Here is a 122,963-nt window from a genome sequence, read left to right on the forward strand (position 1 = left end):
AAGCCAAGGCTGTGCTAGAAGGGGCAGTCCTGTTCTGGTGGTGCTTCTGGTCTTGGGGTTGTCACTGCATTCATGGCATGCAAGTTGCCTCCCACACCACCCCACCAGCCAGCTGTGGGCTGGGCCAGTGCCTGCCTGGACTCTAGTCCTGCAGAGGCCTTGCTGCAGTGGCAGAAGCTGAGTGGTGATTCTGCTTTGGGGATGCTACAGCGTGTCGTGCGCCTGAACCACTAAGTTCTGTACCAAAGTCATTTTTTATGCTTCCCGTATGAGTCCTGTAGGCCCCTTTCAGCTACTAGAAGTTCGCTATGAGGTCTATCCCGGCGCCTTCTCCAAGCAGGAGAGCCAATTTTTTTCTCAGCCTGTTGTCAGAGGGGAGCTGTTGCAGCCTCTGATGATCTTTGTGACCTTCTTCCAATGTACTTGTTACGGATGCCCCAGAACTGGGTGCGGTACACCCACAAGAGCAGAGTAAAGAAGCAGAATCCTCTATCACTCTGTTGTTTCTTTATGAACAGCACAGTTGCTGCCACTGCTTGTACACACGATGACCACCTATCACCTACTTGATGCAGCTGTCTGCAGAAATATCCCACGGGCCTGAAATATCTCCAGGACCAAGTGTGTTCTTTTAGCACGTCCAGAACAGTGTGACACCTTTTGCGCACATGTCATTCAAAACACTTTTCCAGATTTGAAACGTTAGAGCTGCTTTCAATTGAATAAAGGCAGTTTGCCATTTTGGGTTCTATTCCAAGAATTCTCCTTCTCCTTTATCAGCTTAAGCTCACAAAGGTTTCACGTTCAGTCCATAATTTGGTATTCATCATCTACAACATCCTGCCACACCTATCATAAGAAAGCACGCCATTCCTGTTTTGACTTTGGCTCTGTTGGTTGACACATTGCCTCCTTTCTCTCAGTCCCCAGGCTTTGGTATCCTTGAGTGATGATAAAACATACATGCATCACAGGCTGTGATTTCTTCTTTGGTGAAGAAGAATTGTTTTGGGCTGCATATAATACATGTAATGTATCCAATGTACTCAACCAACAGATTCTTTATGTTTTCATTGTAATACCTCCGAAAGAGAGAGAAACAAAACATATAAAAATAGTGGGAGACAATAACCTGTTTGTTGTGAAACTAATGCATCAGTCTGGTTTGATGGAAGTGGTTACTTGTGGCCTTTTATGATGGAGTGACGGCATTGGTTGACAAAGGGAAGGTGACCGATGTCATTTACCTGGACTTGAGCAAGGCCTTTGACATGGTCCCCCACCGCATCCTCATCTCCAAATTGGAGGGATGTGGATTTGATGGGAGGACCACTCGATGGATAAGAAATTGGTTGAAAGGCCGCCGACAGAGGGTGGTGATCAATGGCTCTGTGTCCAGGTGGAGGCTGGTATCAAGCTGCGTCCCCCAGGGATCTGTCTTGGGACTGGTGCTCTTTAACATCTTTATCAATGACATTGATGAAGGAATGGAGTGCACCCTCAGAAAGTTTGCTGATGACACCAAGCTGCGTGGTGTGGTCGACATGGAGGAAGGAAGGGATGTCATTCAGAGGGACCTTGACAGGCTTGAAAGTTTGGTGGCCCTGCCAGGCAGGGGGGTTGGAGCTTCATGATCCTTGTGGTCCCTTCCAACCCGGGTCATTCTGTGATTCTGTTACAGTTCTTAGGCAGGTCTCAAGGAGTTGTTCGTCAGAGATCTTTGATGGTATTTTACTCCCTCTGTGCCTCATTCTTGAAAATAGTTCCAAATGTACGTAGGTCCAAAAAGCGATGACACATACATGGCCCAACTGGGAAGCCAGAGATTGTTTTTCTAGTGGGATGGGGCTTATAGGAACCTGGTAAGGAGACACAATCAGTTTTTTTGATTTGAATATCTGATGGCAACTCCCTAAATTCCATTTGAGAATGCGTTTAAGTCAACTGACAATGGAGACACTAATACTCCAAAAACATGTTATTTTTTAGGCACTTTTGAAACCCATCCCCAAATTCCTTAATTAAAATGGAATGCATAGGTGCATATGTTTTGCTCTTCACAGGACTGTGTTTATCCAATGTATCAGAATTCATAAAATGAGTTGCCATGATTTGAGTTAGCACTATGCTGCTCCATCCTCGTGCCCTGGTTGCAGCCCAGCCAGTACTGATGTTTGGTCACAGGTGAACAGTTAGTGCTCTGAATGAAAGCTCTCCCAAGATTTTCCATCCACCTGGCCTGTGTTTCTATAGCACCTTCTAATATTGTTCAAAATATCTGTTCTTTTTTTCTTCACTGTCAAAGTGAACACTACCAACTAATAGCTGCCGTAGACAATGGGAGTCCTCAGCAGTGCTACTGGACATTTAGATTTATGTTTAATTCATGGATTCTTAACAGAGGCTACATCATGACAACACTTCAGGTCTAACACCCATGACTAAGTATCATAATGTAAAGCACCACAGCGTGTGGATTTTTAAGCGCATCAAATAACTTACCCTAGCCAGTTCTCTGCTACCACTTTGCTGACAAGAACTTACGGAACATTCAAAACACTACTAGATATCATTCCATTCAAAAGTAACAACCGTGAAAATGTCTTAAAATTAATTAAAAGGAAAAAAAAAAATAACAAAGGGACTAGACCTAATGTATTAGGAGCTGTATTTCAGGGAAAATAAATAAATAAATAAATAAATAAATAAATAAACAAACAAAAAATTTAAAAGGATTAAATATTGTAAGAATGCTGCATCCTCTTTTCTTCCTGTGGAAACTAACTGTAATAATGGCAGAAATAATCATATAGACCCAAGGTGAAGGGGTGATTCAGAAAGATCAAAAACAGCAAATTCCAGTTATGTAAGCACATCTTTCTAAAAATGATCAAAATAGGCAATTCCCAGCAATCTTAACTTACTGGGGAGAAAATGATACTATGGTCTTTCATCCTTTAACAACATACAGTGATGTTACCTGTGCAGCACCAATAGAGGCAAGGTCTACGTTTGCTTGTATTGCACAGATTTCCATGGAACACGGTTGACCAGATCTTTCAGCATCCCAAAAACGAGTCATTGCACAAAGGCATTGTTCCACTGGACAACAGTAAAGGGAATAACTGAGTCCAGCAGCTGCTTTACACAGCACAATTCTCGGCCAAATCCGTCGCATCTATGTAATGCATATTTATGCAATACTTACACACAGAAATTATGAAACAGAAATATAAAGCTGGTAACACAGACCTTTGCACTTTCAAAGCTTCAGCCCTAACTTTGACAGGTGCTCTCCACTACTGAAATTCGGCAGTCCTGGCAAGGCTTTGGGGAAGAATAAAAATCCTAAAGGAAGGAAGCTCTTCAACTCTGTCACTGAAAAATCAACACGTTTCAAATAAAATAAAACCACGAGGAGCTCTAGTCATTAAATGGAACAAGTAAAAACGCATTATTTATAAAATATTCTGTTCCTTGGGTGAAACAGGTGGTGAAAAGGGATGGAAGAAGAGAGTGTGCAAAGCATCTGAATGGGCTGGGTCTTTTTGCCACTGTCTATTTTTACAAAAAGTCTAAGAAGAATATTAGACTAAATAGCTGTATCACAGCAATTAATGCTTTCTGAGGTCCTGCATGTGTATTGCAATGAAAATCAAGCACACAACAAGTAGACTTTGCTGCTCTGTGCAGCCATAATCCTTTCAAGCATGCATGTCCATCCTTTAAGCCATGCAAGACTTGCCTAATCCATACTGAGTGAAGAAGAATGGTCTTTGACCACATATAAAATACGCATTCTAGGTAGGTTTCAGAAGAAATGTCAATATTTTTTAAATATCTTTTTTATTAAAACGTCCTGGATGTGTAAGGGGGTGCGTGAGTCACGCAGTTCCTGTAGCAGCACAAACACACTTGGGCCCATCGGGCAGAAATCAGGGAGAAGCCCAGCCCTCAGTCCAGGCACAGCTGACAGCGTCCTGCTTGGGTGCTGAGGGCCCTCACCTTCACCCCCCCGGGCAGTGGTGACTCTGTCACAGTGGGTGGCAGGGAGTGGCCACTGTGACCATAGGGCCTGCAAACAGAACAAACGTTGCCAAGCTCAGGCCCTGCTTCAGTGCGACTTGGTGAGGTGAGGAGAAGGCAGGGACGAAGGGGCTGCCTGAGGCTGACAGTGGGAGGAGGGTTCCCACCCCTCAGAGGCCTGAGCTGTAAACTCACCTTCATCCTGCTTCTCCCTTAGAGTTGGCAGAGGAGCTTGCGGAGGAGAAGCCCAGCATTGCCGGAGCAGAAACTCTGCAAGTGCTCACTGTTAATGTGCGCCATGTGCTCAACGATGCAGGAGGCTCCCAGCTTGTGGGAACATGGTGAGAGACAAGTATCCCAGCTTGCAGCTCCATGCTGCCAGGCACGGACCTTCTGGGGCTCAGCCTGTGGCTGAGTGGGTAGGCAGGGGTGCGCTGGGACCACTGCCGGCAGGGCCCCTCTGCTCCTTGGCCTTGGGGGACCCGCTTGGCCTGTGGCTGCCTGCTGGGACCGATGGGCTCTCAATGCCCCCTTCCCCTGCACAGCCCTCTGTCCTACCCCTCATCCAGCAGGGCAGGCACAGTGCAGGCCCCTGGGGACAGCCCTCAGGGATAGCTGGCCCTGCACGGTGCTCACTGCTTTTGCTCTCTCCTCTCCAGCATGCATGCTGTGCGGCCAGACAGATGCTGATCCAGACATCTGTGGGCTCAAGCAGCTGGACTTTGGGATATGTGCTCATGCGTTCTGTATGGTGAGTTCCCCCGGGGCTCCCTCCTTTCGCCTTCCTCCAAGCAATGGTTCCTTCCTTTCTGTCCTCACACCATCCTGCTCCTTTTTCTTGAACAGGCATTTTCCAACGGCCTTTTCCAGCAGGCAAGAATAGTCGACAGAACGGCAGAGGTGACCCCAGAAGATGTCCAACGCGTAATCCAGGAAGCAGAGCACAAGGTGAGGACCTGACTGGAGCAGGCTGGTTTGGGCCAGGAGAGGCTCCTCAAGCTCAGCCTGGTCCCAAGGAAGCAATCCCGGCCTGCATCCTGTGTCCTGAGCCCTGCCCAGAGGTGGGGGGGGGCAGCAGCAAAGGCCCTGAGCTTGCAACTGATGACACTGCTCTGCTCCTTCCAGCACTGCTTCATTTGTGGTGAACTGGGGGCCCCCATTACCTGTGCAGAGACGGGCTGTGAACAGAGCTTCCATCTGCCCTGTACCCGGCAGGGTGAATGTGTCACCCAGTACTTTGGAGAGTACAGGTAAGGGCTGCCAGGCCTCAGCTGCAATCCCTGTTATCAGTACCAGCGAGGAAAGCGAGGAACCCACTGTGATACCTTTCAGCAGCGTGCAGAGCCAGGGCCAAGGCCCAGGGCTCCTTCCTTTCCTTCTGCCCTCCTTGCAGCTCTTCTCACCTTGCTTGTCCCTTCCATCTTCCCCTAGTTCATTCTGCCAGAAGCACAGCCCTAAGCAGGCTGCAGAGGTGGCTCCAGAGCAGAATACCAACTGCATTATCTGCATGGAGCCAGTGGAGGACAAGAAGTCCTACCGCACCCTGGTGTGCCCAGCCTGCAAGCACGCCTGGTTTCACCGCGCCTGCATTCAGGTAGGAGCCCTCCCCTCAACCTGCGGGCAAGCAGCAGCGGGCAGTCAGCAGCACCTGAGCCTGCTCCCACTCACACTGACTGTGTTTCTGCTATGCTACAGGGACAGGCCATCCGTGCAGGCGTCAACTGCTTTCAGTGCCCCCTCTGCAGAGATGCGGATGCCTTTCTATCTGACATGCTCGTCATGGGCATCCGAATCCCACTCAGGTTGGTGTTTTTCTGCCGGCTCTCAAGACACGAGGGCACCAGAGCCGCTCCTGCCCAGGGAGTGCTCGGGCAGGCTGGGCCCTTGGCTGTCCATGAACCCTGGCTGCCCTCAGCCTCACAGACAAGCTGGAAATGGGATTGGGGTAGAACAGTGCTGCTCTGGGTCTGCCGTAGTCCAGGGGCAGAGGGAGCTCATCACGTATTCTCCACTCTCTGGCAGTGGGCCGATGTGGGAGGACGGCAATGCATACGCATCGCTGGGATTGAGACACGAGCGCTGCGATGCCAGCGAGTGCCTTTACCCACTAGGCAGGGAGCAGGCAGAGAGAGAGGGGTGAGTTACCTCAGCAGCCCTATGGGGCTACACATGGGATCTCAGCCTCACCACAGGCTACAGGAACAAGCACTCCTTGGCTCAGCTCCCTTTGTCCTCACAGACACAACCCGTTTGTTTCTCTAGGCCCTGGGAGCTGCTCCTGTGCAGCTCTTGTGCTGCAGAAGGCACTCACCGGCGCTGCTCGTACCTGAGCAACAACGCAGACGCTTGGGAGTGCAAAGCCTGTGCTGGTGTGGGCACCGGTAAGAAGCAAATAGCCAGGCAGGGGCCAGGCAAGGCCTGGCAGTGGGTGCATGGGGCAGCCTGACCAAAGTCTCTCTGACCACACCAGGGCTAGAGGCTCATCCTGCTGACCTTCCTGCCTCCACTTACAGCCTCCAGTGTCAACTCAGAGGTCAACAGCCCCAGCATTGACAGCCAGCGTGGACTACTGCCATCCCACAGCTCCACAAGTCCTGAGAGCAGCATCTCCAACACTGCCAGCCAGGCAGAAACAGGACCTGTTCACAGTTCCCAGGTGCCTGAGAGTGGCAGCCAGTCCAGCCTGCCTGGGACATCCCAAATGGATGAAGACATCTGTAATCATCCCCGAGGTTTCCATGGGAGCAGCCATGCTGACAGATGCCCCCTAACATCATCCAGTCAGAGGGCATCACGGTCCTCAAGGGCATCCCTGGCAGTTGGCAGCCTCAGGTCCAGACTGGGAGAGCGGACTCGGACACGAAGCCGCTCCCCAATAAACTCTCGGGCCCTGGATTCCCCCATCCATCCCCAGAGGCTCTCCAGGAGGAGCCAGGCACCAGCTGCAGGGGCTGAGAGTGGCTCCCAATGCTACACCAGACGGGGAGCACTGGGGCCATCAGTGGATTCCCCAGCAGCTGATTGCAGAGGCCAGACCAGGCAGCGGACCCAGACACGAAGCCGCTCCCCTGTGGAACATCGGCCTGCAGAATCTCGGGGCCAGCTCCAAAGACAACTCAGGAGCCAGTCCAGGCGACGAGGGCAAAGCCGCACCAGGGGTCGTCAGGCTGAGAATCCTCACAGCCGGCCCCAAAGATGCCGCAGAAGCAGGCGAACGCGAGCCCCACGTGTTAGCTCTGGTCCTCAGAGGCCAGCACAATAAAAATTGAAGATTGCATAGACATTTCTCAGTGTGATTCTTATCCGCTTTTCCGAAGGTGGGATGCCTCCCGGGCACCTATCCTCCTATACCTTCCTTCCTGTGCCTGGGTCTAGGCAGTGCTGGGTTCCAGCCCCAACTCCACTGGGGCTCAATATCTCCAGTGCCCATAAGCCAAGGCTGTGCTAGAAGGGGCAGTCCTGTTCTGGTGGTGCTTCTGGTCTTGGGGTTGTCACTGCATTCATGGCATGTAAGTTGCCTCCCACACCACCCCACCAGCCAGCTGTGGGCTGGGCCAGTGCCTGCCTGGACTCTAGTCCTGCAGAGGCCTTGCTGCAGTGGCAGAAGCTGAGTGGTGGTTCTGCTTTGGGGATGTTACAGCGTGTCGTGCGCCTGAACCACTAAGTTCTGTACCAAAGTCATTTTTTATGCTTCCCGTATGAGTCCTGTAGGCCCCTTTCAGCTACTAGAAGTTCGCTATGAGGTCTATCCCGGCACCTTCTCCAGGCAGAGGAGACAATTTTTTTCTCAGCCTGTCGTCAGAGGGGAGCTGTTGCAGCCTCTGATGATCTTTGTGGCCTTCTTCCAATGTCCTTGTGATGGTTGCCCCAGAACTGGGTGTGGTACACCCACAAGAGCAGAGTAGAGGAGCAGAATCCTCTATCACTCTGTTGTTTCTATATGAACAGCACAGTTGCTGCCACTGCTTGTACACACGATGACAACCTATCACCTACTTGATGCAGCTGTCTGCAGTAATATCCCACGGGCCTGAAATATCTCCAGGACCTAGTGTGTTCTTTTAGCACGTCCAGAACAGTGTGACACCTTTTGCGCACATGTCATTCAAAACACTTTTCCAGATTTGAAACGTTAGAGCTGCTTTCAATTGAATAAAGGCAGTTTGCCATTTTGGGTTCCATTCCAAGAATTCTCCTTCTCCTTTATCAGCTTAAGCTCACAAAGGTTTCACATTCAGTCCATAATTTGGTATTCATCATCTACAAATCCTGCCACACCTATCATAAGAAAGCACGCCATTCCTGTTTTGACTTTGGCTCTGTTGGTTGACACATTGCCTCCTTTCTCTCAGTCCCCAGGCTTTGGTATCCTTGAGTGATGATAAAACATACATGCATCACAGGCTGTGATTTCTTCTTTGGTGAAGAAGAATTGTTTTGGGCTGCATATAATACATGTAATGTATCCAATGTACTCAACCAACAGATTCTTTATGTTTTCATTGTAATACCTCCGAAAGAGAGAGAAACAAAACATATAAAAATAGTGGGAGACAATAACCTGTTTGTTGTGAAACTAATGCATCAGTCTGGTTTGATGGAAGTGGTTACTTGTGGCCTTTTATGATGGAGTGACGGCATTGGTTGACAAAGGGAAGGTGACCGATGTCATTTACCTGGACTTGAGCAAGGCCTTTGACATGGTCCCCCACCGCATCCTCATCTCCAAATTGGAGGGATGTGGATTTGATGGGAGGACCACTCGATGGATAAGAAATTGGTCTAAAGGCCGCCGACAGAGGGTGGTGATCAATGGCTCTATGTCCAGGTGGAGGCTGGTAACAAGCGGCGTCCCCCAGGGATCTGTCTTGGGACTGGTGCTCTTTAACATGTTTATCAATGACATTGATGATGGAATGGAGTGCACCCTCAGAAAGTTTGCTGATGACACCAAGCTGAGTGGTGTGGTCGACATGGAGGAAGGAAGGGATGCCATTCAGAGGGACCTTGACAGGCTTGAAAGGTGGGCCCAGGTGAACCTAATGAGGTTCAACATGGCAAAGTGCAAGGTATTCCACTTGGGCTGGAAGAACCCCAGCTACCTGTACAGACTGGGAGGAGCAGTCCTTGAGAGCAGCTCAGCAGAGAAGGACCTGGGGGTCCTGATAGATGAGAGACTTAACATGAGCCAGCAGTGCGCTCTGGCAGTTCGGAAAGCAAATGGGATCCTGGGCTCCATCAGTAGAGGGATGGCCAGCAGGGATAGGGAGGTGATTGTCCCTCTACTCTGCTCTTGTTGTCTGGAGTACTGTGTCCAGATATGGAGCCCTCAGTACAAGAAAGATATAGAGCTGTTGGAGAAGGTCCAGAGGAGGGCCATGAGGATGGTCAGGGGTCTGGAGCACCTGCCCTATGAAGACAGGCTGAGGGAGCTGGGCTTGTTCAGCCTGGAGAAAAGAAGGCTGCGGGGTGACCTCATTGCAGCCTTTCAGTACCTGAAAGGTACCTAAAAACAGGAGGGGAGTAAACTCCTAGAAAGGGCCGATAATAGTAGGACAAGGGGAAATGGATTTAAGTTGAAAGAGGGAAGATTTAGGTTGGATGTTAGGGGGAAGTTCTTTACTAGGAGAGTGTTGAGGTCCTGGAACAGGCTGCCCAGGAACATTTGGATGCTCTGTCCCTGGTGGTGTTCAAGGCCAGGTTGGATGGGGCCCTGGGCAACCTGATCTAGTAAACATGGAAGTTTGGTGGCCCTGCCAGGCAGGGGGGTTGGAGCTTCATGATCCTTGTGGTCCCTTCCAACCCGGGTCATTCTGTGATTCTGTGTGAGTTACTGCATTGACATCTAGATGAACAGGAACAGAGGTGGCTTCCGCTCTATAGTAAAACCACTGAAAAACAATGCTGCTGTGAGAGAAATGGTTTCCTGGGTAGAATTTTTGGCTCTCCTTCTACAGTCTTCTGAAGACTTGCAGTGACGCAGACTTCTAAAGCCGATCACTTAAGCCACACAAAAATGTACTACATCTGCAGCTCATTTCACAGAATTTCTCTTCATAACAAGGTTTGAAAGGGAACTGATTTGAAACAATCTTGTGTAAAGTAGTTGTTAGAACAGCAACTGTGCTTTTAGTAGTCTGACTTCCATGTGCACAGTCAACTTGTAAAACCGTTCTATTGCTTTTTATAATTCTAAATAATGTCTATATGTTTTGTATATGCGTAGCTATTAAAAGCAGTCAAATACATATTTGCATTATAGCAAATGGAGTAATAAAAAAAAAAAAGGCATTTTAATGTGGAAAAATAGTCTACATAAAACAATTATCCTAACTCTAACTAAAGTCCATATTCTCCTCAGATTAGATTCTTTCCCCTTTTGCTCCTTTCCAGTCAAGGAGCAGAAATATGCAGTTTAAAAAATTGGTTTCCTTTGGTTTGTTTGTTATTTTATTCCTAATGCTTCTCATCTGCCATCTCGTAAAGGTCATAGAAATATTAATGTACTTCCAAAGCAAGAGGACCAAAAAGCTCAGCTTTCAGCATAGCTTAGAGTATGGTGATGCAAATTGCAAAAAATCAGTGGCCTGTATCTTCTCACAGAATTATTTAGTAATGAATATAGCAAGTGAAAGAGAAATGTCTGTTGGGTAAACAGTGCACAAAAACAACTTCATGGTAGGAAAATACTGTGATGTAAAAGGCTGTGTTGATCCTAGCCTGAAATCCAGAAAATGACTGAAGAAAATAGGCACTTAGAGAGGAGACAGAAAGCAAAAGCCTGCAATAACTGCAAACTTTGTCTTGTTTCACTGTAGAGGGAAGCATTTTTCATTTAATAAAATGCAATTAAAGAACAGAAAAACATCATAAATATGTAAATATTTATAAACAAAAATTTGTGCTGCTTTAAGGAATTGTTTAAGATAGAGTTTGATGTGCTTGGAGCAGAGGGTAAAGCATTTAAGTGGAGTATTCCCTTCTGCTTGTGGCTAAAAGCCTCTTGCCTGGAGTCTGAGCATCTCTCAGCCTCTGCCATCTTTTTTCTCACTCAGCCAATGCCAGGCTCAGGGACCTTGTCTGAGTTTCCAGTTTCCATGATAAAACAATGGTGCAAAGTATATTTGGAGTGCATGTCCCAGATGCATTTGCTTCCAAAATACTGACACATCCTATTCAGTGAAGCAGGACTCATCCAAGGTCCATGTGCACTTAGAAATCATAGCTGCTGGTTTTGTAGTACGGACTGAGGACACTCCTCTTGTGAATACTGTGACTACTTCATCCTGTATGCTGACAGCAAGAAGTCAAGACTGCACCTCACATTTTCTATGAGATCAACCTGAGGAAATGTGTCTCAGCAAAAGCTGAGAAGGAAAATAAGCACCCATATCATCCCTCATTCGTTATGTTTATTTTCATTATTTTCATTGGAGGCTTCTCAGAGGAACATCAATCAGGCCTAACTGTAGTTGTCAATTGGACCTGACAAGAACATTGTTGCTATTGTGTGCTCATTACTAAGCCTAGAAATGAGGATGTGAACTAATGAACATACTAATTCTAGTAACAATCATATGTAGTGTATTTATTACACATATACATATACAGATCCTTGAAGTCAAAGGCCTTTCCACTGACCAGTGGTTTCATTTGTCTTGGGAGCATCAACTACTCAACAACTGGATAACATCAGAGCGCTGCCAGTGGCATCCCTTTTACCATACCTTAGACTGCAAACTTCAGCAAGTGTCCTCTCTCTGTTGCCATTACAAAGATATTAATCAGGTCCTGTCTTTAAATAAAAGGCTTTGTATGCCTCCCTGTTGTCATTCTGCATGAAACAATTCTGTACATGTAAATGATATGTAAAGTCATTAAGTTTGGATTCCTTCAGCATTTTCATGATTGGACTACAAAATGAAATTTCCAGGACTTTCTAATAAGGAAATAACACACACAAACAGTAAGAAGGAATTCAATGGGACTCTCAACCGATAGCTGCTTGCAGCATTCTGTTGTGTTCATTAGTACCCAAGATATGAAAGAAGTCCGGTCTTAGTAACCAGACAGACCTGAGAATTAGGGCTTTCCAACTTACCTGCATCATGCTCTCAGTTCTCTTTATGTTTATCTCCCCATTACATGCACACAGTTTTAGTATAGTAATGAGCACCTTGCTATGCGAAAAAACCCCAAGAAAATCAAGGAGAAAAAGTGATAGACAAGACCTAAGTGATGTTACTATTATTCCCTATTGAAATTAAAATGGCACTAATTTCTTTCCTTTCAGGCTCCACATGTCTCTCACAATTTCTCCAATGATCTAGTTCCAGCCCTAACCTGAAGAGATGTTAGTGTGAAATTTCACTGAGCTTCCTAGGCTTATTTCCATATTATTATTATTTATTTATTTTTTCTGAAAGCCTTGTGTGGGACAATCAAATAATTTGGAAAAGCAGTCACCCCAATCACAATATTTTCCAGTTAATTAGGAGGTCAGATATCAGTGAAAAAGCATATAATTGTATTATCCACCATCAGTTTGATACAGTAAATACTCTAGTATGTACACTTCTCAAATAATGACTCAGTCAGCAGGCTGTAAATCTGACTAATTTATACTTAAAATAATTAGAGAATAAATGAGAAATGACTGGAATGACTGAAGATATCTTAGAATGCAAACCACATCACAAATACAAATATTAAAAAGTCTTAATTAAAGCCCTGATAAAGATGCCTAAATTTGAAGTAGTCTATTTACTTTGTCAGTAAACTGGATGGGAGCCAGGCAAAAATAAAATGAGCCAAAAAAAATGCAAAATTATCCCCTGACTTCAGTGCTATATAGCTTAGGTTACAGCTTCCAAATGGCCAGGGACTAGGTGAACTGAAGGGGATATATACCTAAAGCAGAAGTCAGATGGGATGTAATTATTCAAATCAAAAACTGAAACTGGTTTCCCCCCACAGCACAGATCAATCTGCACAGCTGCCCATGCATCCTGAAGTTGACTCTTTGGCCTGCTACCTCCTTAGGCACTGAGGCTGCCACCATACTGGTGAATTAAAATGTGTCAGGGACAAGGGTCAAGGAACACCAAAATCCATACTGTTCACTCTAAGAGACTCCAAAACAAGGAGGCCACACATAAGAAAAATCAGCTACTCCTTCCAGTTTCCAGATTTATGTCTGATCTGAGATGTTTTTAGGTGGGTGGAGAGAGATGCTGTAGAGCATGAACCGAAGCTATGCCAGGGACCATGCTAACTGTTAATAATAGTATTGCTGGAGCAGTTGCACAGTTAGGAGTATTCCCTGAGAGTGTTTGGTTATGTAAACACAGAGAAATTTGCTTCTGAGCTTGCACAGAATTAGCTGGCATAGTGAATGCACCAGCCAGAACAAATTCCAGAAGCCAGTAATGATGGTAAAGAAACGGTTGCTCCAATTCAGCCTGTCCCATGGGAGTTAGGATTTCTCCCCTGGATCCTCTCCAACTTGTCCGTATTGACCTCCTTTTTCTCCATGTCCTGCTGAATCCTTTTAGTCAGGACACTAAAGAACAAAAATTAAAGGTGGGAAGGAGGGATGGAAGAAGGAAAAGCCGCTTCCCCAAGTTGTTTCAAATTAGAAATTGTTGAATTATTTTGTCTTAAAGGCTATACTTACCAATAAACAATAAGTTCCTTTTATACAGACATGCATGTGTCAGTATCTATACACACACACACTCATATGTGTGCCTGCATGTGAATCTATGTAGGGATTGTATGTCCTGCTGGCTTGGTTAAAGTTCCTGCACACCAAGTGTCTAAAAGACAGCCCAGCCCAGGCTTTCACCTGCCCCTGCAGCTCCTGCCTTTCTTTACACTTTTCTAAATTAGGGATTCGATTTCCGCTATGAGATGGGAATACCTCAAAATTCTATCCCACATTTTAAGGCACTTACACTTTGTTTTTCGTTTCTTTTTTTTTTTTTTTTTTTTTTTCATTTGGTTGAGAGCGCTCATTATAAGAGAAGTTACTTATATACTCATTTTTTAACTGCCCTGGGAGCCATATGTTACTTTGCAATCCTAAACCTCTATCCCAAGATCCCTCTGTTGCATGGATGCTATTTTTCAGCCCAGGACAAGGTATCTATTGACTTGCAACAACTAACCTGCTTCCATGAGCCGCTTGCTGGCAATGTGCCATGAATTCCCTTTCTATCAGCTATGCCTCACTCTAATCCATCTTTCAAGTGAGCTAATGAAATGCAGTGCTACAGTCCAGAGTTTAAATAAAAGAAAACTACCCCAAGCCTTGAGTAGTGAATAGCTGGGAGAAAAACACTAATATGACAGAGATGGTCTCCCATCATATTTGTAAAGCTTTCCCAGGAAGGAAATCCTGTCAACTTTCAAAAGTTCTTCATCTATACAGACATTTCAGTTCGAGCTGTGTTTTTGTGTATAATAAATTGCTTCTAGTTGGCTGAAAATCATTTTTAGCTCTTATCTCTCTGATCAGTTACCTCTGCTGTTCTTTAATGGCCTTCACCTCATTATGCAACTAGTCATTAAAAGCTTAGTATCCAGTACAATGGTAGCTTATGTAAAGTGATCTATGAGAGCTTTATATAGGCTTACCAGCCGCAGCCTTAATTTTACTCATTCGTCTTAATTTTTTGTAATCATTTTTTGTAAAGAGGGTATAATGTCAGGCATGCTTCCCTGCTACTGACAGATCCAATCTAGCAGATAATTACCATAAGGAAATTGATGCTTTAGTGTGCAGGGGAGAATTTAATTTACTCAGACATCCTACAGTACAATGCATTCCAAAAGATATGAGGATTTAAGTTTTTAAGAAATTAAATTTCACTATTTAACATGATTACTTATGTTGAACATCATTAACTAGCTTTTTTTTTTTTTTTTAACTATTTGATATAATTACAAGAAAAGTTATTTGGCCTAAAATCCAAAGTTGTCTTTAAATAAGGGTTAAGGACCCATGAAGTGTATAAAAAAAAGAGAGTTGCGTTCTTTCTTTCCCCCTCTCAAACACCATCCTTCCAGCAGCATTAAAAAATCTATAGAGATTAACTGAGCCAATACTTGAACTATAGCGCTTTTTCCAATGATGTTTTAATAGATCCTTTGTTATCGGCCTATTCCACTTCCACTCCATTGGTCAGGAAATATTCTTTAGTTCTATTCACAAACACAAATTACCTATAACAATTCAAAAATGATAGAACCGTGAAGGAGTTGCTGAGATCCCAATTAAGCAAGATGATTTAACTCATGCTTAATTTGGAGTGTTTGATAACTTCCAAAACAAAACCCATAGGGTTTAGCATTATATTAACTCAATCTCTATAAAACTGTTTATTTTCCATATGATAAATTTCCTTCTTGCATAGAATGCAACAAGGAAGGCCCAAAATGCTGAGTCTTTTGAAAACCAAACTTTAGAAATGATGCTGGCCAGAACCTTGACTGATACACCAGAAATGCAGTGTGGACAAGAGTCTTTGCCCTACTCCCAAACGGAACAGAGCTAGGCATCCAGGCGGGTCTTAAATATCTCCAGAGAAGGAGACTCCACCACCTCCCTGGAACACCTGGTCACCAGCAGTCTGACAAGCATTTCTAGGTGCTCCACAGAGGGCTTCTCATCAGGTAGAGTTTTCTCTTATTCTTAATTATTTAAATAAAAAGGCATTCAGTAAATAAAGAATTATTTCAGTAAGGAGAGAATAAGTGCAGTTGTTGATGCTTCAGATAATCATCTCTGAAATAGCTTCTGTATTTTCTTAAAAGATCTTTGCCGAACGCACACTTTTCATATCTGCAAAAGAGAAGGTAAGAAACTGTAAATAGGATAAGAGAATTATATGACTCAGTATTATTTCTAAAATAAAGGGTCATGCCATTTTTAGTTACATTGATAGTTACACAGATGTTAAATGGAAAGAGTATAATGTCAGCAATGACATCAGCACTCACTCCGAAGAAGTCGTTTTTTAGAACTGCACTTAGAAGAATGCCTCAAAATACAGAAAGAATCTGTTAATAACAGCGGAAGCACAGAGGATGTTAAGCTGTGTTTTTAGGCTGTCTGCACATCACTTGAGTCACCATCTCGCACAGGTCATGGCTTACCTTAGGAGGATGGCTAATGGGGTTGGAGGAAGAAAGTGGAAAGGTCAGTGTCTCTAACAGGAAGCTGCGATACTCTATTAAGGTTATTTCTTATCAAAGGAAGTAGGTCCATGTATACTGGAAGGTATTTTCTCCTCAATTTTGAGTCACCCAGTAGAAGACATTGACTTGTTAGAGTGAGTCCACAAAAATGATCAGAGGAATGGTGTACTTCTCCTATGAAGAAAGACTGAGCAAGTTGGGGTTGTTCAGTATGGAGAAGAGAAGGCTCAGCAGAGATCTCATTGCTGCCTTTGAGTACCTAAAGAACTACTAAAACTTTTTTACAAGACCCATCAGTGACAAGACAAGGGGAAACAGTCGTGAATCAAAAGAGAATAGATCAAGATCAGGAACAAGGAAAAAATTCTGCATGATCAGGGTGATGAGGCTCTGGAACAGGTTGCTCAGAGAAACTGTGGATGCCACATACCCTGGAAGCGCTCGGCATCAGGTTGGATGGGGCTGTGAGCAAACTGGTCTAGTGGAACATGTCCCTGCCCATTACAAGGTGGTTGGAACCACTTGATCCCTCCCAGCACAAACCATTCTATGTTTCTGTGATTTTATCAGCAAAATTCTTCTGCAGAATTTCTTAGGGAAAAAAAAAAAAGAAAGAAAAAAAAAAGATAAGAAAGAAAAAAACAGAAATGCAATAGTTTAAAAAGATTTCTCTTTCTGAATCTTACAAAATGTTCAAGAGCTTGCATAAAAATCTCCTGCTCTAAGAAGAGATCCTGCCTAATAGTTATCTGCCCAAACACTGAGCATGGCTTGTCCATAGTTCAGAAGGGAGCCTTCACAGCTGAGGAACTTAGTGAACAGGGATGATGCATTTATCATCTGTGCAGGCACACCTAGACTTCTGTTGTACAAGTGTTTGCAAACTTGAATAACAAAAAAACAGTTGTAAAGCTTTCAAAATAAGTAGGAGGAAAACTATGAAATTAAATAGGGTCTCAATCAGTAATGATAATTGTAACTTCTGAATCATGTTTCACCTTAGACAGTCTGGACAGGAATTTACCTAGTCTATAACATCCCAGCTCTGTCTTTGCCAAGCACCACCTCCTCTCAGTTCTATGATTCACTCTATCCACTTTGTAAACTTATGTGTAAAATGTCTGTAGGTGCTTATTCATACATAGTCATGCATATTTTAACTATACATTAATACAGATGTATATATGTGGTATAAACAGTATATTTTGTACAATATATACATAAATTCATATAAATGCACACCCATTTCGGTTGTTTTCTAAGGCCCGCTCAGAAGTTCGTTACTGTTGAATCTAAATCAGTAGCCTCGTAACGTAGGAAATATTCTGTTCTTTTAAGAGACCTTCTCTTACGATTTTTTCATCTGTGCCATCCCAAAAGCTGTGAAAAAAAAATTGTGAGGTTTTTTTATTCTCTCTCTCTCTCTTCTTTTTTTTTTTTTTTTTTTTTTTTTTTTTTTTTTTTGACACACAGAAGTTTGTTTTCCTTTTCCCTCATACTCAGAAGACAGTTTGACCACACATTTCCAAATAGTTGTAGCTTCAGATATAGGCCAGGTATGGAAATTTTTAACCTGAATGGTGAGAGTTTAAGAGTGGTTTAGGTGGGTGACTGACAGAGAAGAGTGGGTTAGGGTGGAAATTATTATGCAACGTTGGCAGACACGTAGGGGGGTGCCACTGATGTAATAGACTGGGTTTATTAATGTGAATATTTAGCACAATGTGCCATACCCTTTTAGCAGCAAACAAAAATCCGAACTTCAACTGAAAGATCATAGGCCTCTCCTCTCCTCTCCTCTCCTCTCCTCTCCTCTCCTCTCCTCTCCTCTCCTCTCCTCTCCTCTCCTCTCCTCTCCTCTCCTCTCCTCTCCTCTCCTCTCCTCTCCTCTCCTCTCCTCTCCTCTCCTCTCCTCTCCTCTCCTCTCCTCTCCTCTCCTCTCCTCTCCTCTCCTCTCCTTTCACTTAAAGGGTGAACAGTTCAATGTCCCTTCTTTCAGTAAAAACAGCAAATGCCTTGTCCCCTGAACGTGCCACGGGGCCTGGACAGAGCTAGGATAGGAAAAAAATATTTCTTGTCTTACCACCCAAGGCTTTTGTTCAATTGGCATTCAGAAGACATCAGTGTATCACACACTAAGCAAGTAAACAGCAACTGTTTTGCTATGGTGCAGGTAGAGCACACCCAAAATGGGGGGAAACATAGAATGGAAAATAAGAGATTAGCCCAAGGCTTCTGCTGGGTTTAACAACTTGTGAGCAAAAGCTGTTGTCACAGCTCTGAAGAAAGTGATGCCATGGCCATCTTTCCCCAACAAAGGTTGGACATACTTCAACTGTGAGTGATTGTATTCCAGGATGCTGTCTTGATAGAGCTTTGTGGGGGAGATCTTATCATTGCACACCAGCAGCATCCAGGAGAGAAAGCTGCATTTTGGGTGCAGAATGACTTTAGGGACTCCTTTTGAGGGAGTCTCTGTAAAGTGGTGCCTGGGCCCTGAAAGCTGTAAGAGAGAGCACTTAATGGCCATGAGCAGCCTCACCTGGAGAATCCTATGTGCCTCAGTTTTGGACAGGGAAGGAAAGTTTATTTTTCTGTGTCTTCCTCCCTTTTTTGACCTATGAATCATAGAAAGCGGATGTAATTTTTATTTACTTCAGTCAAATGTTGCCTTTGAGACTTTGGAAAGAAGATAAAATTTGAGAGCCGCCTCAAGGGGACACCTCATTCCCTCATGTCACCTTGTCACTGATTCAGATCGAGGGCACAGCCCAGGGAGAGGACCCAGGAAGCTCCGTGTGGCCTCAACCCCAGCTGCACAGGGCAGGATGCAGTCTAGGGGTGGCAAACAGACAGTGAAGGGCTTTATCTGCCAGTTAAGCACTGCAGACAGCACAGATCTTCGTGCTGTTGGAAGGTACGTGTTTTATATTTGGCATGCAAAAAGATTAAATCAAATGTGGTCCTTTTTCAAAGCAATCAGTCACTGGATCTAATTCTACAATTCATGTTGCACGTGCTTAGTGACACCACATTAGCTGTTTCTTATAATTGTACTAATATTACTCACTGGGAACCATTGCTGCTTTTTCCCATGACATTATCAGCATAGCCAGGCTGGCAAGCCTTTGCACACCACACACAGTTGCGCTAGAAAAACAGAAAACAAAAGGGAAGGAATTTGGCTATGGCAAACATTTGATATGGCCTTCCTCCTCAATTGGTAGTTAAATAAATTCCCTGCTCCAGGAAGAAGCAGTAAAGGAAGATCAAGGTTTGGAGTAGGACAGGAAATGAGCGTGCTAACACTGTGGGAGAGACTGTAACCAAAACTGGGGACCCTGACAACTTTGAGAGAGAGGGAGATGTGGTTGGAAAGTATGACTGGAGGAAGAAGTGGAGATGAGGATAAAAGTGACAGCAGTGAAACAGTAAAGGAAAGGGATGTAGATGTGAATTAAGGATTAGAGCACAAACGTCTCTTCCTCAAAGGAGAGGAGCTCATGTCTGAGCGTATGAACAGGAAGGAAAAGATGGGTGTAGGGGGCATTAGGGGAAATCTTGATTCTACTAAGGTCACAGACAAACTTGCATGGTTTTACTAGTAGATAGTCTTAGATTTTCAGGAAAAAAAAAAAAAAGGAAGATACATAGAAATGTATGTACATGCTACTGTCAAAGCCACTGGTAACCAATGAGTGAGGAACTGACTGAAAATCACACACACATTATCTAGAGAAAACTACTGAGAACTTGAAAATAAAAGTAAAAAATCAGCTCACTAAGCTGCCTAAAACTTTATGGAGCTAGACAAAGAAAGAGGTCTGGGGGTTTGGGTTTTTTTCGACATAGGATATTAGCCTCAGGAAGTAGAGGAAAGGAATATCATACATCTGGGAACTACAAGGGGAAATGGCTATACTTCTGTCACAGTAGCCATCATTCTGTAACACTTGCAGCAGTAAACTGTGTACCTGTGTTTTGAACTCCATCAGTCAAAGCTAAGACTATTTATGACTAATAGTCTTTTGTTCCAGGCATGCGCTGTACGTAGGAGCTGGAAAAAGAATTGCTCAAATAAGCTATATGACTAATACTTTGATGTAATATAGTCTTCATTGTTGTGGCCTAGAATCTTATCTCTTCCTCATACAAAGAGATGACTTATAATAATGAAAAACACAGTTCCTCAAGAGAGGTCTGTCCTTATTTAGCATTCATATATCCAGTTAAATATTCTCATTTATTTGAGATAGGATTTGATTTAATTGCAATTAACTTGTGGTCAACAAGTAGAAAGGCTGGTGCTGTTTTCATTGGGCTTGGAACAGACCCATTCGCTGGCAGGCAGATCAGGTACCAGAACCATGAACTTCACTGAAATCAGGGCCAAAGGTATACTGTCATGCTATGGCACCAATTGATAAAGAAGATAGTTCAACTAGTTTCTCACCAAAGGCACACAATTCAAGCAGTGAAATCACTGAAATAGTCATTCTGTTAAAAGTCATGAAAATAAGTGCAGTTGTTTGACAGTGGGAGGTGAAAAAGGAATCAGATGATTGATAGCCAGATAGTAAATAACAGATAGAAAACTGCTTGGGACAGTCCTACCAAGGAATACTCAGTTATTTTTTAAAGTTAATGCATCTTCAGAAATAAATAAGGGAAAAGATTAAAATGCACTAACATTCTCCTTGCTCTCTGTTATCTCGCTGCTTCCCTTCAGAACAAGCATTCACTCACATTTATATTCACTTTCTTCCTCTTCTGTAGGAAATTTTATCTACCCATGATCTTAATTACTTTTATTTTCAAAGAAATGTCCTGCAAATGAAGATGTAAAATTGAATTGTCAGTTTACAGATATCTTTAAAAAAATAAAACCAGAAAGGTTTCTTTGTATGAACTCAAGTAGATGTCTTAGAGCCTGACAAGAAAAAATCTAGTCAATAAATGTACATTGAGTAGCCACTGAGTCATTTTTCTTTAACCCAGAGTCCACTAAAAATGGGGCATGTAATTAAGACAGGTTTATATGCAAACGGACCAAGAAGGAACTGATTGTTATCATTAAGGAACTATAATCTGAGAATTGGGTTCAAGTCCTCAAGAAGAGAAAACTTCGCTGTTCTGGCAGAGTTCTGTAAGCATTCAGTTAGCAAGAACATTGCTTACTTTCTGTAGAGAAGCTCTGTTTAGGTCCCTGATTCAGAACTAGTCAGAGTATACTGGAATTCCAGACAGAATTTCCTTGTAGCAAAAATGCATTATGCTCTCCTAGCCTGGGGTCATATCTGCACTCTCTTCCTTGGTGATTTTTCCAATCCCTTGGCAGATGCTGCTTTGTGTGGAGTCCTGTGCAAGAGCACCTGATTTCTCTGCTTGTATTTTGTAAAGATTTGAGGTGAGCAAGTCAGAGCAGTAAACACTGCTAGACTGCAATGTAAGCCTTTGTTCTGTAACTCAGTCCTTTCATCTGTGTGTCTTGATTCTCCATCTACTGATGGAAGTACTTCCTGGTATTGAATAATTTTTTAGAGAAACTTATTACTTCCTGAGGTTTTATGAACTGAAACTAGGCTACAGGTGTTGGATAAATGTCCTAGATGGTGACTCATTCCAGTTGGGTACACAGTGAGGACTAGTGTGCAGCTTTAAAGATCAGTCATTTGTATCCAGTAATTAATATCTCTAGTTTCAAGATTACTGACACGAGCACATCTGTGTTCATTCCAGAGCAAAGAGAATCAAAGCAATATAAGAGAGAAAAAAGATATGTATATTTAGTGATACTCATTTCTCTTAATTTGACTATGACAAAATTACACATTTATGCAAAGCACAAATATCCATGGCCACCCAGCTTCACTTCTGACCTAAACTGGCTGGGCTTCCCATGAAGTTGCTTTGAAAAGCACCTTGCCTTCACTTATATCTATTCTTGCATTCTTGATCAAGCTGGTTTGCATTTTTCTGTACAAGAGCACCAAGACTGAACTCTTTATATCAGAGAATCCCTAAGTTGCAGTGAATCCAGTAAAGTAGCTGTGCTGTGCTGACTGCCCTGGGAAAGCAGGGCCATGGGTGGAGAAGTGCTGTATGAAGAAGATTCCTCCCTGCTAGGAAAATCAGTTGAGCCAAGTGCAAGCTGAATGGACGCTGTTTAGTCTTGAGAAAAGAAGGCTGAGAGGGGATTTGATCCAGGCTTATAAATACGTGAGGTGTGGGGGCCATAGTGTCGAGGCTGGTCTCTTTTCAGTAGTGCATGGGGACAAGACTAGGGGTAATGGGATGAAACTTCAGCATAGGAAGTTCCGCACGAATGTGAGGAAGAACTTCTTTACGGTAAGGGTGACAGAGCACTGGAACAGGCTGCCCATGGAGGTGGTGGAGTCTCCTTCTCTGGAGATTTTCAAGACCCGCCTGGACGCCTACCTGTGTGACGGTGGTGTAGAGAACCTGTTTTGGCAGGGGGTTGGACTCAATGATCTCTAGAGGTCCCTTCCATCCCCTACAGTTCTGTGATTCTGTGATAAATGTTTATCAAAAACATAAATAGAAATGAACAAAGAAGTAGCTTCACATCTTGGCACTGAGAGTACTTCATCTAGCAGATTCAAATCATGTGATCAAGCTTTATTCCTTGATTAGCTTTACATTTCATCCCTTTTCTCGTTGCTCTGTTTATATGATAGAAGGATACTATCAGAGACAGGAGCTCTGTTTCTGATACTGATCTACTTCTACAGAGCAGCTGTAGGTTGCTCTGAAAGTAGCATCTCATATATATTTCCATGGAAACTATAACTGAAACAAAGAGCACAATAACACTATTTGATAGAGAGACTTCTCAGCAATGAAACACTATTCTTCAGAGCAGACGCCACCATTAGCTATGCATTTTTGTCAGCAATGAGCAGGATCCTGCATGTCATATTTGCAACAACCTACACCAGTGGATGTGACCCATTGTTGCTATTGCCTCTGCAGAAACGCACCACCCCCCACCTCACTGTGCTCACATCCACTGTTTGGTCTCCATCAACATTCATCAAGTGTCAGTGAATGTCAGTAGGTGTCATTTTTTCTGCACTGAGGAATTCAATGATGCAGTTTTGCTCCATATGCACTCCTAAGTCAGACGCCATTCTTTCAGTCTGCCCCTCTGCTGCCATCTGTCACATGGCAACAAAATTCCTGTTTTTAGCTCTCTCACTAAACAAAATTGCCACATGTGGGAAGACATACTCTAAAATAGATGTTATTGTGCTGTGCACCACCAAATTCAAGAATACCTGTATAACAAATGGTTCTTAGGGAAGTGATGATCCTTATCAATGCAGTGGAGGAAATTAATATATTCTTTACTCAAAATACTCCCTGAAAGTCAAGTGTGACAATCAATTATATATTTATTCCTAAAAAAGGTATCTACAAAATGTAGGTGTTCCCCTTATATCAGCTTATATCCTGTTGATAGCTAAAATAACACCAGGCCCATTTATTAGTTTCCAGTGGTTAAACTAAAAATTTTTGGTCTCATAAAAGGTACTACAAATACAATCTGAATTGTAACTTTGCTCTTCAGTGGTACACAGTGTTTAGATGGTTGAGAATGCTGTTTCCCAGCATTGGGAGATGTCACATTTGGCAATCGTTTACTCCAGTTTCCTTTGAGGATATGAAGGAAAAGTTTTACTAAAGTAATTCCTAAGTAAAAACAGGCAACAAAATGATTAATACAAAGGCTCTGGATTACAGAATGAACAAGTTTTATTGTACCTGAATAGAGGATGGGGTGATTGCATGTTTTTACCTCTATAGGGAAATAAACGTTTGTTCTTTCCACACACACGAAGATGGTGGGAAAATTACATGGGATTGATTTCAAGAGTTTGGAAATGAGCCCTGGTGTTGAGAATGACTTCACAGCCCGAACTCTGGATACATTTGGCAGTGTAGCCTTAAGAACCTCTTACTCCCAGCAAAGACTCTTCTGCCAGTGGTTTCAGCACAAAGGGGGTTTGGCTTGGAAAGGACAAGTTGTGATATAATGAAGTCCCACTATGGAGTGGAAAAAAGTGGATTTGTTTTCATCTGGAACTGGATAGTTTGTAGGAAAAGAAGTAAAAACAGTCTGTGCAATTATTTCTCTTGATTCCTCTGTAGAGCTACGCAAAACAATTGTAAAATGCAGGTTTAGCCAATGTAAGATTAACACACTGCTACAACTTCATCTTTTTTCCAGTACCTACCCTATCTGTAGAGATTTTATAGTTGGTCTTTTGGACTTTTCAGCCTCCTTAAGGACATGCGGATTCTGAGACTGTGCTCTTACACCACCTCAGGCAGCATGCAAACCATCGGTGGTTTTCAGTTAAACTTGATGTGATGCAGGGACCACAGTTCAGCTGTGTTCCTACAAGCCTTTCTGAAGAATCCATGCTTGTGCAGAGAAAAGAGCTCCAGATTAATGCTTGAAATGAAAACAGAGGGAAATGGGCCATTATGTTGCCTAACAGTAGCAGGAGTGACGGAGGTGTGCAGGAGAATCTAGGTGGCATACAGTGGCGCTGGGGTTTTTAAGAGTGGAGTGTTTGTAGAACAGGATATTTAATTCCAGAAACGATGCTTCACTCTCAAGGAAACTGTTGAAATGTTTTTAAAAAATCCAAACTAAGCCTCTTGTTTCTTTTTCATGCTTTCGTTTCTGCATGACCTTTCTCTGCCCACTTGTCTTAGCCATGCCTATGACAACATGGAGTTAGCAGCTTGGGTGGGCTGTATGGTTCCTTCAGGAAGATTTTAACCACTCTAACCATTGGAAAAATAAATTAGAATTCTCATGTGTAGATGCAGTGAACTGAAACTGTTACATGCTGATCTCAGAATAAGGCATGAGACCACAAAACCCATTTTTTAAGTCTCAAAGTAATAGCCTCACTGCTGAAGCAAACAGAAAATGTGTTGGCTGTGCAGATAAGAGAACTTTAGAGTACCTATGAAATTGTGACTAAGCACGCTAAGGCTACTACTGTTTTACAAGAAGGTGCTGACTCATTTACTAATTGCATGTCAATGGCAAAGCAGCCAAAAAGCGTCACTCTCTTCCTCCAGAAAGATTTAGACATTACTATTGGTCGTTACCATGAGCAAAGAAGGGTCACAAATATTTGTGAGGAATACAAATGATTCTATGCTCTCCAACACTGGTTGACCTATTGGGAATTATGGGCAGCTTTCAGTAATAAAACTGATCATTGGTAACAAGAGAGGTGCTAGAAAAAAAAAAAACTTGTTTGATTCTGGATGCTTCCTTTTTTGCTGGGCAGTGAGAATAGTCTTTGTTTGAAGGAGAATGATCTGATCAGACTTTGCATGTCATCCTGATGAGCCATTAGAGACAAGGAAAGGAAGCAGTCAGACAGATTTGAGTTATTCTTCCTGCTGTTTCATGATTATTTTTTTTAAGGCGAACCAACTGGTTAGAACCAGCTTTTCTTCTTCTTCATGGCAGCAAAAAGATAATGTGTGTCCCTGCAGAGATCTACTGAACTCAGTAAATGTCTATTCTGATGCATTTGTTAAGGTTTTTATGTGAGATTAATGCTTTTCCATCAAAAATAACTTGCCAACCTAGAGTTATTTTCTTTAGATTTCCTAACAGTGCATGCACTAAAAAGCAGGAAAATGCAAATTAAGCTGTGATTGGTACTCAGACAGTCAGTCCCAGCTGATGTATTATTCAGCATTGTGCTTTGTTTCTTCTATTCCGGACAAGTGATGCTTCATTTCCAACATATGGCCACCCATCCCTCCAGATACTTCCACACAGCCCCAGGTTGACTCCAGCTTCAATAATATTAGATGTCGTATGGAAACATGGGCTGATCCTGTGTGAGCACAGTGTACCTAGGGAAGTCAGTAGAATGGATGCCAAAGAAGCACTGGACAGAGATGGTGGCTAAACATTTCTGGGTATGCCCTGTTTGTAGGGGCACTTTTTAAAAACCAACATTGTGTCCATTTGAGACATCTGCTATTCAGTTTATGTGCAAGAATGTCACCCCATCTGGCTCTAAAAATGTCTTGGAAATGATGAGCTTGCTTTTGCAGAACTCATTTGGGCAAAAGCACTGTGAGGACCTGAAAGCAAAGTCATGGGTTAGACTAGTATAGTATCGATACAACCTTCTCAGAACTCTCACGATAGGAACAGGTGCTGCTGCTGCCCTTTGCTATAGGTTAAAAAATATTTACATCAAAACCACTTTTATTTCTTGGAAATTAAACCAAGGCGGGGCAGGTATGGAAACCACGAGCAATGACAATTTGCAAGTACTGCTCTCGTTCTTCCTCTAGGCCACTGTCTGTGCCTTATAGGTAGAAAACTGTCTCCTCAGCAGACTTGGCAGCGGACTCAAAGCACTTATTTTTCATCTTATTGAGAGGGGCCCAAACCTGAGTTTCCCATTTCCTAGCTGAGCATTTCATTCAATTTGTGCAAAAGGATCTTACTACTGCCATTCGTTGTTTTTTTCTCTAGGCCTCACTATACTGCTGACTGAGAAGGAAAGCTAAGCAAGTATCAGGATGGAGGTTTCCTTAGCTATCTGAATAGTAATGCCATGGCTGGAGATGCTGGATTTTTCTGGAATAAACAGAAAGACTCATAGGGTTTGGCAGCTGCTGAGTGGATTGGATACCACTGGCATGTAAATGCAGGATTCACTTGAGCCTCTGGTGAGTTCACAGCTTTTCTAGAATGCCCTGCCAAAGTGGCTCAAGTCTAATCAATGAGAGATGGGACTCTTTTTATGCTTATTGCTTACTGTTCCCTGAAGGGTCAATTAGCATATAGCAATAATAATTGCTTGGTCTGCTTTCTGTACTTTTTGCTGATTAAGCCTGACAAATAGGGAAACTAAGGCAACAGGCAGATATTTGCCCATATTCACACATCTAGTGAGGCTTAACACTATAGGCAGCTCTGCTTTGTCTGTTGACTTTTCTTTCCACAGACCCCAAAGTCTGGCTTTGGAACCCAACAATTAAATCCAAATTGCCTCTATCACACATTCCTGAGGACATGTAGTATCTAAAAACGAGGAGAAAAAAACACTTTCTATTGAAACTGGATGGAACTTGAAGATCAAATGCATTGCTGCAGGGATTTTATCCAGAACTAAATAAATTTGTAAACAAATAAAGGCATGTACTTCCCCCTGTGTATGTCTGTGCTACATAATTGTAGTTGTATAACTGCATGGAAGGAATTACTCAGCCACAGAATATAACATATAACCAACTAATCCACTGTTGGAGGTACATAAGCAGGGGACAGTCTCTTGTCAGAAGTATTTTATGCTCAGCTATTTGCTAAGTCTCAGGTGGTTTGTGCGATTTTGGTTTTCATGGAGTTTGTTAATAGGCAAGACAATAGGAAATCGTTGCCTGCCTCCAAGTGCTCAGAAGAGCAGCAGAAGCATCAGCTCAGTATTAAATGCATAGCATACCAGTTTATTTTATTCAGAGGAGGTGGGGAAAACAAAGATCTATGTGGGCATAGTGTCTTCTTTCCATGACTTAATTTGAGAAAACATAGCGAGCACTGTTTTTTGGATCTGACCCGTATAGAACTGTTTGAGTGTATGGCAGTAACAGAGCTTATGCCATCGTGCCCTTGACCTTATCTTTCTATGGCAAATTTACTCTTTCTTTGCCCACCATGTAATGTTTCAGTGTAATCTCTTAAAACACGTGAGTTCTGCAGTGGTTATAGCAGTGCTTTTATTTCTACTGGTTGTCGGGAGCTGCTCTAAACAGCAGCCAATGCCTAAAACTCTCATCTGTGCTTTGAAAGCAGTTAGTTACAGCCCTGTGGCTTCTGAACATTGTTTTTACCATATAAAAAGCTAAAACCACTGTGCAATTTCTTCTCTAGTGATCTGCTACCTAGCTTTTTGATTCTCTCTGCCTTTGAAAAGCTTCAGCCTATGCTTCCTTCTTGCATTGCTTCCTACCTAGTACATATTTTCCTCATGTCTTGTAGAACTGGACCCAGTGCAGAAAGCAGTGAAGCTGCAGTAAGTTCTGGAGAAACTTCTACCAGCACCCTGCTGCAGAAGGCCCCCATAGAAAGAGACATTCATTCTTTGGGGAGAATCTGCAGGTGTTTGTGGCTCCCTTGTGCTATGCCTGCAGTGTCAGGGGGTGTTGCTGGATGGGCTATCCAACCAGATTTTGTCTTGCTGGAGGAAGATCTGATTGAAGAATAATGTGTTGATAATTCAGAACTTACCTTGCTCCATTGAACTCATTTGGCTGTTGCCTTGCTGTTGAGTTTTGCTTTCCCTACTGTTTCGCACAGTCTTTAAGTGACACTTACGCAGGCAAAAATGAAGTGTAGCTCACAAATAGTTTCCAGGGTAAGAGTAATGGGGGGGGTTTGTTTCCTGGAGATTAGTTTATAGTCAGTATGACTCAACCTTGATAAGATCAGCTTATAACACGATAGCTGATCATGATTTCTGAAAAAAAAAAAAAAGAAAAAAAAAAAAAAAAAAGAGTGCAATTTTATGCCTTGCATTTTTCTTAGAGAATCCAGACCACTGTTACTGTCAGCGGTTGACACTTTTAAGAATGAATATTCAGCATCTGTGTATTGCTTAGTGTTTGTCGCACAGGTCGCTGAGGGGATATGGTTCATGTGCTGATATTAGTCGTGCATCTGCACTTCTGGGAATGCCTGCCCCCACCTTCTGGTCTGACGGTCCCTGGGTGACTTTTGTCTTCCAACTCAAGAAAGTGAGCTATGCTCAGATATGAGGCTGTAATCCCCAGCCACCTTGGGTCCTCCTGAAACACAGGCTAGGGCTCCTTCTTCCTCAGTGGCACCTCCCAGAAGTCCCTCTGTATGAAGCAGGGGGGTGAAGTTCTGCGTGTAATGCTGAGAGAAGGAATCTTAGCCGGCAAAAAGGTTCAATGAAGTCAGTGGCAAAACTATTTAAATGATAGCATGTTTGATCTGTGAGAGCAGACACCACCATATTTTGCTGGTATTGTTACATTAGTAAAGAGCAAGAAACTAAAAATAATGTGAAAAAATAATGTGAAAAAGTCCATATTTTGAAATGTGTTAGTAAAAAGCTTTAGGGTTGTACATGTGTGTGTCTTTTCACTTAGTTCCCTGAGAGAAAGTTTTTCCTCTGAGGTCTTTTGTTGAGTGGAACTGAGACAATTAGTATTATTGATATGATAAGTACAGTAAGCAATGTTTAAGACATAGTCTAAATGGCATCTTCATAATTAGAGCAATGCATAGTTTTTGGTATAACTACATATTCCCTTTGGAGACATTAAAATGCTGTGTTCATCATTAAAAGGCCATTCGGAGATGCACGATAGCTGAAGTTGAACAGTTGCTCGGTAGCTGGGGGTAAACCCAGAAATGCTTATGGCAAGACTGCTGATCTGCTTGTGTGAAACACTCTGAACGTGCTCCCTGCCCCACATGGTGGAAATGTTCTCTACCCCCACTTGCTGCCCACCCCAGCAGTTCAAGAGCTGCCCAAGCTTTGCTATATTTAGTCAAGGCTTTGTTCTCTCCACCGCAGGTCAGTGGGAGGTGCTGAAACCTTCATGGGGGAAATAAGTGGGAGTGAGAGGGCACATCCTGGAGCTGGGGGACTCTGGGAAGAGGTGGGTCGTGTTGGGCAGTGTCATCCAGACAGCCCATCAGTAGGAGTGGAGACAGAGAATGAGGCAAGGGAAAAGGAGCTAGTACTGGTGTGGAGGTGGAGTGGGGAGTTTGCTTTTGTGGGAAGCTTGAGCTGTGTGGGAAACATGGGACTGAAAGAGGCGGGCTGGGGGAAACTGTGAATGTATTGCAGCTCTCTTTGTGAGCTGGCAATGTGCTGGGACTGTATCCATATGGGCTGTGTAGGAACGATGTAAAAAAGAGTCATATGTTCCTCTAGCCATATGTGGCAGAGAAATTCCCATGCTTGAAAGCTGGGCTAATATTTCATTTGTAATGTGTGTTATCATTAACACCTTAATAGTTGATAAGACAATGTTCCTCAGCTCTGACAAGTCCTTTCCCTTCAAGTTGAAATCTGATGGAAACAACACAAATTTTTATTGAATACTTCTCTTTCTGAACAGGGCTTTTTTGTTTGGGGTTTTGTATGGTGTTGTATGTGTGTGTGTGTATTAAAAAACAAACAAAGTAAGTTTTAAATTGCCAGTTTTCTACCTGTTTTGTTCTGTTTTATTTGTTCTGAGTTTCTTCTAGCTGAAAGGGACAGTTGTTTCATAAATAGGTACAAAGGATGAATCCCTGCTCTGAGCATCTCTGTCTTTGAGAATCAGAGACAAACTGTGCTTCCACTTCAGGCGAAAAGAAGCAGAGCGTTAATAACTTTTAGAATAAGGAGTCTGAATTAAAGATATAATAAACAGTGAGGCTTCAGGGGAAAGTTAGCACAGCTTCGAGTGGCAACTGCCATTTATTCTCACCGTAGATGATAAGTTAAACTTGAGGGCTAACCATGACTACTGAACAAGGATTAAAGCAATTGTACATAGCCTGTTATGTGGCATTCAGAAATATTCTTTTTCTCAGGTAGATAAGATTCTTTCTGTGGGAAAGGAATGTGTATCATCTTAATTTTATGATGGGAACATGCTTGCATTCACAGAAGGAAGGCTAAGTGAGGAACAGGATGCAGGCTTCCTTAGCTGAAAAATACTTTTTTTCTGGGTTCACTTAGCATTCAAGGAATGCTTGTGGATTTATATTTGAACCAGCATCCACTGGGTGAAATAGCACCCACTTCCACAAGGAACCTGACGCACCATTAGTGTGGAGAACAGTCATAGCTTTCACATAATTTGTATTTCAGAAGAATATCTATGCATTAATTGAGCAAATGTTTCTTACACTTGCAATGAGTGAAAGTAAGAGTGAGTATATTGATCAAAACATCGTGTTTTGGAATTAGAAGAGAAAAATGGAAAAAGGAGGGTGGAAAAGAGGAACCATTTTATTAGTCTGCAAATTGCATTCTTTATTTGGCATCTATTTCATTACCTCCTATTTCCTAACTGTAGTGTAATGTTCTCTCCTTTCCTGTTGCCCAAGCATTTTACAGAACACATCTTGCATGTCTGTTGGCAATCATGGACAATTTGACATTCTTTGCTTGTTTTCGCATGACTTGATATAAGGTCTTTTTCAAAACAGCCCCCCACGAACAGAATACATCTTCCCCTTTCCATCACCACATTATACACCAAAGACCAGTAGATGTTGTTTGCAATGAATCTCAAGGTGTGCCTTTGGACTGAGCTGCCACTCTTAGCTGTTACCTTTGTGTGAGTTGCCAGCTGTGTGGGGACAGCCCGTGCCATCCCTGGCATCATGGGGAAATCGTTTTGTGCCAGTGTCTTCCCAGAAAGTGTTTTAATTGACAGATTTTTGATATCCACTCTTAAACTTGGAAAGATGGCTTCCCTTTCTCCCTGCAGATTCTGTTCTTCTGAGGCCCTGCTGCATCCATATAGGGAGCTATCTCTGTTCTGCAGATATTTTACCAGCTTCAAGATGCTCTAGCACATGGCTGCACTTTGTCCTGACTCCTAAGTGAGACACAGAGGTGTGTCGTCAGAAGATAACGCATCCTTCTCCTTTTCCACAGCCCTCTGCTTCTTAGCCCACAAAGTGTGTCCTGCCCACAGTGTCTGTCATAACTCCTAGCTTAGCAAGGCAGAGCCTTACCCGCATATTAGAGCAGTTTGGTTCCAACATTTTTCTTTCTTTTTTTCATGATTTTTCTACGTCATATACACGTGTTCTCTGCCAGGCTGCATTTGTCCTGCTACAAGGGCTTCTTTTTTGTCTGGAATGAATCCCTGTTAGAGTTTGCATTTTCTTGATCAGTACATATACACTTGTTATTTGGAATTCCTTTCAAGTAAGGCTCGTTTCTTGTATGATTCTTAAAATTAAGAAAACCTCTTTAAGGTCTCAAAGATGATTCAGATGCCTGATTCTTCCAGTGATTACTGCAGTGATCAAAAAAACTACCAGGAGTTCCTGCTCTTCAGGCACTAGTCCTGGCACTGTTTGCTAAAGAGCTGCTGAGGTGGGTTTTTAAGTGACTGCCAATAGATCCTACACTAATGAAGATCACACTTCCTGTAAAAGAATTGAGATCCAATAGATGACTGTCAGACATCACTACAGAGAGCGGGAAGCTGTTGCACCTATATCTAGAGGAAATAATGATATTTTATTTGTAGTATATAAAGAACCTGTAAAAAATCACTGATGACCAAATTACTAGGAGGTGGAACTTAAATATAACTTAATGTATAGAGGGTTATGACTTCAGACTAGAACAGGGGAGATTTAGATTGGATATGAGGAAGAAGTTTTTTACAGTAAGAATGGTGAGACACTGGCACAAGTTGCCCAGAGATGTAGTGGGAAGCCCTGTCCCTGGAGACATTCAAGGTCAGGCTGGATGGGGGCTCTGAGCAATGTGATCTAGCTGTAGCTGTCCCAGTTCACTGCAGGGGGGTTGGATCAGAGGAGCTTTAAGGGTCCTTTCCTACTCAAATGATTCTATGATTCTTTGGTTCTATAATGTCCCAAATTTCCCTTCTTTTAAGCTGGTTTCTGAGGAAGACGAGCTGCAGTATACTCTCACGTGGCTAAGTGCACCCTTCTATTTTGATTGCAAAGATGCTGATCCATACCTTCTCACTTATGTTTCTTATTAAGGGAAGTGATTATAGGTGGGAAGTGCCTGAGTGGGAATGCAGAGAATGACTTACGATCTTGACTGTTTTCCAGCCAAAATCCTAGGGAAAAACGTGGTTATATTCTGTAGATGATATCACATTACACACCAGCTAAACTAGTGAACTCCACTTTAAGAACACAATATTTTGGATAAAAAATTTTTAAAGAAACAATTCTGCCACATCACCACTGTACAATTTCTCAGATTCCCTTTGTGCTGCACGTGAAATTTGTGGCATTTTGGCATGCAGACCTTAGCTTAGTGAGATTTATGCCTTGATGGTAAGGGTGATAGAGGTAGCCTTCCCAGCACATGCCCAGCCCTTGTAGCTGGGACAGCTTTTGTGAGTGAACCCTTCTGCCTTCAAGTTCTGTTGGTGATACAAGGGGTGAGCAGGCATGAGTTCAGAATGATCAAGTCTAAGAATAGAGACTGAAGAACAAGAAATTCCCATTCTTTGGTGTGTTTAGTCTCTTTGCCTCCAGTACATTTGAACATCAAGTACTTCAAAGAGTAGGAAATACTATGGCAATAAGTGGACAAAGGAGGTGGGCTCTAGCTACATATAGTTTTTTCCATAGAAGTACACCAGCTGAATGCAATGATAGGTATGTGGGAGTCCAAATAAAAGAACCTCTCTTGTCCGTTTTGAACTGCATAAGCATGGATCTTTGGGTAGAGCATCTATTGTATCAAACTGTGAGCAGCTGCTGCTGTTATACAATTGAGAACTGAAGTCTATTTAGAGAAATAATTGCTTTAGTTTCCAAGATGCTCCTGGAAATGAGATATAAATTTCTCATTATAGTTTTACCTGGCAAAATACAGTATGTTCTAAATAATAATTAAAAATTTTTAAATTGAAAATTCTTAAAGAAGGTGAGTTGGTCTTCCAGGTTTGTGCTGGAGAAAAAACATGCAGGAATAAACAATCCTCTTGTAGAGAGGACAATACTAATTGTCTCCTGCTCTCTCATCAGAGTGAGAAACTGAGCACCTGCGTTCACCTTGCATGGAATACTGTTTGGGGGCATATTCCTCACATGGAGTATTTTTTCATTACAGTATTAAAAAAATAAAATAAAATAAAATAAATTAAAATAAAATAAAATAAAATAAAATAAAATAAAATAAAATAAAATAAAATAAAATAAAATAATACAAAGAAAAAAAATAAAAGAAAGAAAGAAAGAAAGAAAGAAAGAAAGAAAGAAAGAAAGAAAGAAAGAAAGAAAGAAAGAAAGAAAGAAAGAGAGAAAGAAAGAAAAGAAGAATAAAAAGATAAATAATCTGGATACCCCTAGGATTCTAGATCACCCCATGGGGTATGATGTAATTATTTTACATTATTTATTTTTTCGCTTTATTGCCCAAATTTCTTGATTAACTTGTACAATTGTGTAATTCTATGTTTCACCTTCTTAAATTGTTTTTGAAGGGTAGTGCTTTTAAAATGCAACCAAAATTACAAGTATCATTCAAAAATGTAAGCAACTAGCAAATTTCTTGTATCTTGCTATTAAATCCCTTGATCCTTTCTAATGCTGCTGATCTTCAGGATACTTTCTCAGAATGCCAAAACTGACAGACAACACAGTAGAGGAACAAAGGTAAATACATTAAGAAAAAACATGTAAATATCATCAGCCACTTCCTCAGTACTATCTAAAACTGGGAATCAGGACATTGGGCAAGAAGTTACTAATTCTGAGAACTCATCTCCTGCATTTTATAGTTAAGAATTTCTTCCCTTTTCCTGTGCTTCAGAACAAAGACAGTAACGCTTTAAATTTCCCTTCTAAGTGTGGTAGCAGGACTAATAATCTAAGGTAGTTCAGTTAAAAAACAAGTTATGAACGAACCTTATAGATGCTATCACTTCTGCATCAAATAAACAATAAATATGGATGGGTTGACATAGTAGGGCTTTACATTCTACCTTTTTATAATCTTCCCCGCCCCACCCCCACCCCCGTTCCTACTTGCCCAAATAAGTAAGAATTAAGAACAGTAGGTTGAACCATGAGCAACAAAAGGCTAATTTCCAGAATTTTAATTTTGTTTGAAGTCTGACTTCCTAGAATCCCACCTTACTCTGAGTGTTGTTTTTTTTTCCAGAAGTATGGACGACCTCTTGGTTCTCAGATTAAATGAAACCTTGTGAATGAAAAACACTGTTTTTACTTGGTAAAATAGTAATTGTTCAGCTTTTATCTCTTAACCAGCAGTCTGGAGGCCATGCAAAACTGGGAATACCAAAGGAGAGTACTGACTGAGCTCCACCTGGAGCAGTAAGAACCTTTGTATTGGCTTCCTCTACATGGTGAGTCTTTCATGTGGCATAGCTGAACACTCATGCTGAGAGAGGCCTTCAGCCTACATAGGTTCCTGTATGCTGAGGACTAACTGCGGAGGAAGCATAACATTTGCTGTCTAGATTCTAACATCACTGAGGTTACATTAAGTGCAAGTATGCTGCAACATTTTTCAAGTGAACCAAATCCAACAACAAAATTAAAAAGTCAAGAAATATTCAGGTAGTCTTTAATAATGATATCAGAAAAATAGCCTCCTACTGTAACAACTCCTGTTTCTGGGACACTGCCATGAAAAAGGCAGTGAGTATTCCTGTTTAGAAGTACAGCATCAGTGCTGAGTGTCTATATATCTTAAGAGGTGTTGCTTGCCTGTGTTATATATTGAACCTTAAGATGCTGGGAGAAAAAAAGGATAGAATAACATTTTGTGGGCAATCTCAGTTGTGAAATCTATGTTGATATCTGAAGTTGAAATGGTTTCTAACAGGGCAGACAAATGTGATGGGCAGCTCACAGCCTGTTATAAAAACCTGTCTGTGAGTGAAATCAGTCTTCTTGGTGACAGGAAGTCCAAGAGTAGATAGAACAAACAAGGTGGAAAAAGGTTTGGAAGCCTAAGATGTTTTCTACTGTAGTATCACACAGCTCTCCTTTGCCATAGCTTGATGCAAGCTATAAAGAGAAAGAAAAGATAAGGAAAAATGTGCACATTACTGGAGGTTTGTCCTGAATGGGGAAAACTGAAGAGAATTTTGGTCTTAAACTAGAGACAGAAAGGCAACCTACAGGCTCCCTGATCTCTGTTTAGCTTGAAAATATCTTAGTGTACCAGCTATTAACCCTGTTCTGTTTATAACCCAATTTCTTTATATATGTATTTTAAATTAATATTAATATTTTAATTATCTCATAGTTTTAGAGCATACTGCAGGCTGCGTGCAGGGGGTGATGAGTCATTTCAGCTAACAGAAGTGTGGGTAATCAGCATCTTACAGTTTTAGTGCCTTCTACCAAGACATTAATTGTTGGGGACAGTGAGCAGGTGGAAACCATTTACACTACAACCCGGCCAGGAGTGCACAGTGCTTTGAGTGATGTTGGTAGGAGGCAGAAAGCCATAAATCCACCCCTGTGCCTCACAACCCTAGTAGTGAAACACCATCAATTTACTGGGACTGAACGAAGAATCAGGAGCAGTTAATGTATTAGCAAACTGGTCTATAATTACCCTAAGAACTAGTTTCAGATCATTATTACTGTTACAAAATGTAATAGCAGTATTACATAAGCATAATAACAGTAGTACATCTCTAAATGGTTGCAGATTGCCTCTTTTGACAGCTGTGCTAGAAAATGGATTGTTGGATGGTCGTGAAATGAATATTTTCCCTAATCATAATGGAGAGCTTTATTACCCTTATAATTACTTGTTTAGCAGTCACTTATTAAATTTTTTTTTAGGTCCTTGAGTAATAAAATGGGCCTGTTTATTAAATAACATTTTAATTAGGAATCATTTTTAACGTGTGCCAAGTTCTTAATGTTTTCTCCTGTGCAATTACGTAGATGAATGGTTGTATTTCTGATAACGCCACTGACACTATCAGCCAAACTAAGTCTTCCATGCTACAGAACTCATATAAAATAACAGGTTCCATATGCCTTACCTTCCCCAAAGCATCTAATTTTTAACATATGCAATAGAATATATTGCCTTTACAGCTTCCCCCCAGATACTGTGTATTTACAGCTCGTTTGAAATCAGATGTACTGGTTTTGCTTGGGTAAATTTTTACTGACTGTACTGGAAAGCTTGCATTTAGACTTTTTAAAATGAATTTTCACATTTTTATTAAAACACACCACAGAGGCTGTGTTGGCAGGTTGTTTTGCAGATATCTACATTCTACTTGGCCTTGAATAAAGCCCCTTTAAAACATTACAAAAGTTAATGTTAATATTGAGTAAATACTTTAAGTGTTGATCTAAAACTGAAATAGTATCCATCATTTTGATAAAATGAAAATGTCTTTTGTGTCTTTCACAAAAGCTTTTTTTTTCTGCCTCAGTTTTGAATTGTGCCTGCTTGTTCACACAACAGCTTCTTTTGTCCTAAGACTGAAACTCTCACTTAGATTAAGAACAGAGATGGTTTTTCTTCTCACAGACATGGAACATAATATCAAATCTTCTGCTATGGCAGATACTGTGCCCAATTCTGGCATAGGAATTAGGCTAGAAAAGTATGAATTCTTCTAATGGCACAGGACCTACAGAATCCTTCCACAGTTCAAGCTGCTTTAATAAGCCTCTGTTGATATACACTCACAAGTAATTCTGCTCTGTAAATACATATGGCTTCCATGTGCTTCTCTACTGCTTTGCTAGCACTTCTGTACAGACCAGATGTCATAACAAATGACAATACAAACTGTCTCACAAATCTCTGTTTTAAGTACGAGCTTGTATTTTAGTTCTTTGTCACTTTTTGGAATTTGGGGAGCGGAGGGGAGGGGAGAAGGAGGGGGAATTATTCTTCCTCAAGAAAAATTCTTAAGTATTTTTCATAATATGACGTTTTCAGGAATAATAACTCAAAGTTGTGAAGAACTTAATTTTTTTATTTATTTTCTTTTCCCTACGTATTGGTCTTTCAGGTTTAAAAAGCAATTGACCTAATCTTACATATATACCTCTAATTCTGTGAGAAAAAACAAACAAACAAAAACTCCGCGGTCACTTCAAGAAGCAGAATTTGGAGAATGAAGTGTCCCGTAGAGGTGGGAGCCAGATGAATATGACTCAGAACTGATCTGTCTTGTGGCCACCAATTGAGTGTCTTGTGAATGCATCAAATAGATGAGGCAATTTGCAAAAATAGTGGTGTTTTCATTGACTTTGTGCTGCAGATCTTTTTTCTTGAGGTTTGTTTCTTTTATCTTTTTTACTAGAATCAGACTGTAGCTAGTCTTGGGTGGTCAGTCTCACCAACTCATGTGACTGCTTAATCCTTCTCTGATTTAGTTGTGTAACTTAACTGGTAGAATCTTTGGAACCACGACTTTTTGTCCGACCACAGATACAGCTTTGCCTTACCTTTCACTTTGGAACTTCTTTGGTTTCTTAATCAACTTCTTTTCCCAGCTGTGGGTCCTGTTTCAAATTTCCATGCCTGATTTCAGCACTTGCCCAAGTTATTAGGCCTACTCCTTCTCAATAAGTTGGGGTCTTGCATACATATTTGTGATAAGTACATGAAAGCATGTAACCTGCTTTGCTAATGGAAGGAAGACTATTTTCCTTATTTGTCAGTCATAGCAACAGGTCAGGTCAGATGGTGCCAGTGCTGCAAGAGTGGAAAGAAGCTGGTTCTCATACCATGTAAGGACCTGATCCTCAGGAACACTCAGGTTGAAATTCAAGAAAGCAAGAAATATTAATATAAAAACTCTGTGGCAGAAGTTACTGCCTGGAATCAAAGCTCTAGTCTGCATATTGATTCTATGACACTTCATGCTTCAACATCCACATGCATTGATAATGCCTGGGGTAACAATTACTCTATTGATTTACTTTGTTAGCATCTAAGTTTTGTGACTTAAAATTTGATTTGCCCCATGGAACTTAATGAAAATTGCATTGCCTTTACAAGAATTAATTTGACCTCGTAATGAGTTATTCCATGGCTGAACTAGCTACCTTCCCTGTAATCGGACAAATCACATAAACATTTGAATGCCTGTTTGTATTATTAAACTTTGATTATTTGTGCTGTTTCTTCCCCTTGTTTGATGACCACCTTTACTCTAGCTTTAAAACTGGACCTTCTCTGAGCGCAGAATAGACTTGATGGCTTCCCAAGTCCTTCCAACTAAAGCTGTTCAGTTATTCTATGACTCTGGCACAAGTTTTGACTGGCAGCCAGCATTTTTGGAGAAAATAAGGAACTTCGAGAGACCATTTCTTAGAAGTTAATTTTCAGTGCAGAAATGTCAGTATATGGAACAATGTGAGAATATGAAAGGAAATGACTTGAGTCTACTTATGGTTCAAAATGTGAAAGAATTCGCACTAACTGTTAATCTACACACTTCTAAAAATATTCAGTGTGTGTTGCCATTTACATGCATAAGAAAAAGGCATAGGTTGATTAAAAACTAGCTAACAGTAGCTAACATGAGTTTAACATGAGCAATAATTAGTTGTTTGTCATAATGGCATGGCAGAGGAGAAACTCAAGATCTTGCCTTTACTCTCTGTAATGAAAGTTACAGAACTTGTACTGAATTGAAGACTTCCTTTCCAACCCACCCAATAAAATTACCTTTGATTCTCACAAGAGGATAATCCTCTCTTGAGGTTGCTTCCAACCCCTACAGTTCTGTGATTAGATTCTGGATTGCATTGGTACTGCTGTGTACATTCTCCCAGTTTATCTCATGCTAAAGGGTAGTATCAGGGCTCTTTGGAGGCTTTCTGGGATGCCTCAGAGGTTAATCAGCCTTAGTTATTGGGGAGGGTTGTGGGCTCATTTGAAAGCAAAAGCCACAGAAGACATGGGCAGTGTTGCTGCACTTCTTAGAAAAGGTACGATGAGGGCAGCACATCAGCACTGTTCATGTAGACTAACTCAAGCTCCCTCTCTTAGTCAGTCGCATGTAACTCCAATCTTCTGGCAAACACAAGATGGTACTCAATAGTTGCAGACTTGAGATCCCCTCTGATAGTTTAGCTTTGCATTATGTTGTCTGCTTTTTCTGACAAAACAAAGCAGAAGTTCTTCCTTTCACCCTGCTGCCTGCTCTCCTCACGCTACCTTTTATCTGTCAATCCCTGGTAGAGCCACATAGAGGACACCTAAGTTCAAATATCCCATCTGCCTGTAGGACAGAGCCCACACTTGCAATGAAGGAGCACTGCCAGTTGGTTGAACAGCTGAGATAATGACCAGCTGGGGCAATGCTTCAAGAGGCTTGAACCTAGGTCCTATAAAAGTGCTTTTCATGCATCCACAAGAGTGCCTTGATGCTGCAAGCATTCAACCAGCGGGGTGCACAAACTGTGATGCTGCCAGATTGAGGTGTCAGGTGAGGCTTAGTCTGAGTATCTTGTCCTGCCAATGTATCTAAGCATGTAACTTCTTCATAATTGTCAATTTAAGATCTTGTGTGCATCAGCTTCCTTGACAGTTGAATCTGAAGCTTGGACCCTACTCTTGTATCTGTGCTTCTTCTTCCTTTCTGAAAAAGCCTCCTGATGTGAAGATTGTCTTATCGTGACAGCCTCAACTCAACTGAGTGTTTGGAAATATTCTTTAGACAAGATAAGTTTCCTTTTTTTGCAAGGAAAAAAAAAAAAAAAGAAAAGAAAAGAAAAGAAAAAAATGAGGAACACCGATACTCTAAGGAGTAATAGAAGATTTTCAACCTAAACAGTTTTAAACTTTAAGTGCTGTGATACCATGTCTAGCTGTGCTGGTTTCAAGAACAGAGGCAAACAATGCTTGTCAAACTTGACTCTCTGAAAAGATACTAGCTTTTTCTGCAGTGGTACTGCTCAGTTTCCATTGCTCTGGCTTGTTCTATTTTAAATTTGCAATGAAAGAAAAAAATTCTAAAGCTGGTAATCATGCGCCTTCCTTGTATAAAAACACATCTTGTTTTTATCATCAGTAACCTGTACTACACAAGAGCTCTGACACATACATTTCAGGATAGATTAGGAATTGCCTGCTGCATTTACATAACATTAAAATCACTGTCTAGATACACAAAATAAAATGAATACCTTCCTGATTCTCTAGTATGGGTTTGCATAAAAATGATTTTACCTTTCTTTCTTTCTTTCTTTCTTCCTTTTTTTTTTCTTCATGAATGCAACAGCCCCTCTCTTTATTTAGTAGGTTGGAAGAGAGGGATTTGATAGCTGAGCGAGGGGACACCTATGTAATTCATTTTTCTGGCAGCCTTGAACAGCATGCTTACTGCATTAAAAAACAAAACACACACACATACACACAAAGAAAAAAAAAAAAGAAAAAAAAAAGGGGGGGTGGGGGGAAAGTGTTACAAAAAAGTGTATGGAGTGTGTGACAGGTAGGACTCTATCTGGCTCTCCATCATTCCCTGCAGCTGCCGGAAGCCAACCGCTCGTCTTTCCAAACCACAGGCTCATGTGGGTAATGATATGATTTCCTCTGTCTTGTGTTTTGTGTGTATGCTTCAAGAAAAGTACCCAAACTTCTACACACCCATTTAATCAAGGCAGTACTGGCTCCTCTCTTCCTCCTGAAGTGATTCTTGCAATGCTGGGACAAGCAGTTGGAGGCTACATGTTGGCCCGCAGAGAAAGGTCACCCTCATTCACTATTTTCTTGCTTGCTTTGGGTTTTATCTTTTGTCTCATTACTTAGTAGTGCCCTCATTAATTGAAAAAAAAGCAAGTGGAATTTGTATAATCTGTCCTCAGGCCAGTACAAAATATTTGCTATTTGACTTTTGGAAGCCAATCATTCACATACTGTAAGGAAAAAATTTAAATCAAGATTTTTTCATGTCATTTATCATCACTATTCTCTTCTGAAGGCCTTTAAAATGCTGCCTATGTGTCTATAAATATTGGAAATAATAGATGTTGTACTAAAAGAATTAAGCATAACTACATTGAAAGTATCCATAAATCAATTTCTTAATGATAAGTAGTCCCATACAGTTTATTCTTCAAATAACAACCTTGCATCCCACATGAAGCCTTCCCTATCATACAGTAGCTATAAATTTTATGACTGTTACAAATAGCTTGTTAATTTTAACTTTAAGAAACAGTAATTCAGGTTTCACACAAAGCCACAGCTGAGAACCTGGAAACAGGGAAGGAAAGGGCAGAATTCCCATTGGTTTCTCTGGGGCAAGGATTTCACAGCCCAATTTGGCTTTGCCTGCTTAAAATACTTCATTGTTTTCAAACCTTTCAGTAGTAACGATATGAGTTGTAACCTGCTCATACTCTGCTTTGAACCATGAGGTCTGTTCTTAAAACATATCCTGTTGTTCCTAACTCTGTGATAAACAACTTTATTAAATACTGTGCCCTAACTTTAAATGAGGGATGTGCATCGTTTCTAGATTGATATGGAATGCAGCATAATACTTTGCTGCTTTCAGTGAATGTTAAAGAAAAACAAATAAATCGATATTTAAAAGAAAAGTTCATCAAAGATATTTACAGAACACTATTTTTTCTCATTCAAAATCTATCCATTTTAGACTCTAAGGGCTACCTCAGGCTTACTCTAACCCTACTCTAAGGGCTGTCTTAGGCTTACATTTCTTAGAAGAGAAGAACTTTTTCTCAGAGAATGTGATCGACAAGTATTTGGGTCCTTTAATTGTTTATTAAAGTCCTAAAGAGAAGAGGAAGTACTGAGAAATGATAAAACCCTTCAGAGTACTATCTTCTCAGCCTGCTCACAGTGCACAGTATGTGTCAAATCACCTGCCAAGGTGGAGTTGCAAAAAATTGGTAGGATTTCAGGAGCCGTTCTCAGTGTGGACAGGAGAAGGGTTCTTGTTTGAAAATGGAACTGTGGGATTCTGGAAGCAAATTTAAAGGCCCATTGAATGTCAGTGTTCATGTTGTGATAGAATGAGAGTTTATAGGCCAGGAGAGACTCAAACAAATAACAGATTCCTTTTCTCTTTTTTCAACTGATACAAGAAATAGCTAATGGAGGGATGTATCCAGGGGCAGGCAAGGATGATGTTCTCTGTAGCCATATTCTGAGTGAACACAACTAAACCTAACCATATTTTTGTCATGGTGAGAAGGAATAACATTACAGTAATCAAGATACAAGGGGAGAAGATATCAAAATCAGCTATTTTATCAGTTGGATGCATAACAAAGATCATTTTTGTAAACGCTTTTAAAAAGAAGTTTTCAAGAATTGGCAATAGTTTAAATGTGAAAAACACAACAGAGTTTTGAGTTGAGGAGGAGGTTTTGGGTTATGGGCTGAGTAACAAGGCAGGATACTTATTTTGTCTGCTGTATTTCAGAGGAAGGAATGACACCTGTTTTGGCACAGTTGAACTTGAGCATATAGAAATATCCACGAAGACTTATTAGATAAATTTCAATTTTGAAAGAAAATGGCAGGTGTGCTTGATAAGTCTGTCAATAACCAACACGGGATTGGTAGCTGAAATTGTCATTGCAAGGGTATTTTGCAGGTTTTTTTCTGGGAGGAATATAAAAAGGCCTAGTACAGAGACCAGCAGCATCTCCAGAAAAACAGGGGTTTCCAAAAAGTGTGATGAAGCAAGAAGGAGAACCAAGAGTCAGCACTGGTTTTGAAGTCATCAAGAAAAAATAGATTATGTAGAAGGGTGCAGACAAGAAGAGTAAGAATAAGTAAGTGCTGGCTCTGAAACTTGGCTGGGAAGTGATCATTAGAGATTTTGACCAGAACATCTGGGGGCGTTGGGGAGAATTTACTATATAATTGCCTGTACTGATAACACTTCACAGGCATCTGGTTTTGGCCACTGTGGAAGACACAGTACTGGGTTAGATGAACCTTTGGTCTGACCAAGTTCATCTGTTCTTAATTTCAGTGGAGTAAAAAGGTGCAGAAACTAGATTAAATGTTTGAGGTTGGAAATGTATCACAGGAAATGTTATTGGGGCTTGCAGACAGTGCGCTCCGTGTTTAGATAGGAAAAAGAAATGTAGGAGGTAGCAGGACAGGCAAGAGAAAACAAGGATAGGAGAGACTGCTGTCAAACTGGCATAGAAGAGAGGGTGAATACAGAAACATAATAAAGGGAGTCAGAATAGGTGTGTGAGAGAGAGAGATAGATGATAGGGTGGGTGGAGATCCTTGGGAAACTGTAAGAATAAGTGAAAAAATCCTGCATCTGGAGGGGTAAAGGAGACTTGCAGGACATGAATGAAACAAAGTGGTGCTGTTAGAAGAGTAGAGGTGATCTTGTGTCAACTTGCAGTTGTTACATCTTTGAAGTGGAGTAGCACAGCTAGGTGCAAGAAGCGTCAGCTGTTATTTTTCATCCTTTCTGTTTATGTAACAACAGTGAAATTACAAACACATTATGAAGAATGTTAATACACTTACACTGCAACCAACTGCACATGATCAATTGCTGCAGTGGCCTCTGTATAGGTAAAGGAAGTGCAGTTCTCTGAGTGTTTTCCCATTTACCCTGGGGGCTGTTGGAGGGGCTCTCTTTTCCTAAACCCTCCAGCAACTGAAGCAACTTTCTCTGCTCTCATTTTCCACCTGCCTGGCCAGCAGGAGAATGGGTATACAGTTTGTGTAGTTCTGAACAGTCTAAGACATAAAACCCCACAGTATAAAAGGAAAGATGTCTCAAATCAAAAAACATTTAACATGATCACAGAGTGATAATATGAAGCAGTGTGGTCCAGGGAGTCAGGCATCTGGCAAGGGCTGGAAGATGTGTTATGTTTAGTTCTTCCATGGAGCAGCATAAAATTGTTGGTAAAAGAATACTTAGGGAGAACCTTTTGCCTAGATTGACGTAAAAGATTTAGGAACCCTGTACCACTGTACTCTGGCATTAATTGTCTGAAAATTCCTTCCTGACAAAAAAAAACAAAAAAAAACCAAAAAACCCTGTAAATTAATAGCACACTGGTCATAGTAAGAACTCCTTATTCTATCACAAAGCAGTCAATCAAAACTATGCAAAATCCATTTACATCCTAACTCAGGGAATCACAGAATCATCAAATAGCTTGAGTTAGAGCCTTAAGGATCATCCAGCCCCTGCCAGGGGCAGGGCTGCTACCCACCAGCTCAGCTGCTCAGGTCTCCATCCAATCTGGCCTTGCATACCTCCAGGGATTGGGCACCACAGCTTCTATGGGCAGCTGTGCCAGTGCCTCGTTGCCCTCTGAGTAAAGAATTTCTGCCTAACATCTAACATAAATCTCCCCTCTTTTAATATAAATCTATTCCCCCTTGTTTTATCACTACACTCACTGATCAGGAGTCCCTCTCCTGCTCTCATGTAGACACTCTTTAGATTTTGAAAGAAGCAATGACATCTCCCTGCATCCTTCTCCTGTCCAGATTGAACAAGCCCAGCTCCCTTAACCTCTCTTCATAAGAGAGGTGCTCCAGCCCTCTGATCATCCTCATGGCCCTCTTCTGGACCCATTCCAACAGCTCCACATCTTCCTTGTGTTGTGGGGCCCAGTTCTGGATGCAGAATGCAAGTTGCAGTGTAATAGTATGTATGTATCAGATGAACTGGGAGGTGTTTTCATGTGTCAGTATGGGAAATTGAAAATCCAGGATTCCCCCAAGAGCCAAACTCAACAAATAGTTTCTAACTGAAGTTATGCATTGCTGTAATAGGAGAGAAATAAAAACCTTAATTTCAGTTCTGAGGTGGGTAAAAATAGAGTTTTGATTATTCTACTTAGTTGTGCATTTATTTATAAGATATAATGCAAGGTGTGTATGCTTAAGAACTTTTAAATTCCCTTTCCTTAATGTAGTTAATAATGTTAAGTTACATTATATCTGTAATGCATTTCTGTTCTTTACTTTATAGAAATGGTAAAGTGCGGTAATACTTCTGATAATAGTTTGTCTTCTTGACTCTTCATGTGATACACACACGCACATACACAAAAATATCTGACAGAATAATTTTAAAGTGTTTTTTTCCTAGTTAGATTTTGGATACTTAATGTTCTTAACTCTGTTTCCCTATTCAGTTTATCATGAAATATTGCAATATTCAGACTGAAATCTACTAGGCCAAATCTACTAGGGTAGATCAGACTAGCACTTTTACAGACAGCTGGCTAGTTCATCTTACTTCTGTGGATTTTATTTTGTGTGTTGGAGTTTGGGAGTGGAAAGTTTGGATAGTTTAATACTACTAATAATCTGTACTGGCAATCACAAGAAAAAATAAAGTGGTATAAAAAAAAGCTTTTTGAGTAAATTAAAATTGGAATGTAGATCTTCTGCAAGCATTTGAAGTAAATGAGAAAAAAAAAAAAAAAAATGTTTTCCAAATTCAGAAGAATCTGAGGTTCTGAAATAATGGTCATATTCAAATCTCTCTTATTTCAAAAGCAGGCTATTAGTTACAACTGAGCAGTAGTTGGTTATGATACGTAGAGCAAAGACATATAATTACAGAATAAGTTTCATAACTATTTGAACTATTTGAATGTTCATACCTATTATTTAAACATACACACACAGGTACTCTCCAAGAAGCTAAAAAATAACCAAAAAGCAGAGTGATGTATGTGGAATATCGACTACTTCAGCTGAGTTCACTGAGAACCACTGTTCTCTAATTAGAAAATTGAGTCATATACGCGGATGTTTTATATTTGGTCAGCTCTTGTGAGTAGTGCTGTTTTCTGAAATTCTTGTACAACATCCTAAATGTTCAGTTTGACTTTTTTTTTTCTTTTAAAACCCTGAGCCCCACAACTACTGGAGGTAAGGAAGAAAAATATTCTCATTTGCTGCATACTCACCTTTATCCAATTATGAACCAAAGTTTTTCTCTATGTAACAATAAGTACTTATTGATTTAAGAACAAGCAGACATATTGATCCAAAGGGAAAATACACTGTGCATGTTGATCAATACTTAACTTGTAGGACAAAACATCCTGATATTCACTTCAAGGCATCAATACGTACACATTACTACATGTTTGTGTCATTAAGTCAGGTAACCAGGCTACATTTCCATCTAACACTATAAATTCTCCTAATGATTATTTTTCTGGTCAAATATTAGTCTCTAAAGGGAAGAAGGAGTAAAGGACCAGAAAAAGAATAATTGTTCACTTCCCTTGAGATAAAGAATATTTTTCATTAAACTCAACTAATGCCTATCGAGAGCCACCGGATTGATTATATAATATAAACAGTTATAATTCTGACAAATCCTAAGTGCTTACCTGCACTGAGGTGAATTTAGAAATTTAAGCACACGTGTGTGAAGACATTTAGGTGCGTAACTTGTAATTATTTCAATGTCGGTGTCAATTGGTACAGAAAGGAGCTGTTTCCTTTTAATTTCCAAAGTTAGAGCATGTCTAGGTTCCCAGAATATCCTTAAACTCTTAGCAATCCAGGCATCACCACTTCATTTCTTTTGGCCTCATCATAAACCAGGAGTTTCTTCTTGCTGGAATTCACTGACATAGAACTAACCATAAATTATACAAAGATAAACTAATTATAGAGTAATGGGGCAGTTGCGGTACACATTTTTTTTCTCTGACATTTCTTTTCTGTACCGTAATAGCTCTAACACTGGGTTAATCATTTCTATTTAAATGTTTTCTTTATGGTTAATTTCACCCTAATATCACTCGTCTCCATCTTGAGTCTCCTGAGGCAATGAAGGACACACCCAGGGAAGGGGCAGGCATGGGACAAAGAGAAGCTGTGACAGCTACGCAGTTAATATTTATTCTTGACATGATCAACTCTATAATAAAAATGTATAATACATGTTGCTTCAGACCAGCATATATTACACGACTGACTCTTTAAAATGCTTTTACAGACTCCCCTTACAAAGAATATGCCTGAAAGCTGTGGATCCTTTCTGCACTACTTTACCCATGTGGAGCCTTTCTTAATCCTTCACATAGTGGAAATTCATGTTTGAATTCTCATCGTCTTGTGTCTTGTTCACCTTTGCCTTGCCTCTCTCTTGACACAACCAAGCTTGTCCTGTCATCCATTCGAAGCGCTGAAAACACTGCCTTAGCACATGGTTTGGATTTTTGTGTCTGTTCCTGGCTCTCTCTCCTCAGGCTAATTTAAGATTTTCTTTACTTACCCATATTTCTGGGAAGCTCTTGTATCCCTGACTGCTTCAGTCAGCCCATGTGTAAGCACAACTCTTTAGAAACCCAGCTTTTAAGTGTTGCTTACAAGTCAAAAGCATTCAGATGAGGGGAAGAGGTACAATGTGGATTCACTGCAGCAACACTGGGAGCCAAACAGCCTTGTTGGTGCCTTCAGATTAGCATCAGCAAGGTGATGGTTTTCCAGCAGGCTGGCCTGCTGGTTAGCTCACAGCAATGGCACAGAAACTGGAGCCTGCCCTGCAAACGTGCTAGTATAGTGGACTCCTTCATCACACTTAATGAACTTTCAAAGCATTTATAGGGTCCTGTGAGAACCCCTGTGAAATAAGAACTGTTAATATTTCCTTTTTTATTTTTTCCCAGAGAACTATGGCTCACTTAAAACTGCACCATGAACCTACTACAAACCTTTTACTCATAAACTTGCATCCTAATCTTTAGAGCTCTCTTTGTTGCTCTGTTCGTTACAGAAGAAAGCTCTCCCTTGGATCCCTTAACAGACATTTCAAACTGCAATTAAACAAAAAAAGGTTTCAAAGTGATAGAGATCACAACGGCACTCTGACCACAACGGCAATCTGACCACATACCTGTCATCATTAACTATACATAAGACAATCCAGAGAGGAGACGCATACTCTCAGTTATACTGAAACACATTGGAATAGGAAGGCACAAAGATAAGGACTTTACTTTGCAATGGGTCTGTTTCCCCAGTCAGGTTATTCAGTGCAATGAGTAACTGAAGTTATAATTCCTCACTAACTACATATGTACAGAGAGCTGAATGGACAGACCACTGAATAATGTGGGCCTGCAGAAGATGACAGACCTCAGAGGCACTAGTGGCATTTCCTAGGGCCAAATAAGTATGCTTGTTGAAAATCTGAATTGTATTTTGCTTATGAAAATGTTCAGTGAAAGCAGGTCTCTCACAGAATGAATACCAGATTCATACATCAACGCTCTTGCCACTTTTAGGCAGTTCAGAAACGATATTACATGATTCATGTACTCAAATAAAATGAGTTGAATCACTATGCAATGCGAGTGATCGGAGATGTTTCCTAAATAATTAACAGTAATAAATTAACTTTGTCACAATCAGGATTTGTTACTGAGGCTTTCTTGAGCAGTAGAGTTTGATCAGTCCTTCAAAGTACCAGCAATCCTATTAGCTTACTCTTCTGGAAATCAAAAATAACATCCTCCTGAATCTTTATAATCTGTTTTCAATGGAGCTTTGTAATTTGAAGATACAGCCAGGAGACTCTAAGAGATGGATTTTAAATATAGTAATGAGAAAATAAACTTCTGCATCCAGTACATTTGTGCATTAACACAACTTTCCTTTCTGTCTGTCTGCTCCTCAGGTAAACAGTAATAAAATGACAGCAGGCTTGTTTCATTTCACATATGCTGGAAAATCCAGTAGATATCTACCATCAGGTTTTAAAACCTTTCCATATGAATTTTTATGTAGTAATCATAAGAGTAGATGTGGAAGAGGATGTAGTGTCTGTTTGTCTGTCAACTGTCGTTCTAATTCCTTCCTTATTAAATCAAGATTAAAGCTATACAACAAAAATAGGCCTATCTTTTTTCTCTTTCCAGTTAACTTCTCGGGTGGGATTAATATTTTTAGTAGTATCTCAAGAGAAACAAGTGTAAACTCCCATCTAAATAAATTACTGAAAAATAAATAAATAAATAAATAAAATGCCTGATTAATGATGTGGATTTTGGAACATATCCAAAGTCTGACAAAGCTCAAACTTGTCTTTATTTATGCCTGGGCACCTTAGCTTCTAACCACTGTGATCTTCACCTGGTGGGCACACAGCCATAGCACCTCCATCATCTTCCAAAATATAAAATGAATAGGAGAAAAAATAAAGTCCCTCAAATATTGAATGTGAGGGATAACAAAGGAAATGTAATAATCCCTCTTAGCTCAGCCCCTCTTAATGTAGGTAGTAATGTTTAACTCTCTTTTTTTTAAGAACAATGACTTAAGAGATTCTAACTGAAGTATAGCTATCACCACACCACACGAGAATTCACAGGGATCAGTAACAGTAACAGTAACTGTGTTTGTGGTAGTGTCCATACGACACTAAGAGTTTCTCTGGCCTCTAGATAAGAAGCTTGCAGAGAAAGTACTGAGAGGCCCAGGTGCAACAATGAGGGCTTCTAATTATATGCAGGTGATTCAAAATAGGCAGTGTGGTAGAAGTCGGTGAAAAATGCAGAGACCAGAGAGCAAGGGACTTGTCACTGAGTTTAAGGAAGGCAGTCAGTGAAGAAAAAGTTGAGTGGAAAAAAGCTTAGAGGCAATGGCCTAAAGTGCTCATATGTAAAAAAAAACAAACTTGGGAGAGATGAAGTAATGGACAGGGGGGAAGTCAAAATAAGACAAGGGAGAGGTGAACAATAAATCTGAGGCAACAGTAGCTGAGGAGTCAGCACAGCAGCGCAAGGAGGAAAATGACACAGACTGCTGTAAAAGAAAGAGGATTTCAGTGCCTCAGTGCTAGTCCTTGGTACTTATATGTCAATAGCACAGGTGGTATGTCCATGATCTGAAAGAAGAAGAAATCATGGTGCCAGTGAGGTAAAAGCATTCCAGCTCTGCTAAAAGGTGAAGGAGATATGCTCTGAATTTAAAAATCTGAGACTACAGCTTAGTGGATCAAGACTCTATAAACAAAGGAAAATCCATTCAATGCTAGACATTATGTAGGATGGAAACGGTGACACCTAATAACTGCTGCCTCTATGCGCTACATGCAAGAAAGATTGTGGAACAAAGATTGTCATACTTAGTGTTGTGGTAGAATTCAGTGTTTGGGGGAGATTTCTGACCATAGAAAACACCACCAATTTCCCACTTGTGCCTTTGGAAATTTCACATGCTTTGAGTGATTTACGATCCTAATTTTGATCAGACCTTCTGTTTTCCAAATTGAATGAGAACTGCTCACCCAACAAGTTTACAATCCCACAAGCAAATCCTGCGGACACAGTTTCCATTTTTCCTCAGAAAAAATAAGACTGGAGCATAAATCTTGTGGCAGAGCAGCTACAAAGCACCTGTCCTCTGCATTCCAGTTGTTACAAAGAATGTGAATGTTCTGAGCATAAAATGCCTCTGTTGATTCTGAATTTACAAAACTTATTATTCTTCTGTTTCATCATCATCACCTGCCTGATAACAGACTGCAGCAGCTTGAATGTGGCATATCAGAGTTTGGTAAATCTGCTATAGGAAAAGCAGTGAATAGAGAATGGTAATGTTGTCAATAGAAACACTGTATCTCCTCCAATAACAAATTTTCTTTACAGTTATGAATGAACCTGAAGGAAATCTCTCGTATCACTATCAGACCACATAAAAAGTCAGTCTACCTCTTGCTTGTAAGCTCCCTTCAGGTCCTGAAAGGCCTCAATGAGATCTCCCCAGAGCCTTCTCTTCTCCATACTGAACAAACCCAACTCCCTCAACCTATCTTCATAGGAGAGGTGCTCCATCTCTCTGATTGTCTTTGTGGCCAAAATACTGCCAGAAACACAGCTGTAGAATGCAGCTCCTAAAGCCAGAGCGAAAGTGTGCATCTGCTGCTACACCTTAACAGACTTGCTTGAAGGGGCGTCACAGCTCTCTCTGGGCTGACTGCCCACTGCTGCCGGCAAGGAACTTGCTACGGATAAGACCAAGCTCAGTGCTGCTGTGCTGTACTGCTAGCAATTATCACAGGCTCCAGCCATAACAAGGTCTGTGTCTTGAGAGCTCCTATGGGCTGATGATAAATAGCAACACAGCAACATGCAGAAGATGCTCAACATCTCAGAAAGCCCAATGTCAGCCAGCTCAGCTCATGTATGTCTGGCAACTTGATTCTGACTTTAAAAACTCTTATCAAATGTTTGATGAGAAATTGTGGCTTGTGTAGTGAGGAATCAACACAGGAGCGGGCTCATACCCACTGGCCTTCAGGCCCTATGGAAACTGGAAGGCAGAAGGGACACAAGAACTTCTGAAAGCACAGCCATTCTGAGAAATGTCCCTCCTTTCACTTCAGAGCATCTGGATGGAGTGCATGTATCTGTGGAAATCTGCTGCGTCCTCGAGGCAAACAGGTTCCCCTTTCTGAAGGGTGGTTGCAAAGTTCCCCCTGCCTTTATCTCCTGGTCTCGCTGAGGCAGAGCTCTTGAGTTTCCTAGAGAAAGACACTGCCTGCTTAGCCTATGGTGGCACCTTTTTGTGAATTTTCTCTCTTTCTCCCTTTCTTTCTCTCTCACGTTTGTGATTCTGCAAGTAAAATGCTGCTCTTTCCCTGTGCTGGAACATGTAGAGGTGTTCTGGAATAACTGATAATTGGCTCTGGGTTTCAATCCTATCAGATCTATAAGGTCTGCGTATAAGTTTTGATATGAGGAGCGTTGTGCCCTTCTGCAAAACTGCAGTGAGAAAACATGATGGCTTACAAACTTGGGAAGCAATAGAGTGTACCTGGTTCATCTGAGTGTGACTAGATGCTACCTGGAAAGTGAAGGACACATCTGCAGGGCTTTCCAGAGGGAAGAGGCCTTGAAAGAATCCCCCAGGTGCAGTTTTGTCATTCCTGCTCTAAAAGAAGGCCGGCTTTGCCTTGGGGACCACATTTTACCATTCAGTGTAGAATTTTAGTAACAGACTTCTGTTCTGCAGAGCTCAGAGGGCAGGCCCTGGGCTTTCACATGCTTAAATGCTCACTTAACTGTGCATCTCTGGATGATCCCCTTGAAGTCAGTGAGGTGACTCACACATGTAAAGTTATCGCCGTGCCTAATTTTCTTTGCACTGTGAAAGCGCAGATGAAGATAGGATGTGAGAAAGGAAGTACCATTATCCTCATCTTGCAGATGAGGAACTGAATGAAGCACAGCAAAAATGAGATCCTGCTCCACCACCACAGTGGGTAGACGCGCTTCATCGCTGCGCGTGTGAGTAATCCCCTCCGGGTCCGCTGTGCTCTCTGGACCGAAGCGGGAGCTCTGGATTTCAGCCGCCGCCGTTTTTAAGTAAGTTGCTCAAGTTCCGACCCCGAGCTGTTAGACGAGGGGCGCGCAGGGGCGTCTCTGCCCACTGACCTCCACTCGGGGGACCCCCCCGCCGCCCCCGTCCATGAGCAGCGCAGCGGGCGCGTACCGGCACCGGCACCGACACCTGCGGGCGGCCGGGAACGGACCGGGGGCAGCGCCGGCAGCGGGAGCGCCGCCCGCCCGGAGCTGCAGGTAGCGGGGAGCGGGTGGGTGCCCGTGTGGGGCCGGGGAGAAGTTGCCGGGAGCCCGCCGTGATGCTTCCCCGTGCGCTCCCGTCCTCCCCCGCTTTTTGTTTAAAAACGCCGCGCGCTGGGCTGGGCGAGATGGAGGCTGCTTTGAATGTAGGAGAAGCGAGGAGCTGGCCGAGGTGGGCATAGGCTCTGTCCACGCTGCGCTCCCGCTCGGAGTCTCCTCGCAGCCCCAGCCCTGCCCCAGCCCCATCGCTCGCCGCCGGCAGCAGGAACAGCGGGAGGGAGGCGACACGGGGCTGGGAGCGGCTGGACCGTCCGGGTCGGGGCTGGGGAAGCGGTGTCACTGAGAGCTGGCTGCCTCCCAGAGAGCGGGGCCGCCAGAAGTTCCCTTCCTTGTCTTGGCGCACAGCCTGTCACAGCCGGAGGTTTCCTTTCCCGCTGCTCCGCAAAGTTACCCCTTCTGCGAAGGGGCTGTTTCACTCCGTAGGAAGTATTAAGGAAGATGTGTGTAGTGAGGAACCGCGCGTGTGAAGGAGCGACTTCCCACTGCAGCGCTCGGTGCTAAGGAAACTTTTAATTTTGTGCTTCAAGAAACCTGATCGCTTCTTGGATTACTTTCCTACCTTGGTCTAGAAGGTATGGTAATATGGTAATGCTGCCAGGTGTGGTGCGGAGTGTTCTGCTGACTAAACTTCTGGAAGATGGGATGGTGGTAATACCGTGTCAGTGAGCGGTTGGAGTTTAGGCTTGAAATTACCCTAAAAAACTGACTTCTTGTGCAATGAAAGAATTTTTAGACTAATATGGCCACTGGTTTATACTGGGTGAATGATTGTAAAAGAAAATAATGCTGGCTCTTTTTCCTTTTCTTCTTCTTTTCTTTTCTTTTCTTTTCTTTTCTTTTCTTTTCTTTTCTTTTCTTTTCTTTTCTTTTCTTTTCTTTTCTTTTCTTTTCTTTTCTTTTCTTTTCTTTTCTTTTCTTTTCTTTTCTTTTCTTTTCTTTTCCTTTTCTTTTCTTTTCTTTTCTTTTCTTTCCTTTTCTTTTTTTCTTTTTTCTTCTCCTTTTTCTCCTTCTCTTCTCTTCTCTTCTCTTCTCTTCTCTTCTCTTCTCTTCTCTTCTCTTCTCTTCTCTTCTCTTCTCTTCTCTTCTCTTCTCTTCTCTTCTCTCTTCTCTTTTCTTCTCTCTCTCTGCTTTTTTTTCTCTCTTTTTTCCTCTTCTTTCCTCTTTTCTTTCCTTTTTTTCTTTTCTGTCCTGCATCAAGTCTGCTAACACACAGCACTACAAGTGGCATTTTCAAAGGCTTTGAGGCGGGGATGAGAAGTTAGAATGAGACTTTCCCGACCACATGTTTTTCTTTTCAATAACTGGATGCCACAAATGTTACATCCATATGCATTTACTGTCCAGCACTTCAAAAGAAAAAGGTGGGGGGAGAGGAGATATCTAATTCTGATTCTAATTCACGCATTCACCTTTACAAGTCATTTGCTAGACTTTAATAATCTAGTTCTAAAATTAAAGGCTTTAGTGCATTGTAAGGGCCAAATCCTTTAAAAGACACAGTCTGCTAGCTTCAGTTGACTGCTCACATGCACACTGGAGTACCAAATAGTGTGGCTGTCTATTAAACATTATAAATGAAATATAAAGAAAAACGTGTTTAAAAAAAAAATAAAATACTCTGTTAAAATCCTTCCAAATACTTTGAAAGAATTTGACTGAATTAACTCTGCCGGGGGATGTTGTGGCTGCATTACTGCACTGCTCTCGCCTGGCTGGTGAATTGCACAGCTGAAGGGTTCGGAGTCTTGGTGAAATGGAGAAATTAGGGATGGAGTGGCTTTCTAACATGAAAATGTCATTGCTTTTGGATTTTACAGAGGAAGTTTTTACCCTCAAGTAACTTTGTTTATTCTTTTCCTCCTGTAGTGAGGGAAAAATTAAGATTTAAAAAAAAAAAAAAAAGTAAAAATGGATTTGGTTATGTTGCCATGCAAAAGCTCAACATTCCTCTTTCGAGGTTAATGTAACAGTAGCATACAGTAGTAGTTCATATGCGTTCTCCAAAAGGGGTCATCTCTCCCATTGAGGAGCTTCATTCTAATATCAACACACTTTCCTTTGATTTTTATGACTTTATCCATTTGTTTTATGACTCAATGAAAAACAGGGTATGCTGTTTAGAGTGCAGCATATTTGTTCCCAGCCCTCCCACTCCCCAAAATGGATCCCTCCATCCCGAACAGACCTCTCTCAGGCTGGAGTTATATGTCTGTGTGCCTTACTGCTGTATCAGAGTCTGAAACTTCTGCATGTGGACATGAGAAACTAAGCATAGACCATGTGTTTCCACTGTTAAACTGATAGCTGTCCTTAGCAGAACTGCATGGGGGAAGTGTCCAAACTACTGCAGAGCTCTGCACTTTCCTTAGTTCACATTTCTCTTATTCCAGACTCACTTCCAGCCTTAAAGACTTTCTCACAAATATTACACTTGTTGACTGATTTGAATGTTCTTTATTTTGGGGGAGTAGGGGACAGGCTGGAAAAGGATAAATTAATCTAAAACTGGAACTCAATATACAGCATATTTGAAAATATATGACGAACTGTGAGAGATGTCCTTTAATATGAGGTAAATTGAGGATAAAATGCCAAGAAGAAAGCAAGCTTATACACTGAGTGGGAACGAGAACCATATGGAAGTCAGTGGAAGCACAGTGCTGGTCATCCTCTGGAGCCGGGGTTTCAACCCTGCTGCACTATCTGCAGGAGTCACCCAGCTCTGGGGTATGACTTCCAGGAAAGCAACAGGAAGGCAGTGGCATAACATGGAATTCCACTTACTGCCCTAATTCAGGTGGGAATGAGTGGTGGGCCTCGGTAAGGAGGCTTTGATCTCTTGACCTTAGCATAGGTCTGGGGAGACAGTAAGGGGCTTGCATCCCTCTTTGCCCTTCGGGCTCACGGTGACTAGATGATGCTTTGACATGGGTCCTGTGTGCATTCCCTGTTCCAGCTGAGCATTCCCAGACTGGTTGCCCAACTCCCGGTAAGCAAAGTGAGTCAGTGTGAGTAGTAGTGGGGACATAGTGCTGCCATACACCTGCAACTTCCCACCTTGGCTCTAGAAATAGCTGTACTTTTCATTATACAAGCATCAATGACATGTTTGCCATTTATGCTACATGCAGAGTACAATAAAAATGCAATAGTCTCCTTTTCAGTGTTACTGTAGCAGTTCTCCTTTCCCTTGTGGAGGTTAATACCAAAAACCTGGTTTGCTTGCCACTTCCACTGACTGCATAGCTATGCAGAAATGTAAGTGGAGAATCAATCCACAGAGTTTTACAGCAATGCAAAGCTTGTTTCTCATCATTAAAATTGGATAACTCCAAAATCAAGCCAAAAGATTTCCAGGCTTGTTTTATTTGAGCTTAGGTACTTCTTAGACTATCAGTGCAATCTTACAGAAAACAAGGAAATGGGTCCAGTTTGCATTCAGGCAATGGAAAACAAGGAAGGGCATAATGAATCGAATGCTATTCTGGCAGATCATTTTTGGCAACTTTTTTAAAGTCCAAAGGATATCAAAAGTCGTGGATCGTAGCCTAATTGTGTGGCTCTTTGTCAGGAAAAACTTCCACTGAGGACTTGTGGGATTTTTTAATATGTTTTATGTGTAAAAAGATCTGGGTCCACAGTGAATTTTATTGTTTTACAGTCAAGACTCACATATGTACTTGATTACATTTTGACCAGTCATTATGTTCTACTATTATTAAAAGTAATAGAATTAGACCAAAGAAAACATAATAAAGTAGTAAAATGTAGTGTAGCAATAATGGGGTCTTTAGAAAAAGTTGTTGTCTTTATGCGTGTGAAGAAGGATATGTGTCTGACATCGTAGTGGACTCCCATGGAATTCCCCTTTTCAAAGTGACAAACCATGCGTTTCTAGGAAGTTTAAAATCCCACAGAAGAAAGGTTTGGGAATGATGTTTCCTTCCCAGAATCCTTCTCCCCAAAAACAAAGGGAAATAGAGGCTGCGATGCTGGAAATACATCAATTGGGTTAAATGTATTTGATAGATAAGTTCTAAGGAATGCCAGGAATCGATTATGTCAGTGGAAGGCAAGGACTCCTACAGTTTTTCTAGGAATATGATTTTTGTTAGGTGCCTGAAACTCAGTGCAAGAGTTAGAAGATGAAAGAGCCATTCCTCACGGGCATTTTTTCCTTAATGGACATATTCTGTTTTTTTCCCTGTTGGAGAGATAGAGCATTCAGAGAAAAGTGTGAGTTCCATCTGAGGCCAGATAGGCAGCCTTGATCTCAGTTTCATAGTGATTCTTAAGCAGCACCTTCCACTCATCCAAAGAGGCCATGCATGTCTCACCTCCCCGGTGGCTATCCAGCAAAACTGACTCCAGCTGGGAAATTCCCTGCTTCCAGGTCAGCTGTGATGTGTTGTTCCTAAGCCTGTAATCTGTACATAAACATAACTACAACTTGGACTCAGCAAAACTTGTGTTTGTTCCCTAAATTTAAATAGAATTACATTGGTCCCAGAGGTTACGCTGTGATGTATCTATTAAAAACCCAGCATCTGCCTCACTGTTTTTCTTTAAGACTCACTTTCCTTGATGCTTTAAGCTTGTGGATAAAAGACTGCAGGGTTGTTGCTTTTTTTGTACTGGGCAGGTCACTGCTAACACGGTGCAATGGCTGCAAAGGTAGGTCTTAGTCCTGGAAAGTTCAGCACGTTCTGAACTTTATTTGTGCCACTGAAAATTCATGTGAATGGGACAACACAGGTTTGGGACATGCATGGTGTACTTGTGCTTCTGGTGTAAACGTCTGAGAAGGCCACTCAGATTGCATATTTGGAAGAGCATTTACACTAGAAGTGCCTTTTATTTTTCAATGTGGAGATTGTCTACTACTTCAGCTTTTTAAAGAATATATTCCATATGAGTGATCTAAATTTCTTCTGATCCCAGTTGCTCAGGCTTTTGTAGTAAAAGAGGAACTTCTTTTGTATGATAGGTTTGATTCCTCGCTGCATTGCTTCATTTTTCCACTTGTGTCAACTCACTGAGAACACTGGAGCAATTGCATAATAAAGCTGGAATCATCAGTAGTGGATTGGCTCCAAAATGTTTGCAAAAGCAGAGTGAGTTAACTGAAACATGTAGCATGGAGAAACTTGCTAATTCATTTCAATTATAGTAATTTTAGGAGATATTCTTAGGTTTATTTAGGGGAAAAAAAAAAAAATCACATGGATCTTTAATATGCTCATTCAGGCTGATAATGTCCTTTAATAATCTGTAACAGCTTGAACAGTTTGAAGAGAAATTAGGAAGCAATTCTGAGATCGTGAAGCAGACTTATTGAAACCTCCTATAATTTGGACAAATCAGCTACTGATATATGGTTGGGGATACCTGGCAGTAACAATGTAAAGAGATCCTTTTGTTTTTTTTCTCTATTGCATATTTAGATAGGCTGTTCTGAAGACATCCTGTGCCTTTAAATCACACATACTTATTTAAAAGCATACATAAAGTGCAGTTTTGCATCTGCTCCTTGGTTTCTCTTGAGTGAGAGTTCTGGAAGAATACCCAAAAGCTCATTTGGGTCACTGGAAAATGTGCCACGCTCTTAGACTGAGTGCCTCAATTTCCAGATCTCACTGTTTTTAGTCATTTTATTTATATGATGGAAATGTGTGCATTTTCTCTGTTGTGGTGAAATTATTCCTCTTGTCTTCACTAAAAATCAAGCAAAAAGGTGACAGAGTTTAATGAGTTAATGTAATGTGGGCTTAATTAGGAAAATTACCTCCATATTTTTCTCATATCATGCAACCAATTTTAATGACTGGCTACTATGTGAAAACTTGAAGGAAGAATCTTTTTCATATTTGCAGTGATATCGAGTAATTTGCACACAGTCACTGAAAGGCTTTTTCAGAACCTCCTTTAACTAGGAATTGTTTCCTGAATATAGGTCAGTACAGTCAGATGCTAATAGGATTACATATAGGAAACACATAAATGCATGCAAAATACACTCTTTATCATTTGCTGGTGCTTATACAAAGAATTCCCAAAGAACTGAGAATTATGTAGGATCTCTGAGATGACTTTTCTTACACCCTCACAATTGTTCACTAACATGGAAATTAATTTTACATGCGCCAGACATATAAATGTTTCAAATCTGTACTGTTAGCAGAGCTCTTTTCTTAATCTTGTGTGTTGAATTACAGTGCTTTCTTCATTTTGCAGACAGGAGCTCTCCATTGAAATTTGACTGTATGCTTATAATTGTATTGTCAGTTAATGTAGTTAACCAGAATTTACACTAGAGAAGAGACTGAATAAACTAAACATCTCCGTAGGCTTCACAGAAAGTGCTGAATATGGAATTAATGGAGGAGAGGAATAAAGGGAGAAAAAAACGATGCACTTCATTTAAACACTTTTAGTTTTAAATGCACTTTTTAAAGGACCTCAAGAGTGTTTTTGAAACAGGAGTGGAAAGACACCGATGTGCTTCTTATGAATCTCAGCTCTTAGTTTTCAGAAAGGACCACCTTTCATCTCCGTAGTTATTATTTACATTGGGCAGTGTGATAAGGCGGAAATTAAAAATAGAATTAAAATGATTCTAAAGTAGAGTCATTCACGAGATTGTGAAATGTAGCATATTTAATTTTAATAATAAAGCTAATTATCAGCTGCTTGCTGAGATACTGAACACTTTTAATTGAAGCTAGTTTGTAGGACTCTGGCAATTTTCTTCAACTATTTGCACTGATTATGCAATACATACTACCTTTTTCTCACACATAACAGCCTTCCTGTTTTGTGCCCACTTGTTTGTAGGAGGTCAAAGTTGTATGTGAAGGAAAAAAGCCCACTAAAAAAAAATTAGATTATGTCTTTTTTAAAGTAAAGGAAAGTTAAGGTTAAATTCTTGAACAGGGCTGTCTTTATGCTTCCCCTCTCTTGGTTGTTGCTTCAAAACCATCAGTTTGAGTGGATGTGAGAGGCTTGGTTCTATTAGGTCAAGATGAACTGATGCAATTAGAAATGCAGCTGTACAGTTCTGCACGTAGATACAACTCCCAGCTTAAAAACAAAAGGGTTGATACCGCAGCATATGTACTACTCATTACCTACTTGTTGAGCAAATTCTCCCATCAGATACATTAAGGTGTTACATTCATGCTGTGTTTTCCAGGTTGCAGCCTGGTTTTGCTTTACTTATTTATTTATCCAGCCTCTTCGTATCCTGTGGCTGGTGGAATCGAGGACCCATCTTAGGTGCTTTGCATAAAATTTAGGTTGTAAAGTGGGTTGGGGTTTTATGCTTTTGCTTACTGGTTTGGATTATTGTTTTTAAAAACTGTAGCCTATGTGATTAGGAGCCAATGAGACATGTCAAAGACCACAAAGAGGAGCTCTGCTCTCGCACGAGCACTCGCATAGGGCCAGCTGCTCCAGTGACCTGTGTGAGCGGTCCCTTTTCCTCCTGCCAGGCAGCTTGCACAAGTTAGAGTTTCGAAATCAGCTCCTTCCCCGCTGGGTTTGCCAGCTTGCTTCTTTGTTTTATCACTGTTAACCCAGGGCTAGCACTGCTGAAAAATGCGCGTCCTACTCTCATTCTGTGCTTTCAAAAGCACCTGCAGGACACAAGTAGAAAGTTCTTCTTGTTTCCCACCAAACTTCTCATGTTTTCTGCTCTAAGTCTTTATGTGAAGGTGTATGTGCCCTTGACGGACGTATTCAGGACCAAAGGGTACCTTCAGGGACCTTTCTGATTACCTGGAAAGGCTACGCCTACAAATTGGAAACCTGCAGCAGGGCATGGTGTGCATATGTATCCTCCTCACAGCACCAGAATTACCAGCATATATAGATGGAAGGCCAGCTCTGAGTTAAGGTGTGCTGTACATCAGTCCAGAATAAGTTCACAAATGTCAGAATTTGTAATTTCAAGTCCATAGATGTCATTGTCTTGAGTGTTAAGCCCATCTTGTCACAGGGAAGTCAGTAACTACATAGATGGTGAACAAAGAAGAGTTAACTCTTCGGTGTTGAATTAATTCATCCAATTGAAGTATATCACTGGTCTAAAGAGAGTAGGATTTATAGAAGCACAACATGCTTATACATTTCTTTCAATTGATAAGAAACTGTATTAGTGTTGAGCATTCATTTTCCTAAAAAGGAGGTTCAGTTTTGAATTTGCATTGTAAAACAGGAGACAAAATAATACATTAAGGCTTGCAAATAATTAATTTGGTGCATTTTGAGATTGGGAAAATTTGACCAGGCAATTACCTCATCTTGTGTACAGTCAGGGTCCTAAAAGTTCCTGAAGTCACTTATTTTTGCAATTTGCAATTGGTATAAATAGAGTAGTGCTTCAGTGATTCATGGGGCTTGTTCTAATGCATTCCTAAGAAGTACTACAAGTTGCATTGCAGAACTGTAAGGAGATGCATGGTTTACTTGGGCTCAGGGTTGTGCCAGATCTGGACAAATGCTGAATGATTTAAATCCAAAATTTTTGTGCAATAGTGGTCAGTTAAGTGCTTCCTTTAAAACAAAATCAGCATATCTTCTCAGTTTTAGTGTGTGTTTGTTATTAATTAGCTCAAGAGCTCTGGACTGCATCATTTGATTCTTTTTCCAAAGCATTAGTGTCATCTGTGATCTGCTATTTGAATTGTGGAGATAAAAACATAAGAGGTTTGAGTTCTACATCTGAAAAGACTTGAAGAAGTAGTTTTATACGTTTCTGGAGGGAACTTTGGATATCTTCAAATAAGGGAGCCACCTTTAAATCTTTTTGGATTCCTTAAGAGAAAAAAGATCTGTTATCATCTAGGTGCTGATCCTTTTCCTGCCAGAAATGAGAGCTACACACACTCAGAATCTGAGAGTAAGATTGCTTTGGTCAGCTGTCCACTCATCTTTCGATTTCTAACTTCAGCTCCTAAATTTACCTACTAATGTAAATGGATGTAACTACCCTGAATACAACGAGGTCATAAACGCTTCTTTTGTTAGTAAGAGATTTGATTCTGTAGGTACAACTTAAAATGAAAAATTACAAAGCAATTCTTTTTCTTTCCAGATAGGGTACCCACATGATAAACTTTTCCTAAAAAAATAAAAAGAAGACGAGACATATCAAATAAATAGTGTGGTACAAATCCTGACATCCATACAGGGGGCTCTTGTGCTTTTCTCATGGTTGATGACAATGTTTTGACTAATTCTAGAGCAGAGGAGGAAAGTGAGGTCATAGAATCTTATAGAATCACAGAATGCCTTAGACTTGAAGGGACCTTAAAGATCTTCTAGTTCCAGCCTTCCCTTGTGCTCCCCCCCTTCATGGTCAAGGTTACTACTATGGTTTCCTATTAATAGATTAGCCATGCCAAATTCAAAGAAGTAAATTCTGCTCTTAAAATTTAACCTGAGTCGTGTTAGGTCCGAGTTCAATTTGAAAAACCCTTCAGAAGTCACAGAGCCAAAAATAAACACACTATTGTCATTGTTAAATTAGAGGTGGGGGAATGCCCTGTCATATTTTCTTTGCTGATACAGAGTCTGCACAAAAGGTAGCTGGGATTTCATTGGTATTTACCAGATGCAATAAAATACTATACTGTAAGAGTGTGACTTTCCCCTGTGAAGGATTCTGCAACCTTTAGGAATTTTTAAGTTTGTTTGTTTGTTTGCTTAGCACTTGTGGATTTTCATCTATGAAACATAATTAATTATTATAAATAACCTTTAGAGAAAAAAAAATTTTCCTACTCAGTTTTCCACCATCTCTATTTTTCTCTCCATGTCTCATCTCCAGCAAAAGGAACCGTTTTGCTGAATGCCCTAATATCATTTATATCAACTCTGAAGTCATCTCTTACATAACTGAGGGTATCAGTTTTTGGACAGGCAGTTGTCCACTTTCACAGAAATCAGGCCAAGAAGTATTCCATTAAAAACCAAAATCTGACTTCATTTTACCTCAGCTTACCTCATCATTTAAGAACTGGGGTGTGTTTTCAGACAGAAGCATGCTGCCTAAGTTGCAGAAATGCTGAATGTACAGCCAAGAGCAGTAGGTTAATTTGAGAACACTGAAATGGACTGATGGCTTTTAAAAGCCCTCGACAACAAAACAAGAAGAACAAAAATGGCAAACACTTCAAGATTTTTACTCCCAGCCTTGCCAAAGCCCTAGCAAGAGGGAAAAATGGGTGCAGTAGGAATCAGATGTCCTTCAGGGATGTGATTTCCTTCTTGTGGATATTTTCTTGGGTTGTTTGCTTTAGTTGGTTGACGTTCACTGTACTCTATAGAAAAATATGTAGTAATCAATTGATTAAGAGCATCCAGGTGACCCTCACAAGCAGTAATAAATGCATGGGCTTTCTCCTCTTCCTCCCCCCTCCCCCCCTCTCCTCCCCTCACCACCACCATTGTGTTCACTCAACACATAGACTTGTGCTATACCACCTGCCGTAAATGCATTTTATTTCCAATAACCAAGCAGGCTATTTTGAAGGAAGGTACTGGGTTCTCCCTCTTGCAAGAGAAACTGCTTTTCCTACTGACAACTTCTACTTTAAAATGGACCAATTGAAAGCTCTTGATTATGATAAGAACTGATACAAATTGTTGAGTAGTAGGTGGCTTTTTGCATTTTGCATGGCTGGAATCATTTCTGAGAATTACATGTGCGTGTTAAACAAATTGTTTTATCTGGAATTAAAGTTGAAGACCAGAATAAAGCAAACAAAGCATTACTGAATATTAAGTAGTGCTACAGTACATTCTGTGAGAATTCTGATCTACTTTTGCCAGCTCTATAGGCAAAAACCTGTTCTGCAACCACTCCATCTGTAGTCCTGAAGTTTCCACTCCCTTGTTAGGAAAACCCATTGTGGATCAGATGAGGGAAGATAGCTTTTGCAAGGTGGTTCAGCAGTATATTGGTTCTGAGTTATCCTGCTGCCATTCAGAAGTAATGAGGAGACTATAAAGCGTAGGTGACCAATATGTATGACTGCTGCTATTGCACTTCTCCACTGCAGTCTGTTAGGTAGCATACAGAAGACTTGGAAAAAGAATAAAGAAATCACGCATGCTGGGCTAAATTCGTTAGGATGCCCTCAGCACCCTTTCTGTAGGAACCCAGGCCACACCTTCCTCTGCTTCCAACTGTGAAGAAAATGCAATTTTATTTCAGGAAACATGGCTGATGAGGGATGTATCTTGGTTTGAAGGAACGGAACAGAGCCAACTCCTCTCTTGGTGGGATGTGAAGTCAGTCACGTCTGGCTCAAGCTGTGACCTAGCACACCACAGCTCAAGAAGTGCTTACAGGGTTCTTCCCCTCCCCACCTGAGGCCACTTCAACTGCCCGCACCATGATTTGAGGTCAGGAGCAGGTTGTGCTGGGACTACCTGCTTTAGCAACACGTGTGTTATCTGCATGGCTACCAGCTGTCCGCGGCCGGTGTTTGGGGCCCAGGGCCCACAGCAAACCTGAGTTTTATTTCTACCCCACTAACCCTCTGCCTGCTTCTCCCTGGTGTTTGTGGTCACTGGTCGCTCGCTCTTCGGAACATGGTGTGTCGCAAGAGGAGGGCAGGAGCTTCCCAGTATGACTTACCAAGCGGTGGAGCCAGCCATCTGTCAGCAAAACAGGAAGGCCTGGGTTCCCTTTCTCTCCTGGGCCTGTTTCGCTATTTTAGGGAGCTGTACTTCTCCCTGCGTAACGCCAGGCCAGTGTGGTCTGTAGGAAGGGCTCCTGGACGAGAGAGGGGCCCACGCCTGAGGCTGCTGTTCTGCCCATCTGCTGCTGCCTGAGGTGTATTCATTATTAATGGAGGTAGTGGCAGTTGCTGCTCAGATATGCAGCCCTGCCTGGGTAAATGAGACATTCTTCAGCAAATTGCTTCGTTTTTTGATTGCTGATTGTACGCGTGTCACCAAGCTGACTCAAGGTTCATCGATGCATGCTCAGTAAATTAGAAAGAACATAACTATGGATCAACCAAGAGAATGAATTCTGTGCCTACAATGACCCAGGGCCATTTAATTTTCTGCTTAATTTTGTTGCAGTCAGTTTGCATTTTGGGTTATTATGCAGTGGGAAATTAACAATAAATAACAAATTTGGTCCTCCTGTGCTTGTAATGATATTTTTATAAATCTTTGTAATGCTGTTTTTAAAAGGATCAAGGTCTGTGCCAGTCTGATACTCCAGAAAGTATGCAGGGAGGAAATAAAGAGAAAAATACATTATTCTTCCCAGATAATCTTATAGTTAAATAGCAAAGGGCTTTTTCTTTTTCTTTTTTTTTTTTTTTTTTTTTTCTTTCCCCTTCTTTCTCCTTCTGTGTGTGTTTGGGGGGCAGAGAGGGGGAGGGAGAGTCTTCTTGTGTGTGTGGATGTGTGTCTTATTTTGCATTAACTTAAGGCTTTTCCTCTCTTCTCAGATAACCTGAGGAAAATGGAAACAGATGAGGCTCAAGATATGTCCCAGGTTTCAGGTGAGGTCCTTAATGAATACATTATAAAGAAACTCCTGAATTCCTGCTCATCTTTCTAGCACAGTACAATGTTTTTCTTCTTGTCAATAAAAATTGCTTTGGGTCTTTTTTAAAAAACAGAGTGGGAATTGAGATATAATTAATGATATCACTTAATATCAAGCTCAACGGTGCATGGATTTTCTAAAAGGAACCAGGTAAATAAAGAAGTCAAGGGAATATAGCAGCATAGAAGTAATTTTACATTAAACCTTTGGTAGTATATCCCTGAAGCGTGGTTAGGTTCACATTTACATTCTTTCTTTTGGGAGCAAAATTCTGATTGTTACAAAATAAATATAGAACAAACAGAGTTTCACCAGATGAGGGGGAGGGCAAATACTAATTAAAAGCAAACAAACTTTATTTACTACATAGGGTTATTTGACTTTTTCCAAAGATTCTCAAACCAAACAGAGGACTGATTGACATGAGGCTTTAAGCTCGTAAATGCTGTTGTCCAGAATGATAATAGTTTTGAACCTGCTTTAGCAGGGGGTTGGAGTAGGTGATTCCAAAGGTCTATTCCCACCCTACGATTCTGTGATTTTGAGAAATGTATGAAAAATTAGGTTAAGTTTCTGAAATTTGACCTGTGGTGGTATGGATAGGATTCTGCAGTCCCATATTGATGTTCCTATGGGGAGTTTTATTCTTGATTTACTGGGAAACAGATTCCTTAGCAGATTGGTACTGTAACTTAGCAAAGCAAATATACTAATACCTCAGTGCTTCAGCAGCTGAGAAGGGGTAATTAGTCTCTCTCCCAGTTTCCTTAAGTTGTTAGCAGCTGCAACAGTTAATGGCTTTCAGTTTTCACTTTTAGTGTTCGGTCTGGAGCCCTGTTCACCGAGGCCTCATTCCGGCGCCACACTGGGCACATGGATCTTTTTTGAGAGAGAGCTCTTGGGCTCTCAGTTTCAATACCTAGAGGCCAACTCTAAGAGATTGTGAAGGTCCTGATCCAGTGTGGGTGGCCATGCTGAAATATATGAACACAGTTTTCTCTCTTTTTCCCCCTTCCCTATAAAAATGTTCGGGATTTTCCACAAAAATTGGAACACAGAACTTTTAGAGTCACCTGGAAACTGAAAATCAGATACATTTTCCATGAGAAAGAACCGCAGTATAGTAGTCCTTCATGCTAACAGACGATTTTCAGCTAGGTTTGGTGTAGGAAAGTTGTTCCTATTAAGCCCTGTGGAAGCATGCTGCAATCCCCTCATCAGTTAACAATTTTGAAATGACAACTGGTTATTCTTAATGTCAGTGTTTTGTTGCAAGCTGGAACAATTTGTAAATGAAATAAAGCATGTCCTGTGCCTTCTGTCTTTGAAGCACGAGTGACTCCGGCAGAAAAAGCAGTGAGATTTTAATGCCATATCTCTTTTGTGTGGACAAAGCACTGGATCTGCTCAGAGCATTGAGGCACATAGTGGTTTAAGCCCAGCTATTCTGCATGCTGCAGAAACCCTTTCCTGCTCATGTGAGCATCTGGGGCCAGGAGCTCTGATCTCTTCTTCCTGTGTGGCAGCGCATACTGCCTGGGATGCCCACAGTTACCTAGATGGCATTTTCACAACAGCAATAATGCGAGATGCACGCTTGCTGCCTCTTACTAGCACATTATACTTTTGCTTGGATGTGAGGAGAAGATGTGTGGAAGATGTTAACTAGAGTCTAGTGAGGTCGTTTGGCCTTCTTTACTGTCTGCCTCTCTCTGAGAGGAAAGATATGCAGGAAACTTTGCAGTGTGAATGTTTGTGTACATTTAAATATGCATATATGTATATAGTTTGTAACCTTCAAAGTTTTCCAGAGTTTGAACCAATGTCATGCTTTGCTGAAACACTTTAGAATTTCTACCAAATAATGCTGATGAGAATAGTAGTCTTCTGTAATTAGGGATAGTTCTCCTTAAAAAAATAAGAATATCAGTGCGAGAGGAATTGTACCTCTGACAAAAGACATAAACCTGTATGAACTCTTCCTGCCCTTCCTGACACTGAGCTGCTGATAATTTCATCTGTTACATTCTGTGAACAGATGCTGTATTGGACTTTTAGCTGGATATGTGAATAAGTGGACAAAAAAAGAACTTGCAAATATACTTACATATATTATGAACTCAGCCTTCTGTTTGTCAAATTCAGTTCCACAGATAGTGTCTCTTACTGGACCTTAAAAGTAGAGGCTGTGAAGATACAGAGATGTTACTTCTTTTTCATAGGCTGGCAGATCCAAAAATGAGACTCCCCCCCCCCTCCCCTAGTTCTCTTCCTGGTATTCTATATGCTTCTAGGATGCTTCCTTGCATGGCAAGGGAGCTCTACTCTGCATTGGGAACCAGTTAAGACAATTCCACAGTTTCAGGAATGTGGGATTGTCATGCCAGATGAAAAATACTCCTAGTTGTTTCTCCTCCTCTGTGAGTAATGCTCATCGGATGTAGAATATTTTCTGAGCCTATGGAATTAGGTGACTTTATTCACCAGCACACTTGGTTATGCCCTTAAAAAAAAAAAATTGAACTGGTTTTCTATTTTGCTTTGTTTTGTTTTGTTTTTTTCCTTAAGCAGAAATAAAATAGGTCTCTAGAAACAGTCTTCATAGCAGAGAAGTAGTGATTTGCCACCATGCTTTATGCAGCTGTGGCTGACTCAGGTGTGGCAGTGGTGAGCCAGGCCAATAGAATACACAGCTCACGTGAGTGAGCCAAACCCCACACGTGCACAGGCAATTCCCACTTCTTGGAATCCAAGCATCATGTGCTCCTAGAGGAACTGAAATACTGCATGACCACCTCAGAGTTCACAGTTTTTATTCTTCTCCTGAAAGCAATATTTCATGAGGCAAGCAGTTGCAGTTCTGAAATGAGGAGAGAGCTGACATACATTTAACCAAGCAGTATCCGGCACCCTTAGAAGAGAGTCAGAAAACACAGATAATATCTCACTTAACAAGCAGTATTTTTCCTGCCTTTTTTTTTTTTTTTTTTTTTTTTCCTCTGTGTTCTAGGGCATAACAGTTAAGGAAGCTGAAAAAACAGTACATATGTTTCCATGTTTAACAAAAAAAAAAAAGCCTCCTCAGCACCTGCAAGGCTGTGCCACACTTTGCAAAAGCAGGAAGAAGAGTTTTGCATTTGAAATTCTTGCTAGACTCTGGGAATGTGTAAATCATTTTATCCTGTGCTGATGTCTATCACCTGAATATTGGCTCCTGTTCCAGGGTGACTGTTTCTTCATTTGCCACAAGTTGGAGATTCCATTAGAGAAAATGGGAGATTAACTGGGTTCTGACTCTCAGCTAGAAAATCTATATATTGCTGTTCTTGTTTCACTGCTTTTTAAGTGGTTCCAGTACTCCCATACAAAACAACTAACTCTCAGGAGTTAAATGAATCCAGCATTCCTCTGTGGAAGAGTAGTGAACTAAACTTCAGTAAGAAATCCTGTCCTGGCTTTCTTTTCGAGAGCTGTAGTTTTATCAACGCAATTGCACCACATGAACTGAAAAGCTTCCACAATGAAGTGAGGCTGTGAAATCACCACAAGACATGCAAACTTAGATAGGAATAAGGGAAGCATAAAGCCTTACTGGCTTGGACACTTTGTTCCCTTTCCTCGTGTCTCTACTAGGTGCACACGGCACAGATGAGGAAACTGAAGTACAGAGGAGCTGAGTAGATATGTTACGAGGCACCACAGATAGGCTAGGCCATACTGTGAAAATTTTCATACAGGGATGGCAGTGTTTGGAATCTGTCTTTCAGAGCTTCAGCATGAATTGGGGCAACGTGTCACATGGGCTGCTTATGAAGCTGCTTGCATTTGTGACTTAGCTAAGGGCACTGTCAATCAGTAGCAGACCCAGAAACAGAACTTCAGCCCTATACCTTCTCTGTCTTTTACATTTTCCTCACATGGCTCTTTTTAAAGGTAATATTAATAATAAACAGACAAACAACAACAACAATAAACAACTACAAAACATCACCGGAGATTAGTTTATGATTCACTTATTACCTTTGAGCAAAAATATATCTATGGAAAAAAATTTTGATCTATTATGTGACATTTGAATGATTTCTCCCACTATTTGCTACTAGCTTTTTTGTATTTTTTTAGCTCTGTCCCTTTGGCCGGTTGTTATTCCGTACATGCTTGTTAGAAAGTAAATGGGAAACTTTTCCTCCTTTTCCTTGCCCCCTTTCCATTTCTAAATTCATTGGCAAAAGGATGTTAGTGAGATTGCATATCTATCAGATTACCATGCAGAAGTGAACCTATCATGGTTTAACAATTTAGATGTAGTTAAGGCATGAAATATGAATATCATGCTCTAGAATCTAAAATGCAGACTTCAACAAAAGTATCTATTTTAAATCAAATGCTTTTACCCTGCCGTTTTGCATGCATGGATTTCTATATCGTATGTAGCATGAAGTAGTCAAATGATGGGAGATGAGTCACTAAAGCCAAGTTTGCTAAGTTTTCTTAGCTGCAGTTTCTTCTGAAGAAAGAAGACCTGTCCTACCAGGTCTGTGAGGCTGATTGATGCTATCTGGGTAACAAATGGAAGGTTCATGTTTGTTTAGTAAATGTAATTTGTTACCATAAACTATAAAAGTACTAATTTAAAAGAAGGTTCATTTTCCAACAGACTTGTCTTCAAAACATTCTCCTTCGCTTTCTTATTAGGATGCTCAACTACATATTAATATTGTTTTGGTTTTGTTTTCTGTTCGTAATCTGATATCTCTGATACTGTATATATGTGTTGGTAGCCATTAGAGTCTTAAGATTTTTAGGTAGTGTGTTCTTCTGAAACTAAGCTAAGTCAAAGTGTCAATTTTCATTTGTGTAACTGGGAGCATGCTTTGCACTTTGGAAGTTACAGATGGTTTTTGACTATTATTATTTAACATTTTTCCTTAAACTGGGTGTAGTGCCAAGAGAGCTGATTCTGATCAGACTGCCTCTTACTCTCAGATTAGCATTCTGGATTTTTGTTTGATTGATTATTTATTTATTTTTACTGGGGAGAGAGCTGAAAAGCCCAGAATATTTCTGCTGTCTCTCCTCCTATCTATAAAATATACCTCAGTTTGAAAGGCATGGGACCTGCATCAGTAAAGCTGCTGGAAGTTCCTTAAAATTCCTTAATCTCATAGAGATGAAATTTATTTTCCTTTGTTGTGAAATTCCCATTCCTTCTTTTTCATTTACACAATCCACGATCACTGCTGCACTCATTTTCAATGGGCATTATTCTGTCCCTTGAAGAATACAGCTGGAGATGGAGGGAGCCTTATTAAGTCACTCAGCTCATCCCTCTGCCTATGTGTGACTGATCCGTGGTGGTCCTCAAGTCCTCTGGATGGACAGCATCAGTTGGTTCCACCTAGCACTGCGCTCACCATCTCCTCTCAGTGACTGTTCCACATTCTGATAGGCACATCATTAAGAAATGCAGTTATTCACTTAATAAATTCATTTAAACCTATATTTGTGCACCTTAGCAGTGATTTTCCCTCACTGTTACCCTATTTTCAAATAACTAGAGGTGATCTTCACAGAAGGCTTACAGCCATCAGAGAAAGTTAAGTATCAATCAAACTGATTTCTTCTGCAATACTTAGTATGTGAAAGACACAGAGGTTTGTTTCCTATTTACAAACATGAGATCAAAAAACCCTTGAAGTTATGTTTTGGCTGACCACTGCTAACTGTATGTGTTTGGGGAGGTCCCAGCAGCTGTAGGCACTTGATTATTTGTAGGCAGAAGGACAGCCAAAGCCTGATCTGTGGGTATTAGTGAAGCTTGATGAAGTTTTAATTGAATTTTTAGCCAAAGGTAAAATTTCATTCTTTGGGTAGTACTGTTAGGTGTCCAAGAGTCCTGGTGGGTTAGACTTGTTAGACCATGTTGTTGAAGCCAAAATGGAGGTGCACTCTAGAAGCTTTTGCAGAAACAATGACCATTTGATACCCTTTATATTCTGTCAGTCTGTGTTGGCTTAACTGAACCAGATGACCAGAGCAGCCAAAAAGCATCCAAAAAAAAAAAAAACAAAACCAAAACCAACCAACCAATCAAACAAAAAAAAAACAACAAAAAAAACCTGTGACCGTGTATCCAGTTATCAGTAAGCTTGAAGAAATCCTGGCCACACTTTCTTTTCACAGCTGCAGTTAGCTTTGGTCCCAAAGACAGCATGCTTTTGGTAGTGTAATTGATTGACTATTTTTTTGTTCAGTTTTATTTGGTTTGTGGTTCCTCTTACGGTCTTATTTGAGAATGAGGCTACTTGATGATTCACCAATGCTTTCTTCACTACTAGGAAAGGAAAGTCCTCCCATCAGTGATGTCCCAGATGATGCAGATGAACCTATGCCTGTACCAGAGGACCTTTCTACTACTACTGGAGGACAGCAGAGCGTTAAGAATGAGAGAATCTTGGGTAAGATGAATAAGTTCACTCTCAGAAGTATTACTCAAATTAGTGTTAAACAACTTTAAAGTATGTGGGTATACAAACAGGTCCTATGCCTTTTCATCCAGTCTATCAAATGATTACTCAAGTGTTTGTGTTTTTCGTGCAACCTTCTCTTTGGGGAGAGCATTTTGAAGGACAGCAAGCCTTTTCATCTGCAGAGAAGTTAAGGAAAACTCCAATTTATCTTTTTTCTAAAGCATAACTGACTGCATAGTGTTCCCCCTAGGAAAGGTTGAAGGGAAGTGAATGAAATACACAATTCCAGGGAAAAATTGTATGAATTCAGGTCTGACTCCCAGAATGCTGGAATGCTTTGATCAATACCCTGTGCAACAAAAAGTACTACAAGACAGAAGTGTCTATTAAAATGCCTTTGTTTATCTGCAAGTAAAAATACTGCTCATCATTTTTACATTTCTGTTGTAAGAATGAAGTTCATGGTAGAAGACTGCTTGCAGAAAGATTGCAAATGCCTTTACATGTTTATTGTCTAAGGAAATACAATAAAGGATGGTAGGTGGATGGGGAGGCTGTAAAGGCAGTATAACCAAGTCAGGGTAGTACAGCATCTTAGAATAGAGCCTGCTTCCAAACTCCAGCACTAACTGGTAGATAATGCAGCAATTTCTGTAATTTTAGTTTATCTCTTGATCCTCTTTTTCTAAAAATGTGAGTGTAAAGATCATCTCCTACATCGATAGGGACATGCCAATGAACAAACTATTTTAAAAATCACTTAACTAGTTATTTTTTTCCTCAGTCTGTAGCTCTTTTGACAAAATCCTCCCTATTTTGCTTGTCAATCAACTTAGTTCAGTGAGTTGATGAGTACCCAGTACAGTGACTACACAGTAGCTAACCCTACAAAATAACCCAGCCTCGATAAAAAAATAGCAATATTTTTAAAACTCCCTTGTCCACAACTGAATAAACACGGGATTTTGGTTGCACTGAGCATACTTCACATCACAAATACAGATAATCAGCAACGCTGAAGTTTACATTTTTTTCTTCCAGTTGTTCATGTATATATCATTATAAGCACATACTAAAAGTTACTGTAATAAACAATTCTATAATTCTATGATTCTATAAATGAAGGAGAGCATTTTATATTTGGCGTCCTAAAATAAGTTCAATCTCTCACTCTTATTTGCTTTACTACACACACTCAGCAATAAGAAAGATTTTCCTTGTCCTTCAACATTTCTTTAACAAACATTTTCTCCAGCTCTTTGGTTTAGAAGGGTACATCCTGTAGTGAGATACTGATACAGTCAACAGAAAGCACAAACATTCATAGCATTCTGTTTTATGAATAATCCTAACTGTAAGTTTCAACTCCAACACTTGTCATGTTTGTCTTTTCTGTAAAGCTATGTATACTTTCACCTCTTCTGCTCTATTGTCTAGTTCTAATATGACTTTTTGAAAAGGGTATACAGAAAAAAATATGTTCTCTTACTTAAAATAGATCTGAACATGTTCAGCAAATATATTGTGATCTTTATGATTTCTATGCACATTTTGGATCACTGTCAAATCAGTTTATTAGGGAAAAAGCAGTGCTTTGAGAAGGGCGTTTGACCTGTATGATCCCATGTATCAGGGAAATATCTTTCTATGCTGGCAGTGGTACAGCAGTGCAGGCAGGCTTTGTGTTCCATCCATTGTTGCCATCTCTAAGTCCTAGGTTCTGTTTCTCCTCTCCATTTATCACAAAACTTAGATAGAAAATAAATTTCTGAAAATGTAGTTTGAAGAGTGGTATCTAGGAAGAGGACACACACTGATACTACAGAGATCTTACAGCTGGAAGATAGGCTGTGGCCTATGATAACCAACAGGCACTGCACAGTGGCAGATATGGGCAGACAACAACAGTTTTTCTTTGTATGCAATTTCTAATGTCCCATATGCTTCTGTCTTGAAAAGGGAGTCCCCTGTGCATGTTGTATTTCAACGTATGATTTGAATACATTCCATTTGTTCTGCAGCGCCCTAAAAGACAAGCTCCTCTAACTATATGCACCGAGAAATGTTCATTTGAATCCAGTCTTTATAAAATAGGACCACTAGGATCTGGAGCACTTTTTGTACATGTAGTGCTGTAGACATAACACTGGAAATTGCAGTTTTCTTAAATGTGAAGAGTAACTGCCTCATCTTATTAAAATTAGGTGAGAAATCTGTTGTTAACTTTAATCAACATATAAGATATGTTCAAATGACTTTTTGCTTACCCAGATTTGAAGTAAATCTTCATAAAAACTTTAACCTTAGTGTCAAAAGCTTAATTATTTTTTTCCATCAATTTAGTGGTTTAAAGGTCAAAGATTAGTGGAAATAAAAGTGTTATTTTGTTTGTCTGTTTCTTTTTAAAGAAAGACAGACTTCAGCTCCTTTCTTTCTTCTTCCAGCTCTAGACTTAACAATTGAACTTTTGGTGCTGTAGACCTGATAAAGAGAACTATCCAAAACATCTTTCCCCTTTGAGTGAAGGCGTAGTAGATTTCATAAATTAAAATACTGAATTTACCTGCCAGTTTTTTGTGGGGAACCTTCAGTTTTTGTTAGTCTCAATTTAAATGACCAGAGAGGACACCAGTTTAATTTATGTTTAGATGTTTAGATGTTCATTAAATGTATGTTTTGAGTTGTGATGCAGTTGAGCTCAAGATGTGGATTGCTTCTGACCAGTAAACAAATGATAAATGGGCTTGACAAGATCGTTTGTGGAACCAAGTCATCAGCAGCTTTTAGTAATACCCCTATGAAGCACAACAAAGCAGAAGCCTATTAAAGAAAAAGTATTCAGGTCACTGCTACCTCTCTTCATTTTCTTCATGAGTTTGCTATCTTTTTAATGTTGTAAATCCCAGAATACTGTTGTGTGTTGAGCAGCTTCCTCTTGCAAATTTTATTTCTGCTGCTCTGTCCACTAAATTTTCATTCTTTCTTGCCGTCTTCTTCACCCTAGGTTTCCTTCTCAGACTTATCATTCTGTGATTCTGTGTTTATCTGGACACTACAGGGCCACGTGCTCTACACTGAAGTGTAGATTCAGTTGTTCTAGAAAACACAGTAATACTTTCAGAAATGCAACAGTTAGATTTTTGAGGAATACACACATAAAAATACTCTTTTTTACCATCTATGTTGATCTTTGATGCTCCTTAATACCTTCTGAACTTCTGAGCTATTTAGAAATAAACATCCAACTGAAATTCTATTCCATTATTTCTTTGTAGGTTATTTTAAATGAGCAGCTGTATTTCCTATTTTAGCCTGTAATGCAGAAGCTGATGTGAAATATCTTCTGATGATTTCTACTGCCTCTGTTCAAGTTTCAGGTTAAATGTTGCGTGCATCTTTTGTGGATAATCAGTATTGAACATCCTGTGTGTGGTAAATGGTTTCAATTTAGGACTATTTCTGCTTGGGGACTGTATCCTAATTCAAGCCATGTGTGGGAAGCTAAGTCAGCGAGCTATTACTCAGACCCTATTTAATGCATAAAGAGCTACCTGTTGCAGTAGTAATCCTTGTCTGAGAAGGTAACCTGTTTGTCCATAACTGCTCATACCATATCTAACCATTGATGGATAAATGAGAAAAAGCTATCTCACTGTTTCAGTGGACTTAGAAAGTAGCTGTGGGCTTAGGACATCAACATTTCTGCTCTGGCATCTGCGTGATGTTGAAGATGACCATTTGGAATTCCAATGTATAACTCATGGGTTTCTAGTAGAAAAAGTGATCATATCTTAGTCACAGATTACAGCATAGACCTGGAATGCACAGATAGATAGTCTTCTTTTTGAGAGGAGGTAGTGGGGACGGTTCATCTCACAAAATGGGCTTGAAACTGTTGGATAACTGACAGAGGTACCCAATGTTACAAGCCAAGGTAGTCCTGGACATCAGCGCAGGACAGAGATGATTAATGTATAATTAGAAACTATTTCTTTAAAATCCAGAACACTAGCAAGGTGAGAAAAGTTCAAAGGGAAGAGCCTTCTGACACATACTCCTCTAGAGCAAGCATCATTGGGAACATGGCATTGTTGTGACATCTTGAGGTTTTCCCTCTTGCCATGGGCATTTACATGTGAGAGCCTGTACCAGCAGCTAGTTACTGGTGCAGACAAGTGTCCTTGCTCTGAACTGCTTTACTTCCTTAAAAGGAACTCAAGCATTCGAGAGCAAGGACACAAGCACTTCAAAGGGCCACCAGACCAACCACAACAGTTTGCCATTACATCAACATACTGCAACCTATACAGAGCTGGGCGGAGGCAGAGTAAAAGTGTGGAAAGGCTGAAGACAGAGGGGGGAAAGGAGAAAAGCCAAAAGGGGAAGTGCCCCACCCCAGCTTGCAAAATTGGTCCCCTTGTTTGAGAGAGGTCCACCTTGAAGTTCTCCTTGAGCTTTGGAAGGGTAGGGAAATGGGCTGAGGAAAAGACTGCCAGAGCAAAGAGGCTTTGGGCACCTTCCTGTGGGAGCTCGCTGGCTGTGAGGGTAATATGTTGTGTAGAAGCAATAAAATACCTGTGTGACATGTATGTGCATGGACATATAATTATTCAGAGAACTAACAGAACCTGGAGAGCTGTGTAATGTGCTTTGCTTGCTCAGATTCTGGACGTACATCTTTGTTGCTCAAAGGTATGAAAGTCTGTAGGAGCTTATTAGCCTTTTTAAATAACTGCTGATAAATCCTCACCTAATGTAGTTCTACCAGCCCTGAGATGGAGTGAAAACTGTCTTCAGGATATTTTGGGGAGCATTAAGAACAGTATTTAGAGTACTCCACTCTCCACAATGAAAAAGTCTCCTCAGTCTGACTGAGGAGATTACTGAAGGAATTGAAATACTTGTAACTGAAGTATTTTAGGAACTTTTAGAAATAGAGAAGTTAGGAATCTCCCTTCTCATTTGGTCTGAAGCTCCCATTTCTAGCTCCAAAGTGTCAGTCTCTACTATGAACTGGGTATTCTGTGCTCTAAGATCCTGTCGTGGGTTACCTGGTTTTGAGTGAGGGATATTTTTGTCAGGTTTATTTTTCATGCAGATCTCTTCTGGAAGTTTGTATAGAGGAGGATAGCGTGGTGTAGTGGGAGAAGGCACAAAGCAAATTTCATGAATGCCCTTCTGTATTTTCTGTGTGATATAAAGTATGTGCCAGTCTACAAAGATGTGCTTTGCTGCACGTACTGTGAAGAAATATGCAAGAGTGGGACATATGCATAATGTGGGACACATGGGGGCCATTGAAAAGCCATGCTGACAGAGCCAAGCTCTGCTCTATATAATAACTTAAATATAAACGTGTTTAGATGAGCACTGACCAACACTGTCAGCTCCATTTCTTCCATGCAGTCTTCCAACCACTCTGCCCCAAGCCTGTACTGTTGCCTGGGGATGTTGTGGCCTAAGTGCAGAACCTGGCACTTGGTCCTATAGAATTGCTCAGGTTGGAAAAGAGTGAAATTGAACTTCATCCCATTGGCCTAAGCCCAGTATCCAGCCTATCCAGATCCCTCTGTAGGGCCTTCTACCTCCAGGCAGATCAACACTTCCTACCAAGAACAGATTTGCTTCTAAAAATTTCTGGTTTTTTTGTTTGTTTTTTTTTTTTGCAAGGAGTTTTTCTACTCCTCATCCATTTGGTAGAAGTATGGCTTCTGTTGCCACTGTGTAGCAACATAATGTTGCAGTGGATTATGAAGCTATTAATATATTTTTCCTTATTTCTCCAGAGCTGTTTAATTTGTTACGCTGCAGCCAATTCCAACAGTGCCTACTGGGTGCTGCTGTAATTTCGGGGAGGTACATCAGTGCCAAAGACAGGGAAAGCTCTGCAAGTTTTATTTCTTTGCGGTTGAGAAAGCAGCAAGTGTTTGAACTGGAGACATGCAGAATGTTTAGCTGTGTGGCTTTTAAGTACGGATACTGGGCCTGCTGATCTAATCTGCAGTTAAGAGGAAGTTGTATTTATCTGAACAGAAGAGATGTGCCTCAGAGATAAGCCCCTTTCTAGCTCAGGAGTTAAAATTATCTAGCAGGATCTCAGCCATGGCTGCAGCAGAATTCAAAAAACTCAGAGCTTTGGCTGGAATTGGGACAATGTTTTACGCTGGGGAGGACTTCTTTAAATGCACCATGCCAACCCTCAGGCTATTTTAGGGGAATGACACCGTACCAAGTGTTTGGACAGACCTTGCAACACCACTATCTGCTGTTTGTTGAAGGCTTGCTTTTTGCTTTGAGCAACTTCATGTTCAACCTGAGCGCTCTTCAGGAGTATGCTCTGAGTGTAAAGATTAATGGCTGGGCTGAGGTGTAGCATTGAGGGCCACCTGTCTCCACAGAGAAACCATTTTGATTTTGTTCACACACTCCTCATGTCGCTGAAACTTCATCTCCAGTTCCCCAGGCTCTGTTCCATTGCAAAATGTGCAAATGCAGTGGTACTGTGGCTTAATTTCTCGCCAGTAAAGATATGCAGCATTGCCATGTTACCACGGGTTTCCCCAGTGTAGAACAAGTACTTTTGTGGAGTAAGCTCATTTTTAGAGCTGTAATCCTAAAGCCATCCCTTATCAGAATAGGGCAGAGGTTCATCCTTGAACCATTCTTATTGTGCTCACTGGGCAAGTTTTCAAGTGTGTAGCCCTTACAAGATGGTATCTCCAGGAGAAAACATTGCCACATGTGTGGTTGCTAGGAATGCCGAAGCTCACTCTCAGTGTGCCATTTATGTTGAAGAAGTGTGACCATAACAAGTTGTTAACAAGTGAACGTGAAGCAACTGGGACCCCAGGCCTTTGGCCTCAAGAGGCAGATAATTGGGAATTATTCTGCCTCATCAAACTGCTTCTCTTAGTAAGTGAGCCAGCCCAGCAGCAGCCCAAAAGCAGCCCTGCAGCATGCAGTGTGAGACATTTTCTGCTGCTCCCACCCTCCCAAATAGGTGAATTCTGCATTGTAAAGGTGCACATGCAAGAAGCATGTACCTAAGAAAGTAATCCATCTGGGATCTATTTCTCTTTCGTTGTTTTTTACAAATTTTAAGGTAAAATTCAAAAATTTGTGAATAAAAATGGAATTAAGAATCCCATTGAAGATCTGTAGAGAATTAGTAAAAGCAGAGACAGCACAAAATTACTCAAAATTGAAAACCAAAACAGGGTTGTTCCAGAAATAAAAGTTAAGGTCCATGTTTTGCTCTTTGGTTTTCACCATCAATTTCCCTGTTTCTCCTCCCCCAGAGATAGTCTGAAAGTATCCAGCTTGGGAAGTGTGGTAAATAGAGCAAAGGTGGAGAAATGTAGAAGAATGAATTGACTTGCACACTTCCAAGCCAGATGAGGGTCTGATTTAAAAGGAAAAAAGAAAAAAGAGATCCAGTAGTCAGTGTACTGCAGAGTAAGGAGAACTTCCACATAAACCATTTGCTTTCACCATGGAAATGTTATTTCTGAAGAAGTAGCTCTTGCCAGAGTTGTCAGTAACTTGTGGATTGTTTTATAGAACAACACAAGAACATGCCTTCTTACTGATCCCTGCTCTTAAAAATGAAAAAATAAAATAAAATGAGGAATTGGTAATTCCTTCGTATAACAGAGTATCTGCACATGATTTTACCCTCCCTGCTGATTAAGTAATGCAACAGAAATGTGTAGTGCAATGGAAAGGCGGGTTTTAGCTAAAGTGGCTGACTCTTTCAGCTGTGTTGCAATTAATAGAAGGGGAAATATTCATTCTCCATATTTCATCATTTAAAAGCATCCTGTATTGGTAAGAAGCTGTGATCGGCCAACATCCTCACCATGGATTTGAACTTCCCAAATCTTTGGTGGTTTTAGTGTTATGTTTTTCTCTAAACTGAGATTGTGATTTATAATGATGGCTTAAAGTGTTTTTGTGTTTTTTGTTGGTTTTTTTTGTTGTTTTTTCTTTTTTGAGGGAGATCAGTCCTTTCGCATTCATAGCACTGTGAACCTCACAATTACATGGACTGAGATATTGGGCCTATTTTTTTCCTGTTGTGAATATGTGTTGCAATGCTCGGAAGTGGTGGCCGTGGTTGGTGATGAAGTGGGATGGTTTCACTAGCACTGAAATGGCTTCTGCTGGTCAGAGAACTCTGCTATTTCTGCCCCATGCACCACATCTATGTTTTGGAGCTATCTTTCCAGTTCTTTCCGTATGAAAGTTTCTTTTTGGGGAGAACACACGTGCATCAAGAATTCACCACAGTAAATTCATGTGCCTTCTTGTGAGGTCAGTGAGTTGGACTGAGACCCACTGCTTGCTTTTTGTGCCAAGAGTCACATACAGAAAGAAACACCTATATAGAAAGTGTTGAATTATTCAAGATTGCTTCCAACTCCAACCCCCAGCTGTCTGTATTCACAATACAGGCTGTTAATTTCACTATTTCTTCTGAGCAAACCACCCGGCTAGTCCCTCTGCTTCCCACTCCTTGCCCTGCCGGTATGGAAATGCAAAGCTCTGTGCATGGCTGGAGCCATGAGCAAGGAGCTGAGAATATCCCTTCAAAATCAACATGATTTTACCACAGAGGCACCTTCATTTTTGCATCACGGTTACTCAGTTTTCCTTCCAGAATCCAAATGCTTTTCTAACCAACACTTCACATTGCTGAAAGCTGGAGGGGAGGCAGGGGAGCCTTGTGGGCCAGTGGGCTGTGGGACTCTGTGTACTGCAGGTGTGGACCTACAGCAATTTATCTAGAAGTCAAATAGGAACTAGTCTTTTCCTGCCCATTTGTCCACATAATGGCAAGTAGAAATAAAAATGAGAAATGATAATGTGCTAGCAGAAGACTTCAGTGGCCTTGGAGCCTAACACGTATAAAAGACAGGGAATGAATAATGGTAATGAGACATTACCTCTGGTAGCAACACATTTGTCTAATCTTACCACTACATTGCTAGCAGATCCTAGTAAAATTGGTATCCTATCATGGGCTTATTGTGGTGTTAAGTGGATTTTTTTTCTCCCTGCAAAACAGTCTTGAGAAGTTTCATATTGTTTGTTCTGTAATTACACATTAATGAGTCTGTACATTTGCTGCATACTGTAACCACTGCTAATAAGCTCTTCTCCTTTGGGCTGTGAAAGAGACTGATTTATACAATACTCAATATAGCCCTTTGAGTTAAAGAGCCAATGCAAAAATATTTTTTATTCCTACAACTTTTTGTAACCCATTGCTTCTCTCCAGTGCTCCCATTGAAGTTTGAAACAACTGTGCGTTTTCCAGCCAAAGGAAAACTTTCTCCTTTTTATGTGTGCAAGCACATATGCAAACACACATGTACATGCAATGCGATAATGTAGGTCTGCACACATAAAATCATACGCTTGCAAAACTGAATTTCTCTGTGTGTACATGTGTGGGTAAAAGACTCAAAGAGGGCACAGGTACACAGAAAAGCGTTTCTCTTGAAAGCTGAGCTTTGAGTTCTTTTAACACAGAAAGAGCCTACAGACATGCAGTCCGCAAAATAAATGCATGTAACAAAAACATTTTTTCAAACCTAAAAGGGGAAAATGTTAGTTCCTGCTAACATGTCTGTATCCCTATAAGAAGTCTAAGTGTACATTCCATTTGGGAAGTGGGCAGTAGCTGAGGAAGATACATTTGTACCCATTGTGGCTTTTGCAGTCTCTGTAGACCCTAAGAGCCTCTGTGCTATAGAGGTGGAAGTCATAATTCTACCAGGGCCACCAAGAAGTTAAAGAAGAAAGGAAGTGCTGTGTAAAGGAGAGGCAGACCCGTGCTTCATTCCATTCCATTCCATAGAGGTGGTGCCCAGCAGAGCTTGTGCACAGCACCGCCTAGCCCAGTGAGGATGGCAGGGAGCAGGTGCTCCAAAGGCTCCATAGGCCTGGGAGAGAGTTTCCTGTAGGTAATGCTCCCCTACATAGAGGGAGATCTCCTCTTTTCTGAAAAGAGGCCAAGTAGTCTCTTGGGCTTCCTCTCTGAGGAAAAGGCAAATTAATCCCTGTCCCCGGCAACACTGTGATCATGGACTCAAGCCCTGTGAGCTCTCCTGGTGTGAACAGAGATTGTCCAGTTACCTTTGCTGTGCACTAGTTTAAGTGCCGCTCATTCATTCATTCAGATATTTTATTCAATTTATTTCCTACAGTGTTAGCCAGACAAATTCTGTAATGGAGACTGAGGACTAGGTTTATGAAATGGTTTCTTCAAATGATTCTTCTATGGTCCTATTCTATATGTAGAATTGTACAGTGACGTTTTGGGAGAAGTCTGGTCCTCAGAACATAGGGATAGGTTAATAATATGTTGAAATTATCACATGGAAAAAGCTGATATCTTTTATCTCTTGCTTGAGATACAGCTTTCCTCTAGAAGCTGTTGCATGCCTAACTTGTAGATGTCTTTCAGTAGCTAATTGAGCAAATGAGTACAAAGGCATAATTAAAAGAACAACTGAAACAGACATAGTAATGCACCCTTCTGTACCTCTGTTGCAGAAAGCAACAGTGGTTGATACATTGGGAATCTTCTTATTCTCTTCTTGAGGAGCTACAGTTAGGTGCAATGTATGACCCTTACAAAGGCAAGGCTTGTTGAGCAAAATGCAGTCTCCAGCCTTCCTGTTTGAGGACTGGTGTATGCTGTACAAAGGTTTTTTTTTCCACCATTCTTTTTTACCTTCAGTGAGAGCGAGCAAAGATAGTTATATTACTTGCATACTTCCTGAGAACACAGTGATCCCCACATTCTAGGCTGTGGGTTGTGTTTTTCATGTGCAGGCCTAGGATGAGTTGATCAGATAGCAATGTGGAGCTCTAGCAAATAGCACATTTGCATCAGCAGAAACAAATTTCACAAGACTTGCTGGGAAGGTTAGTCTCAGCATGCCACTGTCCTGCACTGCTAACAGACACTGCACATTCATCCGATAAAAAAACAACAACAGAAAATGAAACTTTCAACGTTCTCTTGTACAAACACTTGAGATGCACGTTACCCTGAAGGTGTGAGCCCACAGCCTTTCACTGCAACAGTGCCTTTCAGTAAAAGGAATTTGAGGTCCTGGATTAGCCAAACTTTGTCCTAGTGTCCAGGAGAGCTCTTAGCACTGATGAGAGAAGTAACAATCCTGATGTCTGACAATTTCTGGGAATCCACAGCCTGCCACTAGGATACTGGAAAAACATGGCTTTGAGCATCTTAGAAACTCAGAAGTACTCAGCCATTACAACTTCAGTTTTTTGTATGGGGTAAGGCAGTAACTTCTTTCCTTGAGATGCTCTCTTCCAAATGAACAAAGAATCGCTGGTCTGTCAGATATTTTTATCTCTTTTCTGACCATCTTACCAGTTAATGGACAGAATTCTAAAGGCAAAGTCTGACACTTGCCTAGCAGTGGCCTGGATTAGCCCATATGATCCACTAGAGCAAGTTGTATTTTCAGATTACACGTCTTCACAGATGGTGGAATTTGCAAGGTTTAGTTTGATTTCCAGACCTCACACTGTACTTCACAGAGCAGAGCAAACATGGCTCAGATATCAAAGTTTATGTTAGATAATGAGAAATAACAGCTTTCTATAAAGTTGCTTTACATTTTAGGAGGGAAGGTTCTCACCTTTTCCATTTGTCTTATTCTTAATTCAGCCACACAGTTTGGGCGTTAGCATGATACTTAGGTGCAGTATTAATCCTGGACTGAATAGTACTGATGTACTCTCCATCTTGGTAGCAACAAGTGGTTCCAATATGGCAGTTCATGGGATAGGTGGAGGTTTCCTAATTGTAGTACCACAACAGGCGACCTTACATGTGCCTAAGCAGCCTATGATTTATATTTTATTGACACTGAACATGGGAATGAACTTAGAGACACTGGTTTATGGAGAAATTAGTCACCGTGTGAGTAGTCCTTTCAATATGATCAATTTCTGTGTAAAGTAAGAGTATGATTTTGTGACTTACTGGTTCTCAGATCTTGAGTTCAGTGTTGTTCCCTTGAACACAAAAACAGACTCATATACCTACATATATTTAGATGCAGCATTAGAACTTTAGAGTTTTGCCTGTCTAAAAATCATCCCTATTTAACATCCTCACAGGCTCTATCACTGGCCAATAAGTGTCACCGCTTGAAAGTCACAGGTGAGCGCAGAAAACTTGTAACACACTGTTAGAATCCTTTCAGTTTGGTAAAGATGGGTGCTTTTTTGCAATATTTGGAAAGTGAAGCAGAAACTGAGCATGTTTTAAAAAGAGACAGAAAGAGTCCTCCAAGGGTACTTACACTGCCTAGGACATGAGACCAAGAGTGGAGAGGAAGTTTGACAAAATTTTGCCTGCTAGACACTTTCAGATATTCCATAAATGCTGAGAGGGCAGGAAAATGCCAAAACTGATAGTCTAAAAAGATCACAAACGCTTATGGGAGGCCAGATTTCCATCACTATATCTGATTTGTATAGGCAAGAGTCCAGGGCTGTGCCAATGCAACTAGGTGGAACTACAGTCAAACACTGATGTGACAGGAGAGTGAGGCTGATTCTTTGAGGATGGGCAGAGGGTGGTGAATCTTCAGTATATCTTCAGCTCAAGCTGTCTTAACTTGCAAGAGTTCAAATCTGTGCCATTGTCCAGGCTTTTCTTTTTGCTGAGATACTTCTGAAGGTCTTTTGAATCACTAAAATACTCCAGTAATTTGGTTTTGTAGAGATTTCACTGCTCATGACTGAACATACATGAGAAGCTCTACAGTTCTGACCTAGAGATGACACAGTTTTCAGTATTTAGTCATGTCCTCCCAATAAAGGTACAAGCTTAGCCCCTCTTTTGTTTCCTTTTTCAGGCCACTCATAGTTTCTGCCATGTTGATGGCAGTGTAGCAGGAATTTTTAAAATGTTTTGGATATTTTAAACAGCTTACACTGCTTTTTTTCTTGACGTAGTTACCTTTGTGACTTTTACTTCTCTCTCTCTAGACAGAGTGGTAGCATGGGAACAGGCTGGCTGAGGAAACTTACAGTTCCTTTCTTGCTCTTGTGTCAATAGCCTGTGGAAGAAAAAGTCTCCTTTTTGACCTGGATAATCCAAGATAAGGGAGAGCTGGCTGAGGGCTCCAAGCACTTGATCTCCAGCATTTTATGGATGTGAAGTTTACTTGGAGGGATGATAAAAAACTTGCGTACAATTCTGTGGGACATTTCACAGATTATGTGTGGCATTTTTACCAACACCTAAGTGATAGCAGCTACCACTGCTGTCTGCCCCATACTCCCCAGTTGCTTTCTATGGGACACGTGCCAGGAAGGTGATCACAGCATGTCCAGATTCCAGCTTTATGTGTAAGGACATGTGTAAAGCATGCATGCACACTGATACAGTAATCATTCCTGATAGCAGCAAAACATTTCAGTTTCCCCACTTAAAAAAACAGAAAAACAAACAAACAAACAAAAAAAGGTCTTATCTGTATTTAAAAAAAAAAAGAATTGAAAGATGCACAGATAGGGAAGTAAAGGCACATGATGGAATACTCTCCTTTCCCATTGCCACACAGGAAATCTGTGGCTGAGCTAGGAATTAAACCTAGATTTCCCAAGTCTGAATCCAGTGCCTTGTCCCATTTTGATGACATAAAGTTTGGTTCATTATCAAACTTTCTGTAGGCTGAAGTAGAAGGCCACTCTTTGTAAGGAAGAAAATTATTAAAATAAAAGTACTGTTTATACTCAGTGAGAAACTGAGAATAGTTCTGGACCACATATTGCCTATTTCTAATGCTATTTAACGTTCTCTTTTTTTTCCAAGTTTACATCAGCATAAAAATCCCCTTGTGGTATTGCTCCTTAACCAAGCAAACTACTCGTGCCTTTCCTGATGGCTAGGGCTGCAGTAGAGACCAATGCTTAGTTGTTTCCTGCTGTCCTGATTTAACAGTTAGTAGCATTATGACTGTCTTGACAGGAAAATAATGTTTCTGCTTCTTTCACTTGCCATTTCTCATCCAAAACCAAATTTGATCCATTTACTGTGGAGAACATCCAGAGCTAAGTAAGTTCTCTCTTACAGGGCTATTTTGACTTGATAGAGCATTGTTTCTTGAATAGTTTCATGACTGATTTTTGTCTTTGTAAGTGCTCTCTGCAACCCTCTGATAGGATGCTGTGGTGAGGTGGAGATCAGCCTCTTCTTCCAGATAACAGCGATAGGATTAGAAGTAATGGCCTTAAGTTGCATCAGAGGAGGTTCAGTTTGGATGTTAGGAAAAATTCCTTCTTGGAATGAGTGGTGAGGCATTGGAACAGGCTGCGCAGAGGAGTGGTGGAGTCACTGTCCCTGGAGGTGATAAAGGAAAGGGCAGAAATAGTACTTAGGGACATGGGTTAATGGCCAGTATTGGTGATAGGTGGACAGTTGAACTAGATGATCTTAAAGGTCTTTTCCAGCCTTAATGATTCTACAGTTCTAAGAGAGGCCCCACTTAAGTTAAAACCAGACTAGAACCAGAAAAGCCAGGAGCACTCAGGTCATAGTCCTCACACCCAAATTATACAGAAAACCTTCTGTGTAACAAATAAGGTGGGTAAAACCATCACAGTGGTCATAAATCTCTCATATACAAGGACTGCTTTGAAAGTAATGCCTCCTATTTCATGACATTGGCCCACAATGTCAGAGGCAGATGTTGGTGGGATGGTAGTAGAGGTTAAACCTTCCCATCAAGATTCTTTTATATTTTGTTGCTGCGTGACAAACGGCAGCAGAGGGGCGGTCTGAATGAATGGCATCTGACTTAGAAGTGTGTATGGAGCAAAACTGTGTCACTGCATTCCTCCATGTGAAAAGAAATGGCATCCATTGACATTCATTGATGCTTGCTGAACATCTATAGAGATGAAACAGTGGATGTGAGCACAGTGTGTTTCAGCAGTGGTGACAGTACTGTGAAAGACAAGCCACATTTCGGACAACAATGCACAGCTGTCATAGCACAAAATGAACAATATCTTGATCAGCTCATCCACACCAATTGGCAGATTATGACCAGGAAAACTGTGTGTGGAGCTGAATATCAGCTTCAGTATCAGGAATGATGGTGGCAACATTGGAATGTAGCAGTGTGCCAGGCAGGTCCCATTAATGTGCGCACAAGAATAGAAGGAACACCATATGAAAGTTTATTAGGACCTTTTGAACCAATATAAGGCTGAAGGTGAAAGTTTCCTGGACCACATCATTAACTATGATGAGATATGGTGTCACCACTATAAAGCAGGAATCAAAACAACAGTCAGTGGAATGACATGTGAATTCTCCATCAAAGAAAAGGTTGAAGACACAGCCCTCAGCTGTCATAGCATCTGTGAAGCAGAAGGTCACCTCTGCTGTTGCAGATTTTTACAAGAGTGACATGAACACTCTTGTTCATTGCTGGTGAAAGTGCATAACTAATATTGGTGACTGTATTGAAAAACAGTGTTTTGTAGCTGACAATTTGCTCTATCGAGTAGTCTTACTGACCTCTTTGTTGTAATTTCCATGGAAATAAATAGCGTGCATTACTGCTGTTATCACCTATATGTATGTACATGGACATATATGCACAGAAGCAGCATTTACTTGTTTGTGAATAATACAGCTTGATCACACTGCCATTCCTACAAAAGTATTTATAGAATCATAGAATGGCTTGGAATAGAAGAGACCTCAAAAATTATCTAGTTCTAACTCCATGCTGTGGGCAGGGCTACCACCCACCAGCTCAGCTGCCCAGGGCCCCATCCAACCTGGCCTTGAGTGCCTTCAGGGATGGGCACCACAGCTTCTATGGGCAGCTCTGCCAGCACCTCACCACCCTTTGTGAAAAACCTCCCTCTGACGTCTAATCTAAAAATCCCCTCCTTTAGTTTAAAACCATTTCCCCTTGTCCTATCACTATCTACTCACTTAAAAAGTTGATTTCCCTCCTGTTTATAGTCTCCCTTTTCTGCAGTATATATGATACTTGACAGTGAGCTAGAGCTATTATTGCTATATCTGTAAGGAAGCACAAAAGCACTTAGAATTGCAGGATGGGAAATGCAGTGCAGCTCTCCAACAGTCACAAGGTCTAAGGGAATGCTGCCGTTCAGAAGCTAACTCCTTCATACACAGGTAAATTCCTCTCTTCTCTTTCCTACGTGTTCCAAAATATATCAGCTGTAGCTGAAGAACTCAATACTGATTGAGTGGCCCAGAACATATTTTCTATTTTACAGATAAACAGTAGGGAAAATATCAGAGCCGGCTGGTGCTTGCTGTGCAAGTGTTTCAAAGAAAGTGAAGCCTCACTAATACCCATTTCTTATCACCTCCTGACAGCCTCCTTTGTGGGGGAATAGCCACAAATGGTTTCAAACAGCTCTTCCAACAGGGTAGTTTTCACACAGTGATGAACAAATAATTATACCACAGTACACCTTTGTGTAACACTCCTGTCTTCATTTACATACAGGATTTCACCACTATCTTCCTGAAAAACTACAACATTCAGTTAGCCAACAGATAAGATAAGACTGGAGCTTGACGCAAAAAGTCAGCATAATTCTAGGGGCTGTGATATTTATAGAGGGTCATTTTACAAGTTTTACTTTTTACTCATCCCTTCATCAGATTAATTCTTACAGAAAAGTCCCTGAGATAGGGGGAGAGTAAAAGGCTCAGTCATACGCTGTTCTTTAATAGATTAACATTCTGCTTTGTATCTCTTTTGCCTACAAATAGAGAAGAGAAAATTCTTCATGTGAATTTTAAATACTTTCTGCTCCAGCCAAGTTTCATTCTGAATTAGCAGGACAGAACAGTACATAATTTCAGGGGAAGGACTTCCTAAGCTGTTTGCTCCATCCCCTGGCAGTCATGCAGGATTGCCTTGTTAGGCAATCCCTATTCTTCTTTAGCTAATTTCCTTCAGCACTCTTCCACCACTCTGCTCTCAGCAAAGAATAGCCATTGCCCAATAGAGCACTCTCACCCTAAAGTGAGGCATCTTGAGGTCCTTCCTTTGTGTTTGATTTCCCTCTTTTCTTCCTCAGAATGATGCCCATTCTTGTCCATCCTCTTGATATGAAGAGGAGAAGCAGAGTGCTAGGTTCAGCTTTGATGAAGTCGGGCTGCCCCTGCAGTAGCACAGTTCAGTAACTCTCTTAAAGTGGGAAGGAGAGTACAGGTCAACTGAATGAAAGCTGGAAAGGAGTAATCTGGGAGATTGTTTTAGGGGCAGAAAAGGCTGAGCCTGTGTGTATTTTGTGTGTTGTATTTTTTTTCTTCTAAGCCACCAAGTATAATTCCTGGTCTGTGCTTCCCTTTCTGTCACTTCTCCATAATTCTTAGCATTTCAGTTAGGCTGCTCTCTCTCGGCTGCTTCCTCTTTTCCTGCTTTCCTATATTTCATTATTTGCACTTCTTCCTCTTCAAGGCCTTTTACAACAGAGCGAGGAGGATGTGGAAACCCGGTTACAATATGACACACAAACTGCAGTGTCACAACTGCAGCTATTGAGTTTCACCTCCAGGAGTGTGCAGAAGCAGGTCCAAGTGGAGGGACCAAAGGGGGTGTGAGAGGAAAAGGGGAAAGATTTATAAATAGGGAAGAGAAATGACAGAAAGTCATGAGGCTTCTGGCCCAGGAACTTGAGATAATGTCTTCCCACATAGTTTAAGATAATCCCAGACTGAACAACCACCATTTCCTTGAATGCAGTGACAGACGGCAGCCTGTTTGAAGGTCTCCCATGATACCACTGCAACTGAGATAAAGCCCTGACATGTTCCTGAACTTGAATGTGGAGGAAAGCAGGGAATCTGAGCAGACGTTTAGGCCCTATGGCACATTGCCCTTTCAACAACAACAACAACAAAGCAATAGAACACCCCTAAAAAAAAAAAATATAGTAGCTCTGTATGTGTGTTAATTAATCATTTGAAAGATGCCATGGGTGAGAACAAGGAGGTGATTCAGCCTTCTTGTGATTTCTGCAGCTGGGAATGTTTTCCCTCAGACTTCACTACAACTATTTCTAGGGCACCCAGTACTTAGAGGTGCACATTTCTTTTTCTGGAGTTTTCTAGAAACCTTTCTTGTTGGTTGATCTAAATTTACATCATGGCAACTGATATAGAACTTGGTCCGAACTTCTAGGTCATGACAGATGCTAAGGAGATAAACAACTGTGGGTCGGGAGGAAATGGGTAATGTGTCCAGACTGCTCTGAGTGTTTGTGGAAGGAGTTAGAGGAACAGCAGATAGAGGTTTCCTGTTAAGCCGGACAAGGAGGAAGCTGTGATGTTTCTCATCTATGGCTGCGATTAGACTCAAGTTCAACAGCATTCTTACTGTGGGTTTCTTTTTCTCTACTCATCCTGAGAAGCTCAGGTTGTGTTAAAAGTCTGAAAACCACTGTAAATCAAGGAGACTTGAACTCACAAATAATTCAGAATTACTCTCCACTGCACAGTTGTTTGCATTCTGTAGGGTGCTGTGGTGGAGCATGCATTTGGAAGTCTCCTTCTGCTGCAAGGAGACAATGCCTGAACCAGGTCTGGAGCTTTGAAATCAGGATACGTCAATATATGTTCTTTTTGCTAACTACATCTCCACTCATCAGTTTAAAAGTCATGGCAAAGAATTTGTGAGAGCCTAACATATACCTGTCTGAACACGCATGCTGAACAGGGAGTGGACCTGGTTTTTAGATTCCCAAAATTTAGATACAGAACTTCAGACAGTGGTCTGATTTCTCAATTATCAGTGATTTTCAGGCTGATCCGTCTTTTCTGATCTTTTAGTTTTGTTAGAGCCTCCAGCTGAAGAGTCACAAAACATTAGTTTCTTTCTGTGAAAATCTCGTATTGGTAGACAGGATTACTTGGTACTACAGCCAGAAATTAAGGCCTTGATGAAAGAATTTCTGTGGTCTGAGTTACGTAGGTTTCACTTGATCGTAATAGTCACTTTGGGGCAATTTATGACAGTGGGCTCAAGAGCAGTGCTATTGAAGATCCTTTAATTCAACAACTATTATTTTGTAAGCTTTGAACCCTTGTAACCCCCAAAGATCTGCCAGAAACATGTTGGCTTATATGCTTTGCTGATCTATCCATGTGAAGAAAACGGTTGCATTTTGATGTGATACTGATTCTCAGCATGGTATTTGTGACTGTTTGAAGATTGTGATCTTGACTGTTTCCAGTGAGTTTCAAATTTCAAATTACTCACTCAAGAAAGTGGTAAATAATCTTAAAACACAGTGCCTTAGGCACTGCTAAAGATTTGAGGAAGCTGGACCTCAGTGGCCAACCATATTGGCCTTTCTCATTTGGTGGCATAACAGCTACACCAGAAGTCCAAGTAGCTTCAGTTTAGAGCATTCTTCTGCAGCATGGCTCCCTTCTGATCTTTGAGACATCTTTCAGAACATTAACTGGGACTCCTAAGTTCAGGAGTTCTAAATCACCACTGAGGGGCACTTAGAGATGAGAGCTAGGAAGTTGTCACAAGCTTGACCACTTTGGGTGTCATCTTCTTCCTGGGCTATTTTTAGGGAAGAATAGCCTTACTAAAATAAACCTCCTCATGGTTTATATGTGGCCTCTTAAATTAGAAAAGATTCTCAAAGACTCTTTTCACCATCTGCGAACATCAATCACCACATCTCCATCACTGATGTCTTCAGTGGAATTATACACACTTAGCACGAAAAGTTATGGCCACCTGCATCCAAGTGCTCTAGCTGCAAGACTTCATTCTGATCTCTTTTGCATTTGTGTAGCAGAACTTAAAAGGTGTAAAGGCAGTTCCTGATGTAATATGTTTTACATACATAAAATTCTTTAGCCCAAACTTCTGTCATGGGCATTTTTCACTTCATTCTGAGTAACTGGGATTTTTGGAACAATCTCTTCTTCCTTCTGAGTCAGCTTTTAAAGAAAGCTAATGAAATTAAGGTTTTTCTCTTAGCACTGTGATCAAAGACCCAAGGAAACACTATACATTGCAATCGTTGGATGCTACACAAAAAGGAAAGTTATGTCAAGGGTAACATCAATGAGGCAATGAGAGTTTGTTTCTCCTGAGGTAAAAACAATGAAAAAGCAGATAGGAAAACTGACCGAAGAAGTGAGGAAAGACAAGTCCTCCAAAAATTTGGGCTGAATGGACTTGTTCTGCCGACTACCAGAATAATCCAGATATTTCAGCTCTCAGTAGTCTCCCAGAATCACTGAGAGTTCCCTGCCAGCCAGCATGGAAGACTGATTGCCAGGAAGGAGCACTAGAGCCTGTGGCAAAGCACTGACTGTAATATGATATGATGAGAAGAAAGTAATTTTGTCTTGATATTTTTTCTCCTCAAGACCTAGCTGGTATACCCATATTCAGAGAATTTCTTTAGGATTTTTGTAGAACAGTTTGTGCTTCTTCCCCAGATGTAGACTAGGATTTCCTTTCAGTGGACTGTTGAGCACACTGTGATCAGGTAATCAGCTGTTTACACTGAAAAGCCTTCTGGCAATATTTCTGCAACACAAAAAGAAAAACCTTCAGTAGTGTCAAATAGATACTTCTAGAAAAGTAAGTGAACGCTCAGGAGTAGCATGACTAAAGCAAGCTACCTGTGGATTACCTTCTTTGTACAGCCCTGAGAGACTTACTTCGATAATGTGAAGACTGTATTTGATCTTCTTTAACCTAGAACCAATTTCCAGTATCCTTGTTTGTTTTGTTCACTGTCCAATGGAGGAGAATTGGCTCTGGAATTTGTTTTGACAGTAGGCCATTCAGTAAAATTGGTATCAAATATTCCCTCTTATGTGTTGAAATAGCAGGATTCCTCTCCATTTCAGCCTCTAACCTCTTACTGAAAGAGCAGACTGACAACGCACAGCATTGGCCCAGCACCCATAGGCACCTCCCCAAATCTAAACACAGCTGCTTAATCTAATTTTAGATCTACTAATCCTTTTGCAGCTGGGGAACTATTGACATTTGTGTCAGATAACACTCAAAGCATCATCACGGTAGTAAACAGTCCCCAGTAAAAGTCCCTGAATCTGTCTCACTGACTGAGAAGGCATAATGTAAATGTGCAAAAGGGAGGACTCACAAGGCCAGATCCTGAGCCAGTGAGGATGTGTAGCACTCCAGGGACAAGATGAAAGATGTCTATGTAGTCCACTGAGTTGGAGCATGAAAAGGGGAAAGTTTGCAAAGGCTAGTTTTGCATGAAGGGCAAGGCAGATTTACGTGCTCTGAAGCAATATGCAAACAGTTCTCTTTTTCCACCCCTGTGCCCTCCCTGCACCACAATGGCAAGCCTGGGAGCTGTGTCCTCCCTCCCACTGACCAAGGACAACTGCCAAGCGTTTGCTCATCTGCAGAGCAGTGATGACTATCTGTATCTGGTACAAATCTGACCAAATGCCCTGTGTTTGTATTCTTGTTCTCTTAGGCTTAAAGTTCCCCCTTGAACTAGTGTTCACATCATTTGTATGTACCTGAACCCATTAAACATGCAATTTTGCTTTACCCTCTGTTTCTGCATTTGCTGAGCCCTTTGATTTGGCTAGGGATGCCCACAGTATCCTCGGGATTGTAGTTCAATCAGGTCAACTTCCAGTTATGTCCATATGGCTTCTGGTAAGACAGTATTTGTCTCTCTCATCTGTAAAGAGTGTCTTTGATGTCCTTGTTGAATCTTGTTTTAGTTGCTCCTCTTCTCCAAAACAGACTGTTTTGCAGATGCACACTCTGCATGAAATGCAGGGGGCCTTTTTGATTTCAAGGCTTTCGTTTTCCCTTTCTCCCAGGCTGCCATTTGTGACTTCCTTTAGCTAGAATTTCATTGCATTAGTTGAAGAAAGGTAATCACCTATGAATTTCATCCAAATATGCCTTGTGGAGATATTAGAGAAGAAGGATGCCTTACAGATGTTAGGTTGTGGAATGTATGAGACTGTTTTTCTTGGACGACTGTTGCTGCAATGGGAAGAGTGTAAAGTGCAAAGTTTATGGAATTTCTGGAGGATTCAGCTTCACCAGTGACAAACTTAGCATATAAACATGTTTCCACACAGATATACCACTGTGAGCCAGGAATGTTTTCAGTCCTTTCCCAGCTTACTTTTCATAGCTGAAAAGTATCAAGAAGGGCTGTTATCAACAAGCCTGTAGCAGTTTCCTTAGCTTCTCTGTCATGTGGCCAGTGAAGGACACAGTGCTCCTTATAGAGGAAGCATGGGTTACACACGGAACTTGAGAAATAGGTTCAGTATGTCTTGTAGGTGCTGGTTTAGTAGCTTGGTGAGTAATGGTGATAGGAGGATGGTTGGGCTAGATGAACTTGTAGGCCCTTTCCAACATTGCGATTCAATAATTCTGTGATTCTTGATAAAGCTCTTTCTCCTTCAAAATTCTGTTTCATTGGCAATTCAGATAAACACAAGTAGCCAGGTAGTTACTGTTTCTTTGAAAAAACTACATGAACCCAGTACAAGATGTACCAACCAGTAGCGTGATAAAGGCTAACTATAAACACAAACTAGATCAGGCTCTTGGATGGTTTCCTGCTGAAACACCAACCCACTGCGGAGAGCACTTAGCTTCAGTCGTGTGAGTAGATTTCAGGGTCACTACCTGACTCTCTCTGTAACCTATCCATCTTTACTTGTACATCAAAGGATGCTTATGGCTAAGCCACTGGAGCTTACTGGGAGTCTGCGCAGTGGAGTTAGAGTCCCTTATTTTTTATAACAAGAAAAGAAACATTTTACTTGTTTGTTTGGTAGTCTTCCCTGCAGCCTGATCTCGGTGCAGCCCCAGAAAGCTGTGTTGATGCATTTTGCTCCCTGCAGCATGCTGCTGAAGCCAAGGCTTGTAGGCAAGGCAGGCTCTGGGGCTTGCACCGCAGGTGTCCACAGCTGGGTGGCAGTGGGAGGAAACAGTGGTAGAGGATGATGAGAAGGGTGGAGTACCTTGTGCTGGTTGTCCCACCAGAGATAGCTTATCTGAGGACATTGGTCTTTCTGGAATAATATCCATTTGATTGGAAGCCAAAATTAGAGTGGGGCAAAACTGGCTGCCAATGTCTGATTGGCACTTGTTGTCAAAGGGGGTGCAGTTCTGACTCGGCAGGGACGGTCTTCTTATCCAGTGTACCCAGTCTGCTGTACCTACAGGTGTGCCTCTGTGGGCTGTGTTACACATCTGCCTGTAATTTTTGCCTCTCTTTAAAAACCAAGCTGAGAGCTTCTAATTAAAAAGCTGTCAATTTTATCTGCTACCCCCTCTTTGCCACAGTGCAGCCTCCAATGTAGAAGTCAGGACTCTCAAGTGAAGTGATAAGGTGCGTGCTCTATATCGGGGCTTCCTCACCAGACTCAGACACTCACCTCCCTGGTGTTTGTGCTCTCGCTGTCTTGTAACATGGTGAGTGCTGGCTCCTTTCCTAAACAAAACCCTGTGTAACTGTGCAATATGGGTTGCATACAGCCTATTTTATTTACTAGTTATTTTTATCTATAGCAATTAAGTCTCATCATAGGTTCTAGTCTTTCAGGCAGTTCTGAGCTGACCTCTAACTTTCAGCATTTTGCACATGCAGATACTACTAATGCCTGATAAACTGGGCAGTGCGGTGCTATGTGTAGAAAAGACTGGGCAAAACAGTCATGTCTAACACACTTTGCTATGCTGCATCTTCTGAATTTTATTTACTCAGGGCTTAGATCATTGCATAGCTCGTTATGATTGCTCTGCCCAGGCCTTTTGTTGGCTTTTATATTTTTTACAGCTACATGATTCTTCATGTCCCTGTCAGAAGCTCATAAGGTAAAGATACTATTAGTGGAAACACAAGTTAAAGAATGTCTCTGTTGCTGTCAAGCCTTTCCAATGAAAAAATGAATCCTTAAATATTCTGTGAACAAACAGTCTCCTGAGCGTCTTGTATTCCTGAAAACATCCTTTACCTGCAGTAATGCTGTCTGAATAGAACTGAGGCCATAGTTAATGACTAGGTCATGAAAGTGGGAAAGTATGGATTCTAGCTCATAGCCACGTGTGAAGGTTTGATGCACAGAACAGAGTACCTGTTATGCCTTATCAAAGAATTATCAAGTAGAATTGCTTGCAACACTATTTTATCTGTATCTTTCACTTATGTAAACAGGAAGAGATCCTGGCTGCTTTTATTGACAGCCTCATGAGTTGGGGTGGTTTATTTCAGTCTAATAGGCTTTTTTTCCTCTTGATCCACCTTTGTAGCAACATTTTATATAATTCGCCAGCACAAATGATGTTAAAGGTTTTCTCCTTCTCACCATAATACTCTCAATCCATTGCTCAAGTGAATCAAATATTGTTGCAGCTTCATCTGTCTACTGCTTGAATAGTTGTGATGCCTGCATGCAAAACTCTTGCTGGACTTTAAAGCTACTGTTAATCATCAGCTAACATCAACAAAATGCTTCTGACTTGTCATGAAATAACAAATGAGCCGTCCAAACAAAAAATGCATACACTCAAATTATTTGAAAAAGCTTCAAGAGGAATTTTCTTTGCTATTGGCTGCTAAGTGCAAGCAGAAATTTGCATAATGTCATGACCAAAAATTAGATTATTGTGGTTACTTTCTAATATAGGCTAAAGGACAACTCTTTATCACATCTGTATGCTATGTGATGCAGTTAAGTACCTTCACTGCAATAAAAGGTACTCAAATCCCATTAAAAATCAAGGGGAGTTAGGTACTTCTATCCTTCAAATTCCTAAGCAACTTCAGTATGATCTGTTTTTTTTCTGTTACTCCCTGAATACCTTTGAGTAGGTCAGCGGTCCTAGCCAGGTCTTATTATATTTCCTCTTTAAAATCCCTGCAGACAAGATTATGAGTTAGGATGTGAAGTTCTCTTTCAAATCAGATTTTAGTCCAGGCACTCCAAACTGTGATAGTACCAAAGTTTCACAAAACTTTGAAAGGTGTTTAAATGTCGGAGAGAGCCCACGTGGAGCTGAAGACAAATCACTACTCCTACACATGCTTTTTCCCCGGCTGCCTACTCTCTTGTCCTTTAAAAGCTGCTCCTTCAAGCCTTCCTGTTTCCAAGGAAGTCCATTTGGTTTCTCCTTTCTCCCCACTAAAAGGCTCTTTTGCTCATTGCAAAACTACCACCTTCCCTCTTGGCATGGCTTAGTTCTTTCCAGGGAAGTGTGACTCAGGCCTCCATCCATCTTCATGTCTTTCTGGGTGTCCCAGCCGGAGTGCCATGCTGAGCCAACTACACTGCCCTCCTCAAGGAAACAATGCTTGGATCTGAAAAGACAAATAAATCGTATTGTCACTCCTCTTCCCCTTGTCATGTCAGTTCTTTTTTGCCCAAATACTTTTGCATAAGCCACCTTTTGTCATGGCAAACACTCTTCATTACATAAATTTCAAATGCTCTTCAGAAAATCCAGAGTGAAGCTCTCATTAGCGCAAGAAACCCACAGGATGCCCTTCTTTTGGTTGAATTTTCCATAGTGTGGGTAGGTCCACAGGGTGGTGTGGGCAAAGTGGCCAGTACAGTGACATTGATGCACTGTACATTCCTTGAACATAAAAAAAGGGCTTGGTTTAGACATCCCGAGATTTCACCAGTACAAAGACAGTATTGGTGTACATAGGGGGTACAGAGAGAGTAAAACGCAGAGCTTTACAAGGTGATCTCCAACAGAGCTTAAGTCAATTAATAAGTAAAGCTTTGATGGTGTTAGAAGAGCCAATGAAAAACTGTTAGAATGAATTATTGTACAGGTAATTAATGCCTGCACGTATGTGTATGAGGACATGAAGTTATCGGACACTATTTCTACAAAGACTGTATTGAGTAATTGTTTGAGAAACCTGTGCAAATGCAATGTTCTTAATCAGTGCATCTGAAAAGTCTGATTCCCAGCTAGTTGTGCCCCAGGACCAATTTTGCCCACTATAGCAAGGGAGGGACAGAACATTTCTCACAAAAGAAATGGAAAATTTTATTGTTTTCCTTTTTTTCAGTACAAGTCTCGAGATAAAGCTGTGCAGCCTTTTTTTTCCCTGCATTTCTCAGCCAGACTCGAAAAAAATCCTGAGTATTTCTGCTGGAGTGGTTCTCTTCCCTGTTCCTTCTCCTGTATCAGTGGATCTTCTTAGAATAACTTTATTTTGAAAAACAGGACTGCAAAATGTGCTAAATTTGAGCATGAAGAGATTTTGTTTGCTAACTAGACCTATACATTCTCTTTGAGAAGCCAGGGGTGGGATTGTGGCCTCACCATGTCTCTAAAGTGAGCTTCCCACCCAAAGCAAATCTGTGGTGAGCATTGCTGCAGGGACATCCTGGGTGCCAACTCTTCTTTATGCAGAGCTGCTTTGCTCAGGGGAGCTGTGCTGCTCCAGAGACATTGCTGCAGAGCTTAAGTGAAGTTTGAGGAGATCAATATCTCTGTCACTGCTAACAGCAAGTAATGAACTGTATCATTGCCACTATCAGCGTACCCCAGACCATGTTAATTTGCACTTAAGTGTTTATGCAGCTGCTTTTGTGTAGATACAGTCTGTATACATTTCTGTATCAGAGATACAAATATGTGCCAGTGCACAACTGGATGTGTAACCTAACTCTTTGTTCTTCCATTATATAAGTTCATTAGACACACAAAGAAAACAATGCAATTTAACTTTTACAACTGCAGTCACTAGAACTGAGCTCAGATAAAGAAGACATCTCTACCAGTTAAAGAGAATGATGGCATAAGGCCTTCTTGCTTCAGGGGCTGTGGTTTCCTTGAGACTGGGAGAAGTCTGGGCTAGGTGCTCTGCTCCTGTTTGCCTTTTATCTAGATGTTTCAGCCAAAGTTCTTCTTGACTTCAGTAGGATTTAACCTATGAGCAAGGGGGATGCCCAAGAAAGGTTATGCTTTTAGAAAACATGATAAAATTGATTGGATGCTTTGGAAAATGTGTCATTTTTACAAATCAGAGACATCAGAGGGAGGTCTGAACTCCTTTGCTTGCTGTCCTACTGCTTTGTCCTGAACTGCTTGTGTTGCTTCTGCAATGGTACCTCTTTCTCCTATGTATTTTGTGTACGGTGATAATGTCATCTTTAACATTTACTGCTAGCTGTACTACAAGACAGCATTCTGTTTGCCTTCTTTATTGCAGCTGCATATGGGGCAGAAGGCTTTAGGGACTTTCATGCAATAATTCCCAAATCTTTTTCCCGTAAGTATACTGCAAGTTCAGCTCGCTGAATTCAGAGCATTTCCATCTAGTTGCTATTTCTGTTATTTTTGTGTGTCATTTCACCTCTCAGAAATGTTCATTTGTCCACTTACGCTTCCAAAGTGTTTAAGTAGTGTGATCTTTTTGCTTTGTTCACATTTTGTTTCAACTTAACATGAAGCTTCCTTCAAAAGCCTTCTCCAAACACCAAGCAGGCGAGGCATATGCAATTAATTTATTTACATAACCAATTATTACATTATTATGTACATATTTACATACAAATTATCATTCTTATGATTAAGAGAACGCACTTGTTGTGTGATTTATAGAAAATCTGTCATAGATCTGTCATTCTCAAGGTGAATAGTTCTATTGCTGCTGTTCACTACAGTGAAAACAATACCACAGGGCAGTATTCTGCTAATTCTGTAGAATATGGTAGAACACCTCTGATTAGCTACTTCTACCATCTTTGTCAGTCATTGTTTTGTCACTGTTTTTTTTCCATACCGCTAAAATATTTCCCCCTTTAGGACATAATTGTTAAAGGATACCTGCTGGTTTGGACGTGCATTTTAGCTATCTTACATATGATTTTTACTATAATTTATATTAATTTTCTTTTAATTGAAAAAAACATTCAACTGCCTACAGTGGCAGACTTTATAAAAAGTGTTCAGCCGTGCAGTGTTCAGAGAGGCAAACGCCTTTACTCCAAGCATGTTTCCCAGCAGGGCTTTCCTTCAGACGCTGTCATCAGGCACATCCCTGCAGTCCGGCTGGAACACATGGGAGGTTGCAGGGAGTCACAGGGAAAAGTTGAGGAAATATTTCATTTTTCAAGTGAACATTAGGATCTTTCAACCTTTGATATAATTAGCACCTGCAGCTTAATTATGTCATTGCTGCTGCAGCACTTAGGAATAAGGCAATGTAATTACTGTAGCACAAAGAGACCTGGCTCCCTATGGGATGAAGCTGTCCCTTACGTAGACAGCTAGCCACTACAGTAAATTATCTCCTCTGGGGTTCTGGAGAAGAACTGGGTTTTTCACTGAAAGAAAATGAAGATTTGTTTTTTTTGGGAGCTAAATGAAGAAATGTTTTTTCATTGAAGTCATCAGATCAGAAAACAAGGAATTAATGGTAAAGATAGTTTATTCTACCAAAAATAAATGAATAGATAAAAAGATAACAGTCCTGCGGAGGGAAGAGGAATGAATAGTACTGTGAGCTGATCTGAACCATGACCCATTTCTGTAACATTTAGGTTTGAAACAGATATAGTCTACCAACCTACAAGCAGTCACATGTAGTCAGACTTTGCCAAATTCACACCTGCATTTTTCTTCTAGTTGCAAGCAGTTGTCACCTACAGGATTATAACATAGATGAGTCCCCCAAAATAGTCAGAAGAGTTTTCCCACCCATCTTTGTTGATTTGGCTGGTCTTAATAGAAGCTCGTGGTTGTAGGTATCCTTTCCTCTGGCTATGTGACCCTAGTTCTGCTCCCACTGTTATTTCTCATATAATTTTCCGTGATGCCATCCTTGCTGTTGAATTTTTCCTTCAATTTTTCTTCACTTTTTTTTTTTTAATCAATGTTTGTTCTCCTTGATCAGTGGGAACATTGTTCTTACTTATCCTATAAAACTGCCAAACAAATATCTGAATTCAGTAAAACCCTCAGGATCCTTCTGTCAAGTGGAGAATGTTACATTGTCAGTTGTCTTTGATGTGTTGCTTATTTTCATAGTTCTTTGGGACAAATACACGAGATGCTGATCACTTACTAATTTAATTTCAATTAGCCTGAACTGTCAAAATCAATATCACAAATGCAAAAATCTCAAAGTGACCTAGGAACAGACTTGTAATGTTGTTTGGGTTCCCGGTTTCCTGGATGCCTTGTATTTGTCTTGCTGATGTTAACTGTTCATTGCTCCACACGTTGTAAACTCATCACATGGCACACAGAACTGTAGTCTTGTTTGTAGCTTTTGTTATTTGGATATATTGTACATTCTGTGTAGAGGTTAACTCTTTTGATGTGACTGTTTCTTGGCCACTATACTTATTCTGCAATGAAACTGAGTGGCATCCTCTATTGTTTTTTTCAGCTGGTAATATTAAAATAGAGACTCAGAGTGATGAAGAGAATGGGCGTGCCTGTGAAATGAATGGGGAAGAATGTGCGGAGGATTTACGAATGCTTGATACTTCTGGAGACAAAATGAATGGCTCACACAATGGCCCAGGCAGCAAGGCTATGTCAGGAGTTGGAGGCATTCGACTTCCTAACGGAAAGCTAAAATGTGATATCTGTGGGATAATTTGCATCGGTCCCAATGTGCTCATGGTTCACAAAAGAAGCCACACTGGTAAGGCCTGGCATAGTTTTTCCTTTAGTTGACAAGTGTCAGCCACATATTAAGAACTAAGAATTATTTTCTGAGTATCATGCACATGCTGCCTCTTGTAAGATAATGCAGCATCGGTGGGCATTTGGAACTCGGTTATTTTGTTACTGCATTTTGAACAGCACGGAAACTGAAACTCCTTGATGAAATTCCAGCTATTGGGTTAGAAATTGGGAAAAACAAACAAACAAACCACAGTTTGTCAGAGTAATAGAAAATAGGCATAATTTCATTTATTCCAGTCAACAGTTGTACATTATGCTAATACCAAAATTAATGCCTGAATTAATGTGTAGTTTGTTTGGCCTGAAGCTACATGAAAATTTCAAGTTTCAAAAAGACCCTAACTCTTGTTTAATTGCTAAGAATTGCTGGAAAAGAAAATGTGTCCAACTCTGAAATTGACCCAGTTCTAATGTTTCCAACAGTGCAACACAGTTTATTATGGATCAGTTATTATAAAAGTGAATGGCAAAATGAATAAATAAAGTTTTAAGGGAATTCTAGCATTAGGAAATAAGGGGTTAGTTTTATGTCAAGTGTTTCATGAAGTAAGAGCAAGTATTGTCACTGGTTAGATGTGGACTAAAAGGTTTCCACTGAGACACTAAAAGAGATGTGTAAAGAGGTTGTGCTATGTGGTGATGGCTTTTCATTATCAAAGTACTGTGAATCTTGCCTCAGTTTTCCAGTTCTAAATAGTTTCAAAGATCACAAAATATGAAGAGGCTGAAACAAATGAAGACCAGGGTGAGTCTCGTCTTATCTGAGTTTAGGTATTTAAAAATTTGGGTTCTGATCTAAATTTTAAGGTTATCTAAATCTAGAGGAGAAGAGCTGAAATGTGCTGTTGTCCTGTAAAAGTTACTTTGAAAACAAATATTCAGCAGCTTTACATGAATATTCAGATGGCAAGAAGGAACAGAAACGTATCTCTATTGGGAAAGCCATGTGTAGTTCCTAGAAGAGGGGCTGCAGCATACCTCCAAGATGTAACAAAAATGCTTTCTTAACACTGAATTTCAGTGGGATCCTTTAAAAGTAGGTAACATGTGTATGGAAAATGACTTGAACCAGAATATGAAGTTGAATCCCTGAATCCTTCCATGGAAATAAAGCCTTTGCTTTCTTTCCTGTCTCCACCTCAGGCCCTACTTCAAGCAGCTCTGAGAGGAGCTGTGCTTTTGCAAGGAGTGGAGGCTCAGAGCTGGCAGTTTAAATTAAAGGGACATCATGAGGTGACTGCTTTTCCTTTCAGTTGTGCTGAGAAAATTAATGTAGAAATGGGATACACTATTACAGACATTTAACTGTCTACACTGAAGCCCATTTCAATACGTGCCTGATGAAGGAGTAAGCCTCACAAATGAATTACTTTGCTGCTAATTCATGTAAAACCTGCATATGCAGTGAGGCTTCCTTAAATAAATATTTGATAAGTGAACAAAACTCTAGCACACTGAAGTGCCAAAATAAAATGACTGCCTGACCTGATAAAAACCATAATTACTTTTAATGAATACACCTGCCAAGTGCAGATATGCAGAGCAGCACCTGATATGCCTGCCCCTGCCAGCAGCTGGAAGGCGCTGGCTCCTTCCCAAGGCCTGACCTGTTGCTCCCAGCTGTGGGGCACACCCTGCTCACACATCCAACTCCACTGCTCATCTGGCCCGATGCTCTAGTGTTTGTATGTTCCTCAGTCTGCTGCTGCTGCTGCTGTGATCAGTGATTAAGGAAAAGGAGAGAGAAAACTCTCCCCCCCTCCCCCCCCCCCCCCATTACCTCAGCCTGTACCGTGTGTGTGCATTTGTATGCCTACACGGACATATTTGTGTGTGAATAAGCATGTAAATTCCCTCTTCATACACACACCCTTGTGGCATGAGTCACCAGTTAGTTCAGCTATGTCTTGTTAGTTGGATGTCTCAAATGTATTTAGAAAGTGAACGCCCCTTGGTGTTTCTGAGCATTTGAGGAAGGAGAGCTATATGCAGCTCTGAGCGATTTTGTCATTATGATGCTTAAGAAATGAGAAAGATTTCAATCAAGATGAGAAGTATTCTTCACTGAATAAGTAGTCCAGGGTCCCACTGAAGCTTGCAACCAACACAGTGGTTGTTGATTCAGTTCTGGGCTCCATTTTCGTTTTTGCTCAAGGGGCAAAAGTCAAATCAAGAGGCAAAATTTGTGCCCCTCTCCCTCCATAGCTGTTTGTCCAGACAAACAGCAAATGCAGATAAAGTGCTGTTTAGCACAGGCAAGAAAATAGCATACAAAGCTGGCAGGAGATGCATTATGCATTGTTAACTTCACCCTCTCCCTCCCTCTTGTTTTGGGATAGCTGTACAGCCAGTCACCTTCCATCAGAGACTGGCTGGGAGTTAAGCTCCATGTAGATTCAGAGACTTTCAGTGGGAATAATGTTTCATTTGTACAGCAGCACAAGTCTAGGATCCCTTACATTTCATCCCATTTTAAGTTTTAAAGAAAAGCTTGGTATGCAGCAGTCTCACCCAACGTGCTCCATCTGTCTGTCTTCCCCACTCACAGAGTGAGATTTATCCTGTAATTAAGAGTGCTGTAGGCCGGAGATCTACTGCATTCTTACTTCAGGCATATCTCCTGGAGTACTCCTGTGATCCTTGTTTTCTCCTCTTAGCACTTCTTTGAGTAAAAATAATAGAAACGAATGCTAGCAAAAGTTACAAAGTAAGAATTAACCATTTCTTCTGAATGTGTTCCTCATTTCAAGTCGACTTCTTCATTGCTTTTTCAGTCATGTTGTGAAAAATACCTGCCACATCGAGTAACCGCTGAGAGGTGGAGCACACTCCTATCCATTTTCATTTTTCCCTAACTGCTGTGCATAGTTTATTAAGTATAGAGAATACACCAGCAGGCCACTCCAGATGAACCAGTTGATTATGTCAATTAGGTGAATCCATTTACCTGCTGGACAAAGCCAGTGAGCTTAGTGGGCTGGACAAGGAATGGGCTGGCCCATTTGGTTCTGTTTTACCAGTGGAAATATTTTGCCATAAAGAAGGCTCATCTCTCTGTTTGCTGCTTGCTGAAATTGCCAGCCTTGATTGCAGTTTGTAGCTGTTTGTGTTGGGACTGTGCTGCTATCTAATTGCTTTCCAGCTTTTCTTCTGCATTATACAAAAGTAAAATCTATCATGCTGCACATGTATGGACACACAGGTTGATCCTTCATGTCCAGAGTAACACGTGATGGTTAAGTGAGACAGAAGGGAAGAACTATCTAACTTGCATTTATTTTATGCATATTTTAACTTCAGCACTGAAATTTTATATTCAGTATTATTGCTATATTTTTTTTAATGATTTTTCATTTCTGTGCTTTTTCTAATATCTTCAGTGAATTATAATTACTAAAGTGAATTACATTTATGCCTAAGAAAAACAGAATTCCGCAAATGATTTTCAAAGGCTAGTTTGACTCAGGCAAAGGCTGTATCTAAGGAGAAGTGGGCATGCAGGAGCAGATCCTGGTGATGGAGTGCTCTCATGTAAGTTTTCCTGTATTGCTGTCTGGTACTACTGGAAACATAAGAGACTGTATTTCCTGTTGACTTATAGCCTTGTATAGCTGAAATCAAAAGTCAAAAGCCAAGGGAATAAAACCACTCTAAAACAGCATTAAAAAGCAAATAGCTAGCATTTAAAATTTTTGCAAAGGCATCCTATTTCACTTGCTTGATAGCAGGCACCCATTTAGACAAATCAAGTCTGCGACTTGGCATTTTTCCCTGTGCCCTTTCAAGGCACGGCCTAGGAGAGCCCATTTCTATGACTCCTTTGCTAACACCTTGCCAAGAGAGGAGCTGGGAGTATCGTGTGGAAGTACAGGGCTTCCTCTGCACTGTCTCAACTTATGTGATTTCACTCTCTCTCTTTCTTTCTCTCTGTCTCTTTCCTGATTTGGCTGCTTAGGGACAGACAGGTAATGGAGAAGAAATTGAAAGGGAAAATACAGGGAAAATGTAAATGAAAAGAAGTTATTATAACTGTTATAATGAAGTGCCTTTCATTTAAATATAAGAATGTAACGCTGAAATGAACTTGTGATCCTGAAATGCATTTTTAATGAGTTTCCTTTTTATTTTGCTGCTTCAGTGGCATATTTTAAAGACCCTTTGAAAAAAGCCACATTAAAAACCCCACCAAATGCCACAACATGCAAAATTGGATATTGGTTTATTCCAAAACTGCTGATCAGGAAGAGTGGCTCTTCAACACAAAATGTTGCAGTCACTTTATTTAAATGAGTTTGAATTTGCATTGTGATGTGCCATTCTGATTTAGAAAAAAAAAAAAAAAAAAAAATTAGATTTTCAGATCAAATTGACCCAGCCAGTGAAGCATTAAGAAACTGGCAGGTTTAGTCTGAAAGCCTCATGTTATATCAAACCTGCAGCCGGTGGAAGTCACAGAACAGCAGGGAGAAAACAACTTTTTTCGCTGAAATCTTTCCCTTGTTCCCGTGCAAGATTTTTTGTTCTCACACATTTCCTCCTTCTCCCCTTAGGAGAACGCCCTTTCCAGTGCAATCAGTGCGGAGCCTCCTTTACGCAGAAGGGCAACCTCCTGCGCCACATCAAGTTGCACTCGGGTGAAAAGCCTTTCAAATGCCACCTCTGTAACTATGCCTGTCGGCGCAGGGATGCCCTCACAGGCCACCTGCGGACTCACTCGGGTAAGTGAGGGTATGAGCCCACCTTGGGGGTGGGTTGAACCAGAGTGTATATGGGGGTGTTGATAGCTGCAGTCATAGAGTCATAGAATCACAGAATTGCTCAGGTTGGAAAAGATTATCAAGTCCAACCACAACCTAAGCGTACTACCCTAACAACTCAAACAACCCTCTGCTAAATCATGTCCCTGAACACCCCATTCAAACAGCTCTTAAACACATCCAGGGATGGTGACTCAACCACCTCCCTGGGGAGCCCATTCCAGTGCTTAACAATCCTTTCTGTAAAGAAGTTTTTCCTAATGAACTGTGAGAGGTCTTCTCACCCTAGGAAGGCCAGTGGTTGTGTATCAGCATCACCCAAGCAGTGAGCTAGCTGCAGTGCTATAGCCACACAGAAATGACTAAACTCTGTTTGCAGTCATGGTCTTTCACCAGAGCTGTTTTTTTCCCATACCTCTTGGTCAATTAGAAATTTCTGTATTAGGGTTTCATCTCAAACACTGCATGTGAGTAATCTGTTTCATGGAACTACTAATTCAAAGCTGATTAAAGTTTTAGGGTTTGGATGACATTTATCTGTATGCACAGATAATGAAGGGTGTAAACACAGCAGGTTTGAAGTCATGAGGTCTCAAAAACATTCAGTCTGGTAGTCATTATTGGTGTAAGGGGTGAACACCACCTACCACATTTAGCAGCGCTTATTTGTTGCACTTGGCTATTATATATCTTTGGTTATTACAAAATCATTGAAAGAAGAAGGAGGAAGAGGAGGAGGAAGGAAGGAGATAAGAATCTTCCAGAAAAGTGGACTCTGCTAGAGGTTTTTAGTGTTTTCTCTTAACAGTAACATGGTGATCTGAATAAATAATCCTAGAATAGTTGCATTTTTCCAATACTATTAGCTTTGTTGTTTAGCAAAAGCCATAGTCACACATTTCTGTGAAGCAAAACCAACCTAGCAACATTAAGCATATTAAAATGAAGAGTGTAGTCTCACCTAGTTTCCCAAGCTAGGATGGAAATACAGATTGTGTAGGAGACCTCCAAGACACATGGCTGTAATTGACACTAGTAAATTTACATGTGAAAGTTGGCTTTAGGGCAGTAGTTTTGAGCTGTGGAAGGGAGGCTCTCCAAGTGGCATTTCTGTGCTGTACAAATTAAGGAAATTCTTCTAACACATGTTAAATGACAGGAATCCAAGGGTTGCTCCCAGATATCCAAAGTACTTTCTGCTTGTTCTGCTCAGTCTCGTATTGAGTCAGGAAAAGTACATGTTTACATTTTCTCTTTTGCCTCCCTCCCTCTTACTGATTTTAGTGTCTGTGCAACTTTAACCCTATTTTTTTTTCATATATACACTACACCTTAACACTTTCAGAAAGTGCTTAGGAATCCACAGCAAAAAGACAAAGCATAAAATGAAGATATTGTTTCCCATAATTAGCAAATTGACACAAATACATTACAAAACAAATTGGATGCTCGAGTCTGACTTCCACCTGAGAATATGTATAAAAAATTCAAAAGTTTAGCTGCATAACCATCTAAAGTTGTGACCGATTTTTCAAGCTAAGACAGAAAATACAGGTCCTGGGGTCCACAAAGCCTTATCGTGACTATGAAATTCCTGGAATTTCTGGATGGGTGTAAAACAGAATATTTCTTTTTTTTCATGCCCTTTGTCTTGAATTTCCTGGAGCAGAGAGCAAGAAAACGTGAAATCTAACATTGTTCTAAAAGAGTTGAGCTGATTCTTGTTGCAGCAGAACTGACATACAGTCATGGGCAGGTGTGTGCCCACAAGAACAGTGTCTTGCAGGTCTTCCTTGTGCATAGCCTCTGTTGGAAGTAACTTTAAAGTAACTTTGCTCAGATCCTTGAAAGTATCTCAGTTCCTAACTTGTGTAGATGTCATTTGTGAAGATTTAGTGTTATGTTCCTTATCTGATGTGAATAATCTCAATAATCATCAGCACTGGCCTGCTGATGCAAAGATGTGCAGTTAGTTTTCCATTATTGTTTTTAGAAATAGAAAAAAATAATTCTTCATTTCAGTTGAGGATTCTTTTGTGGTACTTATTTGCTTTTTTTTTTTTTTTTTTCCTGTTATTCATTATTAATATGGGGTTGCATCCCTCATCTGATTTTCTCATTTTATTTTCTCCAGTTGGCAAACCCCATAAGTGTGGATACTGTGGTCGCAGCTATAAGCAACGCAGCTCTTTGGAAGAACACAAAGAACGCTGCCATAACTACCTGCAAACCATGAGTATCTCAAGCAACCTTTATTCAGGTAATGGAAGTATCCATTTGGGGATTAACACAGTCCAGTCACGTACTCAAAAAAAGGATTTTGGAAGGAACTGCTGTACCATTTGTGGCATCTTTTGTGTTGGAGAGGCAGAATGTTATGCATGTACACACATACCAACATCTATGTAATACTGCATCTGGATTTATTCTGTATTTTGTAACTATTTGTCTTCTCTCATTTTGTTCAGCATAACTAAAAAGCCAGCATGAAAGTCAGATGCATAATAAACATTTGCCAGACCTGGAATACTTCAGTTCACCATCTAAATACCAAACATCATTTCAGCACTTCTTGGTTTTGCTTGGAGTATTGTCAGTACTCCTGTGGATGTGTTCTTAATGAGTTAGTATAAGTGTTTTAGGCAGTGATCCAGAATCTTCCACACTGCTTATCTCCTGCCTTTCCCAGGTACAGCTTAATGGGCTTACTTGACCTCTGTCACCAATACATACATCAAGAGTGAGCTATCAGTCTTTCATTTGATTCTTCCAAACAAGAGTGCATGAAGCCAGAGGGATTTAGCTTAGCCAGTCTGAGTCCAGAAAGGATAACAATTCATTAGCGACCTTCCTTAAAAGTTTTCTGTTTCCATCCAGTTTTACAATAAACTCTTGTACTTCTCTGTCAGTCTTAAGATGAAGATGTAGCCTATCTTTTAGTGATCATAGAGTATAAAACTATACCCAGAAATAGAACGAAAAGATGTTGGGGGTTGGAATTATTTAACAAATATACTAAATATCTGTACAAGATTGATTGCAGAAAGTAGTCACATACCATTTTAAATAGAGAATATAAAACCCAGCATCTGTGGTGGAGCTTCAGGTTATAGCCCATCGAGTAAGTTACATTTCTTGCACACCTTTTTCATCTTGTCAGTATATATTATTCAGTTTGTCAGATGGCAAAATGGAAGGTTCTCTCTGACTTTGCAATGATGCCTCATTTCATACCTTATATCTGTACAGAACCTGAATATGTTTTTACATGCTATCAAATAATGTAAAGTATATGCACATAATGATAACAGCAAATGCAGCTGAGATACTTCTGGGAGACAGCATATTAGAGCAGTGCTCCTTCTAATTTTATTGAGGGGCTGGAGAATGTATAAATAGAAAAGCTCAAAGTAATATGCAGTAGGCAGCAATACTTACCAACAAAGAAGTGATAGGATTTAGAAGGAAATTTTCTTCCTTGAGATTCAACTTTTTTGTATCTGGCACTGGATTTGAAATGCTGGCACACATCACATGAAAATCAATGTGAATGAAAAGATGCACTAATATTAAATACTTAAGTAAAAATGCACATATGGTACTGATGTGAGGAATCAGAAACTACAATGAAGAACAACATCATTTTAGATATAAGTTGAATTTTTTTTTTATAGCAAATAATGACAGAAAAGATTTTTCAATAATTTAGGACTGAATATCTAATGTCTCATTGGGATGAATACTTGCGGTATTGATTGACACTTTGGAAAGATGCTTTCCTACCACATCCAGAAAACATCACAAAAATCCATCTTAGATATAATCGGAGTACTCTTGCAATTAACAATAAAAGTACAGGATTAACTTCTGGTTTTAGCCCTTGTGTTCTCCCAGAGATTTCAGTCTTAACAACTAAATTAAAATTATTAGCACTCAATCAGATAATAAATTGGTTCTTTATTTTTCCAAAAGTAAAACTTCCCAGTATTCCCACTATTTTTCATTATAAACAAGTTATTTTATCTCACTGCAAACAGGGTAGTCCTGGGTATACATCACATTTTGCAATCTTTACATTATTTCCCCCATAAACTCAGGGTTGAAAACGTGCATTAAAACAGTTCAGAATGAGTGCATGTCCTTCTGGAATTTTTCATTCATTCTTTATAAATAGAAAATGAAGCAGTTATATTAGCAATGTTCTTACGGTATGTATGTCAGGGTGTGATATGGAGCTCTTAAAGCCTTTTCTTTTTTTCTGTAATCAAAAAAGTTGCTACAAATATCCTCCAAAGTATCTGATTTGACATTCTGCTACAGCAGGATGACTTTTAGCATTTTTTAAGTACCTCATGCAGAAAAAATAAGTCAGTTGAGAGGATCTAAACTAATAAAAGCTTTCCATTAACTTAATCTTATAAATGTTATTGGCAAATCATTTGTGCAAGGTAAAGATCCAGCAGAGGAGTAGGTAGGGTAGAAAGAGATTGTATTTATATTTTAATTATTTTTCACTGTCTTTAAAAGAAGGAATGTCAGAATGAAATAAAGAATATTCTGAATGTAATGGCAAAATTCTTACTTTAGAGGTCTAGAATTTCACTGGTCATGTGAAGCTCTTCTCTTAGAGATATTAATTGGATTTTTGCAGTTGAGTTGAGTGGAAGCATGCTGAAGTCTTCTCAGGCCTATGTAAAAACAGAATCATAGAATGGCTTTGTTTGGATGACACTTCAAAAACTATCATGTTCCGATCCCAGTGCCGTGGGTAGGGCTGCCCTCCACCAGCTCAGCTGCCCAGGACCCCACACAACCTGGTTGGTGCCTCCAGGGATGGGGCACCACAGATTCTGTGGGCAGCTGTGCCAGCGTCTCACTACTTTCACAGTAAAGAATTTCCACCTATATCATCTATTCTAAACCTGATGTCTTTTAGTTTAAAGCGATTCTCCATTGCCCTATCACTACACTCTCCAGCTGGTCCCTCTCCAGCTCTATTTGGGCCCCCTTTAGGTTTGGAAGGCTGCAGTGAATTCTCCCCACAGTCTTCTCCAGGCTGAACAAGAGCAGCTCCCTCAACCTCTCTTCACAGGAGCGGTGCACCAGCCATCTTATCATCTTTTTGTTTCTCCTCTAAATTCAATCCAGCAGATACTCATCTTTCTTGTTTTGGGGGCTCCAGCCCTGGATGCAATATTCCAGGTGGATCCTCATGAGGGCAGAGAAGCGGGGCACGATCACCTTCCTCACCCTGCTGGCCACCACTCTTTTGATGCAGCCCAGGGTACAGTTGTCAAGCTGTATATAAGAGAGAAGAAATAACACTTTTTTTTTTCTTTTTTTTTATGTCTAAGTTTTAAAAATTGTAATATAGAAAGACTGAGTGAAACTGAAGGCAATTTACCCACTCTTGAACTATGAGAAATGGACTCTTATAATATCCTAAACGTATATGTCTCAATTCTTTCATCTTTATAACTAAGTGGGTCACTCTTCAAGTAATAACTTCTATTTATTTCTGTGGAAACTACAACAGATACAAAAAGAGCAATGACACTATTTGATAGAACAAATTATCAGCTACATAACCTTATTAATCAATTTGGTTAACACTATTAGCTATTTATTTTTGCCAGCCATGGACAAGAGCCTGCATGCTGCCCTCATAAAATTGTGCACTAGTGGAGGTCCCCTGGAGGGGTCTCCTGTCACCATGGCCGCTGCTGAATTGCACCACCCACCACCTCATTGTGCTCACATCCACTCTTTGGTCTCCCTAAACATCCCGCAAGCATCAATGAGTGCCAGTGGGTGCCATTCTTTCCACCTCAAGGAGCTCCCCGCTTGTAATTCATATGGGCCTCCATGTCAGACACTATTTGTCAGACTGCCCCTCTGCTGCCATCTGTCACATGGAAACTTAATGGAACGAAATACTGGCGGGAAGGTTCAGCCTCTACTGCCATCCCGCCAACACCTGCCTCTGATGTTGTGGAACAATGTAATAAAATAGGAGGATCTTATTCTCTTTTTTTTTTTCTTTTTTTTTTTTTTCTTTTTTTTTTTTTTCTTTCCACTGCTAAACTGTATGCTTTAACCATTCTCTGTAAGATCCTTCCAAGTTGTATCTAGAAGCTTTGGCCAGCCCAAGATGCTAGTGTATGCTGGTAACTAGATACCATCAGTGCCCTCCAGTATCCTGCATCCTCATGACAAAATTCTGACCACATCTCTCTGTCAGTCACAATCTTTTGCATCTTCATGGCATCATTTTATATAACTGCAATATGTACTCCTGCACCAGTGAATCAAGAACCATTTATATGCTCTTCTACTTGGTAACATGTCATCTAGGACACTTTATTTGCTTTTTCCAATCATCCAGTAGAGCCTGATGTTGCATATTTCAGGGGCAGTGAAACTTTCACACACTTGCTTTTATGGCAGTGCTGTGTTGCCAAAATAACATTGCATTTTCCCACCTATTAAGAAGCACCCAGGTACCAGAGTAACAGGTCCTGTGAGCCTTTCTCAGAGCTAAGTGGAGTAAATCCAGTGATGAAGACTCAGCAAGCAGAGAAGGTGCAACATAGCAGGGTGCGGCATCTATTTGAAAAAGCATACACATATATATATGCTGTAATCTCATTGTGTATTATCTTTTCCTTAGATTCTGGAAGTCAGAAACAACACCTCTGCATGTATTTTTAATAACCTTTGTTTTCAAAGTTTCCTCAGAAAAGCACTGAAGTGAAAGGTAGTTAAATAGCATCTCTGTCCAGAGCTGCACATCTAAGCTCCTTCCTAATCCTGCAGTGTCTTTAGCCACTAGATAAGTCTGGAAAAGAGGCTTGAGTATCAGACATCAGTGCCCCACTGTAGATGTAGCCTTAGTGATTTAGCTAAAACTGTGATTTACATTAAAAAATTTCATCAGAGAAGTATAACGATAGATAAAAGGGGGAAATAAAGGTAGTATGTTTCGGGGGTGTTGGTGTAGCCTGCAACTACATTTTCCACTGTTGGAGTTAAAAAAAAATTGTCCATTATTCCTGCTAAAGAAGCAATAATCACATAGGCTGGAACAGGTGGGAGTGACATCAAAAGGGAGAAAAGATGAACTGTTTCATAACCATTATAATTCTATTACTGCTATTCAATTCTATGATTCTGTGCAGAGGGTTGTTAGAATTAGGGTAGTTTGGTTAGGTTGTGGTTGGACTTGATGATCTTTACCCATGGCAGTGCAGTCTGGGTGTAGAACGAGAGTGGAATGATTATGTTGCATACAAGTAGATGCCTTGCAGTTGCAGGCCCTTTTCTGTATCCTAAATGAGGTTGAAAGAAACATGAACATGTCTATAGATTAGTAAGTGTAAGGGACTTTGTTAGGAAGAACAAGAATCAACCTCTGTCTGCAGTGGTGAGCTCCTTGTTCCACCTGGTTGGAAGCTAAAAGACATTAGCTAAGAAACACTAACCTGAAGACAGTGGTTCCGTTAAAATGGAACGAGTGTGCCTAACCCTTCTGATGTCATTTGATTTCAGTAATAAAAGAGGAAACTAACCAGAGTGAAATGGCTGAAGACCTGTGCAAGATAGGGTCAGAAAGATCCCTCGTGCTGGATAGACTAGCAAGTAACGTCGCCAAACGTAAGAGCTCTATGCCTCAGAAATTTGTTGGTAAGAGTTGTTAAAAGTTTGCTGTCTCCTAAAAAAAAAAAAAAAAAAAAAAAAAGAATAAAAAACATATATTAAAAAAAAAAAACTCACTTACTTTGGCTTTATAATTTTACTTGTTTTACTAAATTAGCAAATATTTATCTGTATATCAGCAGATATAGCAAAGTGTTGGGGGAAAAAAAAAACAAAACACTACCAAACTGCTAAATCATACATTTCTACAGGTTTAATTTTCCACATCTGGAGATCTATTTTAAGTCTCCTGATCTGTTTCTTAACGTTTATGAACCAGATCTTCACAAGCCTGACAGTGGTTCCTGAAGCTGCCTCAAGAACCTGAAAATGGTCTTAGAAATACAAGTCTCCTACTGGGAAAGTATCTGACTGTACTTTCACGGATATTTTATTAACTTCTTAAATGATACCCAGATCAGGGCATATTGGTATATGTGGATTAATTTGTGAATTCTTCAACCTTTAAAAAGTCTGTATACTCTTACGGCCCCAAATGGTAATGAAAATAAATGTATATAGTTCTGAGAATAATATCTAAATGAAAAGATGTAAAAGTGTATGTTTTAAGAATAGTGCAAAAATGTTATGGCCATTTGCACCTAGTAGACATACTTTTTGTGTTAACAATGAAAACGTGGAGGCTGCACTTCTTTTGTTCTTAGAAGCCTTGTAGCAATTAATGGTTAGATCAGGTCTTTAACAGTCAAACCCACAGACAATATCAGCTATGCTGGGTTAGTATTAAATGAGATGGGGGATCAGATGGGCAGCATATACTCAGATCTACTTTGATTTTCATATAATTTTCTGGATATTTACATATGATATTATTCTGTGGGAGACAGAGAAAACTGAAGTCTTTGAAAAAAGAACATTAAAAAGGTCTTCAGTCAAATGTCAAGGCAAAGCTAGACCAGTTCAAGGGACAAAAATTCAAAACCTGCATCCTTCAAAGAGGACGCAGGGATAAATGGAAACTTACTTAGTTTTTCTGAGACAAGAGAATTTCACCTATGGCTGGAACAAAAAAATGCAGTGGAAGGCCAATGCTGTCAGCAAGTCCAAAGTCAGCTTTGTAGGAGGCAGTCGGGGATAAGAAATGATTATGCTTACAAAAGTGAAGGACAAATGTTGTAGAAGAGGTAGTTACCAAAAATATATCCACTGTGTGAGGCAAATCAGAGTAGTTCAGACACCCAGGTTGCTGATTGTAATAGGCAAAAATACTAATTCTGTGAAAGCTCCAGGAAGATTAGAAGTGCTAAAATTTAAAAGGTATTAGTAAGAGTCCTATGTGCAGTGTATCTGTGGGTGTGGACTGTTTTTTTTTTTCGTTCTCTTTTTCCCTCTTCACCCTGAAAAACGGTAAAGACAGCCAGTTTAACTATGAGTCTTAAGAGAGCAGTTTCCTGTCAGTTAGTTATTCGGGGTGCAATGTAGGAAGACAACATGCTGACAGTAGATACTTATGGAAAATTGCTAACCTTAACAAGGATGAACTTTTTTGGCAAGAAAATGCCCCTGAATCCTTTCCTTTCCAATCCTCACTTGCTGCCTCATGTAATAGGTAAATTCCTGATTAGCACAAGGTTGGGCCATCTGATTCGGGTAATAAAACATGTTTATTCCCCTGTGTGGATTACCATGTCATCCCAATCCCCACACTGAATCACAGGTTGAAGGAGCAAATGGAATCCTTGCACAAGAGAAAGACTGCTGTTTCATTCGTTCTTCTCAAAACTAAATCCATTACCTTTCAAAAGTGAGATTGTTCACCAAATTAAGCTAGTTACCTATCTGTATAATTCTTTGACAGAAAAAGTTTGCATGAAGGCCTCTGTGTTTTCTAAACTGGAATAACTACCAGACCTGAAAACAGAATTGGTCCTTCTATACTAGGGAATGAGAACTACAAGTGAGATTGACACGTTTATCATGTTTGTAGAAATAAGCAGCAAAGAAAACTGAGGAGTGGAAAATAAATAAATAAAAGAGAGAAAAGCCTGCATGCACTAGATGCATATGCGTTACCGTTTAAATACTTGCTGCAGAAATCTGAAAAGTGCAAAGCTTCAAGTGCATCAAACCAATAGCAGTTTAATCTACTTATGCTCTAATAACCACAGAAATGAGCTATTATTTTTAATGAGTGCAAGTTTTATCTGCATTGCCCAGATGTAGAAATGATACCTGCATACCTCAAGTTTGGGTGTTTTCAGACAATTCTGCTCAGGAAAAAAAATAAATAAATAAAAAATCCTTATGAGCACTTGATCCTGTCAGTCCAACTACCAAACTAGTTATGCTACATAAAGCAAATACTACTTAAGAAACAGCTATTGAAATTATACCTTCCAAATTCCCAAAATTTTGCTTATAGTAAAAACCAGTTCAGCAGTTTTCAGTGGTATACAGTGTAAATGGGATACAAACGATCTTGACTTTCTTTCTTCCCCTATGAATGAAGGGCGTATATTCACAGTAGCAAAGTTTTTCTATGTATCGTTCAAGGATCTTTTACATCCACTATTCTAAATCTTAAGACTCAGACACTGCCTGATAACTGTAGCATTAGAATGGGTAAATCTGAGGTACAGACATATATATGTACACCACAGTAGTGAGGTGCTCGAGTTGGCAGAATGACAGGGTAAGGAAACAAAAGGAAGCAGAAGCTTGTGCCCTACAACTAGAAAGTGTCTCACATGAACTTATGCAATGCCAGGAGTGTTTCTTTCTCTGCTTACAGAGCATGCACTAACCAGTATGAAACTGTATGTTGTGGGAAATGCTGACAGTAGGACTTTCTACACTTGAGGCCCATTACTGCCAAAAGTTTTCTAGGCTGTACTCTTGCACTTTGCTGACTTTCCCTGTTCAAGATGAATAGAAACTGGGTGGAGAATCACTGAGAAATTAATCTGTGGATCTCCTGGTGATTTTTCCATGTTCCTAGTAATGTTTATTTTAATCAGATTAGGATATGTTTTTTGTTGCCATTTATACATTAGGAGCTTCAGAGAAAAGGAGGGGAAAATCTAAGGTCTACAAGCAAATGCTGTGTTGATAAAGCGACGGTGACAGTTCCTAGGAATCTGTGGGATTTTTCATCCCTTTGTTTTTGCCCACATTTATTATGGGCCTGATAACACTGATAGTTTGAAGCAGTGTTTGAGAAGACTGTTCATGTTCATAAAATCAATGCCTGGGACTTCTATAGTTTATTTCACTCCTAACTTTCTGATCTATGCTTTTCTCAGTCCTTTATGCATTTGAGAAATCATGATATTCAATATTCCATGTGGGGCTACCCAGAAAGAGATACATCAGTGCAACCCAATTTTTAAAAAAATGAAGAATATCCAATAGCTTTGTCTTCCCAAATCAGAATTGGGGTTATGAGTAACAAGTAATCTTGCTCTTTGCCCTCCCTTCTATGTCATGGGAAAAATGTTTTCCAGCTACGAATGCACTTAGAAAATTTTCTGTAGTCGTTCTTTCTTCTTGTATATTATTATTATTTGTCATTTCCAGGAGAATCTGGAGCTTCTCTGAATGTGTCTAATGTGTGGATTGATTAAAAAAACAGGTGTGGGGGAAAGGTTACAATACAATTACAAATGACAGTGTTATGGTTTATTTGTAAGAAGTCGAATGTTTAAAACACACATTTTCTACTCTAAAATCTTAGCATGATGGGGAAAAAAGTATGTTAATGTACTTCATGCTGTGAAGCATAAAGTCCAGGCTCCCTGAAACTGTTCTGGTAGGCTTAGCCACAAAGGCATGCCCCAGTTCACTGCAGGAGTTAGATGGGGGAGTCCAATTAGAAAGGAGAGGATGAAACACTCAATCTACAGCTCCCAAAGGTCCCCATACATCTGTCTTCTTCTTGCTTCTCCAGAAACCTCAGATTATTTTTGCAGGTTAAGAAATGAACCAGCTTTCTGACCAGCTGTATTAGAGAACTATGAATACCATAGGTGAATTTCAAAGGTGGATTCGATCAGCTGTTGTATTTCATGGGTTTTTTTGTTTTGTTTTGTTTTGTTTTTTGTTGTTTTTGTTTTTGGTTTGGTTTTGTTTAGTTTAGTTTTTTAAACATGGCATTCATTTCCTTAATTATGTAGAAATCAATTGTTTGACTCCTGACTGTTTTTCACTGCAGGTGAGAAGTGTCTGTCTGATCTTCCATATGATGCCACCACCAACTATGAGAAGGAGAACGAGATAATGCAGACCCATGTCATAGACCAGGCCATTAACAATGCCATCAGTTACCTGGGGGCAGAGTCCTTGCGTCCCCTTGTCCAGACTCCACCAGTTGGTTCTGAAGTGGTGCCTGTCATCAGCCCCATGTATCAGCTCCACAAACCTCTTGGGGACAATCAGACTCGCTCCAACCACGTGGCTCAGGACAGCGCAGTGGAAAACTTGTTGCTGCTCTCCAAAGCTAAATCAGTCTCCTCTGAACGGGATGCCTCTCCCAGCAACAGCTGTCAAGACTCAACAGATACGGAGAGCAATAATGAGGAACGCAGCGGTTTAATTTACTTAACAAACCACATAGGTCCCCATGCAAGAAATGGCATATCTATAAAAGAAGAAAGCAGGCAGTATGATGTCTTGAGGGCAGGTACTGACAATTCTCAGGATGCTTTCAAAGTGATCAGCAGCAATGGGGAGCAAGTGAGAGTTTACAAGTGCGAACACTGTCGAGTCCTTTTCTTGGATCATGTGATGTACACGATCCACATGGGCTGCCATGGATTCCGCGACCCTTTCGAATGCAACATGTGTGGCTACCACAGCCAGGACAGGTATGAATTTTCTTCCCACATAACTCGAGGGGAGCACCGTTTCCACATGAGTTAAAACACCTCGGGCACAGATCCAGCCTCAACAACTATGTTACTGGAGCTGCACAAGCAACAACAGCAACAAAGCACACAACAAATGGACAGTAAAAGTATAAGAATTCAGATATATTCTCCCACGAGAAAGGATTTTTCTTTTGGTAGCATGTGTTGCAACTCAGTTTTCTAAAGTGAATATTAAAGTTTTTACTGAAAGCATTCGATCACGAAAACCTTTAGTAATGTATGTAGGAGCTTTTGTAGTCAGATAGCTGAAAGTCCTTTCCTTAACTGATGCTTCTCACAACCCTTCCTTGCCAAAACCTCTCCCCACGCACAGAATGCACACGATGGATGTGAACATGAGACAGGAATGGCCTAGCTTTTTCTCTTAAAACCTTGAGCACGGGGTTTGTACACCAGATGCATTTATTTTTACTTCCTGGTTTTATTTGACTTATATGGAAAGATTAAACTCAACTAATGATTGAGGGGCGCAGCCATCCCAGTTGACTTTGCAGACAGCTGGGGTGGGACTGGAACCCAGACAGAGGGTCCAAAGTTACTTTGGCAGTGAAAAGTAGAACATTTACACCTGCAAGGGTGCTGCTAGAATTAACATGGCGGCATGCCTTGTTTGTGTCACTAGGCACACAAGCAGGTATGTGGAAGATATAAGGAACACCCTTGTAATATACTCTGTGAAGTATGAATCGCATTTAATGTATAGAAAAGAATATTGATGCCTCTCCCTTAAACAAATGTTTTCTCTCCCTATCCAATAAAACCCTACTTACTGTTAAGAAACTCCTCCTCCCTCTGCAGAAACAAGTTACAGTGTATTTAATTTTTCTTTTTTGAGTTTTAGTTATTTAGAAAAGTATAATGTACAGTTGAGAAAAGCACTAGCTAGAAATACATGTGGGAAAAATTCTCCTTATGCACATTTCTCTTTTTTTTTTTTAATACTGCCTGGAAAATACCCAAGTATTCCTATATTTTACTTTTGAGAAACTCCCATTCTGCTTCCACAGATGACGTCTTGCAGATTTTGTGGCTCTATTTGTGTGGCACTTAATTATTTGTAAAACACCGAGCTGAATTAAACCAGCGAGTCAACGTTTGTAGCCTCCTTCCTCTTTCCTGGCATTTGCTATTTAAGGAGGGACCAATCCCTCAGTGGTGGCCTCTTTGCAAAGGTGCTAGGTACCTTGGTTTCTTGATCAGCAAGGCATTCAGAACACACTTGGAGCTAGTGTTAGGGTTAAAAACAAACTGCTGTTGTGCTGAATAGAGAGCAGAGAATGCAGTGCTTTGCAGAGGCCAGGAAATTCACCACAGCTTTCTCCATGGTGGATTCTGCTGCAGACACAGTAACTTCAGTTAGAATGAAAAGTTATCCGAGAAAAACTTATTAACCCCAAACACAGCTGATATGAAAAAGTACCTTAAAAAACTGAAGTTCCTCTTCCAAATAGTTCATTCCTCTCCCTGAACACCCTTGTAGTATTTGAAATTGATCTGAAATGAAAATTATACAGCTGCACAAAAACCCTCTAATCAGTGCTACAATATTTCCTGGGCATCCATTCATAAAAACAACCTACCCAATAAACTGAATGTTAAAATACTTTCATTCCTTATGATAAATGTATATTCTCCAATTAAAAAAAATAATAATAATAAAAAATCATGTAGCCAACAAGTCTAGCTGTCTTGTAATACAGCCACACGTTCTCTCACAAGTGCATGCAAGCACTTATATGCATTATAAAAGAGATTTAATGGAACCATGAACACTTGTACCTAGAGCAATTTGACCTGTTATGCGTAGTTATATTTAATACACATTTCTATAACAGACACCCAGTTCCTTCTTCTGCTTTCACTTTTGCAGGTGTAAGTCAGGAGCAATACCACAGAAGTTAGAGGAAAAACACTGGTGAAATCATGAATTACAAATATATTCTTTTACACTCCTCACACGTTAGGTCTGCACACCAATGGTAGGACACATGCACAGTCGTATTTTTACACTGTGTGTCCGTGAAAGCACGCATGGTGAGTAGCTGTGTTACCAGAAGTGAATGCTGTGTAGGAATGTCCACAGGCTGATGCACAAACCTACAAAAGTGAAAACAAACTATTAGTACTCTTCATGTTGTAAAAGCACATACAAAATGTCCAGTGTCCCCTTCCCAAACATCAGCAATGTAACGTACTGGTACAAAGCTGAGCACTCCCAGCGCCCTGTTTTAGCTCAGTCATGAGACCTGGCTGCTTTACACCTTCCAGCCCAAGCTGGCTGCAGGCACTAAAGGATTGTGGGCCAATTTCATGCCACAAGTGTGGGTTTTGTCAGCACGCCTGTTATGTGCTGAGTTTCAAGACAACCCATATGTGGCAAAAAGGTACTACCACTTACATACTTTGTGTAGGGATGACCTCTTAGAAGACCTTCAAGGGAGAAGCTTATGTTGTTGAAGGTTTCATTTGTTTTTGTTGTCAGTAGGTTATTTCAATAAAGTCTAAGAGGGCCCATTTTTTTCTGTAGCTGTTCAGGATATATATTCACCCACTCTTGTCCCTCTCAATCTTCAATTGATCCAGACTACGAAGGGACAAAGTAATTTCTCAGCTCCTCTTTGATGTCATTTGTGTAGTCCTGCTGTTGTGACTCTTTATTTGTGACACTATATTTGGCTGTTCTTAGATTTGGGCCATTATACACCCCATTTTCTTAACTCTTCCTTTTAAGGCACCCCAAGCTATAAAAGAAGAGGTGGCAAAAGCTTACTCAGGTGGTTTCTTTTCCTTTTGTTTTGGTTTGTTTTGGTTTGTTTGTTTTTTAATTAAAATCCAATACAAATAAAGCGACATTCATCAGCCATATCTGCAAGCACGGTTCCAGCTGAATTCAAAACTTCACGGGACTTAGCTTTATTAAATACTATTTCTGACCAAGCTCACTGCTTTTGAAAAATTTCTGTGTACAAACACATGTATGAATTTCTGCATTATTTTTGTTCTCAGCAGGCACATGCTCTATTCATAATTTTGTGTATCATTAATTTTATATACATATATATGTGTATGTGTATATACCAATATACCTAAAATGGTTCCTATCGCATAATGACGCACTGCCAATCACAGTGGGTTTCGTTCCTCTGCATGGAGTTTTTTTACTTGTACTATAACAGAACATGTCGATGTTGTATATTAAACA

The 122,963-nt window shown here is 40.6% G+C and overlaps 3 protein-coding genes across 22 annotated transcripts in view; all 3 read left to right on the forward strand.

Annotated features, from left to right (window-relative positions):
• Positions 1–4,371, forward strand: part of LOC146762032 (uncharacterized) — a 6,294-nt gene extending 1,923 nt beyond the window's left edge. The window contains exon 4 of the mRNA XM_085539245.1: positions 4,244–4,371. Within this exon, the coding sequence (XP_085395371.1) occupies positions 4,244–4,371 (128 nt within the window). The remainder of the gene's footprint in view (positions 1–4,243) is intronic.
• A 295-nt stretch (positions 4,372–4,666) lies between these two features.
• LOC146762033 (uncharacterized) lies at positions 4,667–7,288 on the forward strand. The gene is made up of 8 exons (XM_085539246.1): positions 4,667–4,777; positions 4,873–4,974; positions 5,152–5,276; positions 5,458–5,620; positions 5,722–5,828; positions 6,049–6,162; positions 6,208–6,463; positions 6,506–7,288. Exons 1-8 carry the CDS (start codon positions 4,691–4,693, stop codon positions 7,286–7,288), a joined length of 1,737 nt encoding a protein of 578 aa, XP_085395372.1. The 5' UTR covers positions 4,667–4,690.
• Positions 7,289–52,082: 44,794 nt separating this feature from the next.
• IKZF1 (IKAROS family zinc finger 1) lies at positions 52,083–120,857 on the forward strand. 20 transcript variants are annotated; one of them, XM_085537971.1, is made up of 10 exons: positions 53,604–54,177; positions 64,824–65,014; positions 66,079–66,132; positions 72,518–72,637; positions 99,935–99,994; positions 102,119–102,379; positions 106,974–107,141; positions 109,315–109,440; positions 114,729–114,833; positions 119,047–120,857. In XM_085537971.1, the coding sequence occupies exons 3-10, from the start codon at positions 66,093–66,095 to the stop codon at positions 119,751–119,753; spliced, it is 1,587 nt and encodes a 528-aa protein (XP_085394097.1). In that variant the 5' UTR covers positions 53,604–54,177; positions 64,824–65,014; positions 66,079–66,092; the 3' UTR covers positions 119,754–120,857. The 20 variants fall into 20 exon arrangements, with proteins under 20 accessions (XP_085394095.1, XP_015709833.1, XP_015709829.1 ...); XM_085537967.1 differs by having other exon boundaries at positions 53,605–54,177; positions 114,729–114,863; XM_085537969.1 differs by lacking the exons at positions 53,604–54,177; positions 64,824–65,014 and adding an exon at positions 52,083–53,329 and having other exon boundaries at positions 114,729–114,863.
• Positions 120,858–122,963: the final 2,106 nt, after the last annotated feature.

This window comes from Coturnix japonica, chromosome 2 (assembly GCF_054131305.1).
Source record: "Coturnix japonica strain WE chromosome 2, WE-NBRP24, whole genome shotgun sequence".
Taxonomy (NCBI): Eukaryota; Metazoa; Chordata; class Aves; order Galliformes; family Phasianidae; genus Coturnix; species Coturnix japonica.

Bases quoted from the DNA above. Each gene is read 5' to 3' on its own strand.
- LOC146762033 (XM_085539246.1), top strand. From the start codon at position 4,691: ATGCTGTGCGGCCAGACAGATGCTGATCCAGACATCTGTGGGCTCAAG. The intron at 4,975-5,151 runs GTGAGGACCTGA...TGCTCCTTCCAG, and splicing joins TCCAGGAAGCAGAGCACAAG to CACTGCTTCATTTGTGGTGA. The intron at 5,829-6,048 runs GTTGGTGTTTTT...ACTCTCTGGCAG, and splicing joins GGCATCCGAATCCCACTCAG to TGGGCCGATGTGGGAGGACG.
- IKZF1 (XM_085537969.1), top strand. From the start codon at position 66,093: ATGGAAACAGATGAGGCTCAAGATATGTCCCAGGTTTCAG. The intron at 99,995-102,118 runs GTAAGTATACTG...TGTTTTTTTCAG, and splicing joins AATTCCCAAATCTTTTTCCC to CTGGTAATATTAAAATAGAG. The intron at 102,380-106,973 runs GTAAGGCCTGGC...TTCTCCCCTTAG, and splicing joins TCACAAAAGAAGCCACACTG to GAGAACGCCCTTTCCAGTGC.